General features: G+C 42.2%; 1 protein-coding gene across 1 annotated transcript; it reads left to right on the forward strand.

Annotated features, from left to right (window-relative positions):
* The first annotated feature begins 35,511 nt into the window (after window positions 1-35,511).
* ELOVL6 (ELOVL fatty acid elongase 6) lies at window positions 35,512-114,674 on the forward strand. The gene is made up of 4 exons (XM_051619023.1): window positions 35,512-35,818; window positions 88,519-88,650; window positions 110,205-110,356; window positions 112,249-114,674. The coding sequence occupies exons 1-4, from the start codon at window positions 35,730-35,732 to the stop codon at window positions 112,671-112,673; spliced, it is 798 nt and encodes a 265-aa protein (XP_051474983.1). The 5' UTR covers window positions 35,512-35,729; the 3' UTR covers window positions 112,674-114,674.
* Window positions 114,675-144,179: the final 29,505 nt, after the last annotated feature.

The following is a 144,179-nucleotide window of genomic DNA, read 5'->3' on the forward strand; positions in this document are numbered from 1 at the left end:
CCTCAATTAGGTTGTGATGGCTATTTATATCACTTCTGAATGTTCATCTCCAGTTATAAATCTGTACCAAAGGCTAAGACTGAATTTACACAGAATATACTTCAGCAGTTCTCATAATATAAATGACTGAAACGTGATTAAAGAAACTAAGTGAGACTTTTGAAGGCAATTTAAGGTTCTGTTGAGGTAATTTAAGTTACTGAAGCTGTATTAAAGTGATGAAATCAGAATTTGATGCCAGAATGGGGATTTTTTATTACATTTGGAAACCTAACTGTTGTCCTGTGGATTTCTTTTCTATAATGCAGAAAAGAAATAAGAACACATTTCTTAACATCTTTGCACCTATTTTACAGAAATGTTTTGGTTTTTTTCATAAATGCAAATATAAATTTTAAGATTTGGCTTGGGAATGAATTTTCTCCCCACCTGTCTCTTTTCTCCAGCTGAGTACCCATTAACCTAAAGTGCTCTTCATATGGTCTGTATTTTGTCATAAGGAATTTATTTTTAATTACACAACAAGAATATATATGTATTCTTCAGTCCGATTGTGTCATGGAGGCTGATTTCAGGATTTCTATTGCAATATAGAAATATCTACTGCACTGAGGTCTGCAGAGAATTTTAGCCAGAAAACAACTTATTTCTGGACCCTGACTTCACTTGACACTGTCTAGAGCGGTGTTGGTCAGTTATATCAAGACTGGGGAGACAGTGAAATGTCTAGGGACAAAATGTGCCTCCAGCATTAGTACCTAACTGCAAATTCAGGGCTTTAAATTTGGTGTAGGTATCTAATTGATACTTCACTCAACTTACTCTGATTTTTTCCCTCTTTGAGACCTGCGTCTCTGTGCTCCCTTGGTTAGGCTCAAGGTGAAGAAACTAGCCTAACTGAAGTTGTACTGGGTAACCCCAGTGAATGGTTATACTCCCATGCTTAATGTCTTTGGGATTACAACAGTGATGAATTTAATGTGAGTTCAACAAACATAGCCCAACTATAAAAATGTCTTACATACAGCTGAAAATCCCTTCACCCAGTTCATTAAGAAACCTCCATATTTAAGAGAGTTCAGTGACACTTTTTTTTCTTTTTGTAAACATTCACTTCTTGCTTTAAAAATTCTGATTTATAATGTATCCAATTGTAGATCTAATCTACAGTCTGGGGTGAACTGTACAATAACACTGTTTAAACACTGCAGTGTCACCTGTCTAAGCACAACTGCTCTGCTTGTTTCTCTTGTGTGAGCTTCTGAAAGGGCTGGGACTGTTTTCTCTAATAACGTCTCTCTAGGTCACAGAATCTCTTCACTGCTTTCCTGCTAAACAGGACCATGTCCAGGCTAGCATCAGTACCAAAGATAATTGTTGCCTGCTAATGAGGTGCCACAAATTTTCATAGAATTCTTCAAATAGCACAGCAATCTGGGAGTTCAGGTTTGCTCATAGTGCTCCCAAAAATACTTGACTTTCTGGAAGGTTATAGTTATGATTTTATCTTCTTTATATCTTGAAATGATGGACTTCCTGTGGACAACATTATTATATGAATGGTAGATAAAACCCATCAGCTACACTAGTAACTCTCCTGTTTTTTATATTCCAAGACAGTGGTCTCAGAGTTTATATAGAAAATGACACTTTGTTTCCTGAAAACTGGTGAACTGTTCACTGTCTAAACTTGAAGTCTCAGGATAGACTCATACAGATGAAGAATCTAATGCTAACTGTGAATTTATTGCAGGAGGCTGAAAAACAAAACCTCGGGATCTATCTGAAATATCCTGATTGTAAATGTCTATTTTGAAGGCACTACTCATGTATTTTCCCTTTCTCTGTAAAGATCTACACCTGCTTTGATTTAGTACAGTTGACTGGATGAACACACCCAGAATTTTCTTGCAAGCTTTTAATGACTTTTCATCCTTCCCCTCGTTTATAAATCAAGCAGGAAACTTTCATTAATAGTTGCCAGCATTTTCTTCTGATTCCCACATCAAAACTAATCAATCTCCTTTATCAGTCTACTTTCAACCCTTTTCCTGCTGTCAGATATCACAACAAGCTGAAGAAAATAAATTCAGTGCAGGCGATTGTGACTTTCTTTCCATTAGCCTTGTTTCTCTCCTTAGTAGGAAAAAGAAGAAAGATTGTGTGGCTGAGAGGAACTGGGAAGAAAAGCTGTCCCCCTTTATTTGGTGAAGAAAAGAGAAGAGGGTGAGAAGCAATGTGCATCCATCCCACTGTTAGCAATTCCCATTTAGCAGCATCTTTTAGCTTGCAAGCCACTGTTTTCACTATGGACTTACACCTGCAACTGATGCACAGCTCCTATGGAGTACTGTCTTGAGAAAATAAATCCTCTTCTGTTCCTCCAATGGTGCATTTGATTTATTTTCCTTTCTTTGGGCTCAGCTTATTTAAAGCTTTCTGAGCATTGAATCTCTAGTATGTGAATAACCTCAGGCAGTCCATCCTATTGGGAAGAACACCTCCAGTTATTTATCGTGTTTCTAAAATGGCCTATCTGTAAAAGCAGGCTGTGAAAAATATCACTGCATAATAATGTTATATAATTGTATTTATCATAAAGAGAGCAGCAGTGTGCTATCTACTCTTAACTACCACTTCCACTGAGTACCTTGGGGCACAGATCTCTTTCTTTCAATGATACTACTTGTTTGCTAAAAATTAGCTCCCAGACAGATAAATGGTCCCGTCATCATTATTATAACCTCACAGTCATTTTACATGTGCACTATTGGGGCAGGATTTCAAACTACTTAATTTAGCCATGTCTATTTCCCTTGCTGTGAATGGCTGTGTTGCTGGGAATGGCTAACACACAATGATGGCCTGTGTTTTGTTGATAGTTGCTTTTGCATTAACCTCTCTTCAGTTTTGTGGAGGTCTGCCTACAGGCATCTCACTGCAAAGCAAAAGGTCAGACTTTGCAAAGTGCATTGCAGTTAAATGCTGTATGTAGTTGCTAAGTATTTCCCATTCTGTGTTTTCTGTAGGAACTGCCTAGTGTGATCACTCCTCTGGCTCCAGTCATCTGTCTGAAGCAGGCAGGAAAAAGTAATTCCAAGGAAAAGTAAGCTGAGAGCAAACTGTGCCATGTGGGAAGCCATTTCAAACCATTTTCCTTTAAAAACAAATGCAGCAAAATACCTCTCTCTGTATTTGTCCGAAACACGAGGTGAGCCTGCACAGTGCTGAGCTTTGCTCCTTCCTACCCAAATGGGAAGTCTAAGGACTGGTGCAGCAGGCTAAACTCTATCAATGCCACTTATGAAAGTCAAGTTTTACTGTCTGAAAGGCAACAAACTTCAATCTCTCTAGGTCTGATGAGGAGGTAAAGATACTTTGAGTTGTTTTCCTATTCTTTGAGTGAAGTTTTCCTAAATGAGACAGGTCAGAAACAGAGACAAGATGTTCTCACCACATGACCGGGGGCTACTTCTGCTGTGTCCTTGTGCACAAGAGTGGTGACCCTTTCTTGGTTGTCCTCATGCTAGCATAAGCTAAGACCTCAGAAATCCCTCAGAACCTCTCTAAATGGAATACTAGTCAGCCAAAACTAAGATGTCACTGTTAAGGGCTTTAGCTGCTCATCCTGAAGATACTATCTGCAGTGCTTTCATTGGGATGTGTTGGTTGAGATAGTATCATGGGGTAGGTAGATTCTACAGAGTGTCCTGGAATATGAATGCAGGACATTATAGGACATGCTGTGACTCCTCCCTACAAGGGGCTTGGGTTCTAATAAGAAGGATACCTTCAACCTCAATGCTGGATCAGGTCCTTCCAATGCCTGGGAAGAGATCACTGAAGACAAGTAGCTTTCTAAGTAAAGACCTTCTTGGTGGCTTTGAATCTGTACCTGAATCAACAAAGACCATTGTCCTCTGTTATAACTTAATAAAATAAGTTATTAAACCTACAGGTTTATTTTATGAGTGATCAAAAAAATGGCTACATGACTGCTGCTGCAGCTCTTCACTCTCTTTCCTAGAACTTCCTTGAGATTTATTCTCATGTTGGCACCATTGCATGAGAAAGCCTGAGATACTCTGTTGTGTTTTTAATTTCACAGTAGGTAGAAAAGGATTATTTTAATACTTGGTCATTTAAACTTATTTTGTATATTTCTAACTTTTAAAGTACGTTGTTTTTCAAGAAAGAGAAAAAAATCCCACTCCACACAGTCTTGAATCTTAATTTATTCAGCTGGGACTGGATCATAGTATAGTGCTCAAAATATATTGACTGTGCTTTTGTCCATAAAGAACAGTTCTCTTTCGATTGTAATATGACAGTGTAGTCCATGTGGGCAAAAGGAACTTAAATTGCATTCTAAGTGGATACTGCTGGACAAACACAGAAAGTTTCGAAATTTCTGCAAATGGAATAAATCTGTACCTGATTATATATTTAAGTGCAAGAACAGAACCCGAGTTAGAAAAATATTTTTTACAACTAGTGGGAATTCAACTTTAATTAAATAAAAGAGAAGGAATTGCTAACTCTGACATACAACATTAAATTAGGAATGCATCTGACAAGGATGCATAATATTCTGGACTACCTTTACAATTTACAACTATCTAAATTGTCATTTCATAATTAAGAGGGCTCAGCAAGATAAATAGAAGTGACATAGGAGAAGAAAGTTGAAGGAAAAAAAGAGTAAAGGTGAGAGGGGAGAGGAGAGGAAGATGGAAGGGGAGGGAAGGGGAGAGGAGGGGAGGGGAGGAAGAGGGGGAGAGAGAGAGGAGAGAGGCAGCAGCAGAACTGAGGCAGAGGAAGGGAGATCTCCACTTATTCATCTGATTATACAGCAGCTTGTAAAAAATATGCTCAAGCTGTGAAAGGTAGACTGCTATTGGCTTCATCAGTGGCCTTTAAAGGGAGAGAAGAGAAAAGCTGCTGTGCATCACCCCTTGCTGTACAGATTCATATCTGCTGCTGGGAACAACCCCGCTGGCAGTGGCAGCTGCCTCAGTGCCAAAGAGGTGTTGCTGTGTTTTGGGCTTTTTCTCCTCAAGGCTGGCAAAAGGAACTGTGTAATGGCAACTGCATGACCCTGGGTGTGCTGGATCAAGGGATTTCCCTTTCATTGAGTGCAAAGTTGCTTTCTCCTAAGTTTCACCTAGCTCAGGCAGGGTTTGTTGGTTTTGTTGTTTGTTGGTGGGTTTTTTTAAGCTTATGGTGAAAATAGGTCGTAGCAGTAAACAGCTATTATGTCAATTCCTGAGATGTTATTTTTGGATACCAAAACTCTCAGAGTTTTCAAAAAGCAGCTGAGAGAAAAGCTGGTGCAGCAGTATGTGATCAGCTTTGTCATTGTCAGAGCTTTCTTCTTACCAACATCTTTGATACCTTATTTACAAAGCAGTATTAAAAGTTAAAGTTCAGCATATGGTTTGAATTGCAGCACTGTCAAAACATTACTTTTTTTAGCAGCCTTGCAGCTACTTTTCAAGCATCAAAGACCCAAGGCAAGTGCCAGAAAGCAGATCATCCAAACACACATCAGGGTCTTTTGTAGGCAGTGTCAGACACTGGTGAATGTGGAGGAGAATGTGGCAGCTCCTGCTCCCCTACTCTGGGGCATTCCTCGAGCAGGTCAGCCAGCTCCTCCTCCCACCCACCCCCATCCTGCCTGCTTTGAGCCTGTGGCTGGATCTTACTGTAGGCTCCCGGAGTCCCACGCCATGGGACTGTTGGAGGTGTAACTGTGCTACATCTGGAGTTTCTGAGGGAGTCTGGCAAGTAAGCAAACTTCAGCCACAGCATTTTCATTGAGGTGCTCTATCACCTCTTATCTCTAAGCTGTATTAAATCAAAGGACCTCTCTGCCTTATCTGCTGCTAAATAAAAAGAGAGTCCAGATATTCTGGCAAGGTTTATAGGCAGGCTGTAGGCAAAAAAAAGGCTAGAGACAGTATATTAGTAGCCCCTTTTTGATTAAGTTGCTTTATGGGAGAAAATAGTTTATTATAGGTTATTCCATCTTTTCTCTGTCCCTTGGGTGGCAGAGTTGCCGGCAGACAGCGGTAGTTGTGATTTCTGTTGAATTAGCAAAGAGGCAGCATGTCTGTCAGGTAAGTACAATAGAAGAAGTTGGTAAGATGATTTTGAAGCATCCACTGATACTGCAGAACCTGGAATGGCAACGCTTCCACCTGTCCCTGAGCTCTACTTTCAAATACATTTGTACATTTTAGTCCACTCCAGCATATTGTGCCCAGTGATTGTACTAGAAGGTCTTTGCTACCTGTCTATGTCCATTTTTAGCAGCTGAGCAGTATCTTACTGGTTTGAGTTGAGTTTTCAAGTGGGAAACAATCTCATGAGAAGCTTCAGCAATCTGAAAGAGCAGTAGGTTAGTAGTCATGAGATGTTGCTGTGAAGAAATGTAATCCCCACAATTTAAATATTCAAAGCACGGCCCTGCAGTTTTGATCAGAAAACAATCTTTCTATTTATTTTGTGCTTCCATCCAAACAGTGGCAAAATTTTGATCACAAGGGAGGCCTGTGGCTTAGTGTAAGCAGAGGTGCAAGCAAGGGAGAAAGCAACAAAGCCAAATATTTTGACACATTATTTCCTGTTGCTTTTTAATAGCTATCCATAGATCTGATATAGTGCAGGTACTGGAATCACCCATGCATTTATCCTATAAACCTGTTCAAGGAAACAGGCTAGACCAGATGTAACTCTTCATACATTTTGCACTTATTTGACTTACAATAAATAGAATTTGCCACCTATTGTTATCTGATCATATAAAACAAACTTGGTAGTACTGCTAGGCACTGGTTTAAAGCTGAGATACTCAAGGTCAAAAACCACCATTTACTTATGCAGTCTGTCAAGTGTTGAGGCATATTTATGGGAAAGTGAGTGAAGAAGTTTGTGCATTTCCAGTGACTCTCTCAGACTGTCAGTCAGGGAGCTTTGAGCACAAAATTAATTTGATTTTACTTTTAATCCCATTCATTTTTGTGACTGGAGAAGTGTTTCTTTCTCAGATAAGCCATTGAAACACCAGTCATACTGAGGGGAAGACATGAGAGGCTTGCTTTGGTGTGAGACCATTGGCCCCACAGGCTTCCCATCATTCACACCAATGAAAGTGTGCAAGAATTAACTCTGGTTCAAATTTCCATCATACTTTGCAGGCTTTTTTTGGTAATGAAACTTGGAAGTTGCTTAGCTACAAGTATGTTTATGTCCTGGAAAAAGCGAATGCATATTCTTACTGATTATGGATAAAATGTTATGATAAGCATCTCTAGAGGTCTTTTTAAAGAAGAATAAGATTGATAGTCAACTTTTAAATAGAAAGAGCTTGCTGAGTCAGACCAGCTTTGATGCCAAGTTCTGTAATGGAAGTAGGAGATACTATAATTTCCAAAGTATTACTACTTTATTCCTTAACTGACAGTACCATGCACATGGGCAAAATCCACCTTTCCCACAGGGACTATATAATGAGTCAGGATGTGGTTTTATCAGGACAGTGGAGTAGGAATTATGGCAGCAACGGGCTCTTTGCATATTTGAAGCAAGATGTAAATATCCAACTAACCTAAAGAAGAGAAGGTACTTGCTCATCCTGCAGAGAACATTCGCTCTGGGAAAAGAAATGAAGTGAGATTTCATTTCAAGCAAAAACATCTAAGTAACCAATAATGGTTAATTACATTCCACTTAAAACACTGGAGGAGGCTTTGGAATAGAACAGCATTTAGCTGAATCTGCTATACAGTGATCTCATACATATCCTTCAGCTGTATACAGGATCCAGGTGTATATTGAGATTTTTAAAATTTCATTGTGTTATTTGGGAGGAGAAAAGTGGGCAACAGTTTCAGCAATATAATTTCCCTTTCATTGCTCAATCTTTTAATATATTTTTGTATTTAGTTAGTATTCTGTTCTGTCCTAAACACACAAGAAAGTATTGGGATGAGCTCCAAAATGCCTATCTATACGGAGCAGCAATGTTGAGTGCCAGCTACCATTTATTTGGGATCATGCAGGGATAATCAGTACTAGCACTCTCATGGACAGCTGTGGACACTGTCCTGCAAGAGCAGCTAATTCAGTCCCAGTTCTGGCTTGACTAAATTCAGTTTCTGCTTTAACTGTGAAAAATCCTTCTTTTCAAGTATAAGTTGTAGAAGAGTATCTACCCTATGATATTCGCTTTCATTTTTATTTTTCTTTAATGGAAGTGCAGCTGAGCCAATGACAGCAAAAATCAGCTTTGTGTTTAAGAAGTTGTTATAAACAGAGGTGTAGAATGCTGGGCATGTAAATTTATAAATAGCTAATGAAGTGTGCTTGTAAGATACTATCTCAACAGCAGGTAGGAAGGGGCTGGGGTCTTCCTTGGCATGCTGCTCTTGGCAAGGCACAGATGGGGTTCCACGATTCAGTTTCCTTGCTCTGCTGGAAGAGCAGGACAAATCCTTGGTAGATCTCAAGTATTATTCCTGTGCCTAGATGGTTCCAAAGACAAACCCAGTGTGGTGGTACATGCAAGCTTCTGCCCAGACCACAATCCTCCCTCTCTCCCTATTAACACAGGAGGTGGAATGCTGTCAGCAGTATGTTGTACAGTTGGCACCATGTGTTTCCCGTACAGCTACTGCCAAGGCAAAATTTCTATTCATCCATAGACTAAAATCGTAAATCGAGGGTCTTTGTGCCACTTCAACTGCTTAAACTGCTTGCTGAAAATTAAATACATAGTCTCTATGGACACAGGCATCTATGACTGACTGTTGACAGCAAGTTTTCAGAGAGAAACACTATGCAAGCAGGTGGTAGCTGCTTTCAGTTGCCTTTAACCAGGAGATGAAGGAACCAGCTGGAGTCTTACTAGTGCTCAAAAAGCAAAGCCATTGACATTTCCATGAGTCACCCTGTTCCCAGCAAAAGTATTTTTAATGTCTGTTCTGCAGTGCAGAGTTAGAGGCAGGAACTACAGCTCAGTGTGCAGCATGGGAAGAAGAGTTTTTATCGACGGGGATTGATAATGATGTCATCACTGGGCATGAGCAGAGAAGCTGATTGCCATATAGTAATCTAATTTCGGAATTCATTCTTAGCTAGGTATCCCACTGACAACTATAAAGTGCTGATGGCGCTTTTACAGTGAAATGTGCACTAGTTCAAAAGTAGCCAGGGTTTGCCTTATGCAATCTAAACTTCTCTAGTGTAGGGTGGCTTGTTTATTTTAGACTGAAAACTGAACAGCAGCCTAATTTTTGTACATTACTCAGGAATCTCAGTATTTCCCTGGTAGCTTAGTGCTGTTTGCAAATTGTTATGCTCCTTATGAATGGATGGTTGCAGTAAGGGAAAAATTTCATGGAAGCAGATTGCTTAGAATTCAAGGACACCGTTTATTTTTTATTATGTTTTGTTTTCAATTATATTTCTTTAAAAAAAAAAAAAAAAAAAAAGAGTTTTTCTCTTTTTAATTTGGACATCCCCCTCTCTTCACCAAGCATCATGTATGCCCGGGCCAGCTGAGGAGCAAACGCCAGTCCCTTCCCTTTCTGCTTACCGTCCTTCTAATGACTGCTGGCAGTAATTTGGCCTCAATTAAAGTACAGATTTTTAAGGTGATAGAACGGATAGTTTGGGGTAATGGCTGGCAGAAGTTCCCAAGTATGCATGTAGGGGCATTAAGCAGATATTGTCAGTTCAGAAATACTGCCAGCGTGCACTTGACTGCTGTCTGAAAAGCAGACTTCTTCTCCAGTCTTTTGGAAGCTGTGAAGCAGGTGCTGGAGGAGCTCAGCTGCAGTGCTGTGCTCTCCCATAAAGCCTGTCTGTAGCATGTGCACATCATCACTTGCATAACCAGTGCCCAGCTGACCACCAGACAGCCTTTGCAGGAGCAAGAAGACAGGTCAAGATCTTTCTTTCCAATTTGTGGGTTTCCAGTCCCACATAAACAGATTCTATGTGCACCAGCTGATTTCCTGATAATGTAATTGATGAGTAGAAAATTCTTTACATTACTATCCTCAGAGCACTGCAAAGGTAAGTGACCATCCTCAGTATCCTTCTTGTACATAGGCAGAACAGAAACATCAATTGTTAATCATGAAGACTCTCCGCTCACTTCCAACAGACACTGCAGGGTAGTGGTTTCTCCAGCTGGCTCAGGAGGGCTTAGTTTGCAACAGAGTGGGTAACATCTGCGTGTTGTACCCACAACACCATGGAGTGCAGACTGTGCTGCAAAGTGGGTTGGAGAAGCTGAACGCACAGCAGAAGTTACTTCAACAATGAGTTTTAAGTTGCAGTAGTAAAACTGCTGCAGCAGTAGCTAACCTACAGGGTTTGTAACTTAGGTATGTCTGCACTATTCTGTCCCTGTGGCAGTGGTCCTTCCCCAGATTGCAGGGGTGGGAATAAAACCCACCTCATCTAAGTCACTGTCAGGAAGTTAATCACTGAATTGTGCAACCTTCAGTGTTCATAATAACAATTATGTTACACCTCAACCTTTACCTCTGCTGTATGTGGAAAAGAGGAGCATATGGAGGACTGTACTGGAAGGAGTAGTGTCTGGTTTCAGGGAGCTGGATGCTGGAAAGCATTTCCAGGTGATTCCAGCCCCAGTTAGAAGATGCCGTTCCTGTGCCAGACTGTCACATCACCTCAGGTCTGGAGAATTCCAAAGCCTTCTCTACTCCCATCTCACCTTTGCCACTGCTGCAGCTCAAGGCTGTCAGTCTGTATGTGCATGTGTGTGTGAGTGTGCAGTTCTGCTGCCCAGAGCAGTGCCTCCTTAGCCAGGCACCCTGGATGAATAGGTGTGCTGTTTCATCCTTCAGTTTGCTGACGGGCCATTTCTTTCTTCCTCACTCCAGGTGAGGCAAAGGACACTTGTGACTTCATATTCATGTCTCACAGTGTGCTGCTGGGAGGGAGATGAGGTTTTTCTGGCTGTGCTCATTCAGCAGATGTGGTGAAAAGAGGAGGATGCTTGGGGTACTGGGAACTATCTTCATCTGTCTTTCCTCAATGCCAATGGGTTAGCAGCCTCTAAGATTCACAGAAAATGTCAGAGTTGAAAACACACTAATGAATTTATATACAATTGTCAGCTTCAAATCAGATGGCAGGAATAGTCTTCAGCTTCTCTTCCAGGTTCAAGGAAAATTCAGAACAAAATACTGAATTTTGCCTTTCAACAGAAACTTGTGAAATGCTCTTCTATGTCCTATAAACGTGGGTTGTGCCTTTCACTGAAGTAAACCACCACCAATTTATCTCCATTGCCAGCAAGATGCCACTTTACACAAAGTGTGAACTAGTAACACTACTTCTGAACATATATACATATGCACATATTCACATCAATGTTTGTCAATTACAGTATTGTTATGCACTTCTATGCCTTTTAAGTCCTCCATTTTCAATCTCCACAGGCTGTAATAATGCTGTCTTCTAAATTAAACACTGCTTTACTCAATCCCTTAATACATTTTAGAAAATGAAGAACAAAATCATTAAATGCTTCATTCAGAATTAGTTTGTGATAGCTGTGGAACCTACTAAAGATTCAGAAAAATGAAAGTATCAAGCCATAGGGACCAAGCTGAAGCAGAGCTGTTTCTCAGAGCATCCTGGCTTGCAAGAGTTTGTTTTTCACATCAAGGGAAGAGTTTCAGTTTTGTGGGTGCAGGAACAGGTTAAAGCATTACACCTTTGTTACAGAGCTTCAGAAAGTTGTAGACTCAGTGAGCAGTGGAGTTTACTTGCATGAAGAAATCTAGAGGTCACACTCTAGCAAGGCAGTCATGGGTGGTGGTCTCATTGAATATAGCCCCCAAAATAAGTAGGGGCAGAGAGTTATGGGGAAGCAGCCAGTGGTCCCCTGAAGATCCTGAAAGAGCAAGAAATCTGTGCACGAGAAAAGGTGTTTTTACACAGGTTCAGAGGTCAAACGCAAATGACTATTAAATTAATAAAAGTAGAGTCACAAACAGGAGCTATTGCAACGTCTGGATTCATAGGCCAAATCTTCCAGTTCTGAGCCATCACTAATTGCTGCCTCATATAATGCAATCAGGCTTTGAGTAAATAAAGCCAAGAACAGAGTCTTTACTTGTACAAAACAATCTTGTGCCTTTTGATAGATGACAGATCAAAAACATGGTAGGTATTTATGGGTTTTCATCAGCTCAACTCAGAGCCCTGTTTTGGCACAAAATGTAGACACACCTCACTCAGATCTTTGGCCAGGCAGGAAATTTCAGCTTTGGTTTCTGACCCAGCCACAGCTGCCTTAATTTTTTTCCTTCCCCAAGCCAAGTTTCAGCTAGTGCATCATAGGCAGAGGCTTGGGCCCTCATGACAGCTTTTGGCTCAATGTGGAAACCTCAGGGGATTGGTGGGCTACCAGGACTGCTAAATAGTCCTTGGGAACTGTGCAGAAATAAGAAATTAGGAGAAAATGAGGGGTTTGTGTGGCTTGTGTTCACACAGACGTGTAAGAGCCTGTTCTCAGTTGCAGTAGCTGCAGTTGTTCCTGCTAACAAGTCTCAGCTGAAACCATCTGGGTTTACAGTTGACAAAGGCTATTTGTGCAATGTCAAACAGTTGGAATGTAACATTTGGGTAATTTTTTTGTTCCTTTTTATTATACTACACATTTTGTGAAGCAATCCCTTACAAATCTCCATTATGTAAGGCTGTTCTAAAACACTCTTTAAGATCCATGAAAAAATTCTCTGTTAATTACATTATCAGTTTCTTCCTGTAGTGTGCTTTTTTTTTTGCATGCTGGGTACCTTTCCTTCTATTGCATTATATTCATGGGAAGGTAAAGAATAGCATTATTTACTGTTCTAGGATTACAGTACCATAAATAAAACATGTAATGAGAATTACCGCATCTAAATAGGATTAATGCTATTTATTTACTTATTTTTAGGTGGCTGGCAGCCATGAGAAATCCTGAGCGTGCCTTCCTGAAACACAGAGCCATCATTGATCATTTTGTTGGGCAGTTCCAGTGTGTTCTCAGACAGGTCTGAGACACCTTAGACAAAAACTTTCTTTAAAGTCTCCCTTAAAATGAGAGAAAGAAATTATTTTGCTTTCTTGGCACCCAGGACATTTAAATGAGCTGGTTGAGTACCTCGGAATTTCTAGGATGGGTTTTAAGTAACTGTTTATACAAAGAGGAATCTCCAGCAGGATGACAGTGTTTACAATCAGATATCATGACCCAGGTGCTTTCAACTGCTATTTCTTGTTCTGACATTCATTCTGGGTAAAATATTTGAAGTGGGATTCAGTAAGAAAATAAAGGAAATAATTAATTGGTTTATAGTTATTACATGCTACTATTTATTAAAGATCTTAAATGGATACTTTCATATTTGAAATAGATTGCTAAATAAAGATGGGATAAATTTGGATAGCATTTGGGTTATAATGTACTTAAACATCTGGTAAGATTATTACAAAATCTTATATAATATTTTGAATAATAAATAAGAATGCCACAAAATTACCTTAGCACATCTTGAAAGTAAGATGGATGACAGATCTTCAGTCATGGCTATAATCAGGTAACTGTGAGCAATTATATGTGCTTCTAAAGTGGCCAGCTGGTAACTACTTCCTCGTCATTGACTAACTGCTAGTAACCAATAAGGTTTACAATGACAGCAATGTTGGGCCTAACAATACAGGAGAACATGGTTGTCTGGATGAACTGAGAAAAAAACTAAACAATTTAAGTAATAACCTGAATTTTATTACATAAACACATGGTCTGGATGCAATTTAGAATAAAAATGAGGGCAGGAAAGCTTCCTGCATCCCAGAAAGCATCATCTCTGTAAAGGATTGGAAGGGTAAGTTGAGCTGCTTGGCTAAAAAGCTTCTCCTTGACAGGGTTGTCTCTAATGCAGTCCTTGGATGCATAAATAGGGGTAGCTCACATAGCAATGGAGTGATGATAGCTGTGTTCGGTGCTGGAGAGAGCACTAATGGAATGCTGCGTCCAGTTCAATTCAAGAAGGATATTGCCAAACTGAAATGGGTTCAGAGAAGAGCTATGAGAATAATTAAGACTTTGGAAAATATTTTTATGGGCAGAAAATCCTGGATCTAGGAGCTAGGATCTATTTTATAAAAAGGAATTTAAAAGGTGACTTATTTGCAGTCAATAAGAGTTTACGAGGGAGGAAAGCTTTGGTGATAGCTCTCTGCAGTCTTGAAGCCAAGAAAATGGGACTAGAAATAAGACACAGGATTTCATAATGGGTGTCTCATTAAAATTTATGGTAGCAATTTGTAAAACTTTTTGTTTGTTTGTTTTATTTTGTTTTTCTTACAGTTACACTTAAATGAGAGTTAACACAGGGGAGTGCTGCTCAAGAGCTGTCCCTGTTCACGTCGGGAGCTATGAATCTAAAACTGCTGAGAGTATCTCAAACAGTACAGGAGTTAGAACTGCATAATCATTCCCACACTCATAAATACAGGCATGAGGTCAGGGTCTTACCTACAATAAATTATTTACACTGCTTTGAATGTTGAGAAAATTATTCTAGGCTGCTCACATACATAGAAAACAGGCACCTTGTAGCACACTGGCTATCATGAGAGGCATAAGAAGGTTCCAGTGTTTCAGGCTTAAAATGAAAAAAATCCCAATATTAGAAGTGAAAAATGTTGTTTGGGCAAATAGCATGGGTAAGATGTGTGCCGCACAAACAAGAAGGTCTGAGAAGACTGGAGTTTCACACAAACAGACGAGGGTGAAATGAATCCTGAAATGAAAATGGCTGAGGTATGGATTTGTGCTAGGATCACTTTTATGCAGGTGTCCTCATTAATGTGAGAGTAAGGGAAACTGCAGATGATGTGAAAGTGTAAGTAACTACCCTAGAGGAAGGAGAAAAGAAGAGACAAAAAAAGCTGTAGAGAATAACAACATGAGCATAGAATAACTGTGAGTTTCAGGGTGAAAATATGTAAATTAACTCATTGAGGCAGAGGAGAAGATGGAAATAATCCAGGGGAAGAAAAAATAGTACAGAGCAGCTATGCTGAAAGATAAGAAATGTGCAAATATGGGCGCACAGAGCCAGTGAAATGAGTCTGCGGTGTGATATGGTGGCATAAAAGATGACATTAGTTCTGGATCTCAGATGTAAAAACACAAGTTCAGAGCCCAGGCTCTACCTGTAAAAAAGTCTGCTGCCAGTTCCCAGGCATGGCATCAAGTGGAGTTGCCCTGCTAGTGTTCTGCTTTCCTGGGAACAGAAATACCCTTCTGCAAGCTGATATATCAATAATACAAGGCAATTTTGGAGTGGCTGAAATGAGTCCAAGCAGCACCTAGATGTGGGTAAAAGTATGTTTGGATCAGAATTTAGTTGGGGCATTTTGATATTTGACTGGCTTATCTAACTCCCGTTTGCATTGGAAAGTGATTAGGATTGGATGAAGGTGTGTAGCTGGAAGTTATGGGATGAACTTGGGCCAAAATAATGCTGAAACTGATCTGGAAATCTGGGCATTCCTTAGTTGTCAGGCAGGGGATTTCCCTTGGAAATTTCTAAAGGCATTTTCCTCCAGCTAAGATAGAGCACTAGCAAAATTGTGTAATGAAGGAAAACCTTCCAGAGGCAGGGAGATGGATTAGCTGACCTACTAGGTTTTTATTTAACTTGTAATGACTTTATGAAAGCACTTTGTCAGATCTTCACTAACTACTGGTACTTAGCTGTGATCAGTCCTTTCAGACTGTGGTTTGGGAAGTTAGATTTAGAAAAAATTCTTATCTGAGTCTCTCTGAAATATAAAAATAGAATAGTTGAGAATGTATGGGTTGAATTATGGATCAAATGTGTCACTGCAGGAACCAAGGACAAAATGTGTGACATTAAACCAATGTAAAAAAAAAAAAAAAGGGGGGAAAAAAAAAAAGCTCTACTTGACTGTTTCTCTACTCAACGAGTGCATTTTTCATGCACAGAGCTCTATCAAGACATTAGCTAATTAATCCTCACAGGACATCGGGGGATCATTGCTTACACCTCCATTTTTCAGAGAGGAAAAGAAAATTGAGACTGTGTTTCCATGTTACAACGGGAACATTGCTCATTGCCCCATGCTGAAGTCTCCAGTCCACACTGCCACCTAATGCCTGTCTAATATATGTGCGAAAATGCAGCAGGTGCTTTGAAAAACAAAATAAGTAAATATTTTCAAACTATCCAGAATGTGTAATAGTAACAAAAATTATATTATACATAAATTGATTTCAGGGAGGAAAAGCGGGAGAACTTGTGGTTGGTGGTAATTGCATGGAGAATCATTGCTTTCTCCTGTAAGAGTCTGCAGCCTGCCTTCCAGTGCTGGTTTGGTACAAATGTGACCCCTAGCAGCACAGTGCACACACAGCCCAGGCTCTTCTTCACCTTTTTGAACATTGCTAGTGTATCACCCTGGTACCTCCTGCTTGAGCCCAGCAGTGGCTGGGAGGAGTTTCCTTGTCACTTAGGGAGCTTCAGGATTGATATTCCTCACCATTGCTGAGGCAAGCATCAGTATCTGAGCTCCTCCTTTCTGCTAGGGGAAAAACTGGGCCAGCCTGTGCATTGCAAGTCTTCTCAGAGACCTCAGGAGCCCAGGAACCCCAAGCCGTCCTCTGCGATTACTGCAACTGCTTTGTCCTACATACTGTTATGGCCACAAACTTGTCACAGGACCACAGTGCCAAATTGCTGCTCCCTCCATAGTAGTAACTGCTATTGCATCATCAGTCACAATTTAATCAGTTTTCAGATCTGCCACAAACACTTACAGCACCTATTATTCACAGATCCAGCCACAGCACTGTAACATTCACAGCTCCTGTGTGTGCCTCCTAGATGGTTTGCAGCTGCTGGAGCAGACAGATGTATCCGCACTGGTGCTGGACCAGTAGCAGACAGTTTACACAGCCATCAGCTGGACACCTGCAAGATGCAAGTGTCCTTGTAATAAAAAGATGTGACGTACTTGTTGCATTCAGTTAACATGACAGTTCACTCTCATTACCTACCTACCCTCTAGACTAGCTGAGGAAACATGCTTCTAACAACAGCGTGCAAATTAGCAGTTGCTCAGAGGCAGCATAAAGCAATCATACCTTTTTTTTCTCAAACTCTACATCTAGGATAGTCCATTAACAGCAATATCTGCATGCTCTTGCTACCCATTCAGCACTTCTCCTGTAGCGATTAGGTTGTGTTAGTATTAGTTTAATAAATCCTGGTATTTTATTTTCCAGGCACTGCTAACAGCTTTGTCACTGGAAGAAAATAACAAAGGGAAATAAAATTATTTTGTCATATTGTTGTCATTGTTTTGGAGGTGAAATTCTGTTTTGATATGGTTGATTAACCTTTAAATGGAGGGAAATCAGGCCCATACAAGAACTCTATATTTTTAAATACAATACTCTGAATGTAGGGCTTTGCTGACAAACAGGGGAGCCTTTCATAGTGAAAGCCAGGCATTCACCTTTGAAGAATATTTCTAATTGACTTTCTGACCATTATTCAGAAATCCTTTGTTAATGTAATTAGTGACTTTTCCAAAACTAGAAATGTATGCAGAGAAACATAATTCTATACCTTTGGGGATGTGGAGATTTCACACTTTGGTTTTGCCCTAATTTGAGTGGAAAACCAAAACTTTTTGAGCCCCCCGTATTAGCACTGAAGGTGTCCTTACCCATGACTAAGATCATCTGCATAGCAGACTCTGCTAGAGCCTTCAGTGCTGGAAATCCCCAAAATTTTTGCCTGCTGGAGATTTGTATACCAGGCAGACTATCTTCCTTGGCATCTTTTTCCCAGGGAAGTGAGCTGCCAAGTGACTAGGAAGTGGGGCAGGCAAGAAACCTGCTGAAGAGATCTTGCTCACTTTCTAAATTTCATTGGCATGGGCACACATATGAAAAGCATTTGATTCAGTTAATTCTACAACTTGCAGTGAAAAGAGAGTTTTCTCTGTTCTGCCCTCCCGCCAGCACTTCCAATCTTACCAGAAGATGGTTAAAATTACTGGTTATCAACTTTCATTAGGAAATGTCAAAGAGAAAAATTCATAGCCTAATTTTTAAAAGGTAATGATTGCAAACTTTCCCACTGGGATGCTCATACTCCAAGAAATTAGGTTATTTTCCTGTTTCAGTATCTTACAAAATAGGCCAAATTCAGCTCTGGAGGAAGTAGCTGTATTTATTGTGGGAGAACTCAGGTCCATGAAGGGGTCAGTATTTTTTTTCCAGGACAGCCTTGTGGTGGTGTTATTATTATTTCCCTTAATTCTGCATGGCAGTCCTACTATGATGGGTAATATAAGAGCACCTAAGGAAAAAAACACCCCCTACCTCAAAGAAGGTAGATCCCAAGCAGGCAAGAGCAGAGAAAGAAAAGGAAGAAAGAGGAAGGGAAACTGAAGTTCTTGCATAGGATCATATGTATAGCTCTTACAGGTTCTTATCAGTCATCTCCTAACTTCCTCCCAATACTGCTTGAGTTTAAAAAGCAAATGTTTTTGATGGCATCCACCTATGCCCTGACCACCACTGTGAAGGACACAGCATGTCAGTGCTCTGCTGCCAGGTTTCCAAGTGTGTTCCCAAGCAGCAAATTAAAGTAGAGAAGAAAGGTAACAAAGGAAAAAATGAATATTCGTCAGCCTCACCCTCGTTACAGAGTTCAGGTCTCTGTCTCCTGTCAGAATGATAGCTACATTTTGCAAATGCATAAGTGCATAAACTGTGTCTGCAAGGTTACAGGCACCATTGCTCTTGGAGAAGTGTCATGTGTCTTGCTAGCTTGCTTTTTAAGTGTAATAATCACAGGCGAAGTGAAGATTGTGCAAAATTCACAGATATTGAAACTAGAACATGGACTTTCACGATCTTAATGGTGCTGCTGTCCTCCACATATCCTCCTTTGCCAGTCTTTTCCATTCACCTGTTTACTAAATGTGGGACAGACAGAATTCAGGAAGAAGCAAATTCCTGGTTTTGCCAAAGCGTGCAGACCCATTTTTTTGCTTGCACATTCAGCAGTCACTCAAATGTTGAGACTTAGATATTTTAAAAGATAAAAAATTCTTCCTCAGAAGAATTATGTGGTAGCAGACTTCCACTTGGATTATGCTAGGCTTGATCATTTTATCCCCAAAGTTCTGTGGATACTGTATTTGTAGAATAGGAATACTATGCTTTCTGTTTTGTTGCTGTTGCTAAAAACAGTACAAACCAGTGTGATTTGTCCTGAAATAGCAGCTGTGGTGTCTAGACCTCCTCTCCCTCCGCTAAGCAGAAGGTGTGATAGAGGGTATTTCAGACTGTGATTTCTACCAAGGACTGTAATTGCTACTATTTTGTGCTTAGATAGGTAGATTAGAAAGAATATGTATTTCTGAGCCTGATAAAAGGAACTGAGATCAAATGGTTGATCTTTTTCTTCTTAGTGATATTACTGTAACTAACTATATTATTTGGGAAAGCAAAGCTGTGTGGTACAGTTGACACTCTGGAGGGAATTTATGCCATCCAGAAGGACCTTGACAGGCTTGAGAGATAGGCCTGTCCAAATCTTGTTAAGTTCAACAAGGCCAAGTGCAAGGTCCTGCATCTGGGTCAGGGCAAGCCCAAGCACAATGACAGGCTGAGTCGAGAATGGATTGAGAGCAGCCCTGGGGAGAAGGACTTGGGCGTGTTGGTGGACGAGAAGCTCAACATGAGCCAACAATGAGCACTTGCAGCCCAGAAAGCCAACTGTGTCCTGGGCTGCATCAAAAGAAGTTTGGCTAGGAGGTCAAGCAAGGTGATTCTCCCCCTCTGCTCTGCTCTCATGAGACCCCACCTGGAGTACTATGTCTAGTTCTGGAGCCCCCAACACATGAAGGACATGGATCTGTTAGAGTCAGTCCAGAGGAGGGCCACGAAGGTGACCAGAGGGCTGGAGCACCTCTCCTGTGAAGACAGGCTGAAAGAGTTGGGGCTGTTCAGCCTGGAGAAGGCTATGGAGAGACCTTCCAGTACCTGAAGGAGCCTGCAGGAAAGCTGGGGAGGGACTTTTTTACAGGGGCTTTTAGTGAGAGGACAAGAGGTAATGGATCAAAACTGGAAGAGGGGAGATTTAGGTTAGACATCAGGAAGAAATTCTCTAGTATGAGGGTTGAGACACTGGAACAGGTTCCCCAGAGAAGTTGTGGATGTCTCATGCCTGAACGTGTTCTAGGCTAGGTAGGATAGGGCTTTGAGCAACCTGGTCTAGTGGGAGGTGTCCCTGCCCATGCAGGGGGTTGGAACGAGATGGTCTTTAAGGTCTCTTCAAACATAAACCATTCTATGATTCTATGGCTGAGTATCTCACAACAATGCAGTGGGAAAGGTATATAAGAGTGCCTCAACCCTGCCAGTTCTCATGTGCTTTCATGTAGGTCTTAAAAGCCTGGCACCTTCAGCAGCAATACCCTGCTTTGTGAAATCTGGGTTGCTGCTTTTCTGGCAGAGCTGAGCAAGTTGTCAGCAGCCGAGCTGCACAGGAGAGCACCTTATTGTTCTGCTTGTCAGATACGATGCTGGAATCATTGCCTGCATGCTTCAGTGCACAACTCACAAATTATAGCTGTACCTGCACAGGTTTAATTAGGTACATTCCCATACATGGGAGCTGAAATGTTTCAGTGCTTGCTCTGCCAGTACCTATTCCCAGCACTGTGACATGGAAAGAAAGAGTAAAAGGACTCAGTTTTATAAGAGAGAGCAGAAGAGCCAGAAAGGCAACCTATGGCAAAATCTGCTTGGTGTTTCCCTCTGTGATATCAACCGTGCCAGCTGAAAGGTCCTGGGTAGTAGGAGGGGCCTGAGAAATGCAGAGGTGATGGGGAAGGCAGGAGAGAAGTGTCAATGGCACCACAGGGAGCCCAGGGCAGGTGAGCAGAGCCAGGCAGAGGTTGGGGACAGAAGTAATAAGCTTGGTCAAGAACAACAGTCTTTCTCTATTTTGGGGGTTTTTATTTTTTTTTTCAAAATAGAAGAATAGAATCAAGAATTTTTCTCTGGTTTTCTCATAAATGAAGCCTTTATTTTTAGTCTTGAGTTGAAAAGCAAAAAGAAAACCCTTTTCTGAATAAAAATTTGAAACTCTAGGTTTCAAAGGTTTGGATTTATCCTAAAGTATTTTACTGGAAGCAGAGGGGAGCACAGGATCCAACCTAATTCAGCTGAATTAACACCTGAGACTGAATTCTCTGTTACACTTAGTTGTATTTGTTAACAAAATTTCATACAGCCTTGCTCTTTGTTTTGCTTAATAATTAAAGTTTGTGGTACAGCTTTGCTCATGCTGTAGTCTAGATAGATCCCACATATAATCTATGAGTGGCTTTAATGTTATTTCTTGTAAATTTTTACTCCATTTAATTGATTTTTTGTTTGTTTCTGTTTAAATGAAAACTATTTCTGATCTGACATAGTTTTAGATGTTGAAGAAAAGGTGCTGTAAAAATGACACATTCCATGTTTTAAGATTTTATTTTGGTAAAGACACGATGGGTTTAAAAAGTGTTAGTACTTGTTTTGTTCAAATTAGATAGTACCAGGAGATCCAGAAGATATTTCTACCTATAGGGTGAGGTATTCTTATAATCTATAGAGCGGGGTGAGCCTGTGAAGTGTCTTTTGCAGTTGAAGTCCCTACACCACTTCTGTTTATGACTTACTTGTATTAATGAGATATGAACTAACAGATGATGACTATGGGTCCTTAATATCTGACTGAGGTCAGACATTACATTTGTCAGGCAGGCTGTGAAAATGTGAAAAGAGTGAAAAAAACAGACCCTGGAGTAAAGCAATGATTATGATGGCCAGCAGGAGCACAGGGGCTACAGATAAACTATCAAAGGCCAAAACCTGCATTTCTCTCATCATACTGTACTTTGACTCATTCTTCCCTGCAGCTTGAGCTACCAAACAGCTTTTTGTAGAGAGGGTTTGTCCTGTTAGGAAAAGAGGCTGGTGACCGCCCAGGCTGAAATTGCAGGTGAATGCTTTTTGAATGGCAGCAGGTAAACTGTCCTTAGTTTCAGCTGTCAAAAGGCATGTCTGTGTCAGTCATGATATATGTAGGTAAATACAGTGCAGAATCTATGCCTGGTTATATGTCATCTCAGTATTACAAACAGGTTACAATATACAAAATACTGTTTTTATTGCATGTTACATTTTATTTTGCAAAGTACGTAGGAGATATTTTGCATTAAATAGAAATGTTTTTAACTTTTAATAAGGTGTGTGGTAAAGTAAGGAGCATGGTTGTTTAAAACACAGGCATAGAAAATAAATGTATCTTTTCATTAAATATTTCTATACAATAAATAACTGGTGGCAAAATACAGTGAATATAGTAGTTTAATACCGTCCCAAGAATAATTCCTTTTTTCCTTAAGTTTCTTTTCTCCCCTTGCTTCATGGATCCCCAGCAGTTTTTGTCCCTAGTCTTTGTCTTCTAATTCTAGTCATAGGCTCCCTTGTGGAGAAAGAGAAGAGTTCTGCCATTGATTTCAAAAAGGGTTTGTTTGACTCCAGATTGTCTCCCTGGCCATCACAACACAGGAGTAAGGGCCAAAAGATGAAATCTAGGGGCTTTCATGGAAGTTAAAGGCTTTTTTTTAAATGCAGTTGAGTGCAGTATTTCATCGGACATTTCCAAGGGTCCAGTCAGGCGATGCAAATCAAAAGTACAGGCTCACAGCCAGTCTGATTATTTTGCCTGAGACTGAAAATGAGGAGGATTCCCTTTGAGCAGTGCTGATTCCAACAAGTGCAGCAGGTCTTTGAGGTTAAATGTAGCCCTTGTAAAAGCCAGTCATTAATGTCACTGGAGTTATAGCAAGGATGTATTTAGGCCAATGTGCTTAGAAAAATTAGTGCTATAGAAGTACAAAATGCCAAGCATGGTTGAAAGGTTGTGGGGCATGTGTGTGCAGATGGGTAGAAAAATTTGATTTCTTTCTGCTCTGTTTGGTATTTGTTTTCTTTATTTTATTATCTTTTTTGAGTGATAATTTCTTCTCTACAGTGTGTTTTGCTCTTTGTCATCTTATTCCTTCAAGTACTCCAAAATAAAGGCTTACTAGTTTTGGGTGACTTGAGGGGAGACAGGTTTCAAGTCACTAAATGGGGAAACAAAATGAAACTGGACAGCCTGTAGAAGAACAAAGCCAGGAAAAAAATCCTAAAAGACTGCTACTATCAGAGGACTGAAGAATAAATATGTCTGTGTTTTTTGTTTATCTGAGTGACACAGTGACTGAGATCTACATAAGCTCTGGGCTTGGTATGGGTCAAGGTCTGTTTATCTAGGCACCAACCTCAGCATGGACATATATAGCACCAGCTTCAGGGCTCTGAAGGGGGCACTTTAGACTGTCCATGGCAAGTCAGTCTGGAAGCTTTCATTTGTAGATGCCAGAATGCTATTAATATGGGAGAATTTTCCAGTATAGCTCTGCAATTGGATCAAAATCTCTCCCATCACTGTGTTTAGACCATGGTAATTGTGTGTGTGCATGAACATTAACTTTCACGGAGCACAATTTCCCTACTGTGGAATCTCCCTTTGAAAGTGCTTAGCTGTTCTAAGGCAAATTCAAGGTGATCCCACACTCTTTCTTGTATGTGAAAGCAGAAATTATCCCCAAAACGCAGATCATGTGCTTAAATAAAGGCATCTCAGGTAGAACAGCGAGTAACATCTTTTATTATTCATTTTGGACTCTAGGAGGTCTTTGCAAAACCATTTAATGAAAACATTATGTGGGATATTTGCACTAGATGTGCAGGTGAAATAGAATCCTTCCCTACATTGCTGTCAGCAGAGGACAAAGCTGTGGCAGAGTTCATAGCAGACTTGGATCAGTTGGTGTAAACTGCCCTGCCTCCATTGACTTCCCCACAGCTAAAGGAGTTGACCCTCAGTAAAAATCTACCACAGTAATTCCAGCCCTTACCCAAATCTCTCTTGTGTCAGCAAATGAGTGTCAGTAAGTACCCTCACCCATCTTGTCACCCTCTTCCTACCTAAGCATTTTCCAGAGTAGGACATCCTTCAGTAGAACACATTTCAGTGTGTGAATTCCCTTTAGGTTTATAAATACTTAGCTGCATAAGCAGAGCATTGGATTTGCCATACCTGCTTTGTTTAACTCTGTATGAGCTGTGTTTCCCTGCACAGAAGGAAATAGCTTGCAAGTCCCTAACAATACTCAGCACATGACAAAAGATGATACTGAGTGATGAACTCAGCACAGCTCAAACATCCAGTGAAGCCTTGACAAAAGGCTCCCACAGTCTGCATCTTACAGAGCCAAACTCCAAATTACCTCTTGGTGCAACAGTCTTGTTTCTGCCTGCCAAGTTGAGGAGGAAGCAATACTACAGGCTAGCTTGGCAGCAGGACCCACTTATTGGGGTTTTCCAGTCCCAAGACTGGCACTTGCCATCCCTCTATTCAGTGCAGGAGAGACATGGAATGGTCACAGGGGAAGAAAGCACGTTAGCAGGCTGGAAATTGCAATACAGAATTAATCAAACCCCCACTGGAGCAGAGAGACAACAATGGAGAGTGTTTCTGCACTCTGTGCCTAGAAGTCACCAGGGAGCAGGGTTCTGGAGATTTTGTGCTGGCCCCTAAAGCTTTCAGGAGCTTATCCAGTGACTGTCCCCCATCCAACAGTGACAACATAGCAACCAACAGGGACATTGCAGCGCTACTGGCCCCATCCCTAAAGCACCAGCCTGGGGAAGCACAACCTCCCTGGCCCTAAGGAGAAGACACTGGTGGGAGGAGTGGCAGCTGGCTCACTCTGACTTAAGCACTGACTCGCAGCTTTGCCCAAGCCTGGTTTTGGGTCTGGTCCTTACTCTGAAGTGCCCAAAGCGCAGGCTCCACCAGAGGGCACAGCCACCTAGCAGAAGTGGGGAGCTGGGGCAGCGGCGGCAGCAGCAGCAGCAGCAAGGGGATGATCCTGGGAGAAGACGTTCCCCAACAGCCGGCAGGGTTGCCTCCTTCCTCTCCCAGCTGCATCCTAAAAGGAGCTGGGATTCTCCTTTAGAGCCACACTTTCAAAAGTGGCGCAGCCTCTGCTTTTGGCACCTAAGCATGTAATCTCCTGTTCTGGCCAGGTGAAAGGAAGCTAGAACAGCCAGAATGATGCTTTTATTCAGTGTTACATTTGATTTTATGGTGACTATGTGCATCAGGCAGGTTTCCTTAGGGTAACATGTGAGGGTTACTATTTCTTCCTACTTATATGATAGATAACCTTGTTCTTTATTGACAAAACTCTTCCACTAACTTGGGGCTGTCTGGTTACCAGGCCGCTCTATCTTGTAATATAATATTTTTTGTAGATGTTGTGCATAGTCCACCTGTGGAGGGCTCAGGCCTGATAGGGAGAGCACAGAGTCCCTTCCTTTCTGATCTGGGACTGCTCTGCAGCAGAGGAAAGGCATCCCTCCTTTTGAACCAGCATGTTCAGGGGAACTGATATACACCCTTGAGAGAGGTACAAACCAGTAGATGTGCCCTCCTTGTGTGAGGGAGAGTGCAAGGAGGCCATCTTCTCCCCAGTCAGCTCTCTCCCTCTGTGGCACAATTAAAAACACACTTGAGTTTCCTCTAGTTATCTCAGTATATCATCACAGCAAGTGCAATCCTCATATTGTAAAACCGCAGTAATTAACACCTAGCTACAGCACAATGGCATCTAGATAATCCTTCACTGCTGACCAGAAATCACAAACAAGCATTTATACTAGTAACAGTATGAATATGACACATTTTTATTCTGTGGAGTAAGCATGTAGCAGATAAGCAACATAATAATTGTGCTTTGTACATGAAATAACAGTTTCCTGCTAAGGCCCTCCAAACTTTTAACATTCAAAAATTAATGTAGTCTTGCTGTGTCTGCTGTGATGGGACAGTTGTCTTCAGAGAAAAACTGAAGCACCTTGGAAACTCTGCCATTGACTCACTTAAGCTCAAAGAATAGAAATCTTTTACAACCACAGTTTTATGGTACAACCATAATTTGTGTTTGTGGGTGTCTGCTTCTGAGGCCTAACTGAAGTCCAACAAATATTCTGTTGATTCCTATAACTAAGAATAGGCCCTTGGACCTTTGGACCCAAGATGCAAGTTATACACATATCATAGAATCTTAGAACTATTCAGGCTGGAAAAGACCCTCGGGATCACCGAGTCCAACCATCATCCCAACATCTACAAAGTTCTCACCTAAACCATATCCACCAACACCACATCCAAACAACCCTTAAACACATCCAGGGAAGGTGACTCAACCACCCCCTGGGCAGCCTATTCCAGTGTCTAACCACTCTTTCTGTGAAAAAATATTCCTAATGTCCAGTCTAAACCTCCCCTGTTGCAGCTTGAAGCCATTGCCTCTTGTTCTATTGCTAATTACCTGTGAGAAGAGACCAGCACCAACTTCTCTACAGTGGCCTTTCAGGTAGTTGTAGAGACTGATGAGGTCTCCCCTCAGCCTCCTCTTCCTCAAACTAAACATTCTGAGCTCCTTCAAGCATTCTTCATAAGATTTATTCTCTAGGCCCTTCACTAGCCTCATTGTCCTCCTCTGTACTCGAAGAAAGTAATGAAATTTCCTTTCTCCTGGTTGTTGGCTTGAACAGATGATTCACTCGCCTTTCTAAGGAAGCTAGTGAGAAGATCTTGATGGAAATGCAAAGACTCTTCCTTTGGTCAGGTCCTCATGGTGATCAGTGGTCATATCTGACTTCTGCATATTCAAGCCTTCATTTGATAATCATACAAGCATGTCAGAAAACTCATCGCTCTTCTTTGGATTGCCCTGGGAAAGGAAGAGGGAAATGAGTGGGGAAAGGAAGAGGGAAGTGAATGGGAAAAGGAGTATGGGATCAAAGACAGTGATATATTTCTGTATCTTCCTATGGGAAGGTAATTCTTTTTGCCAGGAAGATTTTTCCCAATATCTGCGCTTTTAAAAATTCTGGAAAAAAAAAAATTAAAAAAAATCATACTTTCAGATTTTATCACCCTTTTTTTTTTCATATTCAGTAATACTTATATATATTCACATCCTGCCTTATGTCCATGTGACAACTTATGGCTTAACTCCTAGTACCAGAACTCTGAAAACCCTAATTTCCAAACTGGGATCACCTCAAATGGAGCACTCTTGCACTTCAAGTGCAAGTCAACCGAGCTGAGCAAACCTGAACTTACCTCTTTCTGCTCAGAATAGCTGGTTTAGGGCTAATCTGTTTCAAGCATCCTGTTCCTATTAGTGAGAAATTGTTATTGATGTAACCTTGCACTGCTGCAGGCTTAGCCTTGTAGAAGACCTGGCTGTAGCAATACTCATTTCCCAACTTACAGATTGGTAGATAGATGACCACTGAAGCAGTAAAACAAGATAAAAACAAGCATCTGAAACTGAGAAGCAACCTGTTTGGCTCAGGAATATATAAAATGCAAAGAGAATTAACACTTCACATTTTAGCACCCTTGCTGTACTTAAGTGGTCTTCCTTCCCCTGCCTATCCTGTAGCCCCTGGGCCAAGAACACTGTTCCAAGAGTTGACCACTGCAACCCACTGGCTCACTTGGGCCCTCTGAGTGTGTGCAAGGAGCCATCCCAACCCCAGCTCCACCACTAGCCACCCACATGACCCAGACCTGACCCTTCAGGGAGCCAATGCAATTCACCTCAGAAGCTATTTGCTTCCTTTTTTTTAGGTGACTTGCCCACTGACTCTAGTTAGCTGAATCAGCTGGTGGGAGGTGTCAGGGGTGGAGAAGCAAGGGGAGTGCACGACCAACAGGAGAGCAGAGAGAAAAAACTCCCCTTCTGTGGCAACCAGGTTGGATCAGCCCTTCCAGTCAGGCAGTCTCAGCCCGCTAGTGTAGCAATCCGTTGGAGTGCAGGGAGCAGGATGACCTGATATTTTGGAACACTCCCTAAATAACATTCATTCTCCAAATGATCGGTAGCCTCCAGAATTGTCATTCCTGTGGCTTTTCTGTTGGAACACAAATAGCTTGTGGCATACAAGTCATGGTCATGTACCCAACTGCACATGTCTGCTTCCAAGGGTAGGTGGGCTATGGTATCCACAGAGCACATCCCTGCGTAGGGCAGACAGGACATGGGATATAGGGTCACATCTGCTGGAGGCCAGGAAGAATATTGGAAAACATCTTAAATGGCAATACCAGGCACCCATCTCTGGAAATGCACTGAGACTGATGTGTCTTATGTTAGGAGTCCTTAGCAACGGCACAACATAGCTCCAGCTACACTGATAAAACTCCCTGGGAGATGGGGTACTCCCAGTCTTGAGTAGCAGTGGCAGACCCTACCCACAGACTTCCCCATACCTCTGAAATAGTAACAGCAGATAGAATGTACAGCTGGGGACAAAAGCTTCCCTTTCATCCTACTGACTTCCTACAAAAATCCTGGCAGTTGTATTATCATCTTAATTTGTTCTTATTTCTTCATTTATTAAATCTAATGCTAGCATAGAACACTTTTTATGCCCACAAAAAAAGCACTTCTGAGGCTAAAAAATACCTGTGAGGTTCAGAAAATGTTCGAAGATGTGTTTAAAAATTAAAGGCAGCCTTTTAAACACAAAGTCTCTGTGCAACTGTGCAAATACTTTTCTGTACAACTTTTTTACTCTGAAGTGCATGCAACTCTAATTTTTATAGACTATTTTTGCACAGATTCCAGATGGCACAGAGCAAGTGACTTTGCTATGTCAAGCTAAAGATTTTAGAGAAGGTGACTATGAAGATTTACTCAGCTTTTGTACCCACTTCATCACTGCCTGTGGGATTAGTCCAACTGATGGAGCGAAAGAGCAAGAGAAAAGCCCAGCAATCATTTCCATTTTCAGTTTTGAAGAATCAGCCTAGACATCAGTTTGGTAGGGTTGGGGTGGTTTTTATTTGTAAATCCCTAAAATAGAATAAAATCAATATTTTTATGGTTAAATGTAACATTGTTACATGGAAGAGCGAGACCTTGTTTTTTCCCTTTCTAATCAGTAAGCCTTTGTGCATACCTGTATGACCTCGTCAGCACCAGGGGGATTATGCAGCATAACTGATGACTGAGTCCTGTCCATTTTAATAATCCCTGCATGGGATTTCTGTAGCACATTCACGTTTGATTTAATAACAGTGGTAAGTAATGGTAATCCTAACTGTAATAACTGAGCAATAATTAACAGGAATTAATCCTGTTACTGCCTTCCTACTGAAGGAGCCTAAGTGATGGCTTTCACCTTCGAAGGGACCACCACATATCGTCCCTCCTTGAGGTCAGCAGGACCTTCCAGGGCCACTGAAAGATACAGCAATAAACCCTGTAGCAGAATAATTAACTGTATGTACTGCAAGCTGTGGCAGTTGGGATAGAGCCTATGAGCCATTTGGTAATACTACTGTTGCATTATCTGGGTTTCTTATAAGGAAGGGAGTTGTTCAAGAGAGATAGCAGTATCAGTTGTGCTGGCTCTGGAAGCAGCTAAAGCTGCACAGAGCACAAGCAGGTGAAGGGTCCAGGCCTGCTTGATGACACTTTCCTATTTGCAGTTGGCAGGCAAGCTCCATTCTAGAGGCTGAAACTGTGAAGAGAAAAACCCAACCACAAGATTTTCAGGGTGATGAGTGTTTTGTTCTCTGGTCACTTCTTCTGTGTCTGTCAGCTTTTTGCTTTCTTTCCAAGGTGATGAAATATACATAAGCAGGCTTTCAAGAAACCCGAAGTATAAAAAAGTACAGAAAGTTAAGATTGAAATGCACACACTTGTCCTTATCTTTGTACCTCTCCACTCATCACCCAAAACACACAACCTCACCCATAAACAGACATCTGTAATAACAGCACTAATTACTTGAAGCACTGCTACCTGCTTCTGTGCCTCTTCTGTAGTACAACATAAAATTAAATCAATCTTTAGAACATAATTGCACAGATCCCATTATTTCAACTGCCTTTCCAGTTTTTAACCTAATTCCATTAAAAAGTAATATGTAGGAATGTCAAGAAAATACATGGATTGATATCAAACACCTTAGAAGTTGGTTCCTGTTCCAACCTCTACTCTAGATTTTTAGCATGACCTCAGCATTCAAATGTAAGAGGTTCAGAGTAGGCCTTCAGCTCCAAAGTGGCATGCCCATATTTGTAATTGTTCCCTTTTACTTCTCCATCTTGCCTTCTTCCCTTAGAAAACAAATTATCTTTGTTGACCTCTTAGCAATGAAAGGGAATTTGCTTTCTCTAGAATTACTGATATGATCCAAGCCAAGGTTGTTGGGAAGGAAGTATGCTGCTGGTATAGTTCTCTCCCTGGCTTGTAGGGATGAAACACTCCACAGGTCTACAGATGTACTGGCAGAAAATGTAGGGAAAAAAATGTGTCTTTTGCCAATGAATGAATACCATCTGGGATACGCTCAGAACTGCCCCTAGAGTACACAAAGATGGGAAATTCAAATTCTGTGATTTATATGGAAAGGGCTATAATGAGGGAGGTCTTGCTGTTGGATTGCATTTTATGCACAAGATTTTATGTGCTTTGAAACCACAGAGATTTTCCACTTTGTGCCACAACCCATTGCCTAGAGCTTCACCATTATTTGAAAAATGCTTCTGCTTCTTTTGGCTGTGAAGAAAATACTGAGAGGGGCTGAAAAGGCGAACCATGTGAAGACCAAGATATGATGACTCCACTTACAACGACAGTGATGTTTATTTCAACCTGAGCTAACCACGAGGGCTGCATGCTGGAGCTGCTGCCTGTCCCTGTGTTGCACTCTGCAGCTTGCTCTTGCCCATTGTATATTCTGTTGTAACTGGATGAGCTGCATTAAAAATATTGCAGTGGAGCTTAGATCTGGGTGGTTTCAGAGCACACGGGTGATTTTGAAGGGCATGATCAAGCTGAAATGCTTGGGTACTGTAGCACAATGGAATGGGAGTACATTGAAACATGGGTTATTTTACAGACCTGACAGATGACTTCATAATTCTGCTTTAAATTCAGTTACAACATTTTACTTCTGATTAGTGCTTACCATTGTTTTATTATGAGCTGACACTTCATGAGAACAGAATAATAGAATCATAGAATGGGTTGGGCTGGAAGGGACTTCTAAAAGTCATCTAATCCAATCCCGTGCAGTAAGCAGGAACATCCTCAACTAGATCAGGTTGCACAGAGTCCCATCAAGCCTCATCTTTAATGTTTCCAGTGCAATTAGTTCATAGTGTTTGCTTAGGCTTACAATGTCATCCACCCAAACAGCTTCCCAGCTGCCTGTGGTTAAGTCCAGGCATGATGCAGTGGCACAGACTAACTTGATTTGCAGGCCTGACTTGCCAGGTAGACTTGGACTGCCCATAAACATCTTTTGGCCATTTTTTATTTATTCCCTGGCACTTGATGAAAACTTTATTTTTATTAGGACCAGTGAGGACCCACTAGTAGTCCTAGGGAGGTCCCTAATTAATTCTTGATACCAACTCCCATTATCTCATCCAAGGACACCAACTAATCATTTCTAGGTTATGGAGTATATAGGAGAACCCAGTTTTCCATAGCTTCCATTATTTGTTTGTTGCTTGCTTCCAAGTATGGCAAAATCACAGATTAAATCCTTTAATGTATTAATTGATACTGCTGGGAAAATAGCTTTCGAGCAAGCAGGGCTCCTTCAAGTTTTTGTTTTAGTGACTGATGCTATGTTTAAATCACAATGTCAACTCTTATTGCCACTTACTATACCTTATGTTTATTTGTCAGCAATATAGCATCTCATTTCCCAGCAGCTACTGAGAGTTTGGTTGAGATTTAGCTATACATCAGTACAACAAATGATTCAAAATTACTCCATACAGCAATAGAAGCCTAATGGCTTTTGCAATGAATTAACACTGTGACAGGGAGGAAAAAGTATTTGTTTAGTAACAGAAATGATAATTGTAAGGTTCCCAACCTGATTAGACAGCTCTTTGTAAATCCGGAAAGAACTTGCTTGTATTACTTACCCAACAAAGGGTCTTGGGTAAAATGAAAATTACATTAACATCTATCTGGTATGAAATGCAGTGTTAATATGCTACATCTTTTATTCAGCCTTAGGAGACATAATAAATAAAGGGAATAAAAAGTAAGGCTCAATAACTGCCAACTTACTGAACAAGATGAGCAACCCAAAACCCAACAACAACAACAAACCAAAAAGGTATGCACAAGAATGTGTGCAGAGGGAGTAAGGTTGTATTCTCTGTCTCTCTAAACCGTATCATTCTCCTCACATCCCTTCTCCTGAAAGGTATTTACAACTTTCACTTCCAGGTCCTGCTTTTATGTGAGAACTAATTCAATTACGTAAAAAATTGTGACATAAAAGTTATTTCCCCTTAAATTAGACTATATATTTTTGTTTACTATTCTTGACTGCAGTTGACATAAGCAGCTAGAAATAGGGCTTGCAAACTCCCCCAGGTCAAGAAGATTTTATATGTTCTTCCATTGTCCACGGAGATAATCTAAGGGACCCCAACCTCTGGTATTAACTTGCAGATAGTCAAGTGCTAAGAGGGAATTTTCATGTAGCTCCCATGAGACCGGGACATGAAGGGAAGGATTCATTGCAGATTGTTTAACCTATGTAGAGGTTCTGTGAGCTATAGAAAACCTGGAGAAGTCCCTGGTGAGCTTTTAAGACTCATAGGAATCCCAGTAGGGTTTAGCATTTCAAGGCTGTTACTGTATTTCCTGAATCTTACAGACGATTTTCAAGCTTTGCTGGGACTTAACTTCTATGTGATGCCTTGTGTGCTCAGCACTCCTGAGTGAGAGCCAAACACCCCACTGATACTTTGTTAGTCTGGAGGGCAGCAGAGCTCCCAGAGTAGATAGTTCCAGACAGAAAGCCTGACAATAGTCAATCTCATCTGAAGTCCCATGGCCATCCTAACCCTAAAAGAGCCCTTGCCATAGCATTTTATAACCTTCAGCTTCATCCTGTGCACCTCACCAGCTCTGGCACTGACTTCCGGATGCTGCCAGTGTAAGTGACCAGGTTTCAAACCTGCTGGCTAATCTGCCACTTCAGCATTTCTAAAGTTCACCCATGCATTCTGGAAACCTCACACTCAGGATACTTCTGAACAACTGTTTTCTGGGAGAAAGAAATCCACAGACCATAAAGGTCAACCCACCAGATACTCATGAAATAATCAGATGGGATAAACCATCAAGTCACTAAAGTTTCTAATCCAAAATAGCCCGGAGTTGCAGAAAAATGGTTATTGATTTTTTTTTTTTTCCTCAAAAATTAGATTTTCTGGTAGCTATCTCTCTGTAACAACTCCACTTCAAAACAGAAAAAAATATTCTGTCACTCATAGAAGTAAATGTCCAAAATACATAAATATTCTCTCAAAACTGGTGCCCAGATTTCTATGTTTGTTTCCTAGTCATTTTCAACCAAAGAGAGTTGACATACTCATTTGTTTCTCGAATGAGTTTCTCCTCATCTCTGTACTAAAGATATTGTTCAGGTGATGAGCAGTATCACAGGAAGTAAGTGGAACAAGAGGGCACTACCAGGAGATATTTCAGCTGGAGGTGGCACACCCATGTACAAACCTCCAGGAAGCGTGTCTGGCACAGGAGCAGAGGATGCAGGCTGATAATCTGCTGTGGAGCACTTATCCTCCAACAGGATAGCAAGGAGCAGCCCCCCATGGCTCAGACCCCAAGCATTGCAGCAGCAAGGAGACCTTCACCCCGTGCTTCATCCAGCCACACAATGTCATCTGTGACTGCACTGGAGATTTCTCCATCGGTTTTCCCCCATCTGTCTTTGGGTCCTCATCTACTGAAACTGCCTGCTGGTGGAGATTTGGAAGACTAACACGTACCTGTAGAGACAGATATTTTGGAGCAGGGGTACAAATAGAGCCATCTTTGCCCAAACACCACTCCACCAGCCAGTTCATTGGCTTTGGAAAACTGATGAGAAGCCATTCTGAAAAAACCCTGCAGCTCTCTGAGCTTCTCCATCTGGAAGGCAAGGCTAGGATTGTTTCTCTTCCCCTTTGTCTTGTCTATACAGGTAGTAGTCTCCTCGAGAAGAGGACTATGGAACCTTGATCTGTTGAGGGCCTCCAGGTACAATAGTAATAAGTAATTATTTAGCACTGCCTTGCAGTTTCAGTGTGAGCAGCATGATGTGTGGTGTTTTGCTTAAAACCCTCAGTCAGATGTCAATGTGAGAAATTCGGTCCTCACAGCAAAACAAGGAAAGTTGTAATTCTCAGGAAAAAAGAAGAGAAAAGCTGAAAAACATGACTCTGAAGAGCAGGATAGTTAAAATGCAAGCAGGAACATCAGACTGGTTAGCTGCTGATAACCCATAACTTGAGAGGTCTCTTTTTTTCCTGTGTGCTTGGTTTTAATGACATTTAAACACTTCTGTGTCAATGAGAAACAAAGTCCACGAGAGTCAAGAACATGCAGACCTGTGTCAGGTCTGCTCATTTATGTCTGCCTTTCTTGTCATGAAAGTTATTCTCCTTCTGCCTTCAGACTGCAAGCTCAGAGGGGGCTAGAACTGCTATTTTAGCTCAGCTTGTATTGTAAAGCACATCCAGGGTGCTGCCGGAGTCAAGAGGAACTCAGCTGGAGATATCAGCACGTGGCAGGTGGGACTGGAAGGCAAAATTAAGGATACAGAAACACCTGGGGCCCTAGCTGTGAGACGAGCTAAGCAGGCGATAGTTACTCTAGGGGTCTCTGCCTCATGGTCCACAAGCCCCATCCTCATGATGACATCCAAAAGTGTGCCTGTGCACCGTGGAGACGCCGGGGCTGCCTGGCGCAGGACGGTGTCTCCCGCATGGAGATGCTCAGCTCTAGCACCCGAGGCCTGGCCGGGCAGTGGGGGCACAGGGTCCACGCACGGGAGTGGGGTGTGTGTGGGCAGTCACAGCAGGCGCATATTTAACTTAAACGAAAAGTGCGTGGAGGGTTTTTGGGGGTGTGCGTGCGTCTGCTTTTCTCGCTAAACCTCAGCTTGCGCTTATTTTCCGGGTGGCCGGGGAAGGGCGCGCAGGGCGCTGCGGTAGAAATCCAACGCAGGGCTGGAGGCTTCCCGTTTTTGTAGTTATTTCTGAGGGCCCGCGCAGGGCTTCCTCCGCGCCATCCCGCCGCACAGCCCCGCTGTGGAGCGCCCCGAGGTGTGCGGGGGGCGGCGGCGGGGGAAGGCGGGGAGCGGGTGTCCCGGCCGGCGGCGGCGGGCGGGCACTAAGACCGCGCCGCCCCCGGGCGCTGCGCGGCGGCCGCAGAAGAGGAGGAGACCGGCGGGCCCGAGAGGAGAGGCGCGGAGGGGAGCGGAGCTATGCTAAACCCGGGGTACCGCTGAGGCGGCGCGGGCCAGGCCAGAGGCGGGGGCTCCCCGGCGGCGGGCGCGCAGGGGCCCGGTTCCCGAGGCGGCGGCAGGCAGTGTTTCGGCGCGGGGAGCGGCTCCGCAGCCACCGGGCCAATGAACATGTCAGTGTTGACTTTGCAGGAATACGAATTCGAGAAGCAGTTCAACGAGCATGCGGCCATCCAGTGGATGCAGGAGAACTGGTGAGTGCCGCCCCCGGGCTCCGCCGCTCGCCGGGTTCGGCAGGGAGCGCTGAGCCCATCCGGGTGCGCGCTGTCTGCGCCTGGCGCTGTCTCGGCTCTGCGCCGCCGTGCGCGGCCACACGGGCGCTGCTACCTGCGCGCCCGGGCGGGCCCCCCCGCCGGCTTACGCCGAGCAGAGGCATCCCGCCGGCCGTGCGGCGTGGGCCCCGAGCCCCAGCGCCGTCCCTCCCGACCTGCCCCGCTCGGCCCGGCGGCGCAGAGCCGCACACGTGCCCCGGCATCGCCCTAGGCCTCCCCTGCCTCCATCCCTGCCCGTCCCTCCCCCTCCCCGGGCAGCACGCCGGGCAAAACAAGTTGCCCGGAGCAACGTGGAGCCCCTTTTCCCCCCTGCTCCCTTCTCCTGTCTCCTAATAAAACTTCATTTGCAGCCATGCGGCTATTAACTTTCACGGCATGTGCGTGCGGCTTGGGGTGCCGGGGCGAGCCGAGCCGCGGCAGGACCCGCCGTGCCGAGGGGCTGCGCAGAGACCCAGCGGGGCTTCCCCGGCCGCAGCGAGACGGAGTCTCCCGGACAAGCACGCAGCTGTGCCCACCGAAGGGGAGCGCTGTGCCGGCAGCCTGCATCCCCGAGACATCCCCGGGGCATCCCCGGGCCTAGGCCGGTAGCGCGGAGGCAGCGGTGCAGGAAGCACCCCAGCTGCCGCTGCCCCTCCCGCAGGGTACCCCCGTGTGCCCTCGGGGCCGCAGCCCCCCTCTCCATTACGCTGGCCCACATCATCCTCCCGGTCCTCGTCCTAGCTTATCTGCCTACACGGGCCTCGTGTTCATACCTCGCCTGTCCTCACTTTCACCTTTCTGCTGCATCGTCCCCAGCCACTCTTGCCTGGTGCCTAGTCTTGCCCTTTCTGCTGCTCCTGTTGTTTTTGTCCCCAGCTTGCCTCTGACTTCCCCGCTGCCCGTGTGCGCTCCCTCAGCGGTGCTCTCTGCCCTCTCAGGCCCCCTCATCTCTGTATCTCCTGAGTGAGGACCTTCCCCATGCCACCTTCACGTGACAATGGCAGTGCAGTACTGTCTCTCGGTCCAAGCTTTGGTGCCTACATTTTCAAGGCAGAATGGTCCCAGCTTGTAGGTGAATCTTAGCCAGGGACTTGCTAAATTCCTCCAGTGACTCAGCTGGGGACTTCTAAGGGCAGTGCAACTAAAATTGCCGTTGAAGTGTGTGTATATCTCCCTGTGTTCTCCTGCAGGTGAGCTCATTGGCTCTTGAGGGGTGCCTAGTGTCACTCCTGTTTCAGGAGAAAGGAGACGACGTAGGTATTCTTGGGCTGGGAGAGTTGGACGCTTCCCATTTTGTCCATGTTCCAGAAGAAAACTGGCATCAGAATAGGACAAGCTGGTAAAACCAGAGGGAGGGGGTGATATCCGACTATATATAATGGCCAAATAACCCAGGAGAGATACAGTTTAGATTCAAGAACATGACTAGGAACCAGGACTCCTGTGTCGTCTTCTTGGCTATCCTGTGCATCAATGACATAACCTTGGGAACATTACATAACCTCTTCTAGGCCCCTGTTTCCCAAACAGGGGAAGACTGGTGGGGTGGGAGATAATAATGCTGAAATGGCCTCATGGGTCACTTTGACTGAGGTAATGTTCGCTGAGTGTCTTGAAGATGTCAGGTACTATATAAATGCTAAGCAGTGTTATTAAATCTCCCTGGCAGCCTCATGTGCTGCAGAGGTCACCAGCTGGGACTCCCGTAACACCAGGCTCCCAGTTCCCAGGTTCAGAGGAAGAGACCGTCAGTTTTACGCTGCTGCTGTACAGCTAAAGAGACATGATGATCTGTGCACTCATGCTTTTTGGTCTCATTTCACTATCTCTAAGGGAACTGATGAATTAATACCTTTGATTCACATGAAAGTGAAGGAGGAGAGCGATCTGCTTGTCACCTGGGAGTGTTTCTGGAAACGAAACAGAGCTGTGTGTGCTGAGGTCTCTGTCGTGGCAGGCTTTTCCTGAAAATGCTGCTGAAGGCTTCCAAGTTCCAGGTTAAATTTTGTGTTTTTTATCGTTAGGAAATGCACTTGTTTAATGAAGCAGGCCCTGTTCTAGTACCTGAATTTAGCAGTGGAGCTTAAACTACAGCACCTGAGGGCCATACAATAAGGCTTTTCTACTTCATATTGGGATGACGTGACAGGTTTGCTTACACAGACATCAGTGGCAGTATGTGGATTCCTGACTTTGTAGGTGTAGCCTTAATGTACACATCATTAACCTAAGAGCATCCTCAGATGAAGTGGTTTAGTAGATTGTAAGGATAAATGTGGCTCTTCATTTCTTGGGCAGGAAAATGGACGAAGTGGACTTTGTTCAGGAAATGCTTTGGCAGGATTTTATACTGTAATCACCATTTAAATTAAGGTGCAATACCGTACTATTAAAATGCCTAACATGGCGTTAAACAAATCCCATAGCTGTGGCATGTATTATTTTATTTCCATCTCAGAAGTTCTTCTTGATACCTTATAATGAGAAAACAAAACAACACAAAAAGGCTGTAGGGTTTTAGGGAGGATGAAGTGGCTCTAAGCAGTTGACACTGTCTTTTGGATTTTGAGGGGAGTCTTTGGAGTCTGACTAGGTCACATATGAGGACAAAGCTCAGTTTGAGGCAGGAGATGAATCCCTTAACATACCCTCTGGGTTCTGAGCTGGTTAAAGCACTGACAAGCCCTTTCATGCTGGAAAAGCTTGAACACAAATCCTAGGGGTAGCAGAATACCCCTAGGGACTAGTATAGCTGGTTGGGATGGATCCCGGTGCAAGGAATTAAGTGGCCAGTTCTGTTCAGCAAAGGCTCACACTTCCTTTGCCTCTGTCCACTGAGCCTGCTTGAAGTTCCATCACTCCCTGAGGCAAGTACATGTCCTCTGCAGTGACTCATCACTGGTATGCAGGCTTTTCTTCAGTATCCTAGGGCTTGTTTCCTCAGTCCCCTGTGCTCCTGGAAATCTTCCCTGTAAGTCTGGTATGAATGGAGCCCGTCTGACAGCAGTGAACGAGGTTCTTCCTTGTTCCTTCATTTTAATGCTCTGGCTTTAGAGGCTCCCATCCTGCACTGTGCGTTGTGCTGTGACCTCTTTAAAGCCTGGGCCTAGCTTAGCCTGTAAAGCTTAGCTCTGTAAAGAGACTCCTCTTTTGACACAGAGGAAATATGAGTAGTCTGTTCCTTGATACAAGCAGATGGGTTTGATGCCTCTTTGAATGCATGGTTTTCTGTGTGTGTGTGTGTGCCCTTATGGTGTAGCTCCCAGACTACCTGGTTCTCCTGGAAGGAGGCATGAGTGACAAAGAGAACTTGCAGGCTGCAGAGGCAGACCTGCAACCTGCTGGTCTCTGAGGGCGAGAGCCAACAACTAATTGTCTTCCCTAAAAAACGATGGCAGGTTTTGAGGAGGGTAAAGAAGTAACAGGTTCATTTATTCCCATGAAACTCCTTATGCTTTCTGTTGTGGGAAAGCTGTTGTTGATCTACATTTATGTATAGTGCCATCAGGTAGGTATCATTTGATACAAGATACAGTATCACTTTAGTCTATCATGCTTGGACCATGGGAGGCTTGATTTCTGTAAGACCATGATTAGGTGTTTATTAAAATAGTTACTTAAAATTATTCTCAAATTCAACTTTCCCAGCACCTCCTTCCATACCTCTTGAAAGAGGGAAGAGGGATGAAGTAAATAATCTGCAGAGGATTTCTTTTTTCCTTAAGCTGCTGCATGAGAATGCAGCTCTAGTCCTTTATTTCTTGTGAATAAATACATCCCTGTATTTGCAGAAAATTCACGGCAGTCAGACATAGCACAGGGCTGAGATCCCAGTTCCCAGCTGCAGCCAGGGAGGCAGCAAAGCCAGCCGGTGCTTAGGAAAGCACAAGTGACAGGAATGCACGGTGGGAGTGGTGACCGCCGGGTCCTTCTCCATCGTGCTGCAGCGCGCCAGGTTCGGGCATCAGCACGAAGTGACAGTTGTTCCTGTTATAATTGTCTGGCCAATAATAATTATCTTCAGATGTCTGCTGACGAGGGGCTCGCCAATGGGGAGGCAGGAGGCCTGTGCTGACTGCGCCGAGATTATCTGGGCGACATGACGTCACGCCGGGGCTTGCCTAAAATCGCGGAAACTTTTCCTCCGCTGCTCCGCCGGCTGCTGCAGAGCTCCGGCCATCCCTCCCCCGAGCACCGCCACCCTCCTGCCGGCTGCTGCCCTCGCTAGCCTTCCGGGCTTTTTCCTCACCGGTTTTTCTCCCTGAAAAGCCAAGGTTTAACCCTTGGCAGCCGGCAGCACGCTCGCAGGTAATAGCGGGAGTGGAGGAGGATGAGCAGGATGAAAGCGGAGCTGGTTTTTCCCCAAAGATGCTGTGGGGTTTTGCTGCAGAAAGTGCCCGTGTTCATTAATGAGCTTTCAGTAAGGAATGAAGCACTGCATAAGGGCAGCTGGGCATTGTTTGTTTTTAAAGGTCTCTGACAACTCAGACTCTGCTCTGAAATCAACTTTGTGAATGTTAGATGAGTGTAAATATTTGAGTATTTGAAAAAAAAAAAAAATCTTGGTGCAGGAAGTTATTTTTAACCTCTTGTTACCCAAAATGTTTATGTGATGAGAGACAGAAAGTGCAGCCAGTGCAGAGATAAATTTATCCTTTGGTGTGGTTCTCTTTCCAGTTTAAACTGGAGGTGGATGTGGGGGAGCAGAGGGTCAGCTAATTTGGATTTGAAAATTAACTTGCCCTTTAATAATTCACACAAGCACCATCATCCTAGACAGGTTTGTTTCCTAAATGCCGAACAAGCTTTCCTCGTCCACTTAAGCTACTCTCACCTCATTCAGAAATCAAAAGTGAGAGGCCGTGTGCATACCTCTCCAGGTATACGTGTGTGGCAGCCAAAATCTGATGTAAACTAATTTATTTATTTTTTTCCCCTTGAGCTCTTGCTGAATGCCAGTGAGGGATGTCAAGGAGATGCTGCAGTCACCCTGTCCTTTCTGCTGTGGCGAGGACTCAAAGGGAAGACGTACAAGTTGCTCTTTGTCACAGAGACTTTGAGCAAAAGCCAGTCAGCCCAAGAATTTAGCCTACCTTCCCATTTAACCTCCCAGAGGAGTTTTTTGCTGCTGTCCTGTGCAAACTGGCCCTGAAGCTGATAGGGTCACCAGTGCACAGCAGCTTTCGTCCTCCAGAAACTGGAAGATACCCACTCCTTTGCCTTTTCTCCATCCCGCAGGCTTTTCTGAGTAGAAAGCGGATGTATTGAAGGATCATAGAGCTTTGAATCCTTGAAAATGCAAGGATGGAGTCTATGGGGAATAACAGTACATGTCCTTTCAGAATTCAGGTATTTCCTGACTGTCTCTGTGCTTTTTTATTTAAAAAAAAAAAAAAAAGTGGCACAAAAATGTCATCCTGAAAATAAATGCTTTGGTGTCTTCGGATTCAAGCTACATAGGCATTGGCCTTTTGCTTACCCTTCTCCCCGGAGTATGAACATGTCTCTCATCATGTTGCTTCATTAATTTTTAAGCCTCTGAGAGTGAAGACATCTCTTCTACTTTGTGAAACACTATGTGCTTGTGGGAATAACAAACATGTAAGAATGGAGCAAGAAGTAGTCTAGGAGCTTATGATCATTTTCAGAAGCAAATATGGACATTCAGGAGCATTTTGGTTTGAGATGAGATATAAAACACTGGATTATTTTGGCCCTTTTGAAAAAGTAGCTCATATCTTCAACTAGCCCTACATTGTGAAAGTTTTTGTGCAAGCACAGGCTGTTTAGCAAGTGGTGGTATGAATCCCTGAAGTCGTCGGGGCTTTTTGTGCAGATAGGCAAAAGAGCAATGGGAAGAAACTGATTTCCCCTGGGTTTGGGGTGCAGAGAGCTCAGCTGCGTCCTTCTTCTGTGTGCCCTCGTGCTGTTTGATCACAGGAAGTTTTTCTCCAAAGACAGTATTTTCACCTCTGTGGCTATTTTTGCTATCTTGTAGATACAGGCACCCATGCAGAGACAGACAGACCTTTGTCCTTCACTGGTTAAATCCGTGCAAAGTTGGTGGGAGGAGGCATCCTGTGTGCTGGTCCAACTTTCTAGTCTGCCAAGCTATCACTTCACAAGGATGTGGTATTAGGGCTGCTGTTGGGGCAGCATGAGATGTACAGCCTTTCTGTTACATGGTAGCATCTCTGCTTGATCAATCCTGATAAAAGAGCAGCCTGAAATCAACTTCCACAGGCTCTTCTGCACGCTGGGCGATGGCAGCCTGAGTGCAAAGCGTATCTTTGGCCAAGGTCGTTGTCCCACGTTGAGAAGACAGCAGTTTATGTGACAGCGTGTGAGTTCCTGTAGGCTGTTTTGCTGTCAGACTGCACATGCTTCTGGACTCTCCTAGGTACAGCAGTGACATTCCTTACCAAAGTGCCAATTTTTAATCATTCCTTGACTACAAGTTGCTGTTATTTAGGTTGTTACATTTTTCCTCCTGCTAGTTTTTCTGAGGCAGACACTATGTATGTGTGTCCCTTACAACCTAGAAATCTTTCAAAAATGTCTTATTTAAAAGTAGCGAATAAAATTTATATGGGGACAGTTTCCATACTCTCTTCCTCCCTCAAATGGGCACAGTCTGGTTGTCCGTATTTTGCTAAGAGAAGTGGTGTAGACAGGCTACAATAATGTATTAGATCCTGGTCTTTTCATGAGCTCTGTGCTGGTATATGTTGCCTTTTACTGCAGCTCCGGGTAAGCAGATCATTGCATGTAACTTGTTGCATGATTAGGGGTCTCAGTTCCTCCATTTTATGCAGTACCTAACATAACTGGCCCTTTCCTGGGCCTCCCTGTAAAAAAATCACAGTAATCACATTGATGTCCAGTATATCTACTGCTCCTTAAAAAAGTCAAGTGTGGTCACATTCCTGTTGGTCTCAGCAGAGAAAGGTCTGGCCAAGTATTTAGCTGTCAAATTTATGCAGTGTTTGCAGGCAGTGTCTTCTCCATGGCCGTCTAAAGTGGTCCTGGGAATAAAAGGATGATTTGTACTTTTTTCTTCCTCTATGTCATTGCACAGTCTCTACCTCTTGCTGAAGAGTGTATTCCAGACCCTTATCAGCTGACTTTGATCTGCTGACTCTTAGCAATAAGTATAAGATAAAAGGCAAAAAAACTTCTAAAGGAAAGGCTGCAGCATTTCTGTCTTTATGACTGTGTTAGCACTGGCAGGCTGGTGCTCTTGGTGTTTTGGAGGTTCAGGGACCTGGGACAGACTGATGTGAAATGTAGAGACTCTTCTCTGCAAAGGTTTGTCAGTACACAGCTGGAGGCATTGGAGGGTACAGAACTGGGGATTCTTTTTGCTTCTAGGGGAAACTTTTCTTAATGTTTATGGAGTTTTCCACAGCTTTGAGAATTATTTTGTAGTACAGGGGTCTCTATGACTGCACAAGGCAAGATGACGTAAAACACTTCTTGGAAAGCTCAAGAGAAAGGTTAGATGCTCCTTCTTTTAATGGAAGTGGCAAAGGTTAAAACATTATTATTTGAAAATGTAAATTAGAATCAGCTAAAATGTAAGGTAAACTTTTCACTGACTCATACTGTATTAACGTGTGAGCTATTTGTGTAAATTTGTTACCTGTGTGCTGCTTTTTTTTCTTGCCAACTCCACTTGAGTCTTGTTGCAGGCCGGAGCAGAAGAATTTTACATTTACTGTCTACACAGCACCTAGTACAGTAGCACCCCATCCCTGACCAGAGTGTCCTAGAACTGCTGCTACTACAAGCTATGCTGTTCCAGTTGGTGTCAGCCTCACATCCCCTGGGGCTGGGTTTTCTGGGGGCAGCTGGTGCAGCCCAGTGGGGTGCTCTGTAGGGACACCCAGGTTGGTATTATGCAAGCCAGCAGCATAATGGAAAACAGTGGGGCTGTGATTGCACCCAGTCTGACTTAAGGAGAAGATTCTATAATTTCATGTGCTAGGTTTGCCCAAGTAGTTACTGTTTTCAGATCCAAAGAAGCAACAGTACCTGCTGTTGCCTTTCACTGTGTGTCTTGTAGTATGTCCTCCATTGCAAACCTTCACTTGCAAGTCTTGTTGACTTCTGTGAGGACATCTTACTCTTTTATTGCCTTGAGTTTTACTTACAGACTTGGAGCAAGGTGGAAGGACTCCAAAAAGAATTATTACCTCGATTTAACTAGAGAAGGGACCCAGATTCAACTGAGCAGACATGCCATTAAATGATGAAATGATGGGCAGATCTTGCATCTGTTGGGTAGTCTTTGATCTGCTGTGGGAAGAGCTGGTATTCAGAGTGATGAAGAAGAGGGAGTGATGCAGGTCAGCAGTTTACCTCATGCCAGGGAAACTGGGGCTTTACAGAGTACTTGTAGTGGCTTATGCACTGCATGGCATGTGGGGGAATGATGATCAATAATATATCTCTGGGGACGTGGGGAGCCTGACTTCAAACATAGTGCATCCACAGCCACCTTTTCCAAGTCAGACATCGGTCAGTCAGGTGCAGTTCTTAGGAAAGTGCCTGAGTCCTACGATTTCAATGGAAATCGGGATCCCATGTCTCTCTGAAAATGGCTTTTTTTGCCTGAGTTCCTCAGCTGTAAAATGGGGAACAATTCCTTTCTGGGGCTATTAAAAGTTATTCTTTTACCATATCACAAAGTTGATCCTGAAGTGCCAAAGCCCATAGGAGTAACCATTCTTAATTGCAAATTTATGGAAGGAGCTAGCCTTCAGATAGTCAAATAAAACTTCAAGTTATTCAACATCTTCTGATGATAGCTTTTAAATAGCATTTTTAAAAATTGTGGGCAGTTAGTTTCATCATATGAAGCCTGCAAACTGAGTGAAAAATTAATTGGATATCATCCATGATTGTGAGCTCCTCAAGATGAAGGCACTGGTGTTGATATCTGTTGGCCTCAGTTACCCCCGGACTTAAGGTCAGTCAAGAGCATCATTAAGGACAAATATCTGCCCTGTAGGTCTTGAGCCATCAGCAGGATAAGAGCAATCCTGGGAGAGTGCCAATTAACATTTTAGGGGGAAAAAACAGTTTGTCTCAGTAAAAACAACAGAATGTTATTGAGGAGTATGATCTTCTGGCTCATAAAATAATCTTACTGACCTTTTTAAAATTTATTTTTATTTTAAGATCCATTAAGCGCTACTTAAGATGACAGTGAAATCCCCTAAGTATAACAACAGTAGGATGCCAAAGTTGTTGCACTGTTCCATTCAGATAGTGAGTTTATTAACAAATCTTTGCAAAGTCTGGCTTTTACCTTTTGTAATTTTCTTTTGCACTTTCTTTGGGAATTTTCTCCCATTGTGCATCTTTTGATAGCAGGTCCTCTATCAGCATTAATGGGAATTTTGTGGTTTCCAACGTAGGAAATCTCCAGGCAGCTGAATGTCCTGGGTTTTCTTCCTTTTTGTTCTCCCGGAGGGGCTGGCTGTCCAAGTCCTTTTCACCATCTTTGCAGGTCACAACCAAGGGAAGCACTGGTCATTAGCAGGAAATTCTGTGGTCTCCTTATATTTAAATTCCTTACTTCTTATTTCTCTGTCCTCCTGTATTTCTTCATCTAGGTCCTCTTGTCTTCATTTGCTACCTTCACTTTTACAAAGGCTTTTGCTCCAATGACACAATAGCTCTGGACCCAATGGCTGCCCTGGCTCATGTTAGACCTCAGGGTCTCATCATCAGGGGAGCTTGCTGGGTCCCCTCTCCTGGGCATGGACGGGGACCTGGCCTTTGTATGGAGGTATCTCCCTGCTCATGGGCAACTGACCTAAACTCAGCAAAACCCACTGGTGATTCATTGTGTTTCCTAGGTAAAAGCTGAAGCTGTGAGGATGTGCTAAGTGGAACTGCTGATAAGAGTGCACAGCATTGATTGCAGATGACTGATGAAATAGGTTGTTTAACGGGCAGAAGTGTTTTGAGATGTAAAATGTTATTTTCACATTATTTTGTGAGGGCATTGCCCTGTTACATGTTTTTCGTAAGATGTGGCTGTTCTGCAATGTCTGACACAAAGTACTGACCTAGTTCAACTTTTGATCTGGCCTGGTCACTTCTCTGTGCTTAAATACCCTTTTTTGATCACATGCCTGATAAAGAAAATACTATTTTTGGTACCAGCTATGCCAGAACTGTCTGGCAGTGACATTCCCTCTTGCAATAGCTCTGTGTACACAGACCATCAATTTATTTTGTTAAATCATTATTTGTTATTTGAAAACTGTAAATACTGTGGAGTTTAATCCATTATTTTAAAACCTTACTTGGATTGACAATTCATGTTTAAAATGCCTACCAGTCCTACATACTGCAGTATTTCTGGGGATCTGGCACTAGGTGAGTTTCCCCCTCTGCAAGGTACTGCCTGTGGGTGCTGTGAAAAATTGTCTTGCCCTAACAGCTTGTGGGTTTGGTTTATGACTAGTAGTACCCCAGGCAGACAAATCTCGTTCTTATTTTTTTAAAGGTATAGATAAATTATTGCTTGGACTATGAGAGCCGTATCTGTGCAGCTACATTGCCACTGTCTCTGTGACCCAGTGCAGTGTGTTGCATCTCTCCCAGTGTAGGGAGGTTGGCTCCCAACAGCCAAACACTATGGGTAAAAATAATGTTACAGCACTGAAAGGAATCCTCAGTTAATGTGTCCTTTGTTCACCGACTTGTAATATCACATCTGAATTATTTTTTTTTTTTTAACAATTTCCCATAAGATTTCCAGCTTTTTCCAAGAGCTCCCCTTCTACATCAGTGCTTACATCATGGACAGAATTCAGGGTTTAGTTTGAAAGATAGCATCAACTCCAGGTCTTCCTATTGAAACACTTAGAGCCAGATAGTCACACGTTATTGTACCCAGGATGCTCACATTTTGAAAACCTGACCCTAGATGTTCTCGAGAGGTGGTTCTTGTTTAATAGTACCCCTGTACAAAGATGGTAGTCGGAGTGCATGCCTTCCCATATTCCTCCTTTTGATCCTGCCTGGGAGGTTTGCATGTCCAGGATCCTGATACTTGGTGATTACAGTTTCTGTTAGCATTCACTCATTCAGTCCTTTGAGAAGCCTGTAGGCACTGGTGATGGGATTTGTCTGACCACACATAGATGCCTGCTACATAAGGTGTCTGAGTCATCTCATCTCATCCTGAAATAGGGAGCTGCAACAGATAAGTTGCATCCTAAAACTACTCTATTCCCTGCACCGAATATAGAGAGATTCCCGGGAGCTATTTGGACCATAGTTATTTCTAACCATCCTTTTTTCTTTCTGCCCTCACCATGCATTTTCTTCTTTTTCATGATATCTCGTTGATTTTTCCTTTTTATCACCTTCCTCTCTCCGTCTTTCATTTTCTGTGTATCTTTCTTCCACTTAGAAACAGTCAAGCTGACAGTGTGGGTGGCTGGGAAAACCCTGTATAACAATCTGTGCAGTGGGAAGCAGCTGCTATGTGTTTGGGTGCTGGGCTGATGGAGCTGGACAGCACAGGCCTGGCCCTGGGCTTTCTCCAGATGACCAGAAGTCCTGCATTGGGGTAGTCCTGCTGCCATCTTCTTATGGAGGCTGTTGGTCCTTGATTTCTGGAACAGGTCAACAACAAAAGCAGTACTTGCTTATAGCTTTCCTCAGCCCCCATCATATCCTGGTATAAAAGGGGCCTCTCTTTTGAAAGCTCCTTTATAGTAATTACCTAGAAAAATCCTAAATGAAGTATACACTAAAACTTCCATTGGCTTCAATGTAAGATTTTAGTTCCTAAACTTGAATGTGTTGGCTAAATATAATGTAGCATGTGGTATGTAGTAATGTTGTGACAATTCGTGTATTTTTAAATGGTCATTACTGTAAATAGAATAATTGGAAAAGATGCTGGAATAATATGAAAAGAGATGTGTCTACATTTAGGAAAAAATATACACTGGGCTGATAATACAGGAAATCCAGAGATTAGGGAGAAATTGTAAATACAAGAGCTACCACAGCTTTTTGCTGTGTGGTGAATGAGCAGAACTTTCCTTCCTGTGCTTTCTGTAGTAGCATGCCCTTGATCAAGAAGAAAAATGGGCAGGATAACAAAAAAGGACCTGATAGCTTTTGTCATGTATTGGCGTTAAAGCTGGGAATGCAGATTTTGGCCTCAGTCTTTCCAAATGCTCTTCTTGCCTTAGCTGTCCCCATGTCTTCAGCTGTTGTGATGTTGTGGAGCATCTCTAAATAAATGCTTGTGGCTTCATGGTAGGCATGCGAAGTACATAAGATCCTGAAGGTTTGGTTTATCCCTGTAAGCATGGTGAATAGTTTTGAATTGCATCAATTAAAATGGCATAAACAATTGAGAGAGGCTCTTGATGGACCACAGGGATCTTGCCTGCATTTTTATGATTATATTCCAGCATTTTGCCTTCATAGGCCATGTCTGGATTACCTTAGTTACAATCCATATTTGTTGCTGGCAGAGAGTAGGCCCCTTTCCATTACACTAGGTCATGTTGTATCTGTTTACAGGGAACATGAAAATAGCTATTTGTTAAAATAGCTGTATATCTTGAAAGAGGGACACTTGTGTTAATTGTATTACTATGGAGAGTTACAGTATTTTGGTATCTTTTTGCCCTTTGCTAAGGGAAAATACCACAGTCACATTCTCAGCGAGTTAGAAGCTATGATGTCAGAAAGCTCTGTAATGTGACATTTGTAACTACAGGAGGGATGCCTTGAAAGTGATATGTCTGCACAACTACTGGAGCTGCTCTAAGAGCTGCCCCAAACCATTGCAACTGGAGGTCTTGCCATGTTAGGATCATCAGTTCTGCTGATTGTCAGCTGAGGTCTCTCTGCTGAGCTTCTAAGTCCTTTATGACATTAAAAGAAATCAAGGCTCTAATTCCTCATGTTTTTGAGAGCTTTCCATTGCACATACAGTAAACCAGGGCACATCAAATGTGCATTTAGTTCTGTTGCACGTTTTCCCAGGCTGCTGAATGAAACTCTGCCCCTTGAAAGTCAGCCAGCCTGTGGGGCAGCAGGACAGCCTCCCTGTCACTCAGGTTGCTCAAGGGACTGATGTCAGGGTGGATATCCTTGGGTTTGCTGGCGCTGGAGTAGCTTCTCAGGGCTGTTCTTTTGCCCCGTGCCATGCAGATGCAGCCACCCTTGCAGTGAGAACTGGCCACCCATGCCAGGGCTGCCTGTCATGGCTTCTTCTGGGGCTGTGACCTCTTGTGGTGGAGCAGAAAGGACTGATGGACACAGCAGATCATCAAACTGCTCTAGCTGCCTTTCCCAGAGGCTGCCCATGTGCACTTCCTGAAAGCAGTCATGGAGACAGCACATTGTGGAGATTGTGTCCTTTGGTATTTAGTACCCATGACAGCATGTGTGCTGAGGTACTCGTGGCTTGTGTGCCTGAATGTTGCATCCATGTCATCTGAGCAGTTTCCTTCTAGCTGCGTGAGCAGGGACAAACACTCTGAAGTTGTGACTTAGGTGAACATCCCTCTCTCTGTGCAGTCTGCTGTGGTAATGCCCTCAGGTCTGGTTCCCAGACTATCCTGCTCAACCTGTTTCATTCAAAGTGTATAAGGCACTTGTCTGGAGAACTACAAACTTTCAAGGACTTTCGCTATTAAAGTTGCCATATGGGATTCATCCAAGTCAGTGGGAGACATGTCTGCAACTTTGGTGGGAAGAGAATGTAATTTTTTATGTGTGAGTACATGAGGTGGCTCTAGCATTAGCTGTAGCTTTGATTCAGATATAGGAGTGCTGCTGGAGCTGGAATAAGCTGCCATCCCACTGGTTTCCTGCAGGAGTACTGATGAAGAGGATGTAAATGCAGGATGCGGCTATGGAGTAAAGGGTAATACGTGGAGGCTCACTGGAAGGTATGAAGATTAAAGTGGAAGAGCTTGTTTCCCAGAGATTGGCTTATGTGCAGTACACCCTGTGCAAGTGCTCCTCTTCCAGAATAAAACTCCCCATTTCCAGTGTTGAACCAGTTAATGCAAGCAGGGGCTTAGGCTGCCTTCTGCCATGCTCTGGGATAGTGGCCGTATGCTGGAGAAAGTCTTAACAGAGCAGAAAGGGGAAAGAAGGCCCAGTTCCAGTCAGGGTGTGTTAACTCACAGGAGACATTTTGAAGGCTATGGATATATGTTAAGGAGGTATTAAATAGTACTTGCTTTGTAAGTATCATTTACCAAAAGCAAGTATCCTCTTCAGGGCACCAGGCATATAAGAATATGAGTTAATTAGAGTCTGCATTTTTGAAGTGGCAAAAAAACAGGATTTAGATCAGAAAAACTGCAAGCTAAGCTTGGTGGTCACTTGAAATCCAGTGACTTCTGTAGAACTTCTTGGCCTTGTACCTTGCTTTTTCTTCCCACTCATGGCTTTCTGCAGCTACACACATGGAACAAAATGTAGTTGTGGTGTGTGACCTGAGAGAAGAGGGGTTCAGACCTGCCAACCCATGGCTGCTGGCAGAGGGGCTGGTCCCCCCGCTGTTGGGGACACATTGCAATGGCACTCTGAGGCACTAAGTCACTTGTTTTGCACAGAAAAGCAGGCTGGCAGGAGAATGAGCCAAACCACAGTGTTAATTTGTACACAGGCGCAGTGGAGCAGGTCTTAGCCTACAAAGTGACTGGGCTAATGCTGGAAACCTTCCGCCTCGATCATGACATCTGATCCAGCAGCATGGCCAGCTTCCCCTGCTTTACCCAATTTCTACTCTCTCTGTCTTTCTAAACATGGCACAGATTTTTTTTTTTTCCTTTCTCAGACTTCAGGTGGGGGGAGTGATGAAAAGAATCGACAGCAAAGCATTCCCAAAACAGTATGACAATGCAGAGACCCCCATTGCAATAGGGAAAGGGAGGCCCTGACCCAGTGTGATGTGTTGGCCAGTCTCTCAGTGCTGTGACTTTATCTGCAGCATGAATAGCCTCATGGTGCATTCAGAAATGCTCGCCGGACTAACATACTGCTTGCATTTGCTGACTCACTCTTGCACTGCCTTTTTCAGAGGTGTTGATTTTTATCACTGTTACTAGGACTGTGCCCCCAGACACTGTATAATCAGTGTGTTTGTGTTTGGCTCCTGTGGCAGTGGGAGGTATCTACATTTGGATACAAATGTTAATATAGTTCACCTGCAAGTGAGTAATAGCAACAAAATGCAGGGGCCTGAACCTGCTCTGTGTGGGAGGGGGGGCTGTGAGTGACTGCTTTTGGGGCAGGGTTGGCCCAGCATCACTGCCTGGGACTTCATACCACCAGCGGCATTTGGTCTTACTGTCTGCTCAGGTCCTGCCCCCCAGTGCTATTTTGACTGATTTAAATTCAGCCTCATGCTTCCACCTGTAGGAAAGACCGACACAGGCAGCCTATGTTTGAAAGTGCTTTTCCAGGAGGCATGTGAGTGATCAAAGGCCCTGCATACCACCTCTCCCAGGGCTTAATCTGTCTCCTGCTTTCTGGGTGAGCTGCATTAGCCCTGCACCCTTGCAGCCTTGCTTGCTTCCTTGCTTTGGTCTTCCACCCAGAGCCATTAAGCATCCGTCTCTTGCTGCTTCAAAGGATCTCAGTTCTTGATGTGCAATGCTCATGTAGTTCTGGCAGTATGGCTCATTTTCTGCATGTCTTCCCAAATGCCAGTGGTACCCTGATCTTAAATGACACTTGTAAAATCTTTGAGGATCCGGGTTAGTATGCAAGGACACCTATGTCCCCAGATTTTTTCCCTTTACAGTGCAGACTCCTAAATTCTGTTTATGGATATCCCAGGTGGCTGTGACTTATCTTGTCTTCTCAGTCTCTTGTGAGCAGGTCACCCTTTATTTTTCTTGTCCAGCTTGCTTAGGGCTAGTTTGTGGCCATCTATTAAGTTGCCATCACTTAACACTTTTTTTTCTCCTTTTAATCAGATGATATCCAACGTTTTCCCAGCAATTCTAATGCAAAGAATGACATTGCATGGGCAATTACCAGGGAACTAATTAGTAGACAACTCCTTCCCTCATGATTTGAAGAGCATTACATATGCATTCCCAGGAGAACATACCACACAGCATCACCTTGCAGCAGTATTGCTGCAAATGAGCTGTGCTGTTTCCCTCCATCCCTTTTCCTGCTCACCAATTTTGTGGCAGACTGGGAGCAGACAGACAACATCACCAAGCAGAATCCAGCACTGGCAGCGCCTTCCAAACCTTCCCTGCATTAAAAATATGGCCCCTGTGTGCCATTTCTGCACAGCACCCATCTGAGTGCTTAGGTACAGTAGCTTTGCTTTAAGGAACTTCAACCTGGAAAGGGCTGTCTTTTTGGTTCTTTTTAGGCACTGTTGCTTTTTTTTTTTTTTTTTTTTTTTCAGGTTAAAGAGTATTTATGGCCTTTCTTATTGCAGGTTTCAGTTTTCTGGTTTCAGTGAGATCAGTGTCTAGGTTTGAAAATATTCTCAGTTTTGATTGTGACTTTTGTAAGTCCTGGAGGGCATTAAACATGCAGCTTCTCTGGTGTCTTCTGCTGTTAGCTGTTTCTTCATAGTGGAAATGACTGCCTAATTATTGAACCAGGCTTTGAAAGCCCTCTAGGCATTTCAGTGGCAAGGCTAAGGACTTGTGACCAGCTTTACTCACTTTTGGATTTACATTTTTGTCAATAATTCTAAATACATATTGGACCAAATACATATGCAAATAATATCAGGAGGGTGTGTGCTTGTACTGTCCCCACTTATTTCTGTTGATTCTCCAAAGCAGTGCCTTTCACCTTGGACCCGTGCACTGAAGACTAAATGATGAGCAGAGCTGCTGTTTTATATTACATTAGTCAGTCCTCTCTATCCCAGCTTCCTCTGAATTTGTGTTGTATTTACCGGCAAAGAGCATCTGGCATCACCTATTTGTAAATAATACATACTCTGTTGAGATCTGCTCTGATGAAATAAATCTTTATTTCTGTCACCTAAGGTGAACAATAAGCTTTTTCTTCAGCATGGCTCTCTGTCACAGGACAGGGTGAGCAGTGGTACTGGAGAAGCTGAACTCTCCTCCACCTCCAAACTGCAGCACCTGCTCCCACTAACATTTTTATGTCCCCCTTGTGCAGCTGCATGATGAATTTCTGGGATTAATAGCTGCTTCAGTGAGGAGTTTAAAATGGAAATGAGGACTTTGCTACCCAACTTTCAAATCCCCTCTTTTAGAAAGTCAAGGAGGAGGCTGCTCCCACCCTGGTTGGCCCCCAGACTGCTGGCTCTACAGTTTTGTGCCAGATCCCTTGCCTCAAAGCTGGCACTGGGCTTTTTGTTTAAGATAGGAAAGAGATTTGTACCTCTGGAGGATACTTTTGGCTATAGGTAGAGTCAAGGAAATATCAATATGTTATTTATATGGATAGTTAGGCCAGATTTTCCAGATGCTTGTTTTACAAGCATGTTAAGACATCTTAGAGCATTCAGAGGTCATTAAGTGTAAGTTGTTAAGTTAATATTAATGACTTTAATAGATCTTTAGCATTCATGTTTAATCCAGTACTACATATTGGCCTGCATGGTATGTTGATACTTTTTAAAGCTTCAGACTTGGCCGCTCTCTGAAAGAGTACTGGTATTTCCCAGGTACTTGGGTGAATTTTTTTGCTGCTGCTGTTAACCAGTGTAGATGTCAGCTCTGCATTTGGGCTAAAATTTAAAACTATCTGCAGAAGAGAGCCTGGTGCTGTAGTTTTAAGCAGCACCACTAGCTGACTTTGAGAAAGGTGCCTCTGTGTGCCTTCTAGGCAGAGGCATTGTGTGGAAGGCTGGTGGAGAGAGAGCAAAACAGATTTGAGTTGGTTCAAATGAGGCATAAAACATTGTACCAGCCAAAGAGGTCTGAGAAGCTGCTGAACAGACCATACAACCTTGTTCACTGAAATGAAGCCTAGCTTTGGCTGTGTCCAGCCTGCTTCAGGTTTCTGGGGAGGAACATCCTGCTGGTTACAGTAGAGCAGAAGTAGTATCAGTCACTACTTTTTTCTGTGTTGTTTGAACATCTTTTCCTCTGGCATAAAGGTGCTTCTCTAGCAATTAAATTTTAAGTTTCAGAGTTTCTGGACTATATTAACGTGTAAACTGCCCTTTGCTAGCTGGCAATTTCTATCCTGATTTGCAGTGATTAAAACTTAATCTAGCTAGGATTTGGTAGTACTCCAGGATTCAGGCATTTTGATCTTGTAAGTCAGGTTTTAAACTAAATGCACGTTAGAAATACATCTGCTTTATTTAAATAGTAGAATCATCCGTAAAGTAAAGATTATTCACAATTTCATGGTTTATTCAATTGCAGGTGTATCACTGCAGCTGAACAATCAGAGAGCATCTTCCAATCAACTGCTTATCACTTTGGAGAAATACTTTTGTAGTTTGTATCGGAAACATGGACAGAAGTAGCTTTTATGTCTCTACCTGTGGCAGCTATGTTTTTGCTGCTGTGTTTCAGCAAGCAATCCCAGCCCTGCTGTGCTCTGCTGAGGCAAAGCTTCCACTAATGCCATAGGACAAGTTTTCTTCTTTACCATGAGCAGCTGTAAAAGAATGCTGACTTAGAAAGAGAAGAGAGTCAAAGCCGTAGAAAGGCTTGATTCTCTTCCAGAGATAATCCTTATGTGATTTTCCTAAATATTTTGTCAGGTTTTTCTGACTGTTGTGTTCTTAAGTGTACATTGGCTCTAAATGCCTTCTGACTTTCCCTGGATTGGCTTTCATTGTCTACTAACTTGAGGTACTGTGTGCAAATCCTGGGATTTACTTATTTGACTGATTTATGAGTAAATGCCTCTCAGTCTGTGTTTAAAGCTGCTTGAGTCTAAAGAGGTGCTGATGTGGATACCTCACAGATGTACTGCAGTCATATTACAGGTACTTGCACAGGTTTTGTTTGTTAACCCTTCCCCAACTATGACAAAATAGTTTTGCACCAAGTGGAAGCATCGGTTTGTTTATTTTCTATCAGATTTGTACAGTCTTTGCAGAAGTTGTGTTAAACCTGTTATTCTACAAATATTAACAAGACTTCAGTTTTTCACAAGTAAACAATAATTACTATGCCTCTAAATTCTTCCTGGCAGTTTATTAGTTCATGAAGGGCTACAGCATTTTCACTGGTTAAATTCAGTGATTAAGGTGTATATGATGTAACCTCTCTAATCAACACTGGACTCTTCATTTCCTAGTGTTGGTGCTCTGGCTTGCTCCTCACTTTTTTTCCGGTTAAGATCTGTTTAGTTTTAAACATCTTTTGATCTTTGGCCTGTAAACAAAAGCAATAAATACTTCTGCAAAGTGTCCAGGTCTTTGTGGAGAGAGGTGTCCAGTTGTGCCATTAGGTTACTGAAGTTCCTACTGACTGGAAAGGGGAAACATAACCCCCATTTTCAAAATGGGAAAAAAGTAAGACCTGTTGACCTACAGACCAGTCAATCTCACCTTGGTGCCTGGTGAGATCATGGAGCAGACCCTCCTGAGGGCTCTGCTAAGGCATATGGAGAATGTGGGGGTGATTGGTGGCAACTAACATGGCTTCACCAAGGGCAGACTGTGCCTGAAAAAATTGGTGGCTTTTGAAGATGGAGACACAGTATCAGTGGACAAGGGTAGAGCAACTGAACTTGGAGTTCAGTTGCAGAACTTCTGCAAGTCTGCCTGGACTTGCAGAAGGCGTTAGACGCTGTCCTGCGTGACAGCTTGGTATCTAAATTAGAAAGATACGGATTCGATGGATGGACTACTGCGTGGATAAGGAATTGGCTGGATGGTCACACTGAAAAAGTTGTGGTCAATGGTTCAATGTCCAAATGGAGACCAGTGATGAGTGGTGTTTTTCAAGGGTCAGTACTGGGACTGGTGCTATTTGACATCTTTGTCGGTGACATAGACAGTGGGATCAAGAGCACCCTCAGCAAGTTTGCTGATGACACCAAACTGTGTGGTGAGATCAACACACTGGAGGGAAGGGATGCCATGCAGAGGGACCTTGACAGGCTGGAGAGGTGGCCCCGTGCCAACCTCATGAAGTTCAATAAGGCCAAATTAATGGTCCTGCATCTGGGTTAGGGCAGTCCCAAGCACAAATACAGATTGGGTGGGGAATGGATTACAGCAGTCTTGAGGACAAGGACTTGGGGATGTTGGTTAATGAGAAACTCGACATGAACTGGCAATGTGTACTTACAGCCCAGAAAGCCAACTGTGTCCTGGGCTGCATTAAAAGAAGTGTGGCCAGCAGGCCAAGGGAGGTGATTTTCTGCCTCTGCCTCCACTGTCAGGAGACCCCACCTTGAGTTCTATATGCAGTTCTGGAGCCCTCAGCCTAAGAAGAATGTGGAGCTGTTGGAGTGAGTCAAGAGGAGGGCTGGAGCACCTCTGCTGTGAAGACAGGCTGAGAGAGTTGGGGTTGTTCAGCCTACAGAAGAGAAGGCTCTGGGAAGACCTTATAGTGGCCTTCCAGTACCTGAAGGGGGCCTCCAGGAAAGCTGGGAAGGGACTTTTTACAAGGGCACGGGGTGATAGCACAAGGGGTAATGGCTTTAAACTGGAAGAAGGGAGATTTAGGTTAGACATTAGGAAAAGATTCTTCCTAATGGTGAGACACTGGAACAGGTTGCCCAGGGAAGCTGTGGATTCCCCCTTCCTGGAAGTGTTCAAGGCCAGATAGGATGGGGCTCGGAGCAACCTGGTCTAGTGGGAGGTGTCCCTGCCCATGCAGGGGGGTTGGAACAAGATGATCTTTAAGGTCCCTTCCAACCCAAATCATAAAATCTGCATGCATGAAGTGGAAGATTCAGGCCCAGGTTTCAGCTATATTAGAGTTTATGAACATTACAAATATTTTATTCTTGTCCATCTCTTACAGTTAATGTGAAATAGATCTAAAATCTCAACATGCTAAACATTTTAAAGCTCAGTTTAAGCTCATTTCACTGAATTCAGACAAGATTTCAAACCTTGCAGGGTTACTTTTTTCCAAGTGACATGTAGAACAACCACTGTTACTGTTCTTTTCTATATAATTTTATTCTGTAACTTCTCTAGCACTATGTTAGGACAGTACATTTTTTGTGTCACTTGAATAAGCATCCTGAGTCCAGTAAGAAGTTAATTTGAGAGACCTGAAACAACTCTTAAACCTGTGCCATTGTAGAAATATGGGCTAGAATATAGCAACAAAATTGTCAGCATTTCAATGTAATGCTTTTCTGCGGGCAGATTCTTAAGTCAGGATCAAGTTTTAAGTCAAATAAGTAGGAAGTGAACCATGAAGTACAGACTTCAGAAGCAAAAACTACAAGACTGTTCCAGGTTTTAATGAGATGTGAAATGTTCTCACCTTGCAGAAAAAGCTCTCCAAGGAAAGATCACCACTGTCTTAAAGTTATTCAGTGGATAGAGATGTACTTTCTCTGTTAACAGATAATCTCTAATACAATTACTGCTGAGTTATGAAATAATCATTTTACTTCAGACACCAAGGCTTTTTTCTCTTATATAGTACTTCTTTTTTGCTTTCCGTGGATGGGACCACAATAACTGTCCTAACCATGCAAGAGGTGTAGCAGAGCAAATCAAGCTGCAGTAGACTTTTCCCAAAGCAAAGATTTTCCTACAGGTCAAAGAAGGTGAAATCAGATAGCCAAGTTCCTGAGAGCATTGAAACTTCAACATAATAGATGTGGAGAATCTGGATTCTTTGCATTGGACTCCCCATGAAAGTTAAGTGTAGAGACAGAATTAGCTCTGTATTTAAGTGGTAATCTTTTAGAAGATGATAAAATCATGCCTTAGCTTTTACATAAGATATTCCTCAGTAACTACAAGTGATGCAGTAACCTGCACAAGTTGGTGAGACCAGACGGGAGTACCTAATACAAAATTACAATAACACTATTCTTTACCATCTGTCAGGAGAAGATCAATGGACAATCCCAGCTGTAAACTCATGTAGATACTGGGTGCTCTGTCCCCAGTCCCATGCCTGCAGAACTGTGTGGAGATCCATCTTTTCTCCTCTGCACTTCAATGTCTATGTGGGGAGAGAAGAATTGCAGGTTTGTGATGAATTTAGGATTAATCACAGTTTTCACAGAAGGGAATTTTGAAAGTCGTTTTAGAAGATCATAGTGAATGAAAAAATTTCTTTACCGAAGGAGTGGTTGGACAGTGGAACAGGCTGCCCAGGGAGGTGGTGCAGTCACCATCCCTGGAAGTATTTAAAAGAAATATAGATATAGTGCTTAGTGACATGATATAAGCACTGAAGGGGTAGATTAGGTTATCATAGGGGGATTTAGGTTATGGTTGGACTTGATGATCTTCAAGGTCTCTTCCAATCAGGGTGATTCTGTTCTCTTCTATGATTTTATTCTGTTCTGTTCTATGATTTGACTGGCTCTGTACTTGTAAATTGTTGTTAGGAATTGTTACATATTGCTATATTAGATGTAGTTCAATTCAGTATAGTTTAGGCAGTTAAAGTAGCTGGGGAGTAAGCAGGAAGACTGGAGAATAAGTCCAGGAAAAAAATAATAATCACCAAAACCTCCTGGTCAACATCTCAAAGGCTTAGAAAATTAGCTTAATTGCAAGGGACTTCAAGCTGCCATTTTCTGCAAGGCCAGCAGGAATTTGCTGTATTTTATCTAGTTTTTTTCAATTACTCCTAATGGCTCCCGAATGTAAGAATGACTAAACCTAAATGTGCTTAATGTTCAGTAGAAAAAGGTCTGAGTCTGGGACAGAATTTAAAAGAGAGGAAGATGACAGCGTTTGAGTCATAGCCTGGACCTCACTTTGCAGATGTGATAAGCCTGGGCAGTGCTTAGCAGTTATGGTGTTTGCCTTCATAGCATCCCCTCAATGTTGGGTTTCATGTAAACAGGAAACAATTAGAGAAGAAATGTGGGGCGCTATTTCCATTGCATTTCCTGTGCAAAACTGTGGGCTGAGCCATTTGGGAATTTTCCCCTTAATTGTACCCTTTATTGTGTGAGGTGTGTTGATGGACTTTACCTGATGCTTCCACACATCTCTTTGGAACTCATTCGGGCAACCCACATCCTATAATGAAAGGTATTTCAGCTCAGTTTACTGTCAAAAATACTGAGGGCTGAATCAATCCTTGGTTTCACAAGAGGAGCTGCAGAGGTTGTGCCCATCTTGCCAACTGTAGGAGGGAGGCAGGACAGTACAGGTTCAAAACCATACTTGCAGGCATTCCCACAGAAGGATTGGCATAATTACAGCTTGTGCTGGCTGCAGGTAGTCACACTGCATGGTTGGGGAGCCTGAGCTGCCCACTCCAGCTCTTTGGTCATACAGGATGCTGTGCGTGTTGCGCAAATGAACATTATCATGTATAATCCTCTGAGCTCTTCAGGAAGAGCTGCTCTTCTTGCCTCAGGGCTTCCTGTTTGTCGCTTTGTTGCAGTAGTAATAATGTTACTCCAAATCAGAAGAAGAAAAGACCACCTGCGGCAGGCAAGTCCTTTGAAATTCTAATAAGTGCCAGTGAAATGAAACCAGGACATCCATAAACCCCTGAAAGTACAAAAAATTTGTGCATAATTAATAGTAGTAACTAAAGCATAGCAGCAAGTGACCATCGGTCTTGGCTTTCTTTTGGGAACTGCTTGGTATGTCCACTGTCTTGACTGAGAAAAAGTGAGATCCAAGGCGGGTTTAAAAGCTGTCAAACTCTACTCAAGATGCCACTGGTAAGTCTTATCACTGGTGAAGATCTCAGAATAATGTTGTACTTTAATTTGGCATCAGAGATACATTAGCTTTTAGGCATCCAAGAGAAGAATTTGTGGCTGCATATACATGCAGCCAGAAGCTTCTGGAATTGCCCAAGAGGACTAAGGTCTTTCCAGTAGTCTGTAGTGCTAATTCAGAGCAAGACACAAACAATACTTCTCCAAGTGCCCCTGTAAGTCTGCAATTAAAAATTACAGGTTTTTGTAATACTTGCTGGGTTATTCATCTGGATTATTCAGCATATGTAGCTGTGACATAAAGATGGATGGGTGCATACTTGTACACTTCTGAAAGGCATTTTTTATGGAGAAACAATACAATAACACAGTAAGGGGACTGCACCCAAAAATGCTTCATAAGCCACAGAAAGGGAAGGAACAAATAAATACCATATTCTAACCAATAACCACTTTTTTTTTTTCCTTTTTGTTTGGCTGGTGATATGTGCACTCTTTGACAAGGTGATTCTTCTCAGTATTATTGAGATGTGTGTGAAAGTGTCGTGGTTAGAAGTTCCTGTGTGAAAGCCACTTTGCTTCTGCCCCACAAATTTTCATTAAAAAGCATTTTATGATCATCCAACGTGAAGGCTGAGATTGCATTGATAATACATCCACAGCTACAAAAAAGGATGCTTTTCAAAACTATGTGCGTGTTGCAGAACTCATCTTTTTGTGTAGTTGTATTAAAGGGATGGCATTTCAATTACACATCCTTTAATAATCACAGGAAAACGAACAATTATATTTAAACATCTAACATTTTAGAAGTTCAGTTTCTTACATATATTTGCTGAATAAACGTAACCTTGCAGGAACTTGCACAACCAAGTTATGTGTCCACTTGCAGAATCAAGAGTGATTCAAACATGCAAGAGGACAAAGATAATTGCACAAAAATGAAGGCCTTTGACTTTATCATTACAAAAACATTTTTAAAGTTTCACCTCAAAATTACGTACTGAGTTGTTTGCAAAGCATTTCCTTTGTTTCTTCAGCCATCTTGCCACAAGAAGGACATGTAAAAGATGTGTTAAGCAGGTTCTGATTTGCAGTTTGTTTGGAGCTCTTCTGGGCCTTGGTGCTTACTTCTGATGAGGCAGTGGTTAAGGTCTTGGGCTGTACTTTTAGTTGTAGCCACCCCAAGTTTTTCTTCTTTGATAATTCTTTGCAAGGGCTGAGAATGACCTCCAGTCAAACCTTTGTAGGTAAGTAAACCATTTATCAGTTTGTCTTGTGCTGCTCAGCTGGTGAACACTTCAGTGTTTGTTTTTTATAGTCAAGGAAGAAATCCCATGTTTTCTTGATGCTTTTGATGTCTAATGAAGTGCCTTACAGAGAACACAAGCACACAGGGCCGTTGTTCATGGCCTTCAGTGGCACACACAGGGGTGCTTGGAGATGCCGTGATTTCAAAGAGCTTTTTTTGAGGCTGTGCCCATGCATTAGGTGTTATTATTCTAGGCAGGTCAGGTTTTTTATTCCACTGAATGTTCTTGAGTTCCTCTCCAAAGAGGCAGACATGGAAGAAAGGTGAAAGATCGTTTAGCATACTGAAGAAAATATTATACATATTCCCAGCATTGACAATGTTATTGGAAAGATTGTAGAAGTCATGAAAGAGCTTGCAGGTGATTGAAGGGCCACTGAAGATGCCTTCTGAGGAAAAATGTAAGCATTTATCTGCTGATTTTATCCAAACTTGGCATGGTAGCACTGGAAAGGAAAGAAGACTGAGCTCTTCTGTTGTGAAAAGGGAGGTCTGTGTCAGTGAGGTGAAGTCCTGTGAGCAGTAATTCTGACTAGTAATAAATACGATTATGCATTGGAGCAAATTAGCAAGGGGATTGGTGTACTGGTACCTGGATTTGTTCCTCGCAGAGCAGGTATCTCTCTGGAAGATACACCTTAGCCAAACCTGACTGCTTGAGCTTAGTGTAGGAATTCTGAGGTTAAATGTGAGTACTTGAGACACTCAGAAAATGAGATGAGATGATGGTCCCTTCTGGCCTTTAAGCTGATTTCGAGCCCAGAATGTTATCATGATCTCTAATATAAACACACCCTAACCAGTTTTGTAAAACATGTGGAAAGCTACATAGTGAGTACAGTGTAGAAAGTTTTGGCACCTTGGAAGATTTTGGCCTTTACAGGAATGTTTCCTCTTAATTAATCCTGAGATAGATCTTTAGAAAAGGCATTATTCTTATAAGTCCCTGCCCAGAAGCCTTGAATGTTGAGTTTCTGGAATTTCTTGAGTGAAACAAGATTTAAAAAATCATACTAATCTAAATCACATGGACATTTTCTCATTCATAGTGTTTCATGCATTAGAACTGATGATGGCATCTCTGGGAGATAAGGCTCCTCAACACATGAACAACTGCTGGAAACAAACTGTGCCTCTTTATTTGCTCTTACTGTCATTACTGGGATGAGTTTGTTTAATCTCTTACCTACATAATTTTATTACATGCTATGGTTATAACAATGGTTATGGATACCATTACCTTGCATTTCCCACTGGAAGTGGGGAATCCATGACTGGATTGTCATGTTTCTTTACTTATATCTTTGCCCAAATTAATCAGCCAGAAGGTGAAGTTCTGAAAATGAAGAACTGAAAAAATACTCTGGCCATTGAGCTTTGGTTATGGAGAGCAAATAGTGTTTTTTTTCTGAAAGCAAAAAGTGTTGACAGTGGGTAAAGCCGAAGGATGACATCTTTTTGATCAAATAATGCTCCTCAGAGCTGCCACTGAGGCTTCAGAAACCAAATTTTCTGATATGATAGAACTAAATCCTTGATAAGAACATTATTAAGCCCTTGTGAAGTAAGTTTGCATCAACATGCAATTTTCTTCCTGATAGCGTGAACTGAACTGAGCGCTGCCCAGTTTCTTTTCCGTGAAGTTTAATGATAGCAATTTAAAGGCATCTTTGCTGATTCTGTTGTGGGCAAACACGAAGGAGACAGGCTAGGGGCATCAGCTCTCTGACATCACAGGAGCGATGCACTGAGTTTGAGAAAATATTTTCCAATTAAATGCCCTCTCCTCCCAGTACTTCCTGATACCAGCACATATACAGTGTATATGTTCACTGTATATATCCCTTTCGCACAGTGCAAGAGACATAAATGGTCCAGATAGTCAATTCCACAAGCTTATCTTTCCTTGATATGTCTGGTAATAAAAAGCCTGTTATTGGCCTCTTCTGGATCAAAGGCAGGAAAGTTTATGGCAGGCAGAGGAGAGGATCCTGCCTCTTATGTAAAGGACATTGCCACAGTCTGGCTTAGCTCCTGGCTGTCCTTGCTGGTGCTCTGATCTAGCAGCAAGTGACCTCATGCTCTCTGCAGGGATGCAATGACTCAGTAGCAGACAGATCCCATATAAACACCGTAGTGCTGATTGGTGAGTGGTCAAACACAGCAGCCAGCAGGGATTTGAATACAGTGTCTGCTCCTGAGAAAATGAATCAGAGGCAAAGGAAAAAAAGAAACCCTAAATTGCTGGAAATTACAAACAAAACAAACAAAAAACACCGCCAAAACCACACAACAACCTTAGCACAACATTGATTTGCTTATTGAGACGATGTCTGTCTCTCTGTCTCTTTCTAGTAATCTCATGCACTTTATGTCCGATTTTTGAAAGACTAAATTTTTTTTCTTAATAAGATGCTAACAAAATCACTATGTTAATTAGTCAATTGTTGCAGAAACAGTCTGCTTATTTTAGTTTATTGTAGGAGTAAAATATGCAGTTAGGTCAGCAGAGACTAGCTAAGCCTTGTAAAGCTGCTTACGTTGTATTAGAGAACCTGTAAAGTAAGGGGAGGCTCATTATTTCTTATTTAAAGTTATTTCAGGAACATCACTGTGAAGTGCAGAAGATCCCACTTTAGAAGAATCCCAATTACCAAAAAAACCCCAACAAAACTAACTAACTGTCAACGTTTGACCCAGTTGGACAACAATGCTCTCGATCCCCTCCCCCTCCTACCCAGGTAGGGAAGGAGAGAGAGAAAAAAAAAAAAAAAAAAAAAAAAAAAAGACTTGTCTAGATTGAAAACTGAACCGTGCAACTTTATTTAGAAAATTAATATGTGATGTTAGAGTGTATATATATATAGTGATTATACAAAAGTGTGGCAGAAACCTCTCACCTCCCCCCACCCCCAGCAACTCCCACAGCACTTCCCTCAGATGAGACAATTCCGAGGAATCCCGAAGCTGCTCCTGGAGAAGGCAGAGAGTTACGAGGGTCAGGAGGGCTTGGGGTCGATGGTCCGATGATGATGGGCAGATGGTGTTGTCCCAGACGCCGGCCACGAACAAAAGAAAGAGGAAAAGAGAGAAAAAGGAAGGCAGATAGACAGGCAAGGCGAAGCGGCGAGAGAGCAAAGCAGGAAGGAAGGAAGTTTTCTTCTGTCATCTCCGACCTTCCCCCGAGCCTACGTAGATATATGGAATGGAATATCTCTGCCCAGTTTTGCTGTTCGTCTAACCCAGCCTCCCATGGGGGGGGGGACCACAGATCCCCCCGTAGTGTCTGAGCCAGCAGAGCAAAGGCACGACCTTGAGAGCCCAGCAATTACAAAAACATTCCAGTGTCTTATCAACCTAGCAGAACACGCAGTTGCTAGTTGAAGAAAGCTCACTGAAATAAAAAAAAATCAGCAAAAGAAAAACTGGCTTCATCCTGGCTCAAACCAGGACACTAACTAACTAAATAATGACTGCAAGCATCAAAAAAATGTCAACAGGAAAACAGCACCATAGCTTGCTGTTTGAGGATAAATATAAATACAGAACACAATGCCCCATTTCTAAAGAATCAAAGTGTAGTATTCAAGCAGTGCTATTAAAAATGCATTTTTTCATGTCAAGACTCTGAATTGAGACAGATTCAGTTTCGCTACATTGAGGTAAATCTTCTGTCGCCTTTTCCTTGTGATGTCAATATGGTTCAGAAGCTGCTATCCAGTCTGGATTAAGTATTAAAGTTGATAAACAACTAATTTGAATATGGTTGTACTTAAGATGACAACACTGACTGCCAGCATGACTTCCTAGATTAAAGCCACTCATCAAGATGCAGCATTTAGTCAAAGGTTTTTTGGTTTGAGCCTTTTTTAGTGATGAGAGTCTGTCCCAGGCTGGGTGCAATTAGACTTTACTCAAGGACTGCAGGGGTGGCTCCATATTCCAACTGGAGATGGTCAAGTAAAAGATTGCAGCAGCTGGCTTGTTACTGAAGGGTGCACACATAATATGGAAAAACATTTGTTTATATTGGTATGGGGTTTGGGTGGTTCTTAACTAATTAATGAATTATTTGTTTGGATCTTATGTGCTACATTCATTGCATTGCTGCATGTGTAGGAGAATAACTGTGGTGTTATAAGGCTACAGGATCATAGAATATGCTGAGTTGGAATGCATCCATCAGGATCATCAAGTCCAACTCCTGTCCCTGTAGGGTACCCCAAGATTCACAATGTGAAAGTTTCCCATTGAAACGTGCATGAAGTGAGTTGTTTGCATATCTACTGCTATTGCAAGGCTTCCGAAGTGCTAACGGTTAGAATGACTCCCCAGTAGATTCCCACTCTGAAACATCTTATGAGAGTCTCGTTTGCAAAAAGTACTGAGCAGCTCCACTCTAAAGACCAGGCTCGCTGCAAAGATTTTGGCATCTGAAAAATACAGGCATGTACAGTCCCTGTCCCCTGTGAAATCTGAGACAATGCTGCTCAGTATTTTTTTTTCTTGGCTGTTTCATGTGTTGTCAATTGATGATGCAAGCCCAGTCATATATATATACACACACACACACAAGAGCTGTCCAGTCAGATGACCCTTTTTTTAAAAAAAGAACAATCTAGAATTACTGTGTTACATGCTCTGGCTTTCAGAAAAATGAGCTCAAAACTGAAACCTGTCATGATAATTATTTTTAGAAGTTTGTGGAATGCCAGCTCCTTAAAAGCATTTAATTTCTTTTGCACCTGCACACATAGATATTTGAACACTCTAGGCCATAACTACATTTGAAAGACTGCTCCCATCATAGTGTCAAATCCAGACAGGCTCGGGTGCAACTCAGCAGTTATAATTTTATTTTCTATGGCCAAGAAGAATGGTGAGAGTTTTTGAGGTCTCTTGCCAGTGATATCTTGCAGAATATAATCTAATCCAAATAAAACTACATTATTTGGAGTCTGAAGAATGGCAAAGCTAAAGTAAGCTAGAGTGTTGCATTTATTGAATACATTGGCTATTTGTCTCAAAATCAGTGCATCAGGAGGGGGCTTGTTCATGATCCATTATGTGGCTGTGTTGTGACGCAATGTAAAAGCACTACTTAGATGGCAATGTGAAGGAATGTGGTGCTGGAGATAACATGCTGTTAGTGAGACATGTAACCTCAGTCAAGCTGATGTGCAGCTGGGTTGCCAGCTTCAGTGCAGTGGTTGAATTTCTGTTTGAGTAATTACATTGTGCCTACCCTTCCTTAAGTTCCCCATGAAAACTTTATTGGTCGCAGTTCCTCTAAGACCTTGAGTAAATAATTTTGTTGCATGTCGTGTTTTACTGTCTGTGAAGAGGTAGGAATAATTTTTTAAGGCTTGTCAAGGTGAATTGATTAATTTTGGGATGTGATTATCTATGAGCTGAATTATATCAGTACCCAAACAGAAGAGTGGATGTACTATGTGTTGGCCACTATTGAAGATCATGTGAAACCTTTTGGTTTGCAGGAGTGGTGGTAGTGAACTATAAACCAGGAATAACATGGTTCACCTCTGAAATGCTTTTCTGAACCTAATGAGGCACTGGCTAAAACTCAGAAACATCAAGTATAACCTTTTATGGGTTTAGTATTTATTTATTTTTCCAGTTCTCTTCAGGAGTATGCTAAAAGCAAATAATCTGTGGCAGTGAGACAGAGAGGCTAATTGTATCTTGCACAAAAAAATCCACAAGCTTTTTCAACTTAATTTATTTGTTTTCTACTTTCATTGAATTCGTTGCTGGTGAAAGGTGCTGGATGAACAGTCCTAATGACTGAATATTTCTGTCCACAGCTATGTAAAAGTAGTACACTGCAGTGACCTTTCTCTGCTTTGCTTTTCTGCTAAGAGCAAATTGTAAGACTGTTTCTTGCTAAGCATGGGCTTAAGGCTACCAGCTGATCTCACACAGATTATCAAATAGTCTTCAGGTAGTAATGACCTCTGGTCATGGTGGACATGGGCCAGATCTGAACCAACAAACTGTAAAAGGATCTATATCCCATTACTAAACCACTATCCGGTCTTACTCATTAACATTTTAGCGGTAAAAGTTCAAATGAGTTATTTCATTAATAGTCATGAAACTAATTACATTGAAGTGCATCTGTCAGTAGTAAAGGCAAGTGACTTCTGTGCTTCTGAATACATTCAGTCTGCATTAGGAAATGTTATTCTGCCTGTAAATGAGAGAAATACATTGCAAATCATGAAGAGGTATTAAAAAGGAGAATGCAGATGTGTCCTAAATGTGATGTGCTTCATGCTGCAGTTCCCTAATGCAATCAATTAATGAAATGAATAATCAGAAGTGTGTTTGAGTAGAGAAAGGGTCTTGGGCAGTATTTTGTGCCTTATTTCATTGCTCAGACACTCCAGGATAAGAAAGGTTGAGGGCAGGAGGGTTGTCATTGACTTGGATAAAATCAAACTCAACCAAGTATCAAGGTTTGTTTGGATATGTAGAAATGAGATGTGGGTATACTGAGGGGATCTGACCAGACCTCACAAGGGATCTATTCAGGTGATTTCCGTGACAATTTGGTGCCTGATTAGGACTAAGGACATGTTGAAATTTTCTTTGCTCAAGATCACAGGAAAGTTTGCGATGGAGCAGCTCTAGTTTCCTGAGCACTAAGCCAACAGCCCAACACTGCAATGACTCCAGTTTGCTGAGAATGTGTAATTTTGCCCACCACATCACTCCTGTGCCCAGTGTAAGCATGTTTGGATCAGGTCTGGTCCCACTGCTGCTGTGACGATTGTTGTTTGCTGTTCCATGTCTTCCTGAATTTGCATGCACTTCACAAGATGCTGTGGAGGCACACACTTGGAGGCACCTGCTGCCTTTAAGAATGAAAAACATGGTGTGGTCGTTTGTGGTCCAAGAGGTGTTTAGCAGGGCCAGTGAAACATACTGTTCCTCTGCTAGCATGCAGGTAGATGGGGGAGCAATTCTACGTGAGACTTAGGAATAGGTGTAAGCTGAAAGTGGTTTTTAGACAAAGTCTCAAGGGTTTCCAAATGATTAAGCTGTTCCCATACAGTCGCAGGTTGAGAGTTGGCTAGATTGACCCCAAAGAGAGAGTTCTTCATTAAGGATCATCTGAGAGTACCATATTTATGATCATAGATCCTATGAGAAATTGCTCTGCAGTCTAAGATATATGTATCTCTTTCCTGGAGTGAGCAAGTGGAGGTGGAGAGAGAAAGGGGAGGAAGTCATAGATCAGCTTCTGCTAATTCTTTCTGTTCTCCCACAGAAGGGACTCAAAACCAAAGATGGGAATGTGGCCAGCTCTGTTTTTGTACCACAGTCTCCTGTCTGTAAAATGGCCCTTTTGTTTTCTGGAGAGAAGTAAAACATTGAAGACAGTGAGCAGTAACAAGGTTACACAGGTATTTAAGGCAGATGAACCTGTTTGTATAGTAATTATGGCCTGAAGTCAGCTGCATTTATGAACAGTCCACTCTTAGAAAATGTACTGTATAGGATTATATAGTAAAAGTAACTACTACTGTGACTCTATCCATTATTATTAACATGTCTTTATGTGTCTCATAATACTGTGGCATTCTGCGCAGGTATGAGAAGTTAGAGAAATAGATAGCTTTGCTATCATTTTTGTTGTTGTTAACAGGCTCTAGCAAATGCAGTTGTGCTAAGGACACATTACAGGAGATGGTGTCTCCAAAGTTTGAGAAGACGAGGCAGACATTAAAAAGTTGATTATATACTTGTTTTACATCTGGGCAACTAAACTGAGACAGGTAAGTAACCTGCAGTGAAGTTAATAAGTGGTCCTTATACAGGTAACATATATGCTGTATCCATCGAGCTGTTGTTGTAAAGCAAAGATGAGGCTCAGTTACTTCTGTTGCTGGTTAAGTTCTGGTTTTGTTTCTGTTCTTCAGACATACTGGAGAGTCTTGTTGCAAGAGAAACCTGCTATAGAGTAACTATAATGAGAGAGTTACTCAATGCAGATTCACAACACAGACTATCTGGCACCAGTGCAGATATGGTCTTGTAGTACTGCTGTGGTTGCCAAGGAAATGAACTGTAATGGGCTCAGGTATGTTGGACAGGCCAAAAATTAATAGAAAGAGGCAAAATGGCTTTTTTCTTCAGTAGACAGCACCTCGCTTTAACTTCATGTGGAGCATTCCTCAGCAGCCTGGGGTCTTCTCAGCCTGTCTGTACAGGAAGTTAAGCCATAGCAGGACCAGGGATGGCACCACACACATGCAGCAAGTGGAGTCCATACAAGCATGATTTCCAGTGTCATGGTTTAACAGGCAGTGGGAAGGTAAGCCTGCAGTGCTGTCTGTCCTGTTCTCAATCCCAGCTAATGACTGTCATAAGAATGCAGAGGTTGGAAACGTCTTGAATTGACTCCTGCAGTTGACCAAAGCAGGAAAACGGTCAAATGTGTAGTTTCCTCCTTTAGATGCCTTCATTGAACTCACTCTTGGAAGCTGGCCATGTGATTTTAGAATAACAGTTTTTTTCAGATGTTTCTTTTTCACTTAATAAACAATACAGATAAAGTCAGCACACCTGCATAGGGAGTGGCAGTCTTGCCAACTAAGTCAGCAAAGAACACAGTTGTACACTTTAGAGATACTGCAAGGAGCCCCAGGGGAGCGGAACAGACTTGTTCTACCCACCTCTCCCCGTGAAGAAGTCACACAGTAGGAGAGATCACTGAAAGCTGGTTTGTCCTGCAGGAAAGGTTGCTTGATCCAGGAAAAAATACTGGGAGAGGGACTTGGGGGAGTAAGAAATTAAATAAGATTGTTAAAGTTGTCATGTTTAGCTAAGTTAGGGGTGGCAAATGACAAAACCAATATCCACCAACCAATGTGCAACTTCTCCAAAATGCTCTGAAATTGCAGGGAATTTTCCATTAATGCCCCTGAGCTCTGGACAAGACTTAAGCATTTCTCTGGCAGTAAGAGAGAGGTGCAGTCTCTCCTGGCTTCTGTGCAGTTCCACTACGTTTCTTGGCAGTGTTTGGCTGCCTCACTGTTATTTCCCACTAGGCCTGTGCAGATAAAGAGAACAGGATACAAATATGTTTGTTATTTGACAGGCAGTAGAGTAGCTTTGCCCTGCAGCACTTATGTTTGGCTTGGAGTTGCTGAGCTGTATTTCCCAGCTGTAGAAGTAAATTATTTCTGCCCAGGTTACGTTCTAGGCAAGGGTTGTTCCCTTCTGTCCCTCCCCAGTAAGTTGCAGTAACCTGTGCTACTGCTGTTTTTTCTAGATAGGTGTATGGTCACAGATAGACAATTATGAGGAAAAGCAGAACGTGCTTCTTCTACGTGCAAATTGGCAACTGGGAGCAAACATCAGCTTGGCAGCCCTGTGGACTTAACCTTGCACAGGCGGGTTGATCAATGCAGGTCTCTCTGCACCACCTCAGCCATGACCTGGACTGACCTGACCTGGACTCAGAAAGTGACTCTGTTAATTCCCTCGCAGCTCTTTTGGTGACCACTGCAGTGATGGCTGAGGTTTCCAAGTGCCATCAGTGCAGTGCTGTTCTTTAGGAGGTCCCTTGAGAAAGGGGTTGAGACTACCAAAGACTTGTCAGTTGGTAAAAACTTCTAGTTAGCAAGACTTCCAGCTCAGATAAATCCTGCTATCTCTAAGAGCCAGGCTCCCTGTTTTAATCCGTTCTGCACATGCAATGTAGAGCCAAACCCTGAAATCTTTACTTTCTTCTGTGGCCATGCATAATGAATGCCACTGATCCAAACCAATCCGAACAAAAATGTGCTCTCACTACAAGTGACATATTTACTAGAAATGGACTGGCAAATAGTTTACTGTTTAGCTCCCAAAAATACAGCCAAACCAATGCACTGATGCAGCAAAGCATTTCAATGAAATAAAAGAAAGAAAAGGAATGTGCATGTCGACACAGCTTGGTGAGGTTTTCCAAGTGTGGTATTTCAGCGTTCTGCTCTGAGTTGCCTTCTGTAGTGGAGCCCTTTAAAACTATTTGTGTTGCTACAGGGATGCAGAGCGCTGAGCAAAGAAAGCTGGGCTTGGCTTGGGATGGTGCGGGAGGGGGACAAACACATGGGGAATGGGAAACACAGCCCAGTAAAAAGACTACACTTCTGCTATGAGTCAGCTGCAAAGGAATGCTCATTTAAATTTATTTAGCTTGGGTTGAGCTACCAGCATTTATCCATGCAGCCACATCCCCTGGGTCTACAGGGTGCTGTGCTGGAGGCAGGCTCAGTACCTTGCCAAGCACTGCTTTGGGATCCCCACTGCCGCTGCTGCCAGGGCAGCTGCAGCTGCTGCAGCCCATCTCAGCATCCAGAGTAATAGTATGTGTTGCAGGCTTCATCCCAGCTCCTGGACACTATGTCAGAGTGGTTTAGACAGCCCTGGTCTTCAGGGGCCCTGGGGACAGAGACCAGCCTTTGCTGCTGGAGCTACAAGGTTGCAAAAGCATGTGGATGTAGTGACTGGGCTGGGTTGACAGTCACTATGGGGTTGTGCAAGGGCAGACTTGATCTCTCTGTCGCCTAATGCTTGCGAACTTTTCTTTATTTCCTTCTCTGAATTTCTCTTCCTTGCTCATAGCTCTGCAGCTCATCTTAGGATGGGGTTTGTAGGAAGATGCCTGCCCAGAGGACTACTGTTTATTGTTGTTTCTATGCTGTTGCGCAGCACAGGAATTTCAGCTGGAGTTTCACTGTGTGTATCTTACTCAGCAAATCCCAACACTGCTTTGGGGGGGTTGTGTTGGCACTGCTGGCACCAGAAAGCAAGAGTGAAGCTTTTGCAAATTAAAGGTGCCAGGTTTGCAGGCTTGCTCTTCTCTGTAGTAAGGTAGAGGCAAGTCTTGTCTGCCACTCTGGGCATCACACTCAGCCGTTGAGCCGTTCCTCTTCTGACTCTGTGTTCCCAGTGACTATTTTCAGTACAGTCATCCTGAAGGTGATGGGGTGCAGGCAGGAGTACCCAAGCCCACTTTTATATTGTAAGGGACCTGCAAAGTCATGCAGCCCTGCACCTGGTCTTACAATTTCTTCTCCCCCAACTTGCCAAGCCCCATCTTTGAAGCCAGCAAACCTTTTTGCACTTGGAAAGCAGGGTCTTCCAGAGTTTGGATGTCCTAATGGTTTGGAGCCATCTTCCTGCCTACGCATAGTTATGGCTGGCGCCTCTGTGTTTGTTCTGGTGCCAAGAAAAGTGGAGAGATTATGTACCTTCCTCACCTTCCTGCTTGTGTGAGAGCAAACTCAACCTGCCAGATTTTTTTAAATAAACATGTAGCAGGGAAGAGTTGTGTGAGCCTACAAAAGGCATGAAGAGATCTGTTCTTTAAAAACTTAAAGCATATGTGGTTTGCACACAGTGAGGATCAAGATAGTCTTTCAGACGTTGTGAGGTCAGCCACCTGCTGTGTTTGTTGTGATAGATTTGCCCCAGCCTGCATACTAGAGACTGTTTATCACTGTTACTTTGTTAGTGCTTATAATTTAATATGAAAGCAGAAATCCTCAATAATTTAAGGCACTTGCTCATTCCCCCTCTCCCTGCCAAATTAAACAAGGCTGAAAAGTAAGACTGTATTTAAGCAGAGACAGCAAAGCCTTTTCCCTCTCTTAAAAATGGAAATGGCTTGCATAATGCAGCTGCAGTATTTTTTTTTTCACTGCAGAGCAGCATGTTTCCTTTTCATTTGTTAATTATAAAAGAAAATTAATCAAGGAGAGTCTTGTTAAACAAGTCTGGCATTGAAGGAGAGAAAGAAAGAGAAGAAGAGGATTTGCCTTCACTGTGTAGCTAGTTGACCTGACTCACAGCCATGACCTGAATTTAGTTTCCTTCAGATTTTTGTTTTCACATTTTTCCTCCATTATTTTAGTCCAGTCCTGACAACTGTAGAAAGGACAGCAGAGCCCTGTATTTTACTCCTGGGCAAACCACAAAAACAACAATTTAGAAACTTAAGCATCAGGTATGGACTTATTTCATGTGACACATTTTCCTGCAGCCCATAGAGCCCTAGGAGTAGCCATGGGTGCCCCTTGCTGACAGATGGCTGCAGGGACTTTGATTTCTCAACCTTCTTGTTGCTTGTTTGCTGTCCTCTTCCTCAGACCCTTGAGAACCATGTATTTCCCTAGCCCAGTTTACCTCTTTGTAAAATGTTTAATTTGGGGGAAGCAGAGATTTTTTTCCAGACACACTGAGGCGATCGGGGTTGGGGCATTCAAGCGGTGCTGGATGAGCTGACCTTGCAGGAGGCTCACCTCCTGAAGTCACTGAAATGTGTCATACAGAGCTTTGACTTGCATGAGGAAAGAACTACAGCCCTTGGACTAAAATTGTGCTCCCAGGGAGGCCATTTGGAGAGCTCAGGAGTTTGGCTGGGGAACCAACTAAACAGTGATGGAGCCCTCCTTGTGTGAAGGAGCCCTGGTCTTGTTGGGTTCAGGGAACCCCGGATGTGACAGATTTTCCAGAACTGTTCACCAGAATGGAATGGCATACAAGAATAAGTCATGCCAGCATCTTGCTGGACATCAAGCCTGTGTTCTGTCATTTTCAGTTATGTTAGCTGCAGGATGATGTAAGTTTCATACCAGGACTTTCACATTTTCATTTTGGCTGCAGGTCGTACACCAGAAGACTGCTTAATATACCACCCCTATGATTTAAACCACTCCATGGTTTTAAATGTATTCCACAATGAGGAAGAGAAGCTGCTGCCTGAGAACATTTCTCTGTTCTCTGCCTGAGAACATTGCTCTACTGGAGAACTGCAGCCACGAAATTCAGATAGGCCCATTATTAGAAGCTTTTTCTTGGTCCCAGGGAGCTCCCAAACTCTTGCTTATTAACTAACACCTGTCATCTGTAGGTTTAAAGTGGTGTGATAGAATTGGTTCATTTTTTGGAGCGTTCTCAGAAAGCTGTCAGGCTTGCACAGGTTGGGAGCACCAAGTTTAGCCAAATGATTTTAATATAGTTTTAACTTGAAGTTTACAGTCTTTCTGTAAATATAAATGTCGTGATGCTGTTGGTTATGTTTCAGTTACATGGGGCCACATTATGTCTGCTTATCTGTTTTGTGAATGAACCAATTTTCTTTAATTATCATTTAACAGGATCATTTAGCATGTTACCGATAGTAGTATTAGCAGTATTCTTTGGTTTTTATTGGTAATATTGGTATAACTTAACAGGACTGAGTGGGAAGTAGTGGATTTATTCTTCCCACCATTCAAGCAAATAAGAGCACTTCTGAGACATGAATAAAATCTGTTACAGTGCTATAGGGAGTTTGGTGTATATCAGTACAATTTTTAAGTACACAAACAGTAGTAATAAGCACAAGCTGATATAAGTAATAAGAACTAGTACTGTTTTAACTGAAGTCTAACTAGGTCCATCATCTGTTTTGCAGCCACGTAACACCCTTGGTTTTTTTAGGGCAAAAGCTACCAGGGGTGGGGCAGAATGGGTGGAGTGGCAGCTGTAGCATGGATCCAGCCTTTTTCTGAAGTGTGGATGAGAAGCTCAAAGCTATGTTTATAAGAAGTCAATCCCCAAAAGAACAACCTTCTGCAACTGCAGGTTTGATGCATCTTTGAACAAGTTACCAGTATTGTGTGAGATTGCTAAACATCTAAGGCAGGGAGGTGCTGATTATTTTTGCTGATGCATTAAGTAGCTGGAAGTCTTAAAAATAAACGGCAGGCGGAAAACAAATACATTGCAATGAGTCACAACTCTGAATGTGTATTTCCTTGGCCCACTGTCGTGCTTGCTAGCCTTCTGCTTGGGTGAGGGATTCAGGAGCTCTGTTGTGACTGCTGGTGAGTACACTGGAGCAACACACTGGGCAATCACCTCAGTGGCTAAGGCTAGCAAGTAGAAACAAAATAAAGGGCCATGTTGGAAATTTCCATGTGAAGTGGTACATGTACTGACCACATGGAGATAATGACTTGGAATCTCAAAGCAGCAGAGCAGAGATTGTGCCCAAGACCATTACTCCTGGCTTTCAGAACAGGTACAGGTTGGCTCCAACACAGCTAGGATGCAGATAGGCACAGAGGCATGTCTGTGTGTTTGGCAGTCATTGTTGCAGGTCAAGTTCTCTAAAATATTTTTGTTTTCAATGGGCCAGAGTCCTAGTGAGAGAGCAAAATTAAAATAAAGTAGGGAAAACCTTAAAATGGGGCAGGAAGGGAGTCATTGGTATAGGTCCATAAAACACGAGTAAACTCATTCCTGCTTGTGTTTTGAATTCCAAGAGTGGCTGCCTTTTGGAAAACACTGGAGTGAAATCTTGGTCAATGCACACAGTAATTGCAAAACTCTCTGTTACACATTGTAGTGTGCTTATACTCAATCTCAAAGCAAGACTACAGCTAAAGGAAAAAAACCCAGCCCTGAAATCGAAAGCAGTAAACATCAGCAAACTGCCATTTGCTCTAGGGTATCTCTAAAGTGGAAAAACTTGTTGAATACACAGTGTTACAGCTTTGTTTCAGCACTTAGGGTAGCTGGGTGGCAAACATGCAGTTGCGTTAATCATTACCAACCTCAACAAGATAGCATTTTCCTTTCCCAAGGAGCGAGGCTTGTAAAAGCAAGTTGTTGTTAATGTTCACTTACTGCACAGAAACTGGAGTGCCCAGCCCGTGGAGACTGTGGTAGGCACTTGGATCATGCTGGTTTTAGCAAGAAGGTGTCGAGATGCCCAGCCTCAGCGTGTCTTGAGTTACGTGATGGTGCTGCCAGGTGCAGGGGCAGTGAAAGTGACTGGTGCCTGGGCAGGTTTTTGGTTCTGCCTCTGGCACAGGCTGTTGCAGGAGTGCTGCAAAATGCTGGAGCACTGCAGGGCATCCTCTGGGAAAATAGTGTATTTGGGAAAATCACTATTCCTGCCCCTGTCTGTTGCCCACCAGATCCTGCACTCAGGTGCCAAGGGACTCCTACATTCCCTGTGCAAATGAAAGAAGAAAAGGAGCAAGAAAGCATCCTTCAAGAGTTACTGATATAAATAGGTTCGTGCGTAGTTACGACACCGTGTCGCAACATGACAGAGACAGTGGGCAGATGCAACAGGCAGATTTATTGGTGCTCTTCCAGTAACCACTTGAAAGAAAGTAGTAGAATGGGTGATGAGAATATAGGGTGTTCTATTCTACTAGCTGTTTGATACTGAAATTAATTTAGGTATAGCCAGACTTTTTACTAGAATAGATTTATTTTTTTTTTACCTCTTTATAGATCAGCTGTAAGTTCACAAACCTGCCATGGAGAGAAGTTTGAGCAAAATCCACAAGTTACAGAAGTAATTGAAGTGGACAATCCAATTAAGGAGAAGAATACCAAAAGGAATATGTTTGGAAATGTAAAACTAATTTTGGTTATGTGACCTTTGGGAGAAAACAAAGGTCAGATCATTTATTTAATTTCTGTACTTTCATGGGAGGCTACTTTCTCTTTTAAAAAAATCTGAAACTGTATCAGTGATATACTAACAGGCTTTCCTGTTCATTTGCTGTAAGCTGGTTCTACCTTTTCCCCTTAACAATCATTGCCATTAAATCCTGACTTTTTTTGCAGTTACATTGTTTAAAAATGTATCTGTATTTATTCCCTTGCTTTTCTCCATTTGTCTACCTGTCCAGAAGAGCTGAATGTCAATTACTGTTCACTCCTGGTAATAAGAATCATAGGAACGCTCTTTTTCCTTCTGGCAGTGTCACGTATGGAGCCACTTCCACTCTTGTCCATATTTATCGCCCTGTTTGTCTATGGTTTGTTTCCTTTTTGCATCTCCTATCTTTTAACAGGTCCCCTGGGACCAAGATTTAGCAGAGACTGGGACAGGCAACTCTCTGTGTATATATAACGCTTTATTGTTATACTTGGTAATGCCTTAGTAACCTGGGCTCCTTATACAGCGATGGACAGTGAAATACTGCTAAGCACTTTAGTATTACATCTAATTAGGAGATGGGGTGGCTAAGGACAGGATGCAGTCCACCAGGCCCTCATAACTGTAAGCATAAAGAAACACCCAGACTCCTGAGTTTGGGGGAGCTGGCAGGTCCTGCCAACTCAAGGGAGAAACGAGGGTGCCTGTGCCAAGTGTGAAGCTGTAGGCAGAGGTGAAAAGCTGGAACAGGCTGTCACAAACATATTGCAGCTAGGATAGAGATAAGATATATTAATGCCATGTACTTTGTACTGCCTTGTGCCACTCCTGCTGGTTTATTCCTGTTGTTTCCGGCTGGTTCAGGACTGCAAATGGGGTGTCTACAAGAAGCACTCAAAAACCAGTTAAGCTGTGATATGTAGTTGAGGGGCAGGTGCTGCTAACTGTACAGTGTTTGCTACATTCCTCTGTCCCATCTTCACTTCAACTACAGGTTTAGGAATGCCATCCTGCGTCTTAAATTTTGTCTGCATCAGACCCTGAAAACTCTTGACAGTAATTAGAAAATTATTTCTACTGGTTTATTGCTCACAGTATTTGTCACAGTGCTTTATGTTCTCAAATAATTTTAGTTGGATTCAGGCCAGTTTGCCTCTTCCTTTATCATTGAAGGGGACTGCTTTAAAGGTACTGCCTTGACTGATTTCAAGTAGAGTGATTTTGGATTTAAGAAAGAAGCCGCAGGTCATGATCAATGACATGGGAATTGGAGTGGGTTGAAAGTATTGGGAAATTTATTAGAAGGTTAGTCTGGAGACTGAGGTCTCCACCTGGGAATTATAAGCACAGAATTCTTGCATAAGTAGTGGCAAGGTTGAGTTTATGAAAATGCCATTTGATAATGACAAGGTAGCCAGCTAATGCACAGGGCCGCCTTCTCTGCTGGTGGATGTGTTGGGCAAGCTGCAAAGCTTGTTTTAAGGAATGTGTTGTAAGGAAGTAGCAACATGCAAATTTGCCTCCTGTCTACTCCAAACTGCTCCCTGTTGCAAGTTTTGAGCAATGCTGAAACAGCTTTGTATTATGGAACCTTTGTATTTGTCCTGATCTGCTTCCCAGTGGAGTAAGAAGGAAAATGAGTGTTTGGCAAGGTTCTTTGTTTTAGAGAGGTGGTTGAAAAGATTATGACAAGATTACCCTATTTTTTTTCCGGATTTTGCTAGTTTCATATCAGTCAAGAGTTAGTTCCAGGTTCCCTCCAGCATTTTCATTAGTACCCTTTGTCGCTTGATCTCTCAGCACTAGACAAAGGTCAGGTGTCCCTGAAGATTTTATAGATACATCAAGGAGTCCTTAGCATCATGTATCAAAAAGTACTGCAGGACCAGTAAGAGCAGGCAGTTGTTCTCCAGATGACCTGATTTTTCTTCACTAGGGGATGCCGGAAAATATTCTTTCATTTGCTTCTCTACCAAAATGTCCTTCTTTATGAGCTCCATTAACTTCTGAGCATTTACAGCGTTTGGAAGCAAGACATTTTATTCTGCAGTTCCATTACTGTAATATCACTGGTACCAGTATCCCCTTTCAATCAGACCTAAGCCACAGAATGGCACTGCTAGCTTGCTCTGATCTGTCTATACTGTTTTAGGTGTTTAGATGGGGAGAAGGGTGGTAAGTGTATATTCTAATTTATTATGCTTTTTAAGCATCCCCTCAGTTTAGTTTCCTCCAGGATAATTGAATATATTCTGGCACAGAAAGAGTTAGGAAGTGATCCTCTCCATAATACAGTCACCAAGCTCTAGCTGTAAACACTTATCTGTACATGACTTTTGGCTGCTCAGTTCCTAAGGTTGTGTTCTGCTCCATGAGAGAATCTTTCATTGTTTGTTTGTTTGCATTTTTTTTGGCTGAGAAGCTCTCAGGAAAATCAGAAGATTTTTTGTTTGTGTTTTGCAATGCACCGGCAGTTGTAGCAACATCACTTTCTGAGGTCAGATTGCAGAAGGTTGGAAATGAGCAGTGTCTGCTGTCATGTCTTTTAGGGCAAATAGATAGCAAGCAAACACATTTTTCTCTTGCAATCCCTGCATTTTTCAGGTTCCATTTTGAATGCCTGCTTATTACATGCTTAAATATTTTCTGAGATCAAACACACAGTATTTCTGAGATGGTTTAGAGAGACCTGACCGTGCCACTGTGGTTCATAGGCTTTCCTGCAGACACAGGGGCAAAGGTACTTTTACTAAAGTATTTTATTGCTGTTACTTGTCATGTTGAGTTGTGAGAGCTGGAACTCTTAACCTGTAGAAGAGAAGGCTGAGGGGAGACCTTATAGTGCCTGTAAGTATCTAAAGGATGGGTGCAAGGAGGATGCATCCAGACTCTTCTTAGCAGTTCCTGATGACAGGACAAGGGGCAATGGGCACAAGCTGGAACACAAGAAGTTCCATTTAAATATGAGGAAAAACTTATTTACAGTGAGAGTGACAGAGCCCTGGAATAGACTTCCCGGGGAGGTTATGGAGTCTCCTTCTCTGGAGATACTGAAGACATGCTTGGATGCAGTTCTGAGTAATGTGATCTAGGGGATCCTGCATTAGCGGGGGAGTTGGACTAGATGGTCTCTAGAGATCCCTTCCAGCTCTGACAATTCTGTGATGCCATGTCCCATTCAATAAATAAATATATATCCCCAAAACAGTGAAAAAAGCAGAGCTTTTCTATTTAAATAAGAATTTTGAGTAGCTTCGGGGATCTTCCTGGATCTGAAGGCTATACATTGATGTACTTCTTTAAATGTAATCTCATTAAATGCCATAACCATTGATTGATTTGATCAGATAAAGCAGAGCAAATGAGTAAGGCACTACAGAGATCTAGCTATTTTCATGCTATGTCTAATGACATACCTTCACTAGCATCTTCATTAACAGCTTTCAGGTGAGGCGTGGGTGCCAACAGAATGACTCCAACTGGGAGAAATGTAGGTTAGTAGTCCCAAAGTTCAGTTGCAGCTATGTTTACTAGCTCCAGGTTTTTACTGTGGAGGCCAGAGATTTAAATTTACATTGATGAAATTTAAAGTGAAAGTACTGTAGCTTTTCATCAGAACTGCAGTGCCCCTGACCTACATTAGCTTCCCTGCTCTCTGCTGTTTCTCCTCCAACTGCCTGAAAACTGCAGCAAAGCCTGGAGAAAACGATGGTGGATCCAAGGAAGATGCCAGGATATCCTACTTTGTCACCTACTATAACCCCAAGTCTTTGTATTAAGAACTAGGTATGTTGTCACAGTGATACAGATGGATTTAATAGAATCTCCTAGGTAGAGAAGGAGTTTCTCTGACTATGCTGATGTACTATGAAGACTATTAACAGGGACAGGGACAGTCATCCTTTTGCTTATAGGCTCCTGTGACTATTCTGAGGCTAGATTCAATTCTTTGCTCTGGTGGCATAAGTCTTGGGGGCTTTCTGGAAAAATGGTTGTTACTTATGATCAATGTCAGTAACAGTGAAGTCAGATGCTGGCCTATCCCTAGGGAGGAGTGGAGGCATGGGAGATGCAAGCTTTGGTGCAGGCTGAACGGTGTCACCCAGGACACCAGCTGGGGACGGGGGAGGTACGATGGGGCCCACTGGGCTGCAGCTCCCACTGCTGTCAGTGCCAGATGAAAACTCAGGAATGACTGTTGTCACTGTGAGTGTTCTATCACCTGACATCTCCACTGGGTGGATCCCCATTCAAAGCATAATTCTAAAGTGGATGAACCGTGGGGCAGAGTGCTTTCAGTGGTAACAGAATTTTGGAAGCTAGTTTCAAACCCCCAAATTTTGAAGGTTGTTTTGTTTTTTTCTGAAGCACTTTTGATTTGAGGGGTAATTTGCTCTTGTGATGTTGCTTATACTTGGGCTTGTAGCTTATGGGTTTCCAGGGGTTTATGGTTTGTCCTGTTAAGGCTGTATGAGGCTTATAAAGAACAAGGGACTTCATATACTTCAGAGCTGAGTTTGCATCTTCTATCTAAAAGAAAAAGTCCTGGATTTTAGCTTCTTTTTCTCACCCTTATGCTGCTCTTACGCTTTCCCACTACAGACGGAAAGCAAGAAGAATTTGCTGCTGCTGTTTTTGTCCCCAGCTGTGTATGTTTTAGTTTATGGCTAATCGTCTGTAACACTGTATATTCTACGAGCATGAATGTGACAAACTGCTGGCAAACACATTTCAACAAAACAAATGCAACCCTCAGGGAGGTTCAGGACATGAGCCAGCTTCCCCCATGCCTCCACATAGCTGTGCCCTCATTTCTTCTGTCTGTAATTTTTAGGCCTGTTGCCTGCCCGGCCAACGGCATGACCTAGGAGTGCTTTCCTGCTCCTGGGTCTGAGTGAATGCAGTGTGGGTGGAGGCTAGGGTGGGCATAGCTCCTTGCTCCCCAGGGAGGATGCCCACACTATCTCCAGCCAGGCCTCCAGAGGTAGCTGGCCCCACAGCTCTCACACTTCCCACTCTGAACTGGGCAAGGGGGAACCTGAGCTACAGCCTGTGCCTTGACTCAGCTCTTTGCTCTCATGGAGCAAGGAGCGCGCACTTAGATCCATCTCCTCCTCCATCCTTTTTGGCTGAGTTGAGTTTGAGACTGCAGCAGTCCCTCTGGCAGCCTCTCAGCACTGTGTTTCCTTCCTTCCTGTGATTTAAGGAGTTGGGCTGATGATACAGGTACCATCTGTCAGCAATGACATGAAGTGGGTGATGAGAACAGGATCCCAGAGGAAAGGCAGATGTGGGGGAACAGCAGACTCTGGCTGGGATTTGTTCCCAGGATTCTCACTCATTTTCCCTTGCTCCCAAAAGGGAGAGAGGTACCTGGGGAGCTGCCCTGACCCTGAGGGAAACACAGACCTGCATATTTCACATTGCCTGTCATGAGGAGGCTGAAATTGTCTTTGAAGAGGCAGGCTTTAGACATCAAGGGATCAGATGATCGGTATGAGATACATCCCTCTTTACTCTCTGATAGCCTGTTACATCAAAAACCATCATCAGTGAGTCAGCTACTCGTGTGTGTGACTGTCGTCATTGCTGCTCTAAATATAATTGTCAAAGGATATTGAGCTGTAGGAATAAATCAGACTGTGTTGGCATGTGTGTATCAGACAGGTCTTATTCTTTGCATATCCTTTTCTCTCTATTATTAAGGCTGGTACGGTTGTGGGAAACAGCAGCAGAAACTCAAATCAAAGCCAGGAGTACAGGTTATATTTGCATATCCACACAGTGGATTGTTTCTTGCTGGTTCCATCGAAAATATATCTGGGAGGAGAGAGAGGGAGAGAAAGGTTAGCTTTGACAGTATTTCTGTCGTAGAAACACTGAGAGACTGAGAAGTGTTTTCACACTGTTTTTTATACCTACAGAATGTGTGATTTTTAAATAAGCACCAGAGATAGTATAACTTTGCCAAGGCTATCAGCCAGTGCTTGTAATCCATGGACATGGATGTGCTGTGGGATTTACACTGGGTAAGGTTAAAACACTTTAAATAGTCTCTAAAGTTAGAAGTTTCAGTAATAAACATTAAGTGGTTTTCATTTTCTGTTGAAAGCTGGGAGAAAGCAGTAAGAAAAATGCCTTATCTTTCATCTTGCTGAGCATCCTGGTTCTACTTTCTTTTTTTCCCAGTAAAATCTATTTTTTAAAGTCAATAAAATGGTGGTGAAGAAGGCCAAAAGAAACACTGGGAGCCTGAAACTGCTTGTTTACTTGCCAGAAGCACTCTCCTCTAGCAACTGCAATGTGATTTTTTTTTTAATTTTTTTTTTTTTTTTGCTTGTTGTGCTCCCTTTACAGTATATGAAGAAGTGGTAAGGAATATAAGAATGAGCTCTGCCTGTGCAAAATAAACTACATCTTCATTTAAAAAAAGTTTTGAAAACCTTGTAGAATGTAAACAGAGGGGGATAATACTGCTTCGCTTTACTACTCCCCTACTGACTACCGTTGTGAGGGTAATCCTGTATAGGATAGTTAAAAGATATAATAAGGTTGTGCTTTGTGCATTTCTGTAAGTATTTTCCTTAATGATTAAATAAAAGTACAAGGAAATAATAAGTTTTATAGCATGTCTATAGTTCTTTCAGTACTTGTTAACATCAGGGAACTCTGTAGCAATGGCTCAGGCTGCTATTTTCAGGGGAAAAAAATTACAACAGTGGATCTGAGCTGAAACAACTTCCTTCAGTGGCACTGCAAAATTCAGGGCTATTTCATTTGGCAGAAGAGACGCCAGGATGTCTCATACTGCTGCGTGTGCAGCTCATCTTCAGTTTTTGGCCTCTTATTTTAGAGTACAGTATTTTATAAATAATGTACTTCTGGGCAAGTCAGGATTTCTTTCTCCTCAACTGCCTTTGGATTATTTGCCGCCCCTTTCTGTGTTCTGTTTTCCTGCATGAGACTGGATTACTGGTCTTTCCCTGTTGCTCCCTGATGCCTGAGTGGGCTTTTGTGGCTGGGACTCCCTGGCTGTGAACGAGGAGAAGCTTTGTTCCTGGTGGGGTGGATTTCCTCTGTCTCTCTTTTTCACTGCAGTTCCTGCCTCCCACTTCTGAATTATACTTATTTTCTTCTTTTCTGTCTCCATTCCTCCACTGTAGGACAGACCTAATGAAGGATTTCAGCTTCTAAAAAGCCCAACAGTGTCCAGACCTTCATCTATCCTCAATAAAACACATCTCCTCTCTTCACTTTACACAGTGCAGAGGGAGAAACAGAACCCATGGGCTGTGTCGTCCAGGGGATAATAATGCCACCTGTCCCTGCTGTACGATTTTTGCAAGATGTTAGCCAAGCTCTGTGCTCAGCATTGGTAGCCTGAGCCCATTGGTGTGCCCACGGGTGTGAGAAACATCCCTCCAGGAGCTTAAGCAGAGAAAGGAAACAGACACAAGGAAATAAGCTGCTGGGCTTGGATAATTCTGCCATGAAACAGTAGCTGAGCCTTTGCTTTTCCTTTTAATGTTGAAGTTATGCAGAATTAGGGTGCTTTAGCAATTGTTTTGGATCTATTCCTCTTTTAGTATCCCTCCTTCCCATGCTTCTTCCTTCCCCGGTGTTACCCTTCAAGCCTCCTTCCCTTCCATGCTGTCCCATCTCCACATCCATCTCTTGGCTACCATTTCCCCTCATTTGCTCCCATTCCTACCATTCATCCTTCCTCTTCTCTTTCTCCATGTCAGCTGCTTATGCCTGTCTGCTTGCCTTGTGATATGGCCACCTTTGTGCTAATGTCACAGAAAATCTATCTTAGTTCTTAATCCTGTAGCCCCAAACTCTTGTCTCCAGTTCTTGTATTAAGCCCCAAGCCAAGCATTGTGCAGGTTCTCCAGAAAATTACCCTGCTTCCCTTTGGGGGAAAGAGCCAGCAACTTTCAATGGGGAAAGATGGAGATGTATTCAGTAGTTATAGTACTTAGTTCTTGAAGTCTGAAAATGTAGGAAGGTGGGAGACAACTGTGAGAAACAGAAATGCCAGAAAAATGTGGAGGATTTGGCAGCCCTGTCTTTATGTCTACTGTGTTACCCTGCAGAACAGAATTGAAGACAAACATATGAATGTGCTGACATTGAAGTTACTGGATGCAAGTCTGCTACTGCATTACTTTGGGGGACTTTTTTATTATTATTATTTTCAAGGTTATTTTTTTGTCATTGCTTTGCTCTGTTTAGTCTCTCTTCAGATAATAGTAATGAAAAGTTACAGTGCTGCAGAACAGCTCCAAAACTCTGTCTTTAGAAATTCTTGTTTGATATTAGCTTCCTTTGGCTAAAAGCAGATCTAATTGATTGCTGTCAGATTGCCATTGCTTTGTGTCACCAGCCCAGGGAACAGGCTATGGTCATTAATCTTTCAGGAAAAGTCATAAAAACACTGGTGGGAAGCTGGTTAATACCAGTCTAAGGCAGTTAAACAGATTATCTCAAGAGTACATACCTCTGCAACTCCTATATGATTATATCACCTGAACTACCCAGTCCTTTCAACCATTATTATGCTGCAAAGTGGGGAAAATTCAAAGTCCTTTGGATGCAAAAAGTTATCAAAAGTTGTCAGCAGGTGTCATAAAAGAGAGAAGATTTCAAAATCTGCCTAATTATTATTTAGTATTGTGTTTACCTCAGATAGGAGATAATACTATTTGTGTCCCTCATTGCCTGAAACTGCTTCCAGCTGCAGTTCACATCATGTGTGCAGTCAAATCTTCTTGTGCCTGCCACTGCCAATACAATGCTGTCTGCTGCAGGAATACCATTGCCCAGTGTTGCAAATAATGCTGAACTCATTACAAAGCTGTAAAAGGGGACCTAAAATTCATCTGTTCTAGTTAGTATAATGTAACTATTTGACCTCATTAGACTGACTGAACTCACAAAAAATAGTTTCAATTGTAGGAAGCAAAATGAAGTATTATTTGGTGTGAATATATGGAGTATCTTGCCAAGGAAGAAGGGAGGCAAATAGCACAAACCTGCGCTGCTAATTCATTCAGACTGGTCTTTTTCGTGACTTGGAACTGAAGTGGAAGCATTACTTTGAAGTCTTGGCTGTATTTGATCCAGAACTGAACTCCTTCCCGCCTGCCTGCCTTTCCATAACGTATCTGTAGGTAATGCTCTTAAATCCTGACCTCCAGCCATGCCAGCCAGCAGTGCCCATGTCCTGTGGGCAGCTGCATGGTGGCACCGTGTTGCAGTCTTTTCCTTTGCACAGACCTGCTGTTATGCGCTGCAGGAGATACCATCCTGCACTGCTCTTGGTTGCTTTGCAGCTCCATGCATGGACCAGTGTAAGACAGACCTTTCCTGCATGCAGCTCCCTGAGCTGGGTGAGTAGCACCTGCCACATGCCATGGGGCTGCAGGGTCCTTCCTGCCGGGCTCCTGCCCATGACCTGGCCTGAGTGGCTGTATGTGTGCAGATCTCTATGCCTCGCTGTGTGCATTGTTCTCTGTCTGCACGCTGTAAGCTCAGCCTTTGGTAAGATTGAAGTGACAGAAGCATGCAGAGAGGACATCTCTCCCCATGTCCTGGGGCAGCCAGGAGAGCACAGGAAGCTGTGGTGCAGCCCATCACACTCCCTCTGCCTTCCTTTGCCTGTGCTCAGGTTGCTGATGGGCTGCACAGGCACGCTGGTGCTGAAGAGGCTGTAGAAGGAAGGAGTTGGGAACACAGACCCACCTCACACTGAGAGTCTGCTCCTGTCCCATAACCTATAAATCTTGTCTTAACAGTTAGCCAGTTCAGTATGAGCAAGTTTGAGGTAGTTCATCACTACCCAAACTGGTTAAGAAATATTTACTGACCTCTGGCCAAGCTCAACTGCAATCATGCTGTTGAATGTGGTAATTCAGCCCCTTGCCTGACTGTGAAATAGAAGAACACAGAAATGAAAATCAGTGTGGTTTTTCTCTATTATGAGATAAGCAAGGGCAGAGGGTTTTTGGTTTTCAAAAGCCGGTTATGATAAACATTTCCATAGCAATTAGACCACGTCAGGGAGCAAGGTGAGAGAGCGCTGCCTCTGTGGTCATAGTGGTCTTTCTGGGGCTTGTTTCCAGTGCAGATGCTAAAGCTCACCCAGGGGACCACAGGCACCAGATCCTCACTTCTAAGTGCAAAAGCTCCAGTAAGATATAGCTCCACCAAACATGTCAATGGAAACAGAGGAGTTTCTGAGCTGACAAAATGGCATCCTGCTGCACACATACTGATATGTCACTTTGGACTTTGCTTTTACTTAGCTTTCATATAAAACTTAGTTATCATCAGGGAAGGTGGCACGTGCTTTCTTCCTTGTCCAATCAGATGTGCTGCTACAGCTTTTCTTAGTTTTTGTGGACTTCACAAGAAGAGCCTCATCCACTGAGAAGCTCATTATTCAGGTACCAGTTGCCCAGAGCAGGCACAGACATGCACTCTGCTGTGCTGTGACATGCTGCACATACTCATTGGCCTTCAGAACCATGCTGTGCTGCCTGTATCCCTCACCATGGGGTACCCTCAGCAGGCTAGTTGTAACGGAAGAGCCTGGAGATGATACCTACTTGGCACCAGTAGTGACACCATGAGCACATCCTTGTCTTTATCTTGAGGTAAAGCAACATACTTTCATGTAAACATCCAATTGAAAATCCTGTAAAAACTCAAAAAGACCACAGTGTGGGAGAACCTCACCCCTGATGGGAAGTCTGCTCAGTGTGCCATGTGCAGGTCTGTCTGATGCCGCACCATCTTGGGGCTTCCAACGTTAGAAGGGATGTAAGATCTTGTAGCTTGCTGCCACTTTTTCTGGGATATTAATGCATACCCCCTTTGTTGGGTATTTTTGTGTCTTGCCATCCAAAAATAACCAGCGCCTCCCAGTGCAGAGCCATCGTTCACCAATATTTGTGTATATAATTATAGATTTTGTAGAGAAAAATCTGTTCCTAAATATACACCCATCCAGTAAGGTCACCATTAATACTGTACATCATTAAGTCTTAGTCAGTGTAATACTGTGGGAAGGAATCCCAGGCTGAATCTATTTTTGACCTCTCATGGTTGGTTTACAATGAGTTATAGTAGCAGAGTTCAAAATGTTTTCTGATTATTGCTGAGCTGGACTACTATCAAGCAGTTTTAAAAATAAACCTTGCAGTTCTAAGAGTATAACTGAAGTTCCCTAACAAAGCCCTGCTTGACCTTTCAGCAAATTCACTGGCTTTCTTGAACCAGTGCTTGCAGGCAGGGCTTGTGCAGCAGGGTGATGCCACCCAGCGTGGTCACTGCTTAATGGGGCTGTTGACCTCTCCTTGCTGAGTTTCTACTTTTCATGAGGCTCTTCATGTTGTGTAGCAGTACTCTAAATCTGTAAGTGTCCTCTTGGAGGAAAACAATGGGAAACTAATTGCCAGGTAGCAAGGAGCCTTCAGGAAACAAAATATTATATGAAAATGAGAAATAAGCCACAAAACTTTCTAGAGTGGTCGTCAAAGCCCCAAGCCTGTCAATGTTTAAGAGGCATTTGGACAATGCCCTTAATAACATGCTTTATCTTGGTTGGCCCTTAATTGGTCAGGAAGTTGGACTAGATGATCGTTGTAGGTCCCTTCCAACTGAAATAATCTAGTCTAAAACTTTATTAGCTGGTTCAAGTACCACCTGTGATGTGCTTGCAGCAGTGAGTCTGGGCTCTGCAGTATCAATTCTGTTCCTCACAGAATTTCAGTCTTCAGAAATGGAGGAAGAAGGGGAGCCAAATTTGGCTGTCCTTTTTCAGGAGCACTTCCCCAGGGTCAGTTTTGCCTGTGCCTGGACCTGGCCTTTTGTGCAGGCATTAGGTTCATACACTAACCATAATCTCAGTTGGGCTGCAGAAGTGTCTTCAGAAGAGTTTCCTCTCAAGGAAATGCACAAGCCCTTAGCAGTTATGTCCAGATGAGACTCTGCCGTGTATCTCATGTTAATTAAATACTTGACAGTTGTTTTTTTTATTTTGTTTTGCAGGAAGAAATCATTCCTATTTTCAGCTCTGTATGCTGCCTTTATATTTGGTGGTCGGCACCTAATGAACAAACGAGCAAAATTTGAACTGAGGAAACCACTAGTGCTCTGGTCCCTGAGCCTTGCCGTCTTCAGGTAGGCATTTCTTACACCAATTGCATTTGACAGTAGCCTATGAAGAGGGTTTGAGGTTCTTCACCTGCAACAACACTGCTAACGTGACAACAAGCTCACTCAGGGGTGGCATTTCTTTAGTTTTGCTATTCAGGGTTAGGTCCTGATCCTCTCCTCACCACTGAAGTCATCCCCTTTGACTTGCAAGATCATGCGACATTTGAAGAGGAGAGAAATCAATAACCCTCTTGAAGAGCAGAGTTGGAAATAAGGCGAGGACATAAGAAAAAGCACTTAACCCCTGCAATAAGTTTACCATGCAAGCTACAAATAGAAATAAACACATTAAGATGTTAGTCTTGTTCTCACTTACTAGTTACTATTATGTTTATATAGGTGCATATATGGAATATGTCTAGACTCTGATCTCCATTACAATGAGGTAAACCTAAAGTCACCTCTTTGATGACAGGTAAATTAGGCCACTGTAATTGAAATCAGTATCTGGCTTCTAGTTATTCCATGGCAAAGAGCATGTGAATGTAGCAAAAGGGTTGGCTCCACAGGGAAAGGGTAGTTTTTAGTGATGCACATTTCTCTAGCTGTGTGTTGGCTTGTATTATCGAGCAAAGTCAGGTTCAGATTCTTGATAGCTGCTGAAGTCGGGTAAAACTGACTAGCCTAAGCACTTTATCTGCTTAATATGCTATTCTTTAATGAGGCTGAAGATAAACAAATGAATGAACAAATGCTTCTAGGAACAGCCCTTACAAACACACAAACTTTTTGGTACAATTTACTAAGAAAAGTACACAGAGGACTTGAGCATTATCCTTAATTTCAGTGCCTGTTGGGAGCTTAAGTTACAGTTCACTCAACAGCATAGAAGCCACTTGCAAAACATAATCAAACATTAATACCTGTATCTTTTTCTAATAACAATATAATAATTACTAGTTGTAGTAGTTCACAAGTAAAACAGGTTTGCTTACTGAACAGCTGTGAATGGTGCACATTTTTTCACAGGATGGGAGTAGTTTGAGCTGAGAGTTTCTACAGGGTAAAATAAAGAAGGAGTGGAAAACTTTGCTTTCTTTTGTGGCTTTTGCTTTTCCTCCAAAATTGTTCTGTCACACTGACACTTTCTAAAACTCTGTCAGGGGAACATAAATAGTATTTATAAGTTGCTTCATCCATCTAGAACATGCTAACAGAAGCAACTTCATGTTGTCTTTAATAGTTCATCAGTACCTTTAAAAAAATAAAACCTGGTGCAGACAAAACTTTGAGCAGCATGGATAACTTTGAGAGCAAGTTCTAACACTGTGAAAATTCATAGTTTTCATCTGGTTGCATTTGGCACTGTACTTCTGGCTATCTGTCTAACATAGTTTTGCTTTTAGGGTCCGTAAGCAATTATCATAATTTGTTGCAGAAACCACTGAATTTCAGCAGTTGTTGAATTGGTTCCTAGATGGCATGTCATTTTTGGATCAGTTTGTAAAGTGATTTGTAGCCAGCTGGATCTCAAAATGCATATTCCAATTACACTTTCTTACTGAATGTAGCTCTAGAAACAAGCTGATTTACGCAATGCATTGGGGAAGCGTGATTTCAGAATCATCCTTTGCAGAGGTATCTAGGATGAATTTTTAAATCACGTTATTTTGAGATGGGTCTGTGGCTGACAGTGTGGAGCATTTAAGCGATTTCACTAATTAATTTTCTCCCAAAATTATAAGCAGTTCATGGATCAATGAATGGCAAGAATGTACACTAAATGTTGAAGGTGTTTTCTAGGTGGACTTTGAAATCAACAAATTTGTTACTTACTAAGTGGAGTTTCCCATCATAATCATAAGAAAAAGCTAATGCATGGCCAGCATGAGCTGCTGAGTGATGCTGGATGAAATCTGAAATGTGGGCTTTGTGGTTTTGAAGCTACAAGTTGCCAAGGTGAACCTGCAGCAGAGATCACCTCTCCACAGTGCAGACACTTGAGGTGAGCGCTGGTTGTGCAAGATGAGGAACAGTGGCCAAAAGGGCACAGCAGGGCTTGCTTCCTCCATCCCCTCATACAGCACTGTTCAGGAATGAGTGTTTACCAAGCACTGCAAAACTCACCCTTTCCTCTGCATGGAAGGAAATAGGACAGGGTGGAGAGATGAGGGATGAACAGCAGTGAGAGTGCAGGAGCGCTGAACATTTAAGCTGCTGGATTTGCTGGTGAGGACTAGTTGATTATGAAAAGTGAATGGTTGTGCTTATAAAGCTTTTCTCTTCTGAGGTGCTGAGTAGTATGCAGAAGAGTAAAGCAGGGAAGGGGAAAAACAATCCAGATCATTTGCAGTAAGACAGAGCATGAAACTTCTGTAGCTTCCATAGTAACATGCAATCCTGTATAAAAGCAACCCAAACACAGGTATCTCTGACTTCTTGCCTGGAAAAGAGAGGAAGTGCAGAATCTTCATTAGCACCTGAGACGAAGACTTCTTATTAAAAGCATTAATTGAAACATCCATTTCCCAGTGTTTCACCACCCCTGTCCTTTCTATGGCCATCGCTCAGTCCCAGCCTTAGTGACTCTTAGCAAGCGCAGAGCTACAAAGATGATTAAGGGAGTGGATCATCTCCCTTATGAGGAAAGGCTGAGGGAGCTGGGCCTCTTTAGCTTGGAGAAAAGGAGACTGAGGGGTGACCTCATCAATGTTTACAAATATGTAAGGGGTGAGTGTCAGGGAGATGGAGTTAGGCTTTTTTCAGTGTTGACCAGTGATAGGACAAGGGGTAATGGGATCAAATTGGAGCATAGGAGGTTCAAGGTGAATATTCGGAAAAATTTTTTTACTGTGAGAGTGACAGAGCACTGGAACAGGCTGCCCAGAGAGGTTGTGGAGTCTCCTTCTCTGGAGACATTCAAAACCCACCTGAATGCGTTCCTGTGTGATGTGCTCTAGGTGACCCTGCTCTGGCAGGGGGGTTGGACTAGATGATCTTTTGAGGTCCCTTCCAACCCCTAGGATTCTATGATTCTATGAAGCTGTCCTGGACTTAAAAAGCTGTAAACTTTCCAAGTGACTTGTGTCTTTGTTACCTGGCTCCTCATACAATTACGTATGCTTGGCCTGAAAGACACTTCTGCTTCCTCTGAGCATCAATTCAGATAGATTTAGATGCCAGTGGTCTGCCTGTAGAATTACTGTGGATCCAGGAAGATGCTCCTTGACTTTAAAAAGGCTTCTACTTTGGCTTCTCAGTAATGTATGTCTGTCATGAGTGGTTGTACTGAGGAAGAAGAATCTGCCTGGAGAGTCTTCAGTATTCTGCCTCAAGGTCAATGGGAGGGTTTTTTCTGGAGTCCTTCTTTTTCTCCCTTGTAGCACTCCTACCATTTTACCTGCTCCAAGTATCCTCAGAATTAGTAACACTGGGCAGAGGCTGGAAATACGTGTTTTGGGCTTGAAGAAAAAGGATATTGCCTGCCAGACAATGACATAGTCCTTCTTTAGAATGTATCCTTTATTTCTTGCACTTGCCAAGATCATTTAAATGTGGTAGCAGCTACAGCAGGAAACTTGCCATACTTATAAATAAACAAAAAAACTACACCACCCTACTGAGCTTGTTGAGGATTCAGGAGTTCGATCAAGGGTGAGTTTTGTGTCAACACTGGCAGCCAGTAGGATTTCTGAGGCATCAAAGCAGCTTTATTTCTCTTTGGAACTATCAACTAGTTTTACAGATTTTGTCTCTGGAATAAAGTTACCTCTTCTCAATGAAAACTTCTGTAGGAGCAATGACAGTAATCTTGGTTTTCTCTTGAAAAGACAATCTTCTGAAGTCTTTTCCTGAGAAATTAGTTTGGGATATTTTTCTTGGGTTGTTGGGTTGGGTTTGCTGGTTTGCTGACTCGTTTCAAGTATTGAAGATTTATTGTTGTCTGAAATGTTTTTAGCATTTTGTTTTACTTTCTACATTTTAAGTGTTTCTGCCAAGCCTAGTTATGTACCAAGGTCCTGCAGGAGCAGCTCTGTGCTGCTCTGTGGCAGTGGGAACCTGCTGTTAGGAAGCTGATAAAAAAGTTCATTTTCCAGTCTTCTAACACCCCAAGAATACTGTTGCTGATTCACCTACTGTGGGAAACACGACACCTACACATCAAAGTGACAGTCTGCCTTGTATTTCTGAGTATTTCCTGGGGTTAAAAATCTGCAAAAACACATTGAATCTGAGTTGCCAGATTTATGTTCATACCACCTTGAACATAAATTTAGGGTTATTAACTGAATTTTTTACTTGGAGTTTATCAAAAGTGTCATGCTGGCATCTCTAGCAATAAGCAAAGCTGAGACCATGACTCTCACAGAAGAATATGGAGTTATTAATTAATGTTTTCATTACATCTCAGCTGGATTTTTGTAATTCCTTTTATAGGTCTCAGAGTCTGTATATGGGTAGCATCATTATCAAGGAGCTTAAATATGTATTTGATCGCCTTGTCTTCACACAAGACATCAGCATGGCACCATTTCCATTCACTATCCATCTGTAAGGGGCTGCCAACAGAAGTCTTAGGGTCAAGGCACCAACTAGTAGTAGTAAAAAGTTGTCTTCCCAAAGTGATACTGGCATGTTGATATGGGGGAGGAAGAAACTAAAGACATTGAATGTGATGCAGTTGTTTGTAGGCAGAGGAAAAGTTGGGCCATGACTGGTGCAGGGAGAGGTGGGATTTCTTTTTGTCTCGCCAAACCACACAGCTGTAATGTATATATCATCACCTGGGATCACTTAGATTCTGATCCAAATTCAGCTATGCTTTGTAGCAGTGGCAGAAATCAGTTGATGTCAATACAGGGTTTCCAAATGTATTTCTTCCTGGGAAATACATTCTCTAAAAGTAGTAGAAATGGTGTTGAAATGTAGCTGAAGGGTCACTAGCTGCTTGCCATGTAGCTAACTGGAGCCTCAAAAGTGAAATATCGCAACAGCAACAGGTCTTATATTTAAAAGACTCACTGGAGGAAGGCCTTTTATGAGATGGGTGTAATTGGTTTGTTAGTGCAAGCACAGCAGCATTTTATAGAAGGATTTGCACTAGTTCTGCAGAGAGCTTCTGACAAGGCAGCGAAAAACACATCTTCACATGAGGAACTCAGTCCTGAGCTGAACTGAACAGAAAAGACTAAACATAAATTTAAAGAAAGGCTTTCAATTGCTGTTTGTGACTCTGAAATACGCTCTATTTGTCATGCTTGTAAGTAGGAAAACTGATGATAAATTATTCAAATTTACATCCTATCTCAAGAGTTGCCACTCAGAGATGCTTGCCATGGAGATTAAAACACAACTTAATTTCGTATGTTGCTGAGCAACCCATCAAAATCTTAAAATACTCTGAACATTTATAAAGGTCCTGTCAGTACATTCAAAGAGAAAACGAATTACTGAAAAGAAAATAACATTAAAATGAATAAGTGACATTGAAGGTGAATTCATAATCGTATATCTTATGAACACAAAAGCAAGTGAATTCTATGTAAAACATTTCCTATATTTGTAAAGCATTAATGCATATTCTTGATAGGATAGGTCTCTCAGAACCCCATTTAGTAAAAGGCTTAATATATACCTACGTAACAATTTATTTCTGTAGGGCCATATTCGTCTTTATGTACTTACTTGATTATGTACTTTCCTGAGCTGACAGTGTGCGCTTGCAGCCCAGAAAGCCACCTGGTCAAAGGGGGGGATTCTTCCCCTCTGCTCGGCTCTGGTGAGACCCCACCTTGACTACTTTGTCCAGTTCTGGAGCCCCCGACAGAATGACATGGAGATCTTGGAGAGAGTCCAGAGGAGGGCCAGGAAGATGATCAGAAGGCTGAAGCACCTCTCATATGACAACAGGCTGAGGGAGTTGGGGTTGTTCAGCCTGGAGAAGAGAAGGCTCAAGGGAGGCTTTATACTGGCCTGAAAGGGCTACAGAAAAGCTGGGGAGGGACTTTTTACAAGGGCGTGGAGTAAAAGAACAAGGGGTAATGGCTTTAAACTGGAAGATGTTAGATTTAGGTTAGACATTAGGAAGAAACTACTCAGTGTGAGGGTAGTGAGATGCTGGACGGAGGTTATGAATGTCCCAGGATGGATGGGGCTTGGAGCAACCTCGTTTAGTGGGAGGTGTCCCTGCCCATGAAGGGGGATTGGAACTAGATGATCTTTAAGGTCCCTTCCAACCCAAGCCATTCTGTGATTTTGTTACATAACGGATATTGAGAACATCTTTTTAATTACCATTTTGGAGCAAAAGTTAAATGTTGGTGAACAGTAGAAATTCAGAATTACTGGAGAGAATACAAAAAATGCCTTGGATGAGACTTAACAGTTTAAGAAGAAAAATTTCTTTTCGGTAAGCTGAACTGTAGTCCCAAAAGGGAGATACAAACGGTGAATTTCTACAATGCAAAACAAATTAGAGCTGGCATTAAAAACACAGTGTAGAGGGGATAAAAATATATAGCCTAAGAGCAATACAGTACTGCAAAGAAGATGTATCTCCAATATGTACCTTAGTTATTTTAAGGAAGAGGATCATCCTGTGAGAAATATCTTTATTCCTAGAATTATAATTGATGCCATGTGACAAAAATGCTGTGCCCATCTTCTTCTGAAATCTCACTGCTTCATTCACTCTGCTGGTACTGGTGTGGACTCAGTTGTGTCCATCAAAGTAATTTTGAATATAAACTGGTTTTACTGTTTTTACTTAATCGGGCCTAATTAAAAGTAAAGCTAGGATTCACTGTAAGACCCAGCTAAGGCTTTACAGGAAATATGGATAGGACTGGCTAAAAATTCCTACAAAGGTCTCTTTTTCGGTGCTAAGCTGGGTCTCCTATTTTAAAAACTCCTTTTTTTTTGTTTTCTGTTTGCTTGTTTGTCTGTTTTTCTTGCTGGGAAAACAAATCTATTAGCAAAGTCAATTCAATGCATTATTTGGAGAGCAGCTGTTGCACTTGTTCTGTCCCTGTTCCCTCCCCACTCTCACAATCAATGAGAGTGTTGACATTCTGTTTGTGACCTTGAATTACACCTTCTGCATGAGATCACCCTGACCCAGTCCACAGGAGCTCTCACAAGCCGCCGCTGAGCGGGAATGTCAGACTCGGAGCAGAGCCTCCTGGGACTGAGACTTTTCCTGCCCATTTTAAATGGGGAGCAGACTGAAAGGTGTATTTGAGGAATAAAGAACATCTGTCTGGTGGCTTAAGAAGGGAACTGTACTAAAGAGAAAGTAGATAATTAACTCAGAAGAAATCAAACCTCATATCTGTTCCACTTCTGCATTTTACTCACCCTCGGTACTTGGTTTGTGTGCCTGGTGACAGGGTCCTCCCCCATGCAGAAATTCCTGGAGAACAGAAACCTCCCTCTGTTTTCTTTTAAGTAAGTCCCCCCGAAACAGCTTGTGCTTGTTGGAGACAGTGGTATAAAACATTGAGAGTTGTTAGCTCTCTGTCCAATCCAACACTGCATCTTCAGTTGAACATGTTAATAAACACTGCCAGACCCATGTGCAGGGTCACACATGGATGTCGAGCCCTGGTTCAGCAAAGTCACTGTTTTGCCACAAGTTTAACTTCTGAACTGTGCATCCTCATGCCTGTACCATTCAGCATCTTCCCTGGGTTGATGAATAAATAAAATATATTTATTATTTACCATCTGTAGGCGAATCCCTAAGATCTGAACTTCTAAAGATGCCTGTAGGAGAACTGCCCTGGGGAGGACAGAGTGAAAAAGGAAGATCAATGACTCCAGGCCTGTAATTGCCATTAAATTTATGGATCTGAGCAGTTCATTACAGATGTATTATAACTTTTAGCTTCTTTAAGCCTCCTTTATTCTGTCAAACGCTAGTCTTTTCCTGTAACTTAGGTTTTGCTTACTTAGTTATCTGCCTGTTTTACAGCTTTAGTGATGTCTAACTCCATTGGTTGCCTTGATTCTCTACTAAATCTTTTACTTTATTACTTTTGGGCTTTATTTGCCTAGGATAATTTCCAACTCCTGAATACATACATTTCAATGCTGTACATGACAGTTAGCCTACCAACTTGATCCATTTGATCCTATAAGAATCTTTAATTTATCCTGGAGAAATAGATATGCCACTTTTTTGGATTATCATTTAAATCAATGCAATATTATAGTTACTCTAAAATTTTCTTGAGATGATATTGGATGCTGAGAGTAATTTCAGTAATGACACAGGAACAAGTGCAAATGCCCCTGAAGCATTCATTAAGGACTGCTTCAGAGCTACACTGTGCTTATGAATCCTCATGGGCTACTTTAGAAATCCTTAGATGGTTTCTCTAATTCTTATGGGATTTTGCACTGAACACAGGCTTAAGTTGAAAATTGATTATTATTTTTTTCTTTTTAGTAATTTAGCCACGGTCCAAACTTGCTGTACCTGAGTATCTAAGAGCTAGGAAGTATTTCTTGACAGAAAAACATCTTATAAAGTTCACAGCCTTCACAGGTTGCAACAACAGTCCAATTACTATTTAGTGATGGAAGAGTTATTGCTCGATAAATTACAGCTTTCATTAAAAAGATACTGTTCCTGTAAGTTCTTGCCCTCTGTGTGCCAGATAATCAGGGAGGAACATCAGGTAACAGCACAATTAGTAGGGCAAGGCTGGATGATAGGTAATTACTGTTAATTAGCTTGTAACTGACTTTTTGGAAGTCAGATGAGTTGTGTGGGTAGAGCTGAAAACTTATTTTTCATTCACTGGAAGAAAACAGTTACATGTTTTTCAGCAGTGATTGGTTACATGGGTGTCCTTGTAAGCAACTCATGCTATTCCCTCATGTTCCTAAGGTAATGATTGAGTGCAACTGTCCTTCAGCCTGACCGCTGCTCCTTGTTTATCTCTACCAAAACCCAGTGGGCCTTGTGTAGCCACTGAGTGCTCTGTGTAAGACTCTCCATGCGTGTATAATCCTTTTTACCTCCACCAATTATCTTCTCCTCTATTGCAAAGACTTACGTGTAGGAATCTAGCACTGGCGTTTGTTTTTCTGCTGTGCTTTATAAGTGGTGCAGGTTCTTCCACTGGCTCACAGAGCTTTGCTATATTGATTATTTTTGCACTATGCTCCTCAGGATTGTCTGAATACAGCTAATCCCAGTCCTAAAGAAGGCAGGTCTGAGGGATCAAATTGCATTTCCTGGAGGGGGAATTCAGGCTTGACAAGGAGGGACTGGAAGATGGTAGCTGTGGTGGATTGATTTTTATCCATAGATATAAATAAGCCTTCTGAGTAGTAGTTGTGGCAATCCGCAGAAGTGTTGAGCTTGCCACTTTTGCAAGGGAGAATCAGATGGATTTTACTTTGCTGTGGTGTTAATGTGATTAAAATCTCCAGATGACAGTGTCCATTGATCTGGAGCCCTGCAGAGATGTCGCTGTTTGGTTATGCTTAATGAGGTCCCTGGAGAGGGAAGGAAATAAGTTAAGCCTGGTTTTCTTTCCACTTTTGTCAATAAAAAGTACAAATAAATGGTTTTGGGAGCCAGGTGAGTTGTGACTAGGAAATCTGCTGATGAGAGGAAAAGGCTGGAGGGAGTCACTCCGTGTTGAGGGATTTATTGACGAGGAGAAAAAAAAAGCTGGTGAAATGAGCACAATATCTGCCCTCACTTGAAAACCACAGAGTTAGCTGTCACTGTAATATACCTCATTTCCCTCCCCAAAATGTATCACGTGGGAAAGTAATAACCACCCAGGCATGTATGCATATGTTTATGGGTATATAAACCTGCACAAATGATATATTATTTCTTAGACACATGTAAAATATTTGCACAATTTTTAAATCACTCTGAGCTGGCCTGGCTTCAGGTTTTGGTCCCCACTGAAAACTCAAATGATTTGCATTGAAAAGCTTGCTGGGGAGACGTCTGGATCAGCTACAGTAGAAAGGTCTGAAAAGGAGAGCTTGTGTGTTTGGTTCACTGATGGGAAGGGAATTCTCTCAAATTTTGCTTTGGGGTTTTGATAGGACTCAACCCAAACCTCAAAGCATGTGTGAAAGAAAAAGAAGCCTTCTGCCAAAAAGAGTCATAAAGCCTGCAAAGATCAGCACAATTTTTGCTCACACACATGATACTGAGACCTAGAGCAAACCATTATAAAACACTTGCAGAATTGCTGACCGCCAGGTTTTAGGGGAGCGCCACACTGAGAAAAGCATATGTTGTTCCTCATCTCCCCCTTTTCTTACCTTTTTCTTAACAATACTGTGGCTTGCTCTACACCCTGAATGATACTCCATCACCTTCAAGGAGAGCAAGGGAGGACTCTTCAGGTAACATGAAAGACTCATCTGGTCTCCTCCCCAGTCAGGAGGTGGCAGGGGAAGAGGCTAAGGAGCAGCTGGACAGCCGGGTGGTAGAAGGAAGGTTTTGATGTTGAGGATTGTTAAATTCTTGGTGTTTTCATGCCCTTGTGGATATTTTAACTGGTCTAGTAATTATGTTTTGGAGGCACCCAATTCTGTTATTCAGGGCAGTGGATTCTATAGACAGACTATGTGACAAGCATATATAACTGGAATGGTACTTAATACAGCACTGGTATGGTTCACGCTCCATTCTCAACCATATCCTCAATGTATTTCTGAGCTTTTGAGTCAGTCTTGGGTTTTTCTGTCACCCTCTAAAGGAGCCATGCTTGAAAGAAGATCCAGCAGAGAGGTGCAAACCAGTGTCTTCAATCCCTTTTCAGTGGTTTCTCAGAGCAGAGTAGCTGCTCAGAGCACGGTGCTGAAGTTTGAACTCTGCCTGCAACTTGACTCGGGGAGTAGGTCCAGTATGGGAGGACCAGCAGAGCTCATGGTGGGAGGTGGAGGCATGGGTGCTTAGAGCAGAGGAGCCACAGAGCATGCCCATCACTAGGTAACACAGACACCTCCTCGAGGAAAATGAAATGTTTTCAACTTTCCAGCCTTCCTTCAGCTGGAGAGGTAAAATTGCAAGTGGGAACAAAGGCTTTAGTCATTTCAAGCTTTCAGGGAGTTTAGGAAGCTAAAAGCATTTCTTAGTCTAAAAAAAAATGTGAAAATTGTGCTCGTAATTACAATAGTGTAGTCATTAAGAAGAATATAGATACTTTATGGCCTTTGAGACAGGTGGGCTGAAGAAGATGAGTTCTGTGTTCTTGTTAAAGAATGAGATTAATGTAAGTGCTCTTAAATGACTCTTCTGTTAACATTTGCAAATGTGCTTTTAAAGGTGTTCAGTTACCATAGGAAAAGGTATATCAGGGAACCAGGGTGCTTTTTCCATTATTTTTTATTGTTCCTGCGCATTGTAAGAGAATAAATAATGGTCCCAAATAATTTTATCAATAGGCTAGGCTTTGGAGGACACTGGCACAAGACAGTTACTGTGCTTTCAGTTATCTGCTAGCAACTGAATAGTGGTAACTGAGCATGTGGTCATCTAAACACAGTTACAGAGGGTTAAAATAACGTAGCACAAAGCTTCTCCAGTTTTACAGTTTTACACTGAAATTGCCATAAACAGAATGAGCATGTAAGTAGCTACCATCGTTCATTAATTAGCACCAGAGAAGACTCGGTAACATGTTTCCACATCTGTGACCAAAGTTAGTTGTATTAAAGGAAAATAGGGGAAATGATAGCCAGTGTGATTTTTCTTTTTTTCCCAGTGAAAGGAATTCAGCTTAGGTGCACAGTAACATAATGATGGTCCTAAATCTCAAATATGCAAAACCCAAGCATTGCAGTTCTCTGCAAGACTGACTTTGAAGTGATGACATTTTTTCATTTTACAGTGAGAGTTCAGGATTCTGTTTTATCCCTAGTTGACTCACCAGTTATGTCTTCAGGCTTTTCCTTCATAGACTTGAATAGATAGAAGGTTTTAAAGTTGACTTTCCACAGAATCAGTTGCTACCAAATCAGATTAAAACCTGCATTTTTGTAGTTTTATCAACTGAGAGCCTTAATAAGGGAAAACAGTTTCTAAGAATATTGACATTGAATTTTTCACCTCACTATTGTTGGTTTTGTACCTGCCCATTTAACAAGGAATTAGGCACCCCCCACCATGGATTCCAGTCCATACCTGATTTTCTTCTGGAAGTCACTGGTGTGAGTAAGGGGATCAGCAGGGAACATTAATACAAAACAACTACAATATTTAGAACAGCAAAAATTCCATGAGGGAGAAGAATCCAAATATTTTCTCCTGTGGCAAGGTGAGCTGGGATCTGGTCCTACACAAATTCAAGGGGTGGGACGGTGTGGGGTGGTAGAAGCAGGGATACTCTTAAAACTCATTCTGTAGGTTCACATTCTCTGTGGTTTGTGTCCGGCTGTTTCAGGCCAAATCCACCCTGGTATTTGCCTAATGTGTTAAGGGAAATTAGAGGGAAAGCAAGAGTCTGACTGAGTCTGTGGAAGGCATGTTTATTTCTTACCTGATGATCTGGCTACGTCAGGAAGTTTTCAACTGTTTGTGTTTCTAGTACAGTACAGCTTTGTAAACTTGCACGGTATCTCTCTGTGCATCACTCTGGTTTTAGATCTTGAAAGCATGCTGCCAAAATATCAGATGTGCAGACATTGAAAATGTGATGGCAAGAGGTATAACAACAGATTTTATGTCTATAAACTATAAAAATATAGCTGTATCTTGGGTAATTAAGATAAAAGGTTTGGGACTTGAAGGTTTAGCGAGTAATTTAAAAAGTGTAAAGAAAATCTGCAGTAGGTCAAAGGACTCTGAAGAAAATTCCTCCTACTGGAGTGTGTGTACTGTTAATTCAATAACATTGTTTTCACTGATACAGAGTGAGGTCAGACCTCTTTCTGCTTACATCAAACAGACTTCATGGGTAGGGCACTGAACTACAACTCGTGATGTTGCACATGATTTCTCATCCTGGCTCAGGCACAGATTTTTGACAGGACACTTAAGTTTCAGTTTTCCTCACCTCTCTCTGTTTGAAATGGGTCTTATGCTTAGCCACCTTATGAGGATGTCATAAGAGGAGAAGCCATTAAAGACTGTGAAATATTCACAGAGACAATTTTAAGGGCCTTTGAGACGCCAACATGGACAGAAGTCTGAAGGAAGTTAGGTCTGAACCTTAAGACACTCCAGTTTACAAAAAGCTTTGCACTTAGCAGTTCTTCGCACAGAGATGTCTGATCTAAAGCAGTTGCTGGTCTGAGTATCACTGGGGAGTTGGTAGTTTTGTGACATCCCAAGCTGGAAGTGATAGGCCAGTTGGCTGTTGAAAAGCAGACAAGACCAAAATTCTGGTCTGGTAACAGGAAGGTTTGCACTGTGGAGAGAATGGAGATGTCCTTTTCGTTCACAGGGGATGTGAGGAGACGGTCTTCCAGGAAGTACCTGGATCAGTTCTTGCAGATAACACAGGAAGGTGCTTTACAAGTGTTTCATGAGAACAGTTATCGTGCAGGATCGGTTTTCCCTCTCACCCTCCCTAACCGTGGTGTTGCTTGACAGCACTTCAGAGGTGTTGGAAGGGTGCTGGAAAAACGGCCTAACTACATTGATTTTCTAGCCTATTTCCTACAAAAATAACATTTGAGCTAAGTTCATCAGCTGTAATTTGAACAAGTGTCTCTCTAGGCTTTCAAGGTAACTCACTATTAAGAAGTCCTCTCTTTTTAAAGCTTGTAAAATGCCTCGTAAATGTTACCTTTAGAGTTCAGAGAGACTAAATCTGTACTCTCTACTACTCTCATTCAAACATTTTTATCACTTAGATGAATACCATATCACTGTGTGTTCTCCACTGACCAAGGGACTGATTTAATTTGGAAAATGTAACCCTCAGTTCCACAAACCTAGCAAAATATTTTGAATAACCAGGTGCAGACTTACAAATCTGGTTTTTCTAGTCAGTTATTATTATAGATGAGTATTTAATATAGGCTGTACTTGTGTCATATTGACCATTTAGGCTGTCAGATCCTTTTCTAGGCTGTTTTATTGTGAGATTAGAGGACATGTCATACTGCAGTGACTTAGCCACAGAGCTCATTAACTCCTTGAGCCATTAATTCCATGCAGGTCACTGAACAACAACAAAATTATATCTTTCAGTCATTGCCCATATTTTATTTCATTTGTACTTAACAATTGGTTTCTTAGTGTGGTTTCTCACTGTACAGTAAAAATATGATGATCTTGCAATCAAAGATAAGCCTGAAGCAACCTTATAGTCTCTACACCTGTTTTGTAGAAGATCCAGGATTTTATGGAACTGTGTTTTAATACAAACAAGGCAAACTAAGACAAGAATCACATCTGAGATAACATTTAGGCAGTCTGACAACTATATATTAAAATTGTCATAGGCTTAATTAATTCCTCCTCTCTTTTGGAGAGTTAATTCCATTTGGAAAATCCAACATCCATCTTTTTTTTACTATTACACCATCACCTACTGCACCCAGTTAACGTAGTACTGCTCTTCCCTGCCCCCTGCAAAGCTGGCCAGATGTGGATGAATGTGCATATCATTGGGGAAAAAAAACCCATGAAAAGAGTTAGGAAGTGAGTCATTAAAAACAATGAAGAAAAGAAAGGGAGGAATAGCTGCAAAGAAATGTAGACAGTCCACAAACACCCAAGAGCAGCTTGGGTATCAGGAAGTAGAGCAAAGCAATTGAAAATTGGGTTCTGCTGCTCCTTTGCTACATTCCTGCACATGTCCAGCCCACCCAGAAAGGGGGGCCCCACAGCACCCATGTTCACTCTCTGTTATACCTTGTGAACATGTGCCTGTGGAGTCTGAAGTTTAAGGAAAATTAATTAGCCAGGAAATATATTTCTCCCTCAGCCTTGCCTCTATATGCTAGAAGGCTGGTGTGTGATGGCAGGTCTTACCAGTCCCCTCCCCTTGGTGGAATGAATGCTGTCTCTGTTGGGCAGGCTTTTGGGGAGGCTACTCTCATGGTTTTAATTCTTTTCCCAGCCTTAAAACAGTCTGGCACGTATACACAGAAGACAACTGTGTAACAATGAGCTTAAATAAGCACCCAGGCACCAGTAAAAGTCAGTAGGCTGTAAGTCCACAATTCTGGTCAGCACAAACCACACCCTAATATCCTCTGACACCATCCAGATAGCTGCTTTGACCCAGACATTCCCTTTTATTTTGGCTCAACTTTAAAAAGAAACTACCCTTATTATTATAGCCATATTCTGAGAGAACTGTAAAACATGCAGTTTTATTTATTTTTTTTTTTTACAGATTATGGGGGCAGACTCCCATAAACCTTCTCATTTAGCTACTATTTTTTTTTTTTCTGTCTTCTCTTTTTGACACAAAGGTTAGCAATTCCCCAGAGTATTTTGCTCTTGTGGGACATGAAGCCACTGCAAAATGTAAGCACAGATTTTAGGTTGGGAGCAGGTCAATGGTTCATTAAATCTTCCATCTTTCCCACTGGTTTGATAGCATGATCACCACAGCAATAACAAAGCAGCAATCACACTGTGATCTGACTACCTCATCTGTCTACACAGATAATAGTTTAGGTATATTCTATAATACAGCTGCATATAGATAGTGTGTGTGGTCACCATACAAATGCGTGTTCCCAGAACTCCTACCCGGTTTGCTGGCTAGGAACTATCCTCATCCCTGGAAAGAGCCATTTCCCAAGGCTGGTCTGCCAACATTATTTGAAGTCATCTCAGAAAAAACAGTTCTGTGCCAAGCTTGGAAAAAACCCTTCTCTCTTCTGGTTTGCAAGGCAAGTGGGTGCTTCAGTGCTTGCATCCTCTGGAGGTGCCTCAGTGTGTTTTGAGTTAGCCCAAACTAATGTTCCTTCTTGCATGGCTGAGACAGATAGAATTAGCTTACAAACAGTTTCATTTCTGGCAACAAAATCCATCAGTTTCTTAAGAAAGTTGTCACCTAGCCCTGAGCCTGCGGTGTCATCTGCTTGTAGTGATGGACTGTTGCTCTGGGGCTGTGTTTCACAGGACTGCAGAAGAGTGATTTGAAAGAAGCTCGACCTTACCATGTGGAGAAGGAAAGCTCTATAAATACTTTCAGAGAAGTACAAAACAAACTTACATGTCCTGCTGCAACATTGCTTTATTACAAACTTTTTTTTTTTTTTAATTAATCGAAGAGCACAGCAAGCAAATGCTGAAAGATATGAGATGTCACTTCACGTGGATATGCACACACCTGGGTACATGTTGCTTGATAATACCAGGAGTTTCTCTGTTTCTTGACTGATTTGGGGGTACCTGCACTGTTGGGGAGTTCAGAGCTGCCTGATGAAGGTGGCTTCAACTGCATTTCTTTTCAAGAAATTTAGTTCAGACAGTTGTTTCTCTTACAGATGCTTTCTTTGTGCATTTTCCCAGTATCAGTTCCTATTTTACATGTTTTCTGGCTAAGCACAGAAATATTCTGTTGCCCTTTTCCAGTAGCTGCTTTCTCTAGGACTACCCTGCCGCTCTGACCTGTCAGACCAAGAGGTCTCTCTGCATCCCATGCTCCTGTGCCACAGCATTAACAGCACAATTTGTTCCTCTTTTCTGAGAGCCGCAGGTTTTCAATCAGAAGGGCACAGAAAGGCCATTTTATTGTGTTAAGAGACCAGCTCTTCAGCAGCAGAAGGGAAACTTGATATGACCACAGAAGTACTTCTGCTGAACAGAACAGAAAGGTGAACGCGGTTTGATTTGTCACAAAGGTGGAGGAAGCTCTGTGTTCTTCACCTGCTGACCTCTAAACATTTCTTTTAAACTGAGAGCTTCCTCTGCAAAAAGTTTGCATGCTGAAATGAAGAAAAAAACAAACCAAAGCAACAGCCAAATACCTGCTTCCATTTTTTCTTGCTGTTGTGGTACAAGGAGGCTGCAAGCTGAGGGCTGTGACTCCGTATGTAAGGTGATCTTGGCTGCTCTCCTAGGACCACTGTCTCTCATGGAGGAGGACCACATGCCCTCTGCCACCTCCGTGTGCTCCTGGGGCACAGACTCACCTGCCGGAACTCCTGTGAGTTGCCATGTAAGCAGGTCAGGACAGAATTAACATTTCTCTCCTCCAGCCAGGCCCCAGATTGGGAGCTAGAGCCAAACCCATCATGGATGCTCCAGCTAAGTGCCCAGAACACCAACGGCAGAGGATAGTCTGAAATCTCGGAGACTGGTTAAACCACCTGGGCACCTGTGATTTGGGCCATGTTGAACAGCCTATGGGGTTGGGTAACAAGGGCTGCCATTATTTTGTGCAGCACAGCTGGCTCTTGCTGTCCACAGGCTCCCTCCTGCTCTCTGCTGGTGCTGGGTATGCAGGATGACACACTTTCAAAAATAAAGATACTCTACTCTTAAACGGGAATTGTAAATAACACGTTTTACATTCACCCTAGCCATAGTCAAGACTCTTATCCCCTTCAATGCCATCTTTACTTAGTTCTGCAGATACAGTTTGCATGGTGAGTCTGGTTAGTTTAAGGTCTTTCTTAAATCATAAACTGGAGCAGAAAATTTCCGCTCTGTGATTATCACAGCACTAAAATCCTTTGGGAAATGTTGCCATATTCTGTGCTGAACTTTTTAATTATTTAATTTCTTTTAAGTGGAAATCACATTGCCTGCTCAATTCTGCAGTATTGATCTGGATGGACCAGGATGTCCATAAGTGTAAGGAGCCATATGCAAAGCAGCCCTAGCAAAAATGGGCAGTGTCCTCCTGACTGCAAGGAGGAGCTGAGCCTGCTACAATGGCAACTAGGGTTGAACAGAAGTCTTGAGCTACCAGCTGCCCTTTCAGGCTTTTGAGAAACAAGTACTTCATTTCTTCCTGGTAAGAAGAGTGAGGGAACAGAAAGCAGTGATAGGCTTCAGCCACTAAACAGTCTTTGTCTTCCCATCAGCTGGCTACTGAGCCCTCAGTTTTCCACCTTCTTAATGCTGTGCCTAACCCAGGCATGGGATATGTTTTGAGGCCCTTGTTTGAAAAAAAATCTGGGAGGGAAAAGTTTTCATTTACTCATAGATAAGTTTTTATCATATTATGGACAGTGAAATACCAATTGGGCATTTGTTAGTCTACCAGAGAAGTCACTGCCTGAAGGGGGAGAATGTAGGACATTTTGATTCTGAATAGATGAGAAAGCTTCATTAGCCTGTGCAGTGGGTTTCTGATCAGTCTCTCTAGTTGCAAAAGGCTGTAATTGTACAGTAATTCACTGCTACCTTATTTCTAAAATCCCTGCAGATGATTCCCACCAGACAGACTGCTTTGGTAAGCAGTTCATTTCAATACCTCACAAAAGCTACAGCAGAGAGCAGGGCGAGGACAAAATGAAGCAGAAGTGATTTACTGAGCAAGCAATGTCATCACTTTGCTGCACATCATGTCTTTGCAAGATAGAAATTTGTTGGCTGATCGTACCTTACAGAACAAACAAGATTAAGCGGCGGAGGCACAAAAAGCAGTCCTGGCTCTCTGGGTCCAAGGCACATTTACAGGCATGCATTAAATCTTTGTCTGTCTCCAGGGGCGTGTGCTTGTTGGCAAGGCAGCATTTTGGCACGCAGCACATCTCATAAACAACTACCTGCTCATGGCATCTATTTAGGTAATTGAATCAGTTCCTTCCGGTTTGCCGTCCTCCATATTTATAGAGTCTTCCCTTCTGAATTATGCAAAAAACGTAACTTGTTTTTTACTGATAAAAAATTCAGATTAGTCTGACTCACACCATGTAGAGCAGTAGCTGGAGAAACTTCTAGAATCATGGAACTAGAGGAAGCCACGGTGCTGTGAAATTGTAGAAAAGTGAGTGGTGTGTGTGTGTGTGCACACGCTCACACTCCAAGGAGAGCTCTTCAGTAGCTGCTAAACAGAAAGACAGGAAGAATTACATCATTATAACCTCAAGGACAGCAGAGTGAAACTGTAATCCCCACTCTTTAGCTCTGTTATCAGTCTAGATTAGATCCCTGGGTGTCCACACTTACAGTTAAATCAACATTTGCCTGAGCTCTTCTCATCTGAGTTTGTGTTGGTGGCATGGAATTCTCTTTGGTTTTAAAACTTGAATAATAAATGATCTTTTACTAAAGCAATATAGCTTCTGTACAAGGAAAGGCATATTGCTTGCAGCTATTTGACTTTATAATTTTATATTTCCTTTTTTTTCCCCCCATTTTAATGTCAGCACAGAGATATTTGCTAATGGGAGAATCCATGTATCATTAGATATTCTGCCTGATCTTCCTCCACCCACTGTTGCCACCACCCAAAACGTAGGAACAAGCAGCAGCCTGCCCTGGCTAGCTTGAGGAGTTCACTGCCTCAGGAAGCAATCAGATCACATCTCTCTTGGGATTTCGTATCTCCTTGGGAATGAGGATTGCAACTCCTGAGAGAGAGGTGGGGGGCGGGGGGGGGGGGAAGCAAGCATGTGTTTTAACACCAGAGAGAAGACACAGAACAAATTGTGCCTAGTTTCCAAACTCCTCCTGCAGGTTTTGGCACTCTCTGCTGAGTTAAAAGGACTGATCCCTGAAAGATGTGAGGAAGACATGCAGAGAGCACATTTCAGGGAAAAACCTTCCACAGAGAGGGTGGACTTTGGGCTGCAGGGATGCTCAGAAGACTATACCATCTCTTCTGCATGCAGGGTTGGATGAACGTGAGAGACTGCAATGGCTGTTTTCCCTAAGCCTGGGAATATGTGCATTGTTCGGGCAGGGCTAATGGGAAACTTGTACCACAGTGGGAGGGGGTTTTATTTGCACGTAGCACAAGAGGGCTCGTCTGGCAGTAGAGCCCATGAGCAAATACCACCAAAGAAATTGCAGATAGTAGCTTCTTAAGTGCTCACTGTTGTCTGAATTGCTTGATGGCACAGTAAAACCTCAGGCATCAAAATGTAATGGTGCGGGAACCAGGATGTAACACTTCTCCCCAGGTATGACCTGGCTGTAGAGCCCCATCTGTGATGCCATGAGCAGAGCCTGAGGAGCACCAGGCAGCATGGTACTCCCTAAGCACATCCAGCGGACAGGGGAGAGCAAGGTGCATGGCTCCTGAGCAGAAGGCAGGTTTGACAGAGTGTATCAGTGCTGCAGATTGGAAATCTGAATACTTGGTGCAAAAATATAAAAACTTAAGTCAGTAGTTTTTATGCTTGGCAGGCTTTCTTGAACCATCTAGTCTGACCAAGTGCCATAAGAACTGCCAAAGACCTCAACTTTAGAGACTGTTTTGATTATTTTAAACCACATTTTTAAAAGAATACTGGCCTTCCAAGACAAGGACAAGTAACAGACAATCTGTAACTTCTGAGGAGCTGTTACTTATTTCACACACTTGGCATAAGTGGTAGCTTATATTGCCCACATCTATCAACACATCAATTTTAGGTGTCTTGGTTTGCTTGCTGCTATGTGATAGTCACAAAAGACACCAAGGCAGAGCAGAAACTAAGGTCACAAAGAAGTTAGAAGATAAGATGAAGCTGGTAGAGGCACATGGACATATGGTATAAGAGCAAAAAAGTAATGTATGCTCTACCCTAAAGGAGATTGGGCCTTTCCTTGCTTCATTTTTCTGAAAGCTTCTTGTTTCACCCAGTATTTGTCAAAGCTTCTGAATGGCCAACATACTACAATGGTAGAAAATGGGCAAGCATGTTCTTGCCATAGGGCAGTGAGGCATTTCCTTCTGCAGAGTTCCTTGCTGCTGAGACATGAGCCTTTGTTCCTTACATCATAAGGATGTAATGGATATCTTTTGTTATCTGAACCTATCCCCTCTCTAATTGCACTAAGTAATACCATTGCTAATCTCTTGATGTTTCTCATTACAGAACATTGTTACCTTGCATCTCACTTTGATGAGGTGAGGTTGAATCTACTGCTTACAAATAAGCCAACTGGTTGATTCCTCTGTTAGCTATGACCTGTTAGGAGATGAAGTGTGAAGTCAGCAAGTGCATCAAAACACCAGCCCTGACTGTGACCCCCCCCCCATGAAAATCTGTGCATCCTACCTGCTTTTTTCTGTGCTCAGAGTTCCTGTGGCTCCTCTGAGAAAACTAAGGAAATCAGAAGAGAAAATTTGTCCTGATTATGTTCATAACAGCTCTTTGTCAATTCATTTCTGGTAGTCTCCCAGCTGTCAGGATCACAACTGTATATACTCTTCAGCTTTTTTCAGCTGAAGTAGATGTTTCTCACTGCTTCTGAAAACTGAAGGATCATTTCTGTAGTAATGAAGTAAAAAACATTGGCATAATTATTCCAGACTTCCACCAGGAGATACAGCCGCAGTCCAGTTTACAAATCTGAGTTCAGAGTAACTTCCCAAAAGCCAGCAGAATTGTTCCAGCTTTAACGCTGTGTCAAACTTGTTATTATCAGCACATTTATGGCCTTTCCCTCATAATGATTTTAAGTGATGGCATGTAGATTTCAAGTGTCCACTCAACTTTCTTTGTTTTCTCTTTTTGTTTTGAAGTATATTTGGTGCTGTTCGAACTGGTGCTTATATGCTGTACATTTTGATGACCAAAGGCCTGAAGCAGTCAGTGTGTGACCAGAGTTTTTACATTGGACCTGTCAGCAAATTCTGGGCATATGCATTTGTGCTAAGCAAAGCACCCGAACTAGGTGAGTACCCCCTCTCCCTTTCTCTAACTAGGCTTAGTGGATCAGAATTGTCTGTGCAGGAAGCACAAGAAGGGTCTCAGTGGTGCCAAAATCTCGTTTTAGTCTTAAGAAAAACTGAATAAACAAAACCAACTCCAAACCCTGCATGTTTTAATCTCTAGAGATGAAGTCCAATTTGGCTGAAGTTAGTCCATGTGTAATTGAATAAGACCATTCCTGGCCCAGGAATAAACTGCAATGATTATAAACAGCAAGGGTGGTCAAGACGTAAGAGCCATGTGGTCCGTATGTCTTCCTTAGCTACTTGTAGACAACTACCAGTATCATAATCAGCAGTCACTCCCCGCAAGGCGACAGCAGTTGTCTCAGCAAGAATATTTGAGTCGAGTTCTGCCTCCATTCAGCAGCATTCATCCTTAAATACACATGTAGGCGCACTATTCCGAACAGCAATGGGCTTCCTCCCTAAACACTGAAAGCTGTAGTTGCCTGCTTCCACCAAGTAGAAATCAGTTTCCCATAATATTCCTGGCTTTTCCAGTCCTGATTCTTAAAACTGCTGTCTCTCCAGTGATTTTTCTGGTAAGGGTATACATGCTAAAGCCAACTTAATAGCCAGTCTGCATGTGTTCTTGTCCTGTGGCTTATTAGTGTAATAAAGAATTTTTTTAATGGGAAGGAGGAGGCAGCAATTTAGCAGCCCACCCGTTTTATTTTGGAAGATGCCCTTACTAAACCTCAAAGTGCTACAGCACTCACTGTGCTTGGTGTACAGCAAAAAGAAGTACTTACCTTTCAGTAGAGAACTTGATTCAGCAAATTACAGGATGGCAATTCATCAGCGTAGAAACTGGAAAGAGACAGACAGCAGTTGCCTTGCTGTGTTTTCCTGCTGCTTAAAATCCTGCAAAACCCACAGAGATTTAATTGTTAAAACTGGAAAACATCAGCTAGACCTACACAACATCAGTAAATTGAACATATGATTACTTATTGAAATGTGAGTCAACATCTTGCAGCTAATGAAATAAATGGTAGCATTACGGCTTATTACGGATCGTGTGCAGACAGTGCAGTTTTGGTTCCACTCATCACTAATATTCATTATTTGGATTTCATGGGATACATGTACATAGAAATAAGTCCTCAGATTCAAATCTTGGGGATCTTTTTGTAAACATTGTGTTTATAACAATGAAAGACAAGTAGCATACCTAGAGACGTGTCTAATTGAGATGTTCAGTGCAAGCGTGAGAAGCAGAAGGAAGAAAAAAAGCAGGAAAGAGGAATAAAATTTACTTTTTTACAATAGCAACATGAATTTGCAGAAAAGGCTGTGCATTTCAACATCAGCCAAATTTCTTTCTAGAAGCGTTTTTTCAGACACTGATATACATTTTAGCACTGTAGGTTGCATATGCAATAGCTTTTTGCATAGTAACTCAAAAGGCTCTTCTGAATTTAACTAAGTTCAGGTTGTAGGTAGGCATCTGAATTGGAGAATACTGTCCTGCTTCTTCTTTAGGTTTCCTGCTCCATTAAAATGGACAATTTCACAGTCAGAGTTCAGCTACCTAACCTCAGGCTTTCACAGATGATGCTTGCAGCAAAGGGCTACCAAGCATACCTACACAGTTTTTAAAAGAGGGTTATCCACACAGGAAGATCTGAATCCATTAGTTTTCCAAAGACTGCATAGAAATTAGGGGCCAAGCTGGCTCTCAGGTCAGACAGGTTCTCAGATCTAGAGCTGAGGTGGTTTTTCATGCTCCAAAATAGTGTATTCTCCAGCAACAGCAAAGGGAAGAGAGCACTGCAGTGATTATGGATTTGTTCAATATGTTTCTCATTTCTTTCCCTCCTGATTTTTGTTTTGTTTTGCTTTGTTACAGGTGATACGATATTCATTATACTTAGGAAACAGAAGCTCATCTTCTTACACTGGTACCATCACATTACTGTGTTACTGTATTCTTGGTATTCCTACAAGGACATGGTGGCTGGTGGTGGCTGGTTCATGACCATGAACTATGGAGTACACGCCGTTATGTACTCTTACTATGCCTTGCGGGCTGCTGGCTTCAGAGTCTCACGCAAGTTTGCCATGTTCATCACCTTGTCGCAGATCACTCAGATGTTGATCGGTTGCGTGATCAATTACCTGGTCTTCTCCTGGATGCAGCAGGGCCAGTGCCATTCCCACGTGCAGAACATCATCTGGTCCTCTCTCATGTACCTCAGCTATTTTGTGCTCTTCTGCCATTTTTTCTTTGAGGCCTATATCGGCAAAACCAGAAAAGAAAGGAAGGTTGACTAGTGGTAGAAACGAGAAGCCATAGCTCAGGGTCATCCAGAAAAACAAAATTACAAGAAAAGAAAAGAAAATGGCACAAGGAAACACATACATGTATGGTGCAGCTAAAACTTGGCAGCTTAGGGAAAGTTAGCTTGGTTTAACCCAGTAAGTTTATGATCCTATCATGGTGAGGACTCACTGAATTCTACTCTATCTCAAAGGACTGCTGATGAAAGACAACTTCCTTCTTGTACCTGTCTGCTCTAGAAGAGAAAGAAGAAAAGAAAGAGAAAAAAAAAAAAAAGGGAAGAAAAAAGAGAAGAAAATAAATGAGAAAATTAATAATAATGAGGGGGGAAAAAGTACAATAAATAAGCATTGTGTTTCCCCAGAGAGAATAGACTTATATTTTTTTTAAATAAAAAGTTTCTAAATCCTTTCTAGTAAATTTTCAGCTGTAAACTTGAACAAAACAAAGCAGAGAGTTGGCAAAAAAAAATCTGTCAGTGATAACAGTAAAATTCAAAATTAAAATCCTTTCTATAGAAGGTTAATACCTTTAGCCAAAATGAAACTCAAAAGGCTGTTTCCTGCATGGAAAGTGACTGAACTCCACACTGTGGTCACAAATGGAAAAGAGAAGAGATTGATTTCTCCACTATGTCCTCTGCTGGGGAAGCAGATCTGGGATGTAGTCTCGCCTGTCTCAGAAGGTGGAAAGGAGCAGTACTTTTACAAGAGTTTAACGTGAAAAGATGCACTGTTGCAATACATATCTCAAAGAGTGCATTTTCCAAGTGCATTTTTCAGTTCAATGCAAGTAATTTCTGCAGCAGGATAAGTCATAGAAGGTTAAATCAATCAATATATGCTAAATTACATGGGGCTAATAGCAGAGGGATGTTCAGGAAGGAGAGGGAGACCACTCCCCTCACATGATTTTTAGAAATTATCCGTTAATCTCAAGTTAACCCGCAGCAACTCTGAATTAAATGGGGGAAATCAGAAGAAATCCTAGTTAGCGAGAAGAGAGTGATATATCTGCCTACTGTTTTCAGAACAGAGCCCTGTGGTACAATACGGATTCTGTATTTTTGTGGACACAAGGATACCTGCCTGGGTGGAAAGAGGTGGCAGGACTGTGCAACATTGGGTAACACTGTGCTTCTGCATCTGCCTCCTGCGCAGTGCAAAGATGTTCAAAGTGCCCTCCTCTGGTTATGTGGAGATACTACTACAAAACATACTTGGAATAGGTTTTTCCTGAGATTTGTATAGAAAAAAAGTAGTCTAAAAGGAGTAATTTTGCTGCAACAGCTTAACTCTAAAGTCCAGAGAGAATTATCCTTCCATAAATAAACATCTCTCTCTCTGCAGAATCTGTACTGTAACATCAGACTGACCACTTACAAAGACACTCTTTCTTCTCTGAAGTCAGCTACAGATATAAGGAGAAACATATTTCACTCTGAACCTTAGAGAGTTAGTTGAGAACAGCCATATTCTTTCAAAGACAAGTAGGTTGCATTATCTGTGATATTCCAGTCCTTACAAAGCCAAATAAAATGTGTAAAAGTTCCTAGTATTTCAAAGACGCAAGTATGTAAACTTGATGTTAAATGTGTTAATGTAGTATTCTAAATTGTATCGGTTAGGTAGTTTAACTAAACAATTAGAAGAACTAGATCAACAAAATAGGGACTGCTGTTCTGCATAGGATATACACACACCTATAACTACACCCATATATACATTCTGTGAATTGTCAACAAGAAAAAAAAAGCCCAGTGGCAGAGAATCACATTTCCCAGCTAATGCAAAAGATTGTTACTATTTTCTTGCTTTAATTTGAGATTGTACAGTACAAAGGGTGTTGGATTTTTTTCTTCAGTTATGATTTTTAGCTTTAATTGTGCCGTCATTCTTGAAACAAAGCTGCTTTAGTATCCTGTTAAGACATTACTTAAGGGCTTTCAGTGTCTCATTATATACAAAAGAAAAATAAAGTTACATTCCTTGTTATGTGAATGGTCTTACAATTCAAAAAGCCTTTGCAGGCCAAAATCATAATTATAACAAGCAGAAAATGAGTTTACATTTGTGTTATTTAAGTTACTGATGTGCTGATGTTATTTTATGGTACAAAACAAATAGCAAAATGTGATATGCAGTAATGAAGCTATGATATTCATTAATAGGACTACTGTGTACATGGAAATATTAGACAAAACCAATTAAATATGTAAACCATTTTGTTATACAGCTTGGGAGTAGATAATTGTAATGCTGAATAAGCCTTTTCCTCATGCTTAATTTTGCCCTGGCTAAGCAGCAGGTTAAGAAGACCGTTAAGAGTGGAAAAGGCAAAATTAGAGTCAGCTTCATTTAGGTGAGAAGCATTGGTAGAAGCCCACCTTTGTGCCATTTAGACCCTCAGTCCTGTGTGTCTTAGGTCTCTCCAATAGAGCAAAAGGAGGTGGAAGTGGTCTGGCACCTGGAGCTGAAGCTGGAGCAGAAAGCTTGGACCCTGTGAAGTCAGTGGAGGTTTTGCTCTGCTTTGAACAGGGCAGTGTGTCCGACTGCCTTTTCTCTGAGCAGAGAGGAAGGAACTGCACACATCTCCTGCTAGTTTGAGGCTTATGGCTAATGGCTTAAAAGCCCCATCAGCTTTATCAATAAGAAGTGACACCACAGCAAGGCAAGGACTTGCAGCCTAAGTTTAACACAGGCAGAAAACAAAGCGGGTTGCAAACAACCTACCATGTTTAACACATGTTTTCCTTAATTGCTTAAGACAAAAAAACCTCACCAGAGCATGCTGGGTGGCAGTTTTGGCAATGCCAACACTGACTTCAGTGGAGCAAGAATTTCAGCCATTCTTACTCCAACCTCCCAAAGCCCTTGCAGGTACCTCTGCACCCTTCCCAGCTCCTGCTCCCAGCGTGCCCACTGAGGACCACCTGGGAAGTGGCTACAGTGCAGAAACCAGCCCAAGCGACCTCCTTAAAACACAGGGCAGGTGTTCCCCAAGTGTGCAGGGGGAGCTTCGTGCTGCATTCAGCAGGTGCCCTGACAGGTAACAGGGCTGCAGGCAAACGTATAGGGAAGGGGCAGCAGGATCAGACACATGAAGGATACTGGTAAATTAGGGTACATCTGTCATCACTGAAAATTAGTTGTTACACTGCCATTTGCTTCAGGAGATAACACATCATATGTGTATTTCCATGGGTCCTGTAGCCATCTGCTATTGTACAATTGGGCTTTTCCTCAAGTTTTCCACAGGAGTCAAATGTGGTGACTGGCATTAAAGAAACTGAGCATAAGACCAAAACCAGCATACACTGTTTTTCTTACCTTTTTTTTTCCTTTTCTAAAAAACACATGCTTGATCTTTAGACATCACATTTAACTCGCTCACACATATTTTAACACTGAGCCAGTCAACTCGAATGTAATGATGCCTCAACAATGCTCCAGCTGTTCCAAGCCACAAGATATAAACACAGTTAATTGGGTCCTATTTATTTCTCCTGGTTTGAGCCTTGGAGTCACAGTTTCAAATTTTTCTGTCCATTACCCAGACCCTTTTTCTCCTGATTATTTTAAATAAAGCTGTAACTCTGTTGCACTTAGAGACGCCATGAGGAGCTCAAGCTTTATATAAATTATCAAGCATTATGGGACCTGTGACAACCACCACAGATGCTGGAAATACTATTATGAGATTCACTGTTAAAGTCAGGAAAGTTACACTGGTGATAAAGTCAGTCTGCCAGGATTGAAGTCTGTGTTTTGATACATTAATGCAATGTAGTGAAGTAAAACCAGAAGGGTTGGTATGGATTTACTCTTAGGCAGCTGCAATCAGAATTTGGCTCTTCCTGAGCGCTACTTCTGTGTAATGAAGGCTTTAAGGAAAATATTTTCAGCTAGTTGATGGAAGAACAAAAACTTGAGTAATTCTGAAGTCTTGTTAGTTGTGCGTGTGATGAGAAGGAAATGCCTTGTGCTTACAGACCTTCTGTAACTTGAAGTCACAAATTACTTATGTCTGGGCTCACTGATAAGACCTAACTAAGAGTGGCTGGCTCCAAAAGAGACCTCTCATCAGAGTTTGACAGTGAATGACTACAAGCTTTTACTTACAAGATAACAGCAAAAGTGTGCAAAAGGAATCACTCGAAAAAGCCAAGCTGAGTAGTAGGAATAAAGTACTGAGCACAAGTTGCAGGAGAGACATGGAGGGACAATAGCTTTTCCATATCCCAGGATAAAGTATTTCCAGTTTGAAAACTCACTCCTTCCCAAGATGAGGAATGGCAAAGCAGAAGGGTGGGCTGTGTAGTGCCAGTCACCCAGGTCGTGGGGGGGCTGGTGGAATAAGGCTGGCATGAAGGGGTCCCTCCTGCAGAAGTTAGTTACACAGGGGCTACCTGTGTGGTAGCAAGTGTGGGTCTGGATTCGTTCAGACATCCATGGTCTAACAACTTGTGAACTTCCAAGACCTGGGTGTGTTTCATTTTTTTTCTCCTGAAAGTAAAAACCTGGGATGACTTTTTAGTTGAGAGGAGTGGTACCTCAGGGATCAATATTCAGGTGGTTTTCAGGCAACAAAAACCATAAGACACCAATTATTGTGACTGTGAAACAGCAGCCTTTGTAAGCAGTGCCAGATATAATATATTAGTGCAGTAATAACTCTAGTAGCTGTAGTCTATCCTGTACTTCAGAACCAGTAACAGAAGTGTAACATAATTATATACAAATCATACAGACATACTTTAAGTAATAAAAATTACTTTGATCAAGGAAGAAATCAAACCAAATTGTGGACCATACTGCGTAAGTTTGGGACTTGGTCCATTGCTTACTGAAAGTGAAATCGTTGGTGAGAAGTCAAGTGACTTCAGTGAGCTCTGCTTCAGTTGCAGAGAGTGATGCAAGACCTAAATCCCCTTGTGTTTACTTAGTGGTGACATGAACCACTCAGGCCAGCACACAGGCCCTGACATAGGTCTTTAGTCATATTTTCCAGTCTAGAGTCAATGAGCCCTGTAAAAGCAAAGAATCACTCAGAATTGTCGGTGGGTTTCTAGTGATTTATGTCAATACATTTTCTGTTGCATTTAATTTATTAAAAGCAAGCTAAAGGACAGGTCCCTGATTCTGCTATCGTGAACACCCCATTGCAGTCAGTGCAGCTACACACAGGCGCAGAAACTTTTTGCTTACAGGGGTGATGGCAGGATCAGTGCCTTCTTACAGATTTAATTTCTAGCAGAAGCTCCTGGTTTGAGCCAGGATGAAGCCACTTTTCCTATTCGAGCTCGCTGAGTGATTAAAGCAGTCCATTTACTCCAAGTCACATCTGTGGCATGACAAATAGGAGAAAGGTTACTCTGGAACATGAAGCTCAGTACTGGTAATCTGGGCACCAGGAGGAAAAGTGTTCAACCAGGACTCAGAGCAAACAACATAGGGTAGGATTTGATTTCTTAAATTAAACCAACTGCACCAACACAAGTAATATCAGATCTGCACAAGAACTCAACAGCTAAGGGGAACGAGGGCCCTCCCCAGTACATCATAAAGCTCAATACAATGCTGCATGAGGTGTGGTTAGAGTGCATTTCCCAATGGATATAAAATAATACTCCCCTGAAATAGTGACCTTCCTGAGAAGTCTCACTTCTGTGAAGTCCTGGACAGCTTCAGGCCTGTCTGCTGCAAAAACATAGCTGTGATTGACTTAATCTGCTTTCTCAAAACAGCCACTACATGCTTTAGGCTTTTTGGAGCCTTAAATCTCAAGCTAGATTTATATTCAGAAAAAAAAAAAAAAAAAAAAACAAAACCACAAAAACAAACAACCTTAAACATGTGTACAATAGCTAGGAGAGAATAGTATGAGAAATACCTTTATTTTACCATTCTCAGATGGCTATTTCACTACATAAAAAGGAAGTTTTTATTTTTGGGGGTATATTGATATTCCAAATAAAATTTTAACTTTTGTTTCAAAATAAAATCTGTTTCTGTGTTTTCTTCATCTGTAATGTCCATTTCATTCTCTATACTGCCACCAAGTCCAGCTGTTGAAAAAGAGAAGCAATTCTCCAGCTACAAGACTACAACATGGCTACTTTCATAAAATTGTGGAATAGTTTGGGTGGGAATGGACCATAAAGATCATCAAGTTGCAACCCCCTGGACTCTAATTTGACACCTCCCCCTAGACCAGGTTGCTCCAAGCCTCGTCCAACTTGGCCTTGAACACTTTCAGGGTTGGGGCAGCCACAACTTCCCTGGGCAACCTGTTCCAGCATCTCACCACCTCACAGTAAATAATTATTTCCTAATGTCACACCTGAATCTCCCCCCCTTCCAGTTTAAGGCCATTACCCCTCATCCTGTTGCTACATATCCTTATAAGAAGTCCCTCTTCAGCTTTCTTTCAGGTTCTGGAAGGCCACTATAAAATCTCTCTGGAGCTTTCTCTTCTCCAGGCTGAACAACCCCAATTCTCTCAGCCTCTCTTCACAGGAGAGAAGCTCCAGCCTTCTGATCACCTTCATGGCCCTCCTCTGTCTTTCACTTCCCAGCAAATCTCTATCAAGTTCATATTCCTGTGTCCCACATAGATGGCATCACATGATTATTTCTTTGTGTATATGTGTGCATGTGCATCTGTGATACAGAGCACTGTTGTGGAGTCTTCATCTCTGGACTTACTCAAAACCTGCCTGGATACAGTGTAAAGTGCTCTCCATTAACTTATTTCTGTGGGAGAGTTGGACTAGATGAACTCTACAGGTCCCTTCCAACATGAGCTATTATGTGATTCTGTGATTATACAGCTAACCAGTGCTTGAATACCCTGTTACTACATGCTTACACTTTGGAAATACTAATCTCTGCATCTCTGGTGAGAAACAGAATCCCTATCACACTACCTTCTGAGCAGGGGTTGCATGCAAACACAGCAGCACTCACCTGCAAGCCCAGCCAGCACTGCCCTACTGCTCCTGATGGCACTGAGTGCTCTGTAACATTTCAGCACCGGCCTTTTCTTTCTGATCAATCATGTCATTTTTTCTCTAACCATCACTTCTACCCATGCCCATGCCTGCAGCACAACTCATTCAGATGGGCACCTGTGATACATGATGGATATAGTCATCCCAGCTGTGCACAGCAAAAGCATTTTGCTTTTAATATTTTGTATTTAAACCAAAGCATTCTATAAAGGAACATAAAAGCTTTGCTGTCCCATATACACAAATTAAAGCATCTGTCATAGGACTAAACACAGACTAAGGCAGGACCCAAAGCATAAATGCTTGGTTTTCAGCACATCACTGCTGAAACCCTGCCAGTCTCCCACTGGAAAGGCTTCTGACCCCACAACAGATTGCTGAGAGAAGACAGCATGAACTGGAGGTGGAGGGAGTGGGGTAAAGCAGAATGGGAAGCCCACAAAGGGCACATGTGGGGCTACGAGAGACCCTGGCAATCTTCCTGAGGACTGGTTTGGGACCTAGCCCATGGGACAGCCTGGAAGAGGAGCACTGGGAAGGAGGAATTGGATAGAGAGACCAGGAATCACTGTCTACCAAGTTCAGTGTTATCACAGGAAGAGTAGAAGAGCAAATGGAATTTTCAAGGTAAATGCAGCTCTGCTGTTGGGAGCAATAGCTGGAGAGAAAGAAACCGGGATGCGAGCAGTAAAGGAGTGTTTTAGGCTTATGGTAGAAACTACATTTCCTTGGCTCCACTACCCACCTCTCTCTGTTTCTGATGGCTACCTGTGAGCCAGGCTGGATTACAGCTGTTATTTGAGTCACTCTAGAATCCAGGGTCTTCTGGCTTCTTGCCCTACCTTGACAAAATAATACTTGCTCCCTGCTGTGCAGCCTCAGGATGTGGCCTCTCTCTGTGCATCAGTGAATGAGGCAAAGAGCTTTTCTCTGAGGAGAAGGAGTGATTCATTTGTAAAGGAGGTGGCTTCTGGGTTAAAGCTGTGTATTGTCCCCAAGTGCAGCAGGAGTGCCAGTGGCAGGTCCTGTGGGATGGCCAGAGCCTTTAGACCATGTGAATGAAAAGGCAGGGCTCAGGGAAAGCAAGCATGGCAAGGGAATACTGTAGAAAAGCCTCTGAAATAAAGACATCTTTCTTTCCTAGTGTCACACAACAGCATGGAGAAGATCTAGTCAAGGAGCGATCAAAAACTGGCCAAGAAAAAGGTTCCTTTCCCTTCCACACCCCTTGGCAGATCGATGCTAATGAGCCTGAGAGTCTTACTCTGGAAAATAAAAGCACCAAAATACTGACAAAAATTAAACTTCTTCAGGTACAAAAAAAAAAAAGGAAAAAAAAAAAAAAGTTGCTGTCATTTGGAAGAGGACAAAGAAGTTTTTGTCACTACATAGATAGTCTTTCCTAAGCCTGCCCTTTTTGTAACTCCTAATACAGCAAACATGACCAAAAGTCTCAGCCACAGCTTGGAAAACCAGCACATGCTGCAGAGGGAACTTCAAATGGGCACACCTTTAGTAAGTTCAAACTGTACAAGGGTCTCTCAGAGGTTTTCCCCTCCTCTTTGTAAGATAGTGACAGTACGTGGCATCAGGACTAAATTCACTGCTCAAATTCTGTAGAAATCTAGAAGACTCATAAAAATTGTGTGTACATTTATATATTAAAAAAATACCAGTATTTTACCTACAAAGTTCTCGTACATGAATATTTGATGGATAGAAGTTTTTGGAGCTATTTTATTTAAAGCTTGGCAACTGAGTTTTTTCTTAAAATCAGGAGATTTTTAAAGGTCCATAGAACTCTGATTTTGAATGATAGCTCACTGCTTGAAAGTATCCTATGCAAACTTTGAATTAGTAATGATGCAAGCAGAGTTGTGAAATGGCAACCAAAGCAGAAAGCGAGTTTACAGAGTACGGTTTTGTTCTTGATGCTTCCTTCAAAAAGGGCTTGTGTGCACTTGCCACTTCTCTATGAATGTACTCTCCCAGTGGGAAAGATCTCAATAGTTAAAAACCCACGGTGCTGGTCTGCTGCCTGCAGAGTGAAGTGTGTTCATCAGACATGAACAGCTTGGGGGTTTTGCAGCTGTCAATTTTTCTTTTTAAAAATTAAACAATAATGGCAGTTTAAAAGAAAAACTCTTGACTGTTGCTTCAAGTAAACTGTTCTTCACTCCTGCTGAGTTGACAGCTTAATACAGCAGTATGGCAGAAATTCTAGTTTTAAGATCTGCATTGTATTCATGGAGACCTTTCTTTGTGAACTCTTACACACTGTAATTCGATACACGTTCTCCTTTTCCTGAGTCATACTCTGCTGAAAATGTGTGAAGCAAACAGGTTACATCTGGCTTTGTGTCTATTGCTTTGAACAAATGCTTCTCCTGATCTAGTTTCAAGCTGCCAAGATCTAAATAAAAGAGAAAAGAGAGGAGAAAAAAAAAAGTGCTATTTTTCAGAACTTGCTGTCTGCTGAAATAGTAAAAGGCTCACCTGGAGCTGCTTCACGTGCCCAAGGAGATGCAGGTGCAGAGGCTGCTCAATGCTTCATTGCTATGGGGGGTTTCTGAAATGGGGCATCCAGGTCTTCAGAGTAGAAAAAGTGAGTCTGAGGCATGTCCCTTAACAAAACAGAGAAATGAAAGTACTAAGAATAACAAGCTGCAAAAGCTTTGCACGCACAGTAACCTACAGAGCTGTGACAGTGGTATTGCAATGTACTGAAATAGCTCACTTCCAAAACTCTAGATGCAGGATTATTTGTATCCATGGCTTAATGACTCTGGCTGCTTGGTGAGATGCTTAAGAGCACGTGTACCTGGGCAGCTGTAGCCACAATACGTATAGCTTATTTTTCTTTTTTTTTCCTCCGGATAACACTGGTCTCAAGTACAATTACTTGCTCTCAACACTGAAGGCCACAGTTATATCAGTGTACTGAACCTGGTTATCTTTGCCCTTATAATCGGTGTTAATCAGACAGGTTATACTTTTCAGACTTTCTAGTTTTTTTCTGAAGTTGCCTAGATAAGACAGACATCATCTGGCAAGGGAATGATTGTAATTTTATGGGTCTCCAGACTATATATTTAACTTTTCCCTCAAAGTTCTGCTCAGGTATCTACAAGCAACTTCTTTAGTTCATCATTTGTTACCCCTTTTGTTGGCATGCTCCATTTAGATGTCTTTTACTGGTTCCAAAAAGTAAGGTAATATTAGCCACTGACTTTCATAATTCTTTACAGGAGCTACAAGCATGAAACTTCCAATCCTGCTGGCTGTTTGGTTGAGCTATTCCAAGTCACGCTTGCCTGTACCTACTGACATCCATGGCAGTAGTCTTAAATTGTGCAAGAGTAGTACAAATAGTCCTTGAATTCACAGAAATTACCTATACTGTTAAGCAATATATACATTACAGGGATTTTAAGTCTGCAAAGGGAGGATATATCCTTACTATTCGTAAGGATAACTAAATCAGGTTACACTATAAAACTTTAACTTCAGAAAAATAAGAGACTCATCAGTTCTTTCTTTAAGCATCTTTCTCAACTGCAGCTTGAGCCAGATGCTGTTATACTTATTATTAACTGGGAAAGCTTTCAAAGCCAATACACATAAAAACCCACAAGAAAATATTTTGATATTTCAACTACAGCTAATCTCTTTATTGGTCAGCTAAATGGTAAAATGGAAGCAAATATTTTCCTTTAAAAAAAAGATATTTCGCCAACATAATTTATATACTAATCCTAAACTTTGTAGTAACTTGCATTCTTAAACTTCTTTTCAGACAAAACTTGAAAATCTTGATGACATAATTAGAGGGCAGTACTTAATTACTTAATCACAATCGTGACCTACCCTCTAAACATGAACCCTCTTCTAACAAGGTTCTTGCCACTTGTTGCTTAACTCATATTTCACTTTAACATTTTTCTGTCCTCACTTAGCCTGACAGCTCTCCATTTGGAGGTCACCTAGAAGACATGCACAAGAAATTTCTCAAAGAACCTGTCCTGGTTTGAGACAGGTTGTATTGGTATTGCCAGTCTCTGCTCTGCACTGCAAAGTTCCTGCAGTTGCACAGTTCACGTGCAGGCTTTCTACTGACTTACCTTTCTCGATTGCTTCCAGTCCTTCCGAAAATGGGATTTTAGAGGCAAAGGGACTGGATATGTTGCAATCTGTGTATTTATGTGTTGAGCAAAAGGGAGACTGAGCTCTGCAATGGCCTACAAACCTACACCCAGATTGTACCTGCTGACCAGTGTGACTGTTGCTCTTCACAAATTCCTTCTCTCCAGAGATGGTATTTTGGGGAGCCACAGGGTATTTAAACTTCCATCTGCCAGCTGGACCTGGAAACTGCAAAAGCATTTTTTTTCCCCATTAAATTTTCTGGAATTTGTCATTTCAGGCAAAAATACTTCACAGCTTTCATCGCAAGTTTGGATCCTAAACTACTATGTTTTCAACTTTCTGGGTTTGAACATTGAGGGAAGCTTAGTTCTGTTCTTGTACTAATTCATCTTCCCGTTTCTCCAGCACCAGAATTTCAAGAAAACTTTGGAAAAATTATCTTTCTTTTTTATTGTAATTTATTTATTTATTAATATTTAAAGGAAAACTGTCTCTGTTCCTGCTTGGAAAAAGCTTTATTCCCATGGAGGAAGTCATCAGATAGCCTCTAGGATTTCCTTGCCAAAGAAGAGCATGACTGGGTGACAAGGTACCAAGTGGGGTGACAGATCTGTTGACAAAGGTGTTTACTTCAGACACAAAGTGTGTGGAAGAAGTTGGCCTCCAAGATACTTTTTCTGAGACACTTGCCCACTGAGAAATACTATGCCCTTCAGAGCTTCAGCTTCCTTTTCACCACCATTCCTTTTCCAGAGGAAAGAAGCATCTACCCTATGAGGAAAGGCTGAGAGATCTGGGTCTATTTAACCTGGAGAAGAGGAGATGGAGAGGGGATCTCATAAATGCTTATAAATATCTAAAGAGTCAGGAGGATGGAACCAGTCTCTTTTCTGCAGTGTCCAATGACAGGAAAAGGGGCAATAGGCACAAGATGGAGTATAGGAGGTTCAAGTTAAACATAACTCAAACATGAGGAACATAAGGAAAAACTTTACTGTGGGAGTAACAGAGCATTGTAACAGAATGCCCAGAGAGGTTGTGGAGTCTCCTTCTCTGGAGACATTCAAAACCCATCTGGATGTGTTCCTGTGTGATCTACTGTAGGTGATCCTGCTCTAGCAGGGGGGTCAGACTAGATGATCTTCAGAGGTCCCTTCCAACCCTGATGACTCTGTGACTCTGAGACAGATGGTGTGAAGGTGAAGCCTTAGTGCCAGCCTCCAACACCCTGCCAGCAGCACAGGCCAACACGAACACGTGCATTGGCATTGGAAAAGCCCTGCTTCTCCTTGCCAAGGCGATGCGTGCCAGGGGACTGCCCACTGCCTGCAAGCAGAGCTCGTGTCACTGAGTTCCAGAGCAAAGAGGAGCACCAGCTGGTGGCAGTGAGGAGCGCTGCGGCCTGGAAAAGCAGCCCTTGGTTTTGGCAGCCAGTGCTTTTTCTTCCTAGAAATACATTTTGTTACTAAACTCTTGGCTGAAAATGGAGTTCACTGATCCTAAAATCACAGTTTGCCTAGGGTTGGTGCTATTGCAGCTCAGGAGGAGAGGAAGCATGAGCTCCAGCCAAAGTCCTCAGGCAGTTATTTTGGAGGAGCCAGGAGGCCCAGAATTGCTGCTACAGGGGAAAATAATAGCTTGGGCAGGCCAGCCTGCAAGAGGAGACCAGGCAAGTCAGTGCACAAGCCTCTGAAGTTATCAAAAGGGCTTTAACTTGCCATCCTGATACAATTTCATACCCTGTCCCATGATACTCAATTACAGCAGGGAGGAAGCAATACTTCCTTAGGCTCTGGAAAGGGATTGTCATATGTTTGCATTTGTACGAGCTTTCAAGTATGGAAAGGGATATTCATGGAGAGAGTTAGCACCGCTGGAAGGAAACACATGGGTATTCAGTGGGGACATGGCAGGGAGGAAGGAGTGTTTTCTCTTATATACTCCTTCTCTTCCTTCACACGCAAGCCTACTTGAGCTTTTCTGGACAGAATTTGAAGGAACAAAGGAGTAAGTTCCCATCAGGAGCACTGTTATAATGAGCTTGTACAGTGGAGGGCATGGATAAGATGTAACACTGAACATGCTTCCACCAGGCAGCATGATCCATGAGCAAAGCCTGCAGTTAGGTGATGTGCAAAAGCCAGGAGAGAAAACGACTGGGAGAAGACCTGACTCCTAAAAGCTGCATGGCTTCCAGAAGGAAAAAAATCTCTTTGGCAACCCTCTTAGGCAGCCTAATAATGGGAAAAAACCCAAATCCCTGCTATCTAGACAAGAGAGCTGAAACCAGGTGGGAGCTAGGAACTGACTGCAAATGAGTGAATGACAAATACATGTGCCAACACAGGTCATCAGAAGACAGTGAATGTCTCTGTGGCTTTCTTGAATCATCCAGATATACAGCTCTTCAGGGGAGGACATTAGACATTTTGAGAGGGGGGAAATCCTTATTTTATCTTGCTCTGGAAATTAAAAATGAAAATCAATGGATGCCATGTGCTGAAATTCTTCACTTCTCTCTTAATTTTGCATGGGAATCGAGGAATGGAGGAAATGGGAATAGAGGAAATGGCCTGAAATAGCACCAGGGGAGGTTTAGACTAGATATTAGGAAGAACAGTTAGACACTGGAACAGAACAGTAATTTGGATGCTCCGTGGACACAAACCTGAGTGCAGAGACCCTGCTAAAGCAAAGTGGGTCCTGGAAAGTGACAGTTGTCCTGTTTTTACTTCACAAGAGTGACAGTAAAACTCCTAAATCTGGTAATTTACCTCCTTCACTAGATAGTAAAATATCAGTCTCTTGAATGAAAATGTACAGCCCTCAAGTAAAATAAAATAAAATAAAGAAGCCATATTTCTCCTTCTGCATGAAGACTTTTCTCAATGGAGTTCCCAGAAATTCTGCTGGGATAAAAAGATTAAGTAAACTGATTTTTCTCTGTAAATCCTCATTCAACAACATGAAGTGACAGGCACTAAACAGGACCAATCCAGAGAAAATTACCTAAGTTCTGACTTAGCATTGCTTGCCCCATGGCTTCCCAGTTCCATTTTTTTACCAGCATTAAATAGATGCTTCCTTCTGGACAGTTAAAATTTGTTACTAGGTAGAGCAGAGAGAGTTTGCGATGGAGCAGCTCACTCGATAGCCTGCCAGATCTGGTTTTTCTGTGTAACTGACTGTGGCTCACATTCCTGCTCCCATTAATGTATTTTTTATATGAAAAGGAAGGACCGTGCAGGCAGAAGCCATGAAGAAGTCCTGGTCTACTCACTCTTTCTTCAATTAGGAGCCTGGGGGTTTGTCTGATTGATGAGTGATGCCTTTTTTGATCAAGTCTGATATAAATCAAGCAGAGTGGGTCTGGCAGCCACATTTCCCACATCTCTGGGAAAGCCCTCTGGGACAGCCATGATGTCTCACTCCTGCTCTCCTCCTGCTTGTTGACACCTAGCAGCCCCATTTTGCCTTTGGCAGGCAAAGCAGACAGACTGGAGTACCCAGAATTTCTTTCAGCCAGTGCCTCTGAGAGGCTGGGTCACTCAGCAGGGCTCTAGTGCTGGAAAGTGTTCCTGGTGTCCTCCTAACAGCACCCTTCCCCACTAAGGAAAGGGGCAGTAGGACATGGATGGGAGCTTGGGCTGATTGTACATAAGAGGATGGACAAAACCAGTCTCTGGAGATGATCATGGCTCTATGATTTCTTTGGCAGCTTTCAGAGCACCAGAAGAAATACTGCAAACCATAGAAACTTGCATAGCCTAGAGCTGACAGCATGATGGAAATGTCCTCAGCCGATATGCTGGTGTGTCAGGGTCAGATCCCTCTATGACTCCTACCAAGACTGTGTATTTCAGGTGCACATCCTTGCGCCCACCTTTTGTCCCTTTCATCCTAGCTCCCTCTCACTCCTCTTGTCTATTGCCCTGGATCAGGAGAAGATTGCACACATGTGGGTAGATGGGTCAACCCAGCTGTTTTCTTTTCCCATCTGATGCACAAAACATTTCAGCTTCCAGACATCACTCACACTTTTGGGTTAGTCCTCAACACCTAAAAAGTACAAAAAAAGTACGAGCTAGCCCTAGGTGTTTCTCTAGATTAAATGTGTTTATGCTGTTTGGGGGAGTATATAACAGAGTAGTAGGTTCTTACTTAAGCTTGTAGTTTAGGAAGTCAGGGCAACCTACAGTAGCATCGAAGCAATAGACTTGGTCATTATAGCTAGGGCCAGTAGCTAAGCCAAAGGAGAGAAAGCAAGGCTGACAATTTTTTTTCTCATGCTGCCTAAATAATACAGGCCAACCAGTAAGTCAGTGGGGAACTACTCATCTAATGCAAATTGGCAAAGGTGACAGCATCCCCTTGATAAGATTCAGGAAATTACACCAAGGCAAAAAGCTTCTTATACCAGTTTCTTCCCATTCACTGAGGATTAAGTGCTCCAGAGTAAATTTTCCTCTTAAAAGTTTTTTCAAGCAAAAATTCTTGCTATTGCATGGATTAAAATTACATACTGCTGACACTAATGTCTTGAGAAACTTTGTCCTTGAAGGAGTTACCCAGAAAGCCAGCAGCCCAAGGGGACAGGTCAGACCTCAGGAAATTATAAAGGCAGAAGCAGGCCTTATCCTCTAAGGGTGTAACACCACTCTCCCAGAGTTATGACAGATGCACAAGCCTGGAATAAATGTGGAAAAGGATAACATGGAAAATAGAGGGTCTAATTAGAACTAATCCTTCAAGTGAACACAAGTTAATCTCACAGCATGGGACCAGCTACTACAGATTGCCCTGCAGTGTTTCACATCCCTTTCCATATCACACCTCTCCTGTCTTCTTCCCATTCTCCTTCTGAAGCAGTGTGAAATTGCTAGCAGGGCTTTGTAGGAGAGGAGGAAGGGGTGTTCCTTTTTTCTTTTTTTAAAAAATAGTTTTTTCCAGAAATAGTGGTGAAAAAATCAACGGCAATTGTAAATGTATTTCAGAATGATGAGAATGAGAAACTCTTTGGAGAAAGTAGTGTGCAGAGTGTTAATGGGATCTTGGCTCAAATGCTGTGAAGTTGTGCTGTTTGCCAGTCCTTCTGTTCAGCTCTTTTCTATTCAGCTCTTTTCTATTCTAGGTGAATGAATTTGTATGATTTTTCATTCTGCCTAAAAGGAAAAGGAAGCAGGTTGCTGTAATACCCGTGCTGTCGATGGTTGTGAGGATTTTTTTCTTTTAGTTTGAGTTACAGCATAGGAGGACAAACTCAAATCACAGGACTAGCAGAGTTTGATTCAGGAGTTAAAGTGACTGAGACAATAAATTACTATGCTAACATAAAATGTGGTAAGTATGTATAAGAATTAATATATGATTGTGAGGAAAGAAGGGAAGGGAAGAGGTATTTGTTTCCCTTCATTTAGGAAGAGCCCATACATTGTGTTATTGGCAGAGGCAAACAGTCATGCAATTTTAGCAGGAATAAGTACTTTTTTTCTGAATTAAGTGAGTAAGTTTTGATCCTTCCCTGTGCAGAAAGGACCAGTACAAACCAAGTAAAGTGTCTGCAGAACAGCAGGAATAGCATGAGCTCCTGTTAGGACAGCTCAACACATATGGCAACACCTCAGCCAAGAGACCAGCCTCCCGAGATGTTAAACACTTGGCTTCTACAGGTCTGTGCTTTGCCACTAGAAGAACTGACATAATTAATTTCTTTGCTTCAACTTACAGTGCCAGGAGACCTTTCAGAATTTTTCTTCCTTCTCATTTTCCTTCTTCTCCTTTCTGAGGATTCTTTATTTGTATCGCATAGCATGCAAAGCTGTTAAGAACAAAGTAGAGCAAATCAATCATTTCTCCATCTAAATGAAGTGATCAAAAAAAGAATGAACATATATGCTCAAAGTGAAGTGGATGCTCAGAGGTTTCAACAAGACAGAGTCTTGTTTGGGAACAGAAACCACCTTTTTTGTTTCTTATGCAATTATTTATTTTCTGGGAATCTGGCAAAGTGTATTGAAGCAAATATATCTTTCCTAATAGCCTGACTACCACATGGAATTTCAGGAGCTATATTTAAAAACAAAACAAAACAAGCCCAACAAAACCAGCTATATTATTGATTAAAAAAAATTAATATTCAAATGATAATGCTAAAAAATTAGGAAAGAATCCTTACTCTAAGACATCACTCAATTGCTGTTAAGAATGTAAGGATCTTGAAAATGGAGCAAGATCAAAGAGCATCACTAGAATTATATTAATTATATTGATAGCATTAACTATGATATCTGTGTGTAATGCACAGCAAAATAGATATAGTTTGTTTACCTATGCCCAAAAACCTTTCTGCAGGAATAAACCTGCACTGTTCATCCTTCTATTTTTAATCCAGAGAAAAGAGTGAGAAGGAGATCTGACTCCTACTAACCTGTTAATATCCCCAGCACATGGGGAACTGCAGGACACTGGTGCAGGAGCTTAGTGGGTAATCTGGGACAGTGGTAACAGGGGTTTCTCCTTGGTTTTAATCCAGCTAGGTGGTACAACAACAGTGATGACACACAGCAGAACTGCACCAGCTCAGCCAGGCTCTGAGAAAGTAATTGTCAGTTGAAGTTTATCCTCTTCCAGTTTCTTTGCTCTCAGTGCCAGGCTGGTGGAGTTTTAGTCATTAGGCTCTTTCTGGCCCTAGGCACACTCTGCCCAGAAAAACCTCAGGTGCTGAAGAAGCTTCCTACATGCCTGAGTAGAAAACCTCTGGGTTTAGTTAGCATTTGCAAGCCTCACTGAAGCTGCAGAGCCAGCTGGACTTCGCCATGAAACAGCCAAGTCCTGAGGTAGTTTCCCATTGCCTAAAAGTAGGCCACCGATGGCAAGCTGTTTTCATAGCCACATAGCAGGCATATTTTGAACATGTTTTTCTCCCCTGTCAGTGTACCCAACCATAACACAGGCTGAGCTCTCCTGCTAATTCACTGCAGTACAGTTGTTCCCATAGAGTATCAAACCACAAAACCAACTTATAGAAAATCTTGGCAACAGTTACTGTCATTTATCCACACACAGCAACTATTCAGTGTGATAAAGAACAAGGGATCAGTGGTTTGCTGCTGTTCATAAGTTACAGATAGTAACTCAATCATTACCTGTTTATGTATCAGCTGAGATTTGATTTTTTTTTTTTCCTAGTGGTCTCCTTCCTTTCCCATAATTCTATATAAAGACATTCTGTGTATAGGTGGAAATTTTGCAGAGACAGCAATACTTTTAAAAATATTTCAGTGGCTTTCAGTAGGAATGATCTAACACAGTGGGACATTTTGTTCTGTGCTGTTGAGTCATTTCAAAATTTTGTGAGATATCACTCATGGAGCTTCTTCTGGATCTTTCACACCACAGAGCAGCTCCTTCTCTGGAGATGAACAGGAAACTAATTCCATTTTCAAATGTATACGTACACACTTATGCAAATGCAATGTTCTTTTTCATTTCACAGGATGTACAAAAGCTTTTCTTTTGGGGACATTTTTCACAACTCATAGTCCTCTTGGCATTTGCCAAAAAAATAATCATGTTTCTTGGTCAGAGTCCTGGTTATTCTTAAAACAGAAAGCCCTGACACTTTCTGTGATGTTGGTTTGTGAAAGTGCTGTTTAGAGGAAGGTAATATAGAAAGTTTTGTTTTGAGACAGACAGGTGGTTTGACCTTTTCAGGCTCGTTCATTATGTATCATGGAATGAGTGAAGGATTTATAGCAAACATTCCTTTGAGGTTTGACGTAGGGTAGTGGTAAGAGGTAAGTTCTTCAGTGGATTGTACAGCAAGGTTGTGGTGTGGTCCTTCCATTGCTGGATGTATTGAATAACTTTTTAGGAAGATATAACATGATAACAGAATGCAACATTATAATAAAGGTAATTGGTCTTATCCTGGATCAGAAAGAACTAGGCAATCTATTGGATTGCCTTTCATCCCTCTGCTTCTTCTATGATTTTTATTGCAACCCTCAATGGATTTTCCTGGCATTTTTTTTCCCCAAGATACATCCATACAAAGCACTTGCTAAGAAACATAAAACTCGCAGTTACCAAGTTGTATACTTGGTAATAAAGCTTAAAAAGTTCACTTTTTAAAAAATTAATAATCCAGAGGATCAGATATGACCAAGAAAATGTATTTAACTCAGAGAAAATGGCCAAAAGAAACCCTCAAGCAGCTACTAGGCAAAATGGTATTAAGAGCATAATCAAACTATATGTCATATATGAAATCAATAGCAAATTAAAGTAGAAAACCAGTAACTCTCTAAAGAGCAACTGGTATTTCTCCAACAGTCACCCCGGGCCAGTGAGGGTGGCAGAATTAATATGGATTTTCAATAGCAAGTGTTAGTGTATTCTGTGCTAGGTGTAAGATTAGGTGTCAATTTTACGTATTTTTTTTTAAACATAATGGGGTATCTTGTGTCTTCCTACTGAAGTTCAGCATGGAGACAAAGGGTTGAGCTACTACCAACTTTGGTAGCATGGGACTACACCTGAAGAATAGGTTCCATTATTAAATAACAATGCAGAATATTTGTGCATCACTGGAAACTTTCTATATTAAAATAAAATAAAGCTTGTTTACTTACTTGCATAGGAAGATTTGGAGTTTTGCTGCTTGAGATTGGACATGCCTGAGTAGGAAGAAAAAAAACTGAGTCAGAAAAAAGCTGAGAGAAGCACTTGGTCGGATTTGGATTACTTGAACAAACTATGCTGTGCAAATTTGTTATTCTTTGTGGCTATTGCATCAACCATGGTCTTCCTACAACCTTTGGTAAGGCTTTCAGGATGTCCCACACCTTTCTCCTTCCCCCCCCCCACACACACTTTGTTACTGAAATACATTTTTCTTCACATTTGTCTGTTAAATCATATTTTTCTTCTTGTTGAATGTTATATGACAATGCCCTGTGCAGGTTGCAAACCAATTCAAATGAAAAGGCTGCATTTATAGCAAGTAAAATGCCAAACAAACCAGCAAGTACAAAAAATTGAAAACAATTGAAATGTTAAGATGAGTCTGTCCAGAATGCTTACCACTGTACATGCAGCAGAATATAGAAATCATAGAAGATTAATGCCTTGCAAGCAGCAGAAGATTAAGATATATATTGCACAGGGATATACAAAGCCAGTGGGAGTCACATCTGGATTTCAATAGCCAGGGTTGCTCCACAGTAGAAGCCATCTTTGCTGAACTGTCATTCCTTACTCTGCATCTAAAAGTACCTATACCAAACCTTTGGTCATGCTGGGAATATCTGAAAATATGTTAATTTTTTTTGTCATAACTCAGATCTGCCTCTGCAGGAAATAAAATAGCCAGGTTTAAAAATTTGTATTTACTTATCAGTGGGTGAATTCCTAAAGGCCAGTCGTGCCTGAGGAAAAGCTTGCCTATGGCTCTGCACAGAGACTGGCAGAAAAAAGCAGGAGCCAGAAGCTGCTGTAAAGCATGTGTGTGGCTATTTGCAGGTCTGCCACATGATTTTTGGATGTATAAATGACACCTGAATAAGGCAATGTACCCACAGTGGGGCTGGCTGAAAAGAGTGGGAGTTAGTGGTCAAAAACAAGGTCCTAAGCTTCTCTTAGCACTGAGGCCCTGCTTGAACAAATTACTGGTTTTAATTTCATGGAGTTTTCTTTTTTCCATGTGCAGTCAACTAACTTAAAAATCAAACAAAACAGTTCAGAACAATAAATAAATAAAGCTCATTCCATGTTATAGAAGCTCAAGTCTAGGTGCTGCATAAATTTAATTTTAAAGCCCTTTGAGGTTTTAGATCATTGCTGCCTCCAAAGTCAATTCACTGCAGCTACATTTCCGTACAAGCATATTTTATAGCAGTTATTGAAGCATCCTGTGATTGGGGAGGTGGAGTGACAACAGGGAACATTTTGTTATCAGGCATAACAATACTGCGTCAGTTGTCTTGATATTACTGGTCCAAGCACAAAGAACAAATGCCAGATGTCTCCTGCATCACTAATTTAATCTAATCACTGTGTTTAATCTATCACTGTGTTTACATACTAAGTACTGTAAGTCAATTCTGGTCAGACTGCTGTTTCATGCTGCCACCAGAGCACTTGCACCTGGGTGTCAGAAACTGCACAAAGAAAACTGTCTCTCCTCTGTGTAAAACCCCCTCTGCTGGACCAGTCTGACATGTAAGCAATATATAAAACCTCCACTTCCACCAAAAAATGGACAACTCTTTGAAGTAATTCTCCATCAGCTGCCCTTTCTGCAGGGATCCCTTTTCCTTACCCATGCAATAGGAATCCCAGGTTTTCAGAACGTTTTGATGAACACATACGCTATCACACGTGTGAGGTGAGCTGAGGGCCTTTTCTTCAAATTTTGGAGGACTTCCGAGTTTCAGGCTGTTTCCTGATGTCCTGCTGCATGCCAAGGACTGGCTGAGGGAGATGCCATTCCCCAAGAGACATGTTGTATTACCAATCCTTTTACTTTTGTAAAGATGAGCCTCCAAATACTGAGGAACGTCTAAACAGGGGGAGAAGCTGCAGAATAAAACCAATGTGTCCCAGCACACTGCTCTTGCCACCTTGAAATCACTCAGTGTCAGAAAAGTCCTAGAATAAAGATGATTATTTTCCTAAACTTGAGGTTAAAGAATCACTTACTCTATTGAGAGAGAGATACTGAGAAGCAAATCCACAGCCTCCTTGCTCTGGTTCAGCTCAGTGTTTTGTTTGTCCCCTTCACTCAAGAGCTTCTGAAGCCAAAACACCTCCCAGTTACATTTGACAGGTCCCCATGGCTATCTTTAGACACCATCATCATTACAAGTTGCCTTATTTCATCTGGGTCTTGACTCCAAGGAAAGTTTCCCTATTGCCCCTCCTCTCCGCTGGGCCCCCACCCAGGATCTAAGCTGCATCCAGGGATGACTCCTGTCCATGTGTTCAATAATGCATTAGAACATCAGTTAATAGAGCCCTTCTCAATGAGCTGTTGTCTACAGCAGTAGTGGCTTTTAACCTGCTAGAGGTTCAGCATCTAGCCTGGTCATAACAAAGTCATTTATACAACCTATATGAGGTTCTTCCTGATGGCTGGTGAGAGGAGTTTCATGTTTCAGAACTAGCAAAATGGATGATCTTCACCGTGCAATCTTTTATAACAGATGCTAAAAAAACATATTTAACATGAGCTTCTAAGTGAGAGCCACTGATGCAGCCACTCACTCTGACTTGACAGAGATAAAATACAACAGCAGCTCAGATAAACACCAGGACTATCATTGGTTTGCAATAAACCTCTCCTACATGTGGCTTGCTGAAGCTGTGTGACAGCATCTCACAAGGACAGAAGAGGGAGGATCCCCAGCAAGCAAAGCAAAGAACTGGACAGTAAATGTCCACAAACCACTGAAGATAAAAAGCGGCTGAAACAAATGACTGAGAAGAAAGCAGCCTCATAATTTTGTGAGGAATAAAGGGAAAAGAATGTGAGGTAAGGCATGCTAGGGAAGCCTTCCAACTATAGTTTTGCATATGGTGTCATTAGCAGAAGAAGATATTTAGCCAACGTTTTCAGTGCAGGTAAAAATGGCAGAGGGGCATCAAGATGTGGGAGAAGAAAGAGAGGGATCAGCGTAGAGGAGCTGGCACAGTTTCAGGGAAGAGTATCACAGAGTTGGAGGAGAAGTCTGTACAGCTGTCGAAGCTACTTGTTGTCAACCATCACACCTGAAAACCAATGAAAATAAATAATGTATTTTTCCTTTGGCAAACACATTTTAAGTAAGTATATTAATCTAAGTCCTCAAATTACTTATTTTCTGGGCAAACTGTGAGATAATGAGACTTGGCTTTCTGTCTCAAATACACTCCTGTGACAGTGGGCGAAAGTTACTCTTTCTCTTCCTAACTTCCCACCTGTAAAAAGAGAGTAATATTACTACCCTGCTTTACCAGACCTTCACAAGGATAAATACTTGGGAGATTGTGAGGGTTCAGGCACAGGTATCCTGAAAGATGTGAAAACAGAGCACTCTTACCAGGCCTTCTGCTCCAAAAATGAACATCCCTCACCTCTGATACAAATGAAGTCACTATTTCCCACTTTGCTCTTGTAATCACCGTCTCTCCCTGCCAGCCAATCTCACAGCCTAGATAAAAAGCAAACAGTTCAGTAAAACCCACTTCAACGTGCACTTTTAAAGCTCACTGACTTTTTAACCAGAAAACTTTTGCAAGTCTTAGTCAGCAGTGTTAGCTGACATGACATTTCCCAAGTCCCTTCTTTAAATTCCTTGAAATCACAGAATCACACAACCATCATGGTTGGAAAGGACTTCTGAGATCATTGAGTCCAACCACCAACACACAAAAAACCCAAACCCTAACAAACACAAACACACACATTCCATCATAAAATACCCACAAAAAAACCAACCAAACAAAATAAACAAACAAAACCCCCCAACTAACCAAATAAAAAAACCCTACAACCTCAGCCACTAGAGCGTGTCCTGAAGTGTCACATCTACATGTTTCTTGAATACCTCCAAGGATGGTGACTCAACCACCTCCCTGGGCAGGCTGTTCCAGTGCCTGACCACTCTTTTGTTATAGAAATTCTTCCTAATATCCAGTCTAAACCTTCCCTCTCGCAACTTCAGGCCATTTCCTCTTGTCCTGTTGTTATTTACTCGGGAGAAGAAGCCAACACTCACCTCCCTACAACCTTCTTTCAGGTTGTTGTAAAGGGCAATGAAGTCGCCCCTCAGCTTCCTCTTCTCCATACTAAACATTCCCAGTTTCCTCAGCCTCTCCTTGTATGACTTGTTCTCTAGGCCTTTCCCCAGCTTGGTAGCTCTCCTCTGGACACGCTCCAGCACCTCCATGTCCTTCCTGTAGTGAGGGGCCCAGAACTGAACACAGTCCTTGAGGTGCAGACTCACCGGTGCCGAGCACAGGAGCACGGTCACCTCCCTGCTCCTGCTGGCCACTCTGTTCCTGATACAGGTCTGGATGCTGTTGGCCTTCTTGGCCACCTGGGCACACTGCTGGCTCATGTTCATCCTGCTGTCAACCAGCACCCCAGGTCCTATTTTCCTAAGTCTCAGCAAAATCTCCCTGTTCAACTAGGCCAGCTGTCTTCCCCGCCCTTTGATCATGGGAGATCAAGTGGAAGACCAAAAGAAAAATCAAGAAGAAGAGGATATGACTGAAGCTTTTACAACTTAATTCCTTGACCTCCAAAACATTAACTAAAGTCTGAAACAGTATAGCTAACTTTAACCTCAAGGACGTTATCTCACTTCAGCCATGCAGAAATAGCTCTTTTTCACTTCTGTGCTTTCACTTACTTGCATTTTAAACCCCACAGTTATGGCTCTGTGTGATTTTTTATCAGTTTCAATTCTGTCTTTCACTCACAACTGGAGCTAGAACAACTCATTCTCAACAAATAGCACATCCCATGACATAAGAATCTCTTTCCATCTGCAGAATATTTGAGACCAATTGTAATTTCCTCAAATGTATTTCTTGCCCTACCAATGCTGAATTATTTTATTCAGTAAAGTTTAAGTTGTAAACACCATCCTGCAAACATCTATACAACTGTTTAATTTACCAATTATTTCAATAAATACATGTATAATTATCTACCAAATCAGCATGTAAACAGATATTTAGTGTTCCAGACTGAGGCTTGCTCAGCTATTATTGGTCACTCTTGGGACTGGTTCCAGCCTTTGGCTGAGACAGCAAAAATTATTGTGTAGCTTATATACATTTCTCTTTCACTGAATACTTTTACGTTAGAGTTTAAATTAAACTCCTCTCAGATATTTTCCTGAAAAGTTTTTTTAACAGAAAACAGAAAAAAAAAAAAAACAGACATAAAACTAACTGCCAAAATCCACTCATATGTCACAGCAAATATATTTTTTCAATACCCACTTTCAAGCATACAGCTGTAAACCCTCAGCCGGTAACAAGGCCTCTCATTGATAGTGCTAAGGTAAAAATCTTTATGATTAAATTACAGTGCTTCTACCAGCTTCCTTCAGAGAGAATAGGAAGGCTTTTTAACAGATTCATAAATCCAGAGGAAAAGATTAACCGAGTCATCCAGGCGTATATGTTGTTACTAAATATATATGGTTTTAGAACATGGTAAATAACCACGTCTGTGTTTACTGAATGCAATTGGAGTCACTGTTTCCTTATCTATGATTAAGGGATATATATTAGATCCTGAATACCTATGAACATTATATTTCAATATAGCTTTTATTCTACTTAATCAGGTTAAACAGCTCCTGGGTTCCTCATTATATCAGGTAGTGAGCAGATGTAACTCATGAAGAAATCAGCTCTCCATGTTAGGATGCTACAGAACTTGCCTTCATGCTTACCTGAAGTGACAGTCCCTCTGGGTATATGCTTGTTGCCCTCCTTTGTTTAAATGCTACAGCTTCTTTCCTTTAAATTGACTTACTTTTGAATGGAAGACTAAATGGTTGTTACATTGTAATTTAATCTGAGTAAAATCTCACATTTAAATGCTTTAGTCAATAAAATGAAAGATGTTAGCACTGAAGACAAATACTCCAAACCCAACCCCAGTGTACAATTCTCTTACAAATGAGAACTGCTTTACATGTATCCAGTGGAGTTTCATGCAGAATTTTCTGGCCTCTCTGCAAGACATGCACACTGAGATTTTGAGAGACACTTTACACTCTGGCAAACTAAACAGCTAGTTTTATCAGACATACAATTACTTCCTGGTTGTCCATGGACAGATTATCCAGGCTGTGACTCTGTGGGTCCCTGCTCTCCCAAAAAAGCTTTTGGGCAGTACTCAGGGTACATGTACAGTACATGTTTTGATCTTCACATTTTCCTGTAAGAAAAAACATCTTTCTAAACCAAGCCCACAAAATCATATTTTTTTCTCTCCAGTTAGACATTTTAAGAGAGAAATTAAAATTAAAACATTTATTTTTCACCTTCATTCCTGCTACATTAAAAAACTAGCTTTAGTTTCTACTCCTCTTGTACACAATTTGCTCTAGGTACCTCTCTTCCAAAAAAAAAAAAAGAAAATTATTCTGCACACATTCCTACTGAGGGCTGTTACTCTGCATTTTCTCAAATATATGTCAAACTGCTGAATTCTCCCAACAATTCCCCAAAGGTCTGATGTGAGCTTTGGGAGAAACACTGCAGAGGTTTTTAAGTTACTTGATTTAATTTGCATCACTTTGTTTAATGGCACTGTCTGGCAGCAGTACTGTCTGGGGCTTTTAATAGTACCTTATTTTACAGCTTCAAAGGAGAAGTTCCCTGGTTTTGCAACCTGATTTTATGTATTTTGACATGCTAGTTGTCAATAACATGAATGCTTATTGCTTGGGGGGAAAAAAATTAAGGAGAAAACAAAGAAGGAAAGAGTTTTCAGCATAAAGCCAGTGTGAAACACCTGAGATGTCAGCACCATTACAGGGATTCATCTGGCTGCTGCCTCAGAGCAAACTTTCTGATACTCAAGCCATGTTCCAGATTCAAAAAAATCAGAGTGGTAACCCAAGAACCACAGAATCACAGAATTATTGAGGCTGGAAAAGACCTCTGAGATCATCAAGTCCAACCTGTGACCTAACATCACCATATCAGCTAGACCATGGCACTAAGTGCCACATCCAGTTTTTCCTTATACACCTCCAGGGGTCGTGACTCCACCACGTCCTTGGGCAGTCCATTCCAATGTCTGATCACCCTTTCCATGAGGAAGTGCTTCCTAATATCCAACTTAAACCTCCCCTGGCACAGCTTCAGGCCATGCCCTCTTGTCCTCTCACTAGTTCCCTGGGAGAAGAGCCCAGGGACAGGATTTAGAAAATAAATAGACACCTTCTCTGTAACAATGGTTTACAAATAATTTCTCTGCTGATTCCCCGAGCTCACAGAAATCCACCTGCTGGAAGAGAGCCTGTGCTATGCCCTTGCTAAACAGTCACCCGCAGTCTACAATCCTGCCATGTCTCCCTTATCAGAAAAACCCTTGAGCTTCCTCAGATATGCTTCAAGCAGATGGAAAAAAAAAAACAACAAAATCAGAGGCCTGGAGGACCATGCTCAGATTCAGGGATCTGCTGCTGGATGACTCTCTGTGCTCATGCTCTTGGGCAGATGTGCTGCCCATGTATCCCAGGGTCCTGTTGCTCTGATGCACTTAGGTTTCCATCACTTGGAAACAAGGGTGCCAGCAATATGGATGCATGTGGGTCTCATCAAAAGCTGGTGACAGGTTTGATCAAGGCAAGCAGGAAACCTAGAAGCTGGGAAGTGCTCCTGGGTTAGCCGGGAGCACAAATGTCAGTATCATGAGTAACTTTTTTTCTGCCGTGTGTCTCTATTTGTGGAAGGACCACAAAATCTGCAGAAGCAGCAAGATGTCTGAAAGAGCTTGCCATTTTTCTTTTAGGTGTGAGAGCACTGAGGACAAGGAGGGAAGGACAGAGGAGGTTTAATGCCAGTATGATCCATAGAATCCTAGGGGTTGGAAGGAACCTCGAAAGATCATCTAGTCCATGATCCATGAGGGTGCTGTTGAGCCACAGGCACATTTTAGAAGCTGCCCAGCTTTAATCAATGCAGCCAGCTGTCTGTGACCTCCAAGGGGCCTCTACCCCACTAGTAGAGATGGACACAATCGGGAAAGCTCTGAAGAGGGGTATCAGTGCCGGGTGAGGCCCCCTCACAGCAACCTCCTGGTTCCTGTTTGGGGATATGCAACAGGCTTAACTTACACAAATAACTCACACTCTCCATGCCTCAGGTGCCCTGTTCATAAACATAAGTAATGTTTCTCTCCAGCCAGGATTCATTAACACTAGTAATGCACTTAAGGTCTTAGATGGAAGTGTTTTCTCTATAAATATAAATACAGGCCATTAATATTGCACACTGAGCTACTGCTTCTTTAAGAAATGTAACTGAAATACATTTAGTGAAGTAAAAAGGTTTCTGGGGGATCTATATGCTTCCAGAAATTTCAAAAGGGCTTGGAAAGCAAAGGCTTAATTTTAGTCCCACTTTAATCAGGCAAGTTATCAGGTACAAGTTTTCCAAGAGAGCATTGAACACATAACCCAAAATTTCCCTTTCTGGATGTTAACAATAATAGTCTCTTTTGCCAGAACCTCTTTACAAATACATACTAAAGAAAATAGCACTGGTAAATTAAAAGGACACCTTATAATATTAATCAGCATTTTATAGCTCTTTATACATTCAAACAAACAAGCATGAATTATCCAAGTAACCTCAGCTGCTTGGGTTTCTCCTGCTCCATTGCACTGGCCAGGTCTGTGCCCACCTGAGCAGCCCAGAACCCCGTGCCAGGAGGTACATGGACTGTACAACCTGATGTATGCTGGCTCAAGCCCACCTGGCCACCGGCCAGAGGAAGAGCCTGTGGTATTCAGTCAAGCCAAAGAACACCTTTTCTAGCAAGTTTTTCCACACATGACCACTTATCAAAAGCCATCCTTCCTCAGGCTGTAAAGAAGTATAGTGGCCTTGTGTGCTGGGCAAAGCTAGACAGCAGCTTGCAGTACCTGCTAAATACACTCGTGGGGTTCACCAGCCTCTGGAGCAGGAAGGAAGCCACAGCACTGCATGGGAAGCCCACAAGGCACAGTCCTAGAGGGAAAACAAGCCCTTGTCTGAGCCCCAGATTCACCAAGTAGGGCAGTATGGGTTTGTATCCCCACCAGTACCCTATTCCCAGTTTACAAGTGAGGATGACCCTGAGAGCCAAACAGCTAGCTGCCCCTGCATGCTCAAAGCACAGAGGCATGGGAGACCCCAGTCCCCTCCAAGTCACTCACGGCATCACTGCAGGATAGAAGACTCCTGAAACTGCAGCAAAGCACAGTTCGAAATTCAGATCATCCAAGACCATACACAGTGTTCCCAAAGGTTTGCCACTCTTACCTGCCCCTAAGCATAAAGTTTCTTCTCCTAATGCAAAATACAATTATAAACAAGCTAAACCAAACAAAGCTCCTTTGTCTGGAGAGAGGGCAAGAGAGAGGGTTTCTCCCTTTTCTCAACAAAAAGATGCGTTTGGGCAGCTAAATGAGTTAATGCACAGGGCTGAACCACAAGGACAATCCATATGGGCAAAGTAAAAGCTTTTAGCTTAAACCTCAGCAAAGGAGATTTGTCCTGTCAATGAAAACTTTGATTAATGTGTCCCACTATCTTTTCTCAGTCCCCCATTTTACTGTCAACTAGGTCTCATTTTGAAGCATTATATGAAATCCTGGTACAAGTTTGTGATCTCTGGACAGCTCTCTGCATCGAATACAAACACATAGACCTATAGGTCATTATTTAAAAAAAAAAAAAAAAGAAAATACTTTAATAACTGAAATGGTAGCCCATTAAGATCAAGGGCCAAATTGCCTTTGATTTTAACAGGATCAGACTTTCATTACCTGATACATATTAACCCATGATAAACTCCCATGTTTTAATGATGGGAATAAGCTAAAGTAGGAACAGTTTATCTCAGATCTCTGAAGATTCCTTAAATATGGGTCCCCAGATCCCTGTTTTGCCAGTTCTCATGGCAAATCAGGGATAGTTCACCTGCCTCTGCTTTAATATTATGACAGTCAGTGCTAGTGCAGAATTGCAGGGTTTCAGGGTGAGGAGTTCTCAGTGTTTGGGCTTTTAAATCAAATCTAGATAAACTTTAACTGTAGTGTAATCTAGGAATGTCTAGCAAAGGCATTTAAATATCTCCGTTCATAAACTACTCAAGCTGCACCACATACAGACCTTCCAATTAAACCCTGAAAGCATCCTGGAGCAGTTACAGCTGTGACTCCAGCTCCGTGACCAGGGCTGCAGAACAGATCCCACATTCAAAGGTATCTTCTCAGTGTAGACCCCTTGCCAACAGCACCCCAAATGCCCTGCACACAGGATTTCAGAAGTGAGCCCAAAGCCTCACACAGGTTCAGTGGCACGCTGCCCATATCACGGAAGGATCAAATTATGTCTCTTGGTCCATCTCCAGAAGTAATGACATGAGGTGAATTGCACAAACCCCTCTTGAACAGGTAGACTGAAGAAGATAAATGTGCACACAGCCAAAGTATTTTAACTGGGATTCTTTTACACTTTTACCTATTTTTAAAAAATAATAAATCAGTGCTTATACAACCAGTTTAACATCCTCTACTGTGTCTTTTTTTTCCCCCAAACCAGCAGAACAGACTTTGGTATACAATTAAAAAGTAGTCTTATATTCTCTTGCTTATGGCAGAGCTACATTGTTGCACTCTTGGTTCTGATTCCATCTTCACATTTACATTTCCTGACAGTGACTCTTCCTGAATGTACAAACATGTAGGCTAGCTGCTTACAAGAGCAAAATTAAACATTTCTATTTTGTCTCTTTCCCTCATTCTGACTTCTCAATAAACCAACCAAAACCCCTCAGCTCCAGGCTCTGGTCCTGCCTGCAGGACCAGCCAAGAAGCTGCTGCCAGTCACAGAGCTGAACACCTACAGAGGCCTCTGGAGGACTGGGGACCCAGCCTTCTCCAGCCCCTTGGCTTCCATGGCTCAGCACAGCATCAACAATAGGAGACTGAATGGATTTTTGTAGCTTCAAAGTGGGTCTGTTCAACTAAAGCCAGGTGGTAGATTTTACTACTAGAATGCAAGAGCTCTTAGTTGCAAATGTATGCGATGTCATATCATACTCACCTGTGGTTTTCCTCCAATACACTCTTGTCAGGTGCTACAGTGCTACAGAGCAGAAAGGAGGTGAGTGTCAGATCTCCTGGTGTAATGGGTCTAAATATGGCTTGGTCCATTTACAGCAGGTCTAAACCAACGCAAGGAAACTCAGCTTGTGGCTGGACTTCCTATGATCTATAGATACACATTATATGTGGTTAATTCCTGATCATGCATACAAGAGTTTCATATTTATTATTCAGTGAAATATAAAATATTTTTCTATCAATTAAATCTTCACTATATGCAATAATTCCCCAGGGCACAATTGATAATGGGTCAGCAGGCAGAGATTTAATTATCAGTTTTTACTGTAAGATGATGATGTTTATTGATATCACTATCAGACAGACACTGAAATGAAGCAGATGTTAATCTGAGGTTAAGCTCCAGGAGGCGCCTAGCAGTCTGACCAAAGGGACTGATGTTCATCAGATAATAAAAGAGGAGACCTCCCTCCCTTCCTCCCTCCCTCCAGAGG

The sequence above is a fragment of the Apus apus genome, chromosome 4 (assembly GCF_020740795.1).
Source record: "Apus apus isolate bApuApu2 chromosome 4, bApuApu2.pri.cur, whole genome shotgun sequence".
NCBI classification, from domain to species: Eukaryota; Metazoa; Chordata; class Aves; order Apodiformes; family Apodidae; genus Apus; species Apus apus.

Bases quoted from the DNA above. Each gene is read 5' to 3' on its own strand.
- ELOVL6 (XM_051619023.1), top strand. From the start codon at position 35,730: ATGAACATGTCAGTGTTGACTTTGCAGGAATACGAATTCGAGAAGCAG. The intron at 35,819-88,518 runs GTGAGTGCCGCC...TTTGTTTTGCAG, and splicing joins CAGTGGATGCAGGAGAACTG to GAAGAAATCATTCCTATTTT. The intron at 88,651-110,204 runs GTAGGCATTTCT...TTTGTTTTGAAG, and splicing joins CTGAGCCTTGCCGTCTTCAG to TATATTTGGTGCTGTTCGAA.